The sequence below is a fragment of the Mobula hypostoma genome, chromosome 22 (genome assembly GCF_963921235.1).
Source record: "Mobula hypostoma chromosome 22, sMobHyp1.1, whole genome shotgun sequence".
Lineage (NCBI taxonomy): Eukaryota > Metazoa > Chordata > Chondrichthyes > Myliobatiformes > Myliobatidae > Mobula > Mobula hypostoma.
Genome location: NC_086118.1, coordinates 59,047,808 through 59,190,175, shown reverse-complemented (window position 1 = coordinate 59,190,175; position 142,368 = coordinate 59,047,808). Strand labels below are relative to the sequence as shown.

General features: G+C 56.4%; 2 protein-coding genes across 6 annotated transcripts; both read left to right on the top strand.

Annotated features, from left to right (window-relative positions):
- Window positions 1-24,595: 24,595 nt before the first annotated feature.
- ankrd40 (ankyrin repeat domain 40) lies at window positions 24,596-102,480 on the top strand. Its single transcript, XM_063030692.1, has 5 exons — window positions 24,596-24,784; window positions 35,381-35,529; window positions 37,768-38,028; window positions 38,489-38,670; window positions 100,114-102,480. Exons 1-5 carry the CDS (start codon window positions 24,654-24,656, stop codon window positions 100,252-100,254), a joined length of 864 nt encoding a protein of 287 aa, XP_062886762.1. The 5' UTR covers window positions 24,596-24,653; the 3' UTR covers window positions 100,255-102,480.
- Window positions 102,481-131,664: 29,184 nt separating this feature from the next.
- On the top strand, window positions 131,665-134,575 carry LOC134336578 (WAP, Kazal, immunoglobulin, Kunitz and NTR domain-containing protein 2-like). Of its 5 annotated transcripts, none has more exons than XM_063030869.1 (2): window positions 131,665-132,325; window positions 132,377-134,575. In XM_063030869.1, exons 1-2 carry the CDS (start codon window positions 131,680-131,682, stop codon window positions 133,222-133,224), a joined length of 1,494 nt encoding a protein of 497 aa, XP_062886939.1. In that variant the 5' UTR covers window positions 131,665-131,679; the 3' UTR covers window positions 133,225-134,575. The 5 variants fall into 5 exon arrangements, with proteins under 5 accessions (XP_062886939.1, XP_062886936.1, XP_062886937.1 ...); XM_063030866.1 differs by having other exon boundaries at window positions 131,665-132,332; window positions 132,366-134,575; XM_063030867.1 differs by having other exon boundaries at window positions 131,665-132,349; window positions 132,392-134,575.
- The last annotated feature ends 7,793 nt before the right edge of the window (window positions 134,576-142,368 follow it).

The following is a 142,368-nucleotide window of genomic DNA, read 5'->3' as shown; positions in this document are numbered from 1 at the left end:
TGACCAGAATCAACCCTACCGAGCGAAGCATCTTCAGAATTGTCTTGAAGATCCTCTTGACGCTGTTGTTGCGTGATACATTTTGTGAGTTTGACCATGGTTTTCTTCACAAATAGATTCTAGGAAACCTAGTATCTAGCAACGGTGGTTTGCTGTTGCCTACCGTTGGGCGAACGAAAGAAATTGCCATGTCTCTTCCCAAATGTTCATCCGCCTGTACTATAGCTGTTGACATTTGAGGTCCAAGCTCATCCACCTTCTCCATCTTAAGTTCATTTACTGAACCTGCCGGATCTGGCGTTGGCCTTCGCTCGTATCCTGAGCAGGAACCCCTTGCAGGTGCTACCGTTCCGGGTCAGAGCGGCCCTGGGAGCAATGAATGACTAAGGAGTAACTCCACTTTCCTCAAAACTCTGGAAGTCCCCAATCAGAGCCTCATCACCAGCTGCAGTTTAGAGTCATACCCAGACCATATCAAGTAGAAATGAAATTTAACTCTCTGAAGGATAGAATCAGCAAAGTCAGTGATTCCTAAAAAAGAAAAAAGTACAAAGAATAAATGGATGACAGATGAAATCAAAATTCTAATGGAAGAAAAGAGATGGAAGAAAGCAAATCCTAAAGAATATAAGTCCTTAGATAATAAAGTTAAACGCTTATGTCAAAAAGCCAAAGAAGAATGGTTAAACCAGGAATGTGAGCAAATAGAAAGAATCCCTATTACTGATCCAAAAAGGTTACATCAACAAATCAAGAATATTACTGGTAAAAAGCTCCTCTGTTCTTCAGGTGGATGTTTGAAAGCAAAGGACGGTACCATTATCATGGAAAAAGATGAGATTATGAACAGATGGACTGAGTATATTCAGGAATTGTTTGAAGACGATCGAGGTGAAAAACCAGAAATTAAGAAAAACATTGAAGGTTCAAGTATTTTAAAATCTGAAGTTTGTAATGCAATAAATACGGTGAAGAAAGGAAAGGCAGCAGGTCCTGATGAATTAGTAATAGAACAAATTATCACCCTTGAAGATTATGGAATTGAAAAACTTACTGATTTAATCAATGACATTTATGAGACCGGAATAATACCAGAAGAGATGAAAAAATCAGTATTTATCACTCTTCCTAAGAAACCTCGAGCAATAGAATGTGAATTACATAGGACCATAAGTTTAATGAGTCATATCACCAAGATATTTCTAAGAATTTTGATGACAAGAGCTAAAAGTAAGATACAAGCTGAAATAGGCAAAGAACAATGTGGTTTTGTGAAAGACAAAGGTACAAGAAATGCAATATTGATGTTAAGGATACTATCAGAACGAGCTATTCAAGTGCAAAAAGATTTGTTTGTTCATTTTATCAACTACACAAAAGCATTTGATAAAGTGAAGCACAATAAGTTATTTGAAATATTACAGAAAACTCTAGATCTAGATTCGAAAGACCTCCGTCTAATCAGAAATCTATACTGGGAACAAACTGCCACTGTAAGAATAGATGGAGAAGTGAGTCAGTTTACAAAAATCAAGAGAGGCGTTAGACAAGGGTGTGTTTTCTCCCCCGATTTATTTAATGTGTACAGTGAAACAATATTACAAAAAATAAGAGACATCTTGGGAATCAAAGTTGGCAGTGAAAACATCAATAGTTTCAGATATGCAGATGACACTGTGTTAATTGCAAGTATGGAGGAAGAACTACAAAAAAATGGGTCTGTCTATCAATTGCAAAAAGACAGAATGTATGTGATATCCAAAAAGAAGGAGAATCCTATCAGCAGGCTGAGAATAAACGGGGAAGACATAAAACAAGTGCAGAACTTTTGCTACTTAGGAAGTTGGGTGACGTCAGATGGCAGGTGCGACATGGACATCAAAAGAAGAATAGGGATGGCGAAAGACATCTTTACAAGAATGAAGAGTATACCGACCAATACTAAACTAGGCATGACAACCCACCTCAGAGTACTGAAATGTTACGTTTATCCAGTTATATTATATGGCTCAGAATGTTGGACAGTATCTAGTAACATGTGGAAACAAATTGAAGCAGCAGAGATGTGGTTTTTGAGGAGGATGCAAAGAATATCATGGACGAAACGAATATCTAACTAGGATGTCATAAACAGAGCAAACACAAAAAGAGAAATAATGTATGAGATCATGAAAAGGCAACATAACTTCATTGGACATGTGATTAGGAAAGAGGAGTTAGAATGCACGGTAATTACGGGAAAGATTGAAGGGGAGAAAGCAAGAGGAAGACAAAGACAAATGAAGCCAGAGAACTGGAAATGAATACCAATGAATTGATCCACTTGACCCAAAACAGGAGTGAGTGGCCATGGCAGTCAAAGCTCAAACTGGGCACGGCACCTGATGATGATGATGATGACAGGGATGGTGGTAGAGGCAGATACATTAGGGAGATTTAAGAGAGACTGAGATGGGCATATCAATGAAAGAAAAATGGAGGGTATGTCAGTTGATCTTATAGTAAATTATAAGGCCGGCACCACATCATGGGCCTAAGGGCTTGTGCTATCGACCACAACATATAGGAGCAGAATTAGGCCATTTGGCCCCATTGGGTCTGCTCCACCATTTCATCATGGCTGATCCATTTTCCCTCTTAAGCCCAATCTCCTGCCTTCTCCCCGTATCTCTTCATGTCCTGACTAATCAAGAATCTATCATCTCTGCCTTAAATATACCCAAAGACTTGGCCAGCACAACTGCCTATGGCAACAAATTCCACGGCGTCACCACTCTATGGCTAAAGAAATTCCTCCTCATCTCCGTTCTAAAAGGACACCCCTCTATTCTGACACTGTGCCCTCTGGTCTCAGGCTCCCCCATATAGGAAATATCCTCTCCACATCCACTCTCTCAAGGCCTTTCACCATTCGATAGGTTTCAATGAGGTCACCCCTCATTCTTATGAATTTCAGTGAGTAGAGGCCCAGAGCCATCAGACACTCTTCATGACAAAACTTTCAATACTGTTCTGTAATGCTCTATGTTCCTTATAAAACTAGATCATAGCCTTGGGAATAAGACAACATCGGAATGGGAGAGGAATACACTGTTAGAGCAGGAATGGGAATGAGTCAGGGCAGGAGTTGATGAAGGGTCTGGTACTGGAGCAGGAACAATGAGCTCAGGAAACTTGCGGGGGGGGCGGTGGGGAGGCTGTGGAATGGATCAGTGCCAATCAGGACACAAGGGGGATTCCTCCTTAGCTCCGCTGATGTTTAAGATTATCCTGTCCACAAATGCAAAGGAGAACAAAATAATTGTGACTCCAGATCCAATGTGGCACAAAAAAACCCACAAAAGATAAAGAACACAATAATAAAAAATACAACAAATATAAATACATAAGATAGTTTCTATACATCGATCTATTGTCTGTCCATAGAGTGAGGCTAGGCTGTACGCAAGGTGACTGACAGGAGATAATAAAGTTAGTGTTAGGTGGAGTTAGTGGGTGGAGGTGTTGATCAGTCTTACTGCTTGGGGAAAGGAACTGATTCTGAGTCTGGCTGTCCTGGTGTGGATGTTACGTAGCCTCCTCCCCGATGGGACAAACAGTCAATGAGCAGGGTGGGTGGACCCTTTAGGTTGTTACTAGCCCTTTTCCAGCATCATTCTGTTTACACTGCATGTCTTTGCTGGCAGGTAGGCTGCGCCTGGTGATGCATTGGGCAGTTTTGATGACCCGTTGTAGAGTTTTCCTGTCTGCCCCAGTGCAGTCTCTGTACCGAGCAGTGACGCAGCGTCTCAGGATGCTCTCCACTGCACATCTGTAGAATGACGTGAGTGTGGATGTGCAGAGTCCAGCTCTCGTCAAACTCCTCAGAAAGTAGAGGGGTTGGTGAGCTTTCCGAGCTGTGTTGGATGTGTTCTGGGACCATGATTCAGCCTCAAACACTGCCCTGTGCTGCAATAAAGTTCAGTTCTGGTTGTCCCATTATAGGAAGGATGTGGAAGCTTTGGAGAGGGTGCAGAAGAGGTTCCCCAGGGATCAATAAAGTATGACTATGACTATGACTAGATAGACAACCAATATCTTTTTCCTGGGAGGTTAAATGTTGAATACCAGAGGGCATACATTTAAGGTGAGAAGGGGTAAGTTCAAAGGAAGTGAGATTTTTTTTACAGGGTGATGGGTACCTGGACAACACTGCCCAGGGTGACGGCAAAGACAAATATGTTTTAGGCTCTTACATAGGCACATGATTAGCAGGAAAATAAGGATATGGACATTGGGTAGACAGAAGGGATTAGTTCATCTGATTACTAATCTAATTAGTTCAGCATGACAAGACCTCTTCGGCTGTGGTTCAATGTGCAAAGGTTTCATGAGCTGAACCTGGTGTTCCTTGTGCCCAGCTTTACCCACAGATACCGAGTTGGTGCAGAGCCTGGACTGTGGGCAGAGGGTAACCCTGGGATATCAGAGCAACCCCCACCCTCAGTCTCCTCAGTAGGGCCCCATCCAACTGGCTGAGAGGGGAGCACAGCAAGAACCCGGCAATGAAGGGTAGGCTGCACAGTTAGAGCTCAACCCAATTGGCGGGGTTAGGTGCAAAGCTCGATCCTAGGATGAGTGGGTGAGGCAGGAAGAGGAGCCGGACAGCCTGGGGAAGAGTCCTGTCAGGACAGGGAGCCGGACAGCCTGGGGTAGAGTCCAGTCAGGACAGGGAGCAGCACAGCCTGGGGTAGAGTCCAGTCGGGACAGGGAGCAGCACAGCCTGGGGTAGAGTCCAGTCAGGACAGGGAGCAGCACAGCCTGGGGTAGAGTCCAGTCAGGACAGAGAACCGGACAGCTGGGGTAGAGTCCAGTCAGGACAGGGAGCAGCACAGCCTGGGGTAGAGTCCAATCAGGGCAGGGAGCCGGACAGCTGGGGGAGAGTCCATTCAGGACAGGGAGCAGCACATCCTGGGGTAGAGTCCAGTCAGGACAGGGAGCAGCACAGCCTGGGGGAGAGTCCAGTCATGACAGGGAGCCGGACAGCTGGCGGAGAGTCCAGTCAGGACAGGGAGCAGCACATCCTGGGGGAGAGTCCAGTCAGGACAGGGAGCAGCACATCCTGGGGTAGAGTCCAGTCAGGACAGGGAGCAGCACAGCCTGGGGTAGAGTCCAGTCAGGACAGGGAGCAGCACAGCCTGGGGTAGAGTCCAGTCAGGACAGGGAGCAGCACATCCTGGGGGAGAGTCCAGTCAGGGCAGGGAGCCGGACAGCTGGGGGAGAGTCCAGTCGGGACAGTGAGCAGCACAGCCTGGGGTAGAGTCCAGTCAAGACAGGAAGCCGGACAACCTGGAGTAGAGTCCAGTCAGGACAGAGAGCCGGACAGCTGGGGTAGAGTCCAGTCAGGACAGTGAGCAGCACAGCCTGGGGGAGAGTTCAGTCAGGACAGGGAGCAGCACAGCCTGGGGTAGAGTCCAGTCAGGACAGGGAGCAGCACAGCCTGAGGGAGAGTCCAGTCAGGACAGGGAGCAGCACAGCCTGGGGGAGAGTCCAGTCAGGGCAGGGAGCCGGACAGCTGGGGGAGAGTCCATTCAGGACAGGGAGCAGCACAGCCTGGGGTAGAGTCCAGTCAGGACAGAGAGCCGGACAGCTGGGGTAGAGTCCAGTCAGGACAGTGAGCAGCACAGCCTGGGGGAGAGTCCAGTCAGGACAGGGAGCAGCACAGCCTGGGGTAGAGTCCAGTCAGGACAGGGAGCAGCACAGCCTGAGGGAGAGTCCAGTCAGGACAGGGAGCAGCACAGCCTGGGGGAGAGTCCAGTCAGGACAGGGAGCCGGACAGCTGGGGGAGAGTCCAGTCAGGACAGGGAGCAGCACAGCCTGGGGTAGAGTCCAGTCAGGACAGGGAACAGCACAGCCTGGGGGAGAGTCCAGTCAGGACAGGGAGCCGGACAGCTGGGGGAGAGTCCAGTCAGGACAGGGAGCAGCACAGCCTGGGGTAGAGTCCAGTCAGGACACGGAGCCAGACAGCTGGGGTAGAGTCCAGTCAGGACAGGGAGCAGCACAGCCTGGGGGAGAGTCCAATCAGGACAGGGAGCCGGACAGCTGGGGTAGAGTCCAGTCAGGACAGGGAGCAGCACAGCCTGGGGTAGAGTCCAGTCAGGACAGGGAGCCGGACAACCTGGGGTAGAGTCCAGTCAGGACAGGGAGCAGCACAGCCTGGGGTAGAGTCCAGTCAGGACGGGGAGCCGGACAGCTGGGGTAGAGTCCAGTCAGGGCAGGGAGCAGCACAGCCTGGGGGAGAGTCCAGTCAGGACAGGGAGCCGGACAGCTGGGGGAGAGTACAGTCACGACAGGGAGCAGCACAGCCTGGGGTAGAGTCCAGTCAGGACACGGAGCCAGACAGCTGGGGTAAAGTCCAGTCAGGACAGGGAGCAGCACAGCCTGGGGTAGAGTCCAGTCAGGACAGGGAGCAGCACAGCCTGGGGTAAAGTCCAGTCAGGACAGGGAACAGCACAGCCTGGGGTAGAGTCCAGTCAGGACAGGGAGCAGCACAGCCTGGGGTAAAGTCCAGTCAGGACAGGGAACAGCACAGCCTGGGGTAGAGTCCAGTCAGGACAGGGAGCAGCACAGCCTGGGGGAGAGTCCAGTCAGGACAGGGAGCCAGACAGCTGGGGTAAAGTCCAGTCAGGACAGGGAGCAGCACAGCCAGGGGTAGAGTCCAGTCAGGACACGGAGCCAGACAGCTGGGTTAAAGTCCAGTCAGGACAGGGAGCAGCACAGCCTGGGGTAGAGTCCAATCAGGACAGGGAGCAGCACAGCCTGGGGTAGAGTCCAGTCAGGACAGGGAGCAGCACAGCCTGGGGTAGAGTCCAGTCAGGACACGGAGCCAGACAGCTGGGGTAAAGTCCAGTCAGGACAGGGAGCAGCACAGCCTGGGGTAGAGTCCAGTCAGGACAGGGAGCCGGACAGCTGGGGTAAAGTCCAGTCAGGACAGGGAGCAGCACAGCCTGGGGTAGAGTCCAGTCAGGACACGGAGCCAGACAGCTGGGGTAAAGTCCAGTCAGGACAGGGAGCAGCACAGCCTGGGGTAAAGTCCAGTCAGGACAGGGAACAGCACAGCCTGGGGTAGAGTCCAGTCAGGACAGGGAGCAGCACAACCTGGGGTAGAGTCCAGTCAGGACAGGGAGCAGCACAGCCTGGGGTAGAGTCCAGTCAGGACAGGGAGCCGGACAGCTGGGGTAGAGTCCAGTCAGGACAGTGAGCAGCACAGCCTGGGGTAGAGTCCAGTCAGGACAGGGAGCAGCACAGCCTGGAGTAGAGTCCAGTCAGGACAGGGAGCAGCACAGCCTGGGGGAGAGTCCAGTCAGGACAGGGAGCAGCACAGCCTGGGGTAGAGTCCAGTCAGGACAGGGAGCAGCACAGCCTGGGGTAGAGTCCAGTCAGGACAGGGAGCCGGACAGCTGGGGTAGAGTCCAGTCAGGACAGTGAGCAGCACAGCCTGGGGTAGAGTCCAGTCAGGACAGGGAGCAGCACAGCCTGGAGTAGAGTCCAGTCAGGACAGGGAGCAGCACAGCCTGGGGTAGAGTCCAGTCAGGACAGGGAGCCGGACAGCTGGGGTAAAGTCCAGTCAGGACAGGGAGCAGCACAGCCTGGGGTAGAGTCCAGTCAGGACACGGAGCCAGACAGCTGGGGTAAAGTCCAGTCATGACAGGGAACAGCACAGCCTGGGGTAGAGTCCAGTCAGGACAGGGAGCAGCACAGCCTGGGGTAGAGTCCAGTCAGGACAGGGAGCAGCACAGCCTGGGGTAGAGTCCAGTCAGGACACGGAGCCAGACAGCTGGGGTAAAGTCCAGTCAGGACAGGGAGCAGCACAGCCTGGGGTAGAGTCCAGTCAGGACAGGGAGCAGCACAGCCTGGGGTAAAGTCCAGTCAGGACAGGGAACAGCACAGCCTGGGGTAGAGTCCAGTCAGGACAGGGAGCAGAACAGCCTGGGGTAAAGTCCAGTCAGGACAGGGAACAGCACAGCCTGGGGTAAAGTCCAGTCAGGACAGGGAGCAGCACAGCCTGGGGGAGAGTCCAGTCAGGACAGGGAGCCAGACAGCTGGGGTAAAGTCCAGTCAGGACAGGGAGCAGCACAGCCAGGGGTAGAGTCCAGTCAGGACACGGAGCCAGACAGCTGGGTTAAAGTCCAGTCAGGACAGGGAGCAGCACAGCCTGGGGTAGAGTCCAATCAGGACAGGGAGCAGCACAGCCTGGGGTAGAGTCCAGTCAGGACAGGGAGCAGCACAGCCTGGGGTAGAGTCCAGTCAGGACACGGAGCCAGACAGCTGGGGTAAAGTCCAGTCAGGACAGGGAGCAGCACAGCCTGGGGTAGAGTCCAGTCAGGACAGGGAGCCGGACAGCTGGGGTAAAGTCCAGTCAGGACAGGGAGCAGCACAGCCTGGGGTAGAGTCCAGTCAGGACACGGAGCCAGACAGCTGGGGTAAAGTCCAGTCAGGACAGGGAGCAGCACAGCCTGGGGTAAAGTCCAGTCAGGACAGGGAACAGCACAGCCTGGGGTAAAGTCCAGTCAGGACAGGGAGCAGCACAGCCTGGGGTAGACTCCAGTCAGGACAGGGAGCAGCACAGCATGGCGGAGAGTCCAGTCAGGACAGGGAGCAGCACAGCCTGGAGTAGAGTCCAGTCAGGACAGGGAGCCAGACAGCTGGGGTAGAGTCCAGTCAGGACAGGGAGCCGGACAGCTGGGGTAAAGTCCAGTCAGGACAGGGAGCAGCACAGCCTGGGGTAGAGTCCAGTCAGGACACGGAGCCAGACAGCTGGGGTAAAGTCCAGTCAGGACAGGGAGCAGCACAGCCTGGGGTAAAGTCCAGTCAGGACAGGGAACAGCACAGCCTGGGGTAAAGTCCAGTCAGGACAGGGAGCAGCACAGCCTGGGGTAGAGTCCAGTCAGGACAGGGAGCAGCACAGCCTGGGGTAGAGTCCAGTCAGGACAGGGAGCCGGACAGCTGGGGTAGAGTCCAGTCAGGACAGTGAGCAGCACAGCCTGGGGTAGAGTCCAGTCAGGACGGGGAGCCGGACAGCTGGGGTAGAGTCCAGTCAGGGCAGGGAGCAGCACAGCCTGGGGTAGAGTCCAGTCAGGACAGGGAGCAGCACAGCCTGGGGGAGAGTCCAGTCAGGACAGGGAGCCGGACAGCTGGGGGAGAGTACAGTCATGACAGGGAGCAGCACAGCATGGCGGAGAGTCCAGTCAGGACAGGGAGCAGCACAGCCTGGAGTAGAGTCCAGTCAGGACAGGGAGCCGGACAGCTGGGGTAGAGTCCAGTCAGGACAGGGAGCCGGACAGCTGGGGGAGAGTCCAGTCAGGACAGGGAGCAGCACAGCCTGGGGTAGAGTCCAGTCAGGACAGGGAGCAGCACAGCCTGGGGTAGAGTCCAGTCAGGACAGGGAGCCGGACAGCTGGGGTAAAGTCCAGTCAGGACAGGTGCAGCACAGCCTGGGGTAAAGTCCAGTCAGGACAGGTGCAGCACAGCCTGGGGTAGAGTCCAGTCAGGACAGGTGCAGCACAGCCTGGGGTAGAGTCCAGTCAGGACAGGGAGCAGCACAGCCTGGGGTAGAGTCCAGTCAGGACAGGTGCAGCACAGCCTGGGGTAAAGTCCAGTCAGGACAGGTGCAGCACAGCCTGGGGTAGAGTCCAGTCAGCACAGGGAGCAGCAGATCCTGGGGGAGAGTCCAGTCAGGACAGGGAGCCGGACAGCTGGGGTAGAGTCCAGTCGGGACAGTGAGCAGCACAGCCTGGGGTAGAGTCCAGTCAGGACAGGGAGCAGCACAGCCTGGGGGAGAATCCAGTCATGACAGGGAGCCAGACAGCTGGCGGAGAGTCCAGTCAGGACAGGGAGGAGCATAGCCTGGGGTAGAGTCCAGTCAGGACAGGGAGCAGCACAGCCTGGAGTAGAGTCCAGACAGGACAGGGAGCAGCACAGCCTGGGGTAGAGTCCAGTCAGGACAGGGAGCCGGACAGCTGGGGTAGAGTCCAGTCAGGACAGGGAGCCGGACAGCTGGGGTAAAGTCCAGTCAGGACAGGGAGCAGCACAGCCTGGGGTAGAGTCCAGTCAGGACAGGGAGCAGCACAGCCTGGGGTAGAGTCCAGTCAGGACAGGGAGCCGGACAGCTGGGGTAAAGTCCAGTCAGGACAGGTGCAGCACAGCCTGGGGTAAAGTCCAGTCAGGACAGGTGCAGCACAGCCTGGGGTAGAGTCCAGTCAGCACAGGGAGCAGCAGATCCTGGGGGAGAGTCCAGTCAGGACAGGGAGCCGGACAGCTGGGGTAGAGTCCAGTCAGGACAGGGAGCAGCACAGCCTGGGGTAGAGTCCAGTCAGGACAGGGAGCCGGACAGCTGAGGTAGAGTCCAGTCAGGACAGGGAGCTGGACAGCTGGGGTAGAGTCCAGTCAGGACAGGGAGCCGGACAGCTGGGGTAAAGTCCAGTCAGGACAGGGAGCAGCACAGCCTGGGGTAGAGTCCAGTCAGGACAGGGAGCAGCACAGCCTGGGGTAGAATCCAGTCAGGACAGGGAGCCGGACAGCTGGGGTAGAGTCCAGTCAGGACAGGTGCAGCACAGCCTGGGGTAAAGTCCAGTCAGGACAGGTGCACCACAGCCTGGGGTAGAGTCCAGTCAGGACAGGGAGCAGCACAGCCTGGGGTAGAGTCCAGTCAGGACAGGTGCAGCACAGCCTGGGGTAGAGTCCAGTCAGGACTGGGAGCAGCACAGCCTGGGGGAGAGTCCAGTCAGGACAGGGAGCAGCACAGCCTGGGGTAGAGTCCAGTCAGGACAGGGAGCAGCACAGCCTGGGGGAGAGTCCAGTCAGGACAGGGAGCCGGACAGCTGGGGTAGAGTCCAGTCAGGACAGGGAGCAGCACATTCTGGGGTAGAGTCCAGTCAGGACAGGGAGCAGCACAGCCTGGGGTAGAGTCCAGTCAGGACAGGGAGCAGCATAGCCTGGGGTAGAGTCCAGTCAGGACAGGGAGCAGCACAGCCTGGAGTAGAGTCCAGTCAGGACAGGGAGCAGCACAGCTGGGGGAGAGTCCAGTCAGGACAGGGAGCAGCACATTCTGGGGGAGAGTCCAGTCAGGTCAGGGAGCCGGACAGCTGGGGGAGAGTCCAGTCAGGACAGGGAGCAGCACAGCCTGGGGTAGAGTCCAGTCAGGACAGGGAGCAGCACAGCCTGGGGTAGAGTCCAGTCAGGACAGGGAGCAGCACATTCTGGGGGAGAGTCCAGTCAGGACAGGGAGCCGGACAGCTGGGGGAGAGTCCAGTCAGGACAGGGAGCAGCACAGCCTGGGGTAGAGTCCAGTCAGGACAGGGAGCAGCACAGCCTGGGGTAGAGTCCAGTCAGGACAGGGAGCAGCATAGCCTGGGGTAGAGTCCAGTCAGGACAGGGAGCAGCACAGCCTGGAGTAGAGTCCAGTCAGGACAGGGAGCAGCTCAGCCTGGAGTAGAGTCCAGTCAGGACAGGGAGCCGGACAACCTGGGGTAGAGTCCAGTCAGGACAGGAAGCAGCACAGCCTGGAGTAGAGTCCAGTCAGGATAGGGAGCCGGACAGCTGGGGGAGAGTCCAGTCAGGACAGGGAGCCGGACAACCTGGTGTAGAGTCCAGTTAGGACAGGGAGCCGGACAGCTGGGGGAGAGTCCAGTCAGGACAGGAAACAGCACAGCCTGGGGTAGAGTCCAGTCAGGACAGGGAGCAGCACAGCCTGGGGGAGAATCCAGTCATGACAGGGAGCCAGACAGCTGGCGGAGAGTCCAGTCAGGACAGGGAGGAGCATAGCCTGGGGTAGAGTCCAGTCAGGACAGGGAGCAGCACAGCCTGGAGTAGAGTCCAGACAGGACAGGGAGCAGCACAGCCTGAGGGAGAGTCCAGTCAGGACAGGGAGCCGGACAGCTGGGGGAGAGTCCAGTCAGGACAGGGAGCAGCACAGCCTGGGGTAGAGTCCAGTCAGGACAGGGAGCCGGACAGCTGGGGTAGAGTCCAGTCAGGACAGGGAGCCGGACAGCTGGGGTAAAGTCCAGTCAGGACAGGGAGCAGCACAGCCTAGGGTAGAGTCCAGTCAGGACAGGGAGCAGCACAGCCTGGGGTAGAGTCCAGTCAGGACAGGTGCAGCACAGCCTGGGGTAAAGTCCAGTCAGGACAGGTGCAGCACAGCCTGGGGTAGAGTCCAGTCAGGACAGGGAGCAGCACAGCCTGGGGTAGAGTCCAGTCAGGACAGGTGCAGCACAGCCTGGGGTAGAGTCCAGTCAGGACAGGGAGCAGCACAGCCTGGGGGAGAGTCCAGTCAGGACAGGGAGCAGCACAGCCTGTGGTAGAGTCCAGTCAGGACAGGGAGCAGCACAGCCTGGGGGAGAGTCCAGTCAGGACAGGGAGCCGGACAGCTGGGGTAGAGTCCAGTCAGGACAGGGAGCAGCACAGCCTGGGGTAGAGTCCAGTCAGGACAGGGAGCAGCACAGCCTGGGGGAGAGTCCAGTCATGACAGGGAGCAGCACAGTCTGGAGTAGAGCCCAGTCAGGACAGGGAGCAGCACATTCTGGGGTAGAGTCCAGTCAGGACAGGGAGCAGCACAGCCTGGGGTAGAGTCCAGTCAGGACAGGGAGCAGCATAGCCTGGGGTAGAGTCCAGTCAGGACAGGGAGCAGCACAGCCTGGAGTAGAGTCCAGTCAGGACAGGGAGCAGCACAGCTGGGGGAGAGTCCAGTCAGGACAGGGAGCCGGACAGCTGGGGTAGAGTCCAGTCAGGACAGTGAGCAGCACAGCCTGGGGTAGAGTCCAGTCAGGACAGGGAGCAGCACAGCCTGGGGGAGAATCCAGTCATGACAGGGAGCCAGACAGCTGGCGGAGAGTCCAGTCAGGACAGGGAGGAGCATAGCCTGGGGTAGAGTCCAGTCAGGACAGGGAGCAGCACAGCCTGGAGTAGAGTCCAGACAGGACAGGGAGCAGCACAGCCTGAGGGAGAGTCCAGTCAGGACAGGGAGCCGGACAGCTGGGGGAGAGTCCAGTCAGGACAGGGAGCAGCACAGCCTGGGGTAGAGTCCAGTCAGGACAGGGAGCCGGACAGCTGGGGTAGAGTCCAGTCAGGACAGGGAGCCGGACAGCTGGGGTAAAGTCCAGTCAGGACAGGGAGCAGCACAGCCTAGGGTAGAGTCCAGTCAGGACAGGGAGCAGCACAGCCTGGGGTAGAGTCCAGTCAGGACAGGTGCAGCACAGCCTGGGGTAAAGTCCAGTCAGGACAGGTGCAGCACAGCCTGGGGTAGAGTCCAGTCAGGACAGGGAGCAGCACAGCCTGGGGTAGAGTCCAGTCAGGACAGGTGCAGCACAGCCTGGGGTAGAGTCCAGTCAGGACAGGGAGCAGCACAGCCTGGGGGAGAGTCCAGTCAGGACAGGGAGCAGCACAGCCTGTGGTAGAGTCCAGTCAGGACAGGGAGCAGCACAGCCTGGGGGAGAGTCCAGTCAGGACAGGGAGCCGGACAGCTGGGGTAGAGTCCAGTCAGGACAGGGAGCAGCACAGCCTGGGGTAGAGTCCAGTCAGGACAGGGAGCAGCACAGCCTGGGGGAGAGTCCAGTCATGACAGGGAGCAGCACAGTCTGGAGTAGAGCCCAGTCAGGACAGGGAGCAGCACATTCTGGGGTAGAGTCCAGTCAGGACAGGGAGCAGCACAGCCTGGGGTAGAGTCCAGTCAGGACAGGGAGCAGCATAGCCTGGGGTAGAGTCCAGTCAGGACAGGGAGCAGCACAGCCTGGAGTAGAGTCCAGTCAGGACAGGGAGCAGCACAGCTGGGGGAGAGTCCAGTCAGGACAGGGAGCCGGACAGCTGGGGTAGAGTCCAGTCAGGACAGTGAGCAGCACAGCCTGGGGTAGAGTCCAGTCAGGACGGGGAGCCGGACAGCTGGGGTAGAGTCCAGTCAGGGCAGGGAGCAGCACAGCCTGGGGTAGAGTCCAGTCAGGACAGGGAGCCGGACAGCTGGGGTAAAGTCCAGTCAGGACAGGGAGCAGCACAGCCTGGGGGAGAGTCCAGTCAGGACAGGGAGCCGGACAGCTGGGGGAGAGTACAGTCATGACAGGGAGCAGCACAGCATGGCGGAGAGTCCAGTCAGGACAGGGAGCAGCACAGCCTGGAGTAGAGTCCAGTCAGGACAGGGAGCCAGACAGCTGGGGTAGAGTCCAGTCAGGACAGGGAGCCGGACAGCTGGGGTAAAGTCCAGTCAGGACAGGGAGCAGCACAGCCTGGGGTAGAGTCCAGTCAGGACACGGAGCCAGACAGCTGGGGTAAAGTCCAGTCAGGACAGGGAGCAGCACAGCCTGGGGTAAAGTCCAGTCAGGACAGGGAACAGCACAGCCTGGGGTAAAGTCCAGTCAGGACAGGGAGCAGCACAGCCTGGGGTAGAGTCCAGTCAGGACAGGGAGCAGCACAGCCTGGGGTAGAGTCCAGTCAGGACAGGGAGCCGGACAGCTGGGGTAGAGTCCAGTCAGGACAGTGAGCAGCACAGCCTGGGGTAGAGTCCAGTCAGGACGGGGAGCCGGACAGCTGGGGTAGAGTCCAGTCAGGGCAGGGAGCAGCACAGCCTGGGGTAGAGTCCAGTCAGGACAGGGAGCCGGACAGCTGGGGTAAAGTCCAGTCAGGACAGGGAGCAGCACAGCCTGGGGGAGAGTCCAGTCAGGACAGGGAGCCGGACAGCTGGGGGAGAGTACAGTCATGACAGGGAGCAGCACAGCATGGCGGAGAGTCCAGTCAGGACAGGGAGCAGCACAGCCTGGAGTAGAGTCCAGTCAGGACAGGGAGCCGGACAGCTGGGGTAGAGTCCAGTCAGGACAGGGAGCCGGACAGCTGGGGGAGAGTCCAGTCAGGACAGGGAGCAGCACAGCCTGGGGTAGAGTCCAGTCAGGACAGGGAGCCGGACAGCTGGGGTAAAGTCCAGTCAGGACAGGGAGCTGGACAGCTGGGGTAGAGTCCAGTCAGGACAGGGAGCCGGACAGCTGGGGGAGAGTCCAGTCAGGACAGGGAGCAGCACAGCTTGGGGTAGAGTCCAGTCAGGACAGGGAGCAGCACAGCCTGGGGTAGAGTCCAGTCAGGACAGGGAGCCGGACAGCTGGGGTAAAGTCCAGTCAGGACAGGTGCAGCACAGCCTGGGGTAAAGTCCAGTCAGGACAGGTGCAGCACAGCCTGGGGTAGAGTCCAGTCAGGACAGGTGCAGCACAGCCTGGGGTAGAGTCCAGTCAGGACAGGGAGCAGCACAGCCTGGGGTAGAGTCCAGTCAGGACAGGTGCAGCACAGCCTGGGGTAAAGTCCAGTCAGGACAGGTGCAGCACAGCCTGGGGTAGAGTCCAGTCAGCACAGGGAGCAGCAGATCCTGGGGGAGAGTCCAGTCAGGACAGGGAGCCGGACAGCTGGGGTAGAGTCCAGTCGGGACAGTGAGCAGCACAGCCTGGGGTAGAGTCCAGTCAGGACAGGGAGCAGCACAGCCTGGGGGAGAATCCAGTCATGACAGGGAGCCAGACAGCTGGCGGAGAGTCCAGTCAGGACAGGGAGGAGCATAGCCTGGGGTAGAGTCCAGTCAGGACAGGGAGCAGCACAGCCTGGAGTAGAGTCCAGACAGGACAGGGAGCAGCACAGCCTGCGGGAGAGTCCAGTCAGGACAGGGAGCCGGACTGCTGGGGGAGAGTCCAGTCAGGACAGGGAGCAGCACAGCCTGGGGTAGAGTCCAGTCAGGACAGGGAGCCGGACAGCTGGGGTAGAGTCCAGTCAGGACAGGGAGCCGGACAGCTGGGGTAAAGTCCAGTCAGGACAGGGAGCAGCACAGCCTGGGGTAGAGTCCAGTCAGGACAGGGAGCAGCACAGCCTGGGGTAGAGTCCAGTCAGGACAGGGAGCCGGACAGCTGGGGTAAAGTCCAGTCAGGACAGGTGCAGCACAGCCTGGGGTAAAGTCCAGTCAGGACAGGTGCAGCACAGCCTGGGGTAGAGTCCAGTCAGCACAGGGAGCAGCAGATCCTGGGGGAGAGTCCAGTCAGGACAGGGAGCCGGACAGCTGGGGTAGAGTCCAGTCAGGACAGGGAGCAGCACAGCCTGGGGTAGAGTCCAGTCAGGACAGGGAGCCGGACAGCTGAGGTAGAGTCCAGTCAGGACAGGGAGCTGGACAGCTGGGGTAGAGTCCAGTCAGGACAGGGAGCCGGACAGCTGGGGTAAAGTCCAGTCAGGACAGGGAGCAGCACAGCCTGGGGTAGAGTCCAGTCAGGACAGGGAGCAGCACAGCCTGGGGTAGAATCCAGTCAGGACAGGGAGCCGGACAGCTGGGGTAGAGTCCAGTCAGGACAGGTGCAGCACAGCCTGGGGTAAAGTCCAGTCAGGACAGGTGCACCACAGCCTGGGGTAGAGTCCAGTCAGGACAGGGAGCAGCACAGCCTGGGGTAGAGTCCAGTCAGGACAGGTGCAGCACAGCCTGGGGTAGAGTCCAGTCAGGACTGGGAGCAGCACAGCCTGGGGGAGAGTCCAGTCAGGACAGGGAGCAGCACAGCCTGGGGTAGAGTCCAGTCAGGACAGGGAGCAGCACAGCCTGGGGGAGAGTCCAGTCAGGACAGGGAGCCGGACAGCTGGGGTAGAGTCCAGTCAGGACAGGGAGCAGCACATTCTGGGGTAGAGTCCAGTCAGGACAGGGAGCAGCACAGCCTGGGGTAGAGTCCAGTCAGGACAGGGAGCAGCATAGCCTGGGGTAGAGTCCAGTCAGGACAGGGAGCAGCACAGCCTGGAGTAGAGTCCAGTCAGGACAGGGAGCAGCACAGCTGGGGGAGAGTCCAGTCAGGACAGGGAGCAGCACATTCTGGGGGAGAGTCCAGTCAGGTCAGGGAGCCGGACAGCTGGGGGAGAGTCCAGTCAGGACAGGGAGCAGCACAGCCTGGGGTAGAGTCCAGTCAGGACAGGGAGCAGCACAGCCTGGGGTAGAGTCCAGTCAGGACAGGGAGCAGCACATTCTGGGGGAGAGTCCAGTCAGGACAGGGAGCCGGACAGCTGGGGGAGAGTCCAGTCAGGACAGGGAGCAGCACAGCCTGGGGTAGAGTCCAGTCAGGACAGGGAGCAGCACAGCCTGGGGTAGAGTCCAGTCAGGACAGGGAGCAGCATAGCCTGGGGTAGAGTCCAGTCAGGACAGGGAGCAGCACAGCCTGGAGTAGAGTCCAGTCAGGACAGGGAGCAGCTCAGCCTGGAGTAGAGTCCAGTCAGGACAGGGAGCCGGACAACCTGGGGTAGAGTCCAGTCAGGACAGGAAGCAGCACAGCCTGGAGTAGAGTCCAGTCAGGACAGGGAGCAGCACAGCTGGGGGAGAGTCCGGTCAGGACAGGGAGCAGCACATCCTGGGGGAGAGTCCAGTCAGGATAGGGAGCCGGACAGCTGGGGGAGAGTCCAGTCAGGACAGGGAGCCGGAAAACCTGGTGTAGAGTCCAGTTAGGACAGGGAGCCGGACAGCTGGGGGAGAGTCCAGTCAGGACAGGAAACAGCACAGCCTGGGGTAGAGTCCAGTCAGGACAGGGAGCAGCACAGCCTGGGGGAGAATCCAGTCATGACAGGGAGCCAGACAGCTGGCGGAGAGTCCAGTCAGGACAGGGAGGAGCATAGCCTGGGGTAGAGTCCAGTCAGGACAGGGAGCAGCACAGCCTGGAGTAGAGTCCAGACAGGACAGGGAGCAGCACAGCCTGAGGGAGAGTCCAGTCAGGACAGGGAGCCGGACTGCTGGGGGAGAGTCCAGTCAGGACAGGGAGCAGCACAGCCTGGGGTAGAGTCCAGTCAGGACAGGGAGCCGGACAGCTGGGGTAGAGTCCAGTCAGGACAGGGAGCCGGACAGCTGGGGTAAAGTCCAGTCAGGACAGGGAGCAGCACAGCCTAGGGTAGAGTCCAGTCAGGACAGGGAGCAGCACAGCCTGGGGTAGAGTCCAGTCAGGACAGGTGCAGCACAACCTGGGGTAAAGTCCAGTCAGGACAGGTGCAGCACAGCCTGGGGTAGAGTCCAGTCAGGACAGGGAGCAGCACAGCCTGGGGTAGAGTCCAGTCAGGACAGGTGCAGCACAGCCTGGGGTAGAGTCCAGTCAGGACAGGGAGCAGCACAGCCTGGGGGAGAGTCCAGTCAGGACAGGGAGCAGCACAGCCTGTGGTAGAGTCCAGTCAGGACAGGGAGCAGCACAGCCTGGGGGAGAGTCCAGTCAGGACAGGGAGCCGGACAGCTGGGGTAGAGTCCAGTCAGGACAGGGAGCAGCACAGCCTGGGGTAGAGTCCAGTCAGGACAGGGAGCAGCACAGCCTGGGGGAGAGTCCAGTCATGACAGGGAGCAGCACAGTCTGGAGTAGAGCCCAGTCAGGACAGGGAGCAGCACATTCTGGGGTAGAGTCCAGTCAGGACAGGGAGCAGCACAGCCTGGGGTAGAGTCCAGTCAGGACAGGGAGCAGCATAGCCTGGGGTAGAGTCCAGTCAGGACAGGGAGCAGCACAGCCTGGAGTAGAGTCCAGTCAGGACAGGGAGCAGCACAGCTGGGGGAGAGTCCAGTCAGGACAGGGAGCAGCACATTCTGGGGGAGAGTCCAGTCAGGACAGGGAGCAGCACAGCCTGGGGTAGAGTCCAGTCAGGACAGGGAGCAGCACAGCTGGGGGAGAGTCCAGTCAGGACAGGGAGCAGCACAGCCTGGGGTAGAGTCCAGTCAGGACAGGGAGCAGCATAGCCTGGGGTAGAGTCCAGTCAGGACAGGGAGCAGCACAGCCTGGAGTAGAGTCCATTCAGTACAGGGAGCAGCACAGCCTGGGGGAGAGTCCAGTCAGGACAGGGAGCAGCTCAGCCTGGAGTAGAGTCCAGTCAGGACAGGGAGCCGGACAACCTGGAGTAGAGTCCAGTCAGGACAGGGAGCAGCACAGCCTGGGGTAGAGTCCAGTCAGGACAGGGAGCAGCACAGCTGGGGGAGAGTCCAGTCAGGACAGGGAGCCGGACAGCTGGGGGAGAGTCCAGTCAGGACAGGGAGCCGGACAACCTGGTGTAGAGTCCAGTTAGGACAGGGAGCCGGACAGCTGGGGGAGAGTCCAGTCAGGACAGGAAACAGCACAGCCTGGGGTAGAGTCCAGTCAGGACAGGGAGCAGCACAGCCTGGGGTAGAGTCCAGTCAGGACAGGGAGCAGCACAGCCTGGGGTAGAGTCCAGTCAGGACAGGGAGCAGCACAGCTGGGGGAGAGTCCAGTCAGGACAGGGAGCAGCACATTCTGGGGGAGAGTCCAGTCAGGACAGGGAGCCGGACAGCTGGGGGAGAGTCCAGTCAGGACAGGGAGCCGGACAACCTGGTGTAGAGTCCAGTTAGGACAGGGAGCCGGACAACCTGGTGTAGAGTCCAGTTAGGACAGGGAGCCGGACAGCTGGGGGAGAGTCCAGTCAGGACAGGAAACAGCACAGCCTGGGGTAGAGTCCAGTCAGGACAGGGAGCAGCACAGCCTGGGGTAGAGTCCAGTCAGGACAGGGAGCAGCACAGCCTGGGGTAGAGTCCAGTCAGGACAGGGAGCAGCACAGCTGGGGGAGAGTCCAGTCAGGACAGGGAGCAGCACATTCTGGGGGAGAGTCCAGTCAGGACAGGGAGCCGGACAGCTGGGGGAGAGTCCAGTCAGGACAGGGAGCCGGACAACCTGGTGTAGAGTCCAGTTAGGACAGGGAGCCGGACAGCTGGGGGAGAGTCCAGTCAGGACAGGAAACAGCACAGCCTGGGGTAGAGTCCAGTCAGGAAGGGAGCAGCACAGCCTGGGGTAAAGTCCAGTCAGGACAGGGAGCAGCACAGCCTGGGGTAGAGTCCAGTCAGGAAGGGAGCAGCACAGCCTGGGGTAAAGTCCAGTCAGGACAGGGAGCAGCACAGCCTGGGGCAGAGTCAGGGCGGGGATCAGGGAGGCTGGGGTAGAGTCATGGCGGGAACGAGGGAACTTGGGGTAGAGTCGGGGAAAGACAATGGAGCCTGGGGTCAAGTTGGGGCGGGGATCGGGGAGCCTGAGGTTGAGTCGGGGCAGGGATCGGGGAGGCTGGAGTAGAGTTGGGCGGGGATCGGGGAGCCTGGGGTAAAGTCGGGGCGGGGATCAGGAAGGCTGGGGTAGAGTCGGGGCGGGGATCGGGGAGGCTGGGGTGGGGATCGGGGAGGCTGGGGTAGATTCGGGGTGGGGATTGGGGAGGTTGGGGTAGAGTCGGGGTGGGATCGGGGAGGCTGGGGTAGAGTCGGTGCGGGGATCGGGGAGGTTGGGGTCAAGTCGGGACGGGGGATCGGGGAGGCTGGGGTAGAGACGGGGCAGGGTTCAGGGAGCCTGGATTGGAGTCGGGGCAGGGATCAGGAAGGCTGGGGTGGAGTCGGGGCAGGATCGGGGAGGTTGGGGTAGAGTCGGGGCGGGATCGGGGAGGCTGGGGTAGAGTCGGGGCAGGGATCGGGGAGGCTGGAGTAGTGTCGGGGTGGGGATTGGGGAGGCTGGGGTAGAGTCAGGGCGGGGATCGGGGAGGCTGGGGTAGAGTCGAGGCGGGGATCAGGGAGGCTGGGGTGGAGTCAGAGTGGGGATCGGGGAAGGCAGGGATAGAGTCAGGGCAGGGATCGGGGAGCCTGGGGTAGAGTCCGGGCGGGGATCGGGGAGCCTGGGGTAGGGACGGGGCAGGGGATCGGGGAGGCTGGGATAGTGTCAGGGCGGGGGATCAGGGAGGCTGGGGTAGAGTCGAGCCGGGGATCGGGGAGGCTGGGGTAGAGTCGAGGCGGGGATCGGGGAGGTTGGGGTCGAGTCAGAGCGGGGATCGGGCAGGCAGGGATAGAGTCAGGGCAGGGATCGGGGAGGCTGGGGTAGGGACGGGGCAGGGGATCGGGGAGGCTGGGGTAGGGACAGGGCGGGGGATCAGGGAGGCTGTGGTGGGGATCGGGGAGGATCGAGGAGGCTGGGGTAGGGACGGGGCGGGGGATCGGGGAGGCTGGGGTAGAGTTGAGGCGGGGATCGGGGAGGCTCGGGTGGAGTCGAGGCGGGGATCGGGGAGGCTGGGGTGGGCACGGGGCGGGGGATCGGGGTGGCTGGGGTAGGGACGGGGCGGGAGATCGGGGAGGCTGGGGTGGGGATCAGGGAGGCTGGGGTAGGGACGGGGCGGGGGATCGGGGAGGCTGGAGTGGAGTCGGGGCGGGGATCGGGGAGGCTGGGGTAGAGTTGAGGCGGGGATCGGGGAGGTTGGGGTCGAGTCAGAGTGGGGATTGGGGAGGCAGGGATAGAGTCAGGGCAGGGATCGGGGAGCCTGGGGTAGAGTCCGGGCGGGGATCGGGGAGCCTGGGGTAGGGACGGGGCGGGGATCGGGGAGGCTGGGGTGGGGATGGGGCAGGCTGGGGTAGGGACGGGGCGGGGGATCGGGGAGGCTGGGGTCGAGTCGGGGCGGGGATCGGGGAGGCTAGGGTGGGGATCGGGGAGGCTGGGGTAGGGACGGGGCGGGGGATCGGGGAGGCTGGGGTCGAGTCGGGGCCGGGATCGGGGAGCCTGGGGTAGGGACGGGGCGGGGATCGGGGAGGCTGGGGTGGGGATGGGGCAGGCTGGGGTAGGGACGGGGCGGGGGATCGGGGAGGCTGGGGTCGAGTCGGGGCCGGGATCGGGGAGCCTGGGGTAGGGACGGGGCGGGGATCGGGGAGGCTGGGGTGGGGATGGGGCAGGCTGGGGTAGGGACGGGGCGGGGGATCGGGGAGGCTGGGGTCGAGTCGGGGCCGGGATCGGGGAGGCTGCGGTAGGGACGGGGCGGGGGATCGGGGAGGCTGGGGTAGAGTTGAGGCGGGGATCGGGGAGGCTCGGGTGGAGTCGAGGCGGGGATCGGGGAGGCTGGGGTGGGGATCGGGGAGGCTGGGGTAGGGACGGGGCGGGGGATCGGGGTGGCTGGGGTAGGGACGGGGCGGGAGATCGGGGAGGCTGGGGTGGGGATCGGGGAGGCTGGGGTGGGGATGGGGCAGGCTGGGGTAGGGACGGGGCGGGGGATCGGGGAGGCTGGGGTCGAGTCGGGGCCGGGATCGGGGAGGCTGCGGTAGGGACGGGGCGGGGGATCGGGGAGGCTGGGGTAGAGTTGAGGCGTGGATCGGGGAGGCTCGGGTGGAGTCGAGGCGGGGATCGGGGAGGCTGGGGTTGGGATCGGGGAGGCTGGGGTAGGGACGGGGCGGGGGATCGGGGTGGCTGGGGTAGGGACGGGGCGGGTGATCGGGGAGGCTGGGGTGGGGATCGGGGAGGCTGGGGTAGGGACGGGGCGGGGGATCGGGGAGGCTGGAGTGGAGTCGGGGCGGGGATCGGGGAGGCTGGGGTAGAGTCAAGGCAGGGATCGGGGAGGTTGGGGTCGAGTCAGAGTGGGGATTGGGGAGGCAGGGATAGAGTCAGGGCAGGGATCGGGGAGCCTGGGGTAGAGTCCGGGCGGGGATCGGGGAGCCTGGGGTAGGGACGGGGCGGGGATCGGGGAGGCTGGGGTGGGGATGGGGCAGGCTGGGGTAGGGACGGGGCGGGGGATCGGGGAGGCTGGGGTCGAGTCGGGGCGGGGATCGGGGAACTAGGGTGGGGATCGGGGAGGCTGGGGTAGAGACTGGGCGGGAGATCGGGGAGGCTGGGGTGGGGATCGGGGAGGCTGGGGTAGGGACGAGGCGGGAGATCGGGGAGGCTGGGGTAGAGACGGGGCGGGAGATCGGGGAGGCTGGGGTGGGGATCGGGGAGGCTGGGGTAGGGACGGGGCGGGAGATCGGGGAGGCTGGGGTGGGGATCGGGGAGGCTGGGGTAGGGACGGGGCGGGAGATCGGGGAGGCTGGGGTCGAGTCGGGGCGGGGATCGGGGAGGCTGGGGTAGGGACGGGGCGGGGGATCGGGGAGGCTGGGGTCGAGTCGGGGCGGGGATCGGGGAGGGGGGAGGCTGGGGAGGCTGGGGTAGGGACGGGGCGGGGGATCGGGGAGGCTGGGGTAGGGACGAGGCGGGAGATCGGGGAGGCTGGGGTGGGGATCGGGGAGACTGGGGTAGGGACGGGGCGGGGGATCGGGGAGGCTGGAGTGGAGTCGGGGCGGGGATCGGGGAGGCTGGGGTAGAGTCGAGGCGGGGATCGGGGAGGTTGGGGTCGAGTCAGAGTGGGGATCGGGGAGGCAGGGATAGAGTCAGGGCAGGGATCGGGGAGCCTGGGGTAGAGTCCGGGCGGGGATCGGGGAGCCTGGGGTAGGGACGGGGCGGGGATCGGGGAGGCTGGGGTGGGGATGGGGCAGGCTGGGGTAGGGACGGGGCGGGGGATCGGGGAGGCTGGGGTCGAGTCGGGGCGGGGATCGGGCAGGCTGGGGTGGGGATCGGGGAGGCTGGGGTAGAGACGGGGCGGGAGATCGGGGAGGCTGGGGTAGGGACGAGGCGGGAGATCGGGGAGGCTGGGGTAGAGACGGGGCGGGAGATCGGGGAGGCTGGGGTGGGGATCGGGGAGGCTGGGGTAGGGACGGGGCGGGAGATCGGGGAGGCTGGGGTAGGGACGGGGCGGGAGATCGGGGAGGCTGGGGTGGGGATCGGGTAGGCTGGGGTAGGGACGGGGCGGGGGATCGGGGAGGCTGGGGTCGAGTCGGGGCGGGGATCGGGGAGGCTGGGGTAGGGACGGGGCGGAGGATCGGGGAGGCTGGAGTGGAGTCGGGGCGGGGATCGGGGAGGCTGGGGTAGAGTCGAGGCGGGGATCGGGGAGGTTGGGGTCGAGTCAGAGTGGGGATCGGGGAGGCAGGGATAGAGTCAGGGCAGGGATCGGGGAGCCTGGGGATAGAGTCTGGGCGGGGATCGGGGAGCCTGGGGTGGGGATGGGGCAGGCTGGGGTAGGGACGGGGCGGGGGATCGGGGAGGCTGGGGTCGAGTCGGGGCGGGGATCGGGCAGGCTGGGGTGGGGATCGGGGAGGCTGGGGTAGAGACGGGGCGGGAGATCGGGGAGGCCGGGGTAGAGACGGGGCGGGAGATCGGGGAGGCCGGGGTAGAGACGGGGCGGGAGATCGGGGAGCCTGGGGTGGGGATCGGGGAGGCCGGGGTAGGGACGGGGCGGGAGATCGGGGAGGCCGGGGTAGGGACGGGGCGGGAGATCGGGGAGGCCGGGGTAGGGACGGGGCGGGAGATCGGGGAGGCCGGGGTAGGGACGGGGCGGGAGATCGGGGAGGCCGGGGTAGGGACGGGGCGGGAGATCGGGGAGGCCGTGGTAGGGACGGGGCGGGAGATCGGGGAGGCTGGGGTAGGGACGGGGCGGGAGATCGGGGAGGCCGGGGTAGGGACGGGGCGGGAGATCGGGGAGGCTGGGGTGGGGATCGGGGAGGCTGGGGTAGAGACGGGGAGGCTGGGGTGGGGATCGGGGAGGCCGTGGTAGGGACGGGGCGGGAGATCGGGGAGGCTGGGGTAGGGACGGGGCGGGAGATCGGGGAGGCTGGGGTGGGGATTGGGGAGGCTGGGGTAGGGATGGGGTGGGGATCGGGGAGGCTGGGGTAGGGATGGGGTGGGGATCGGGGAGGCTGGGGTCGAGTCGGGGCGGGGATCGGGGAGGCTGGGGTAGGGACGGGGCGGGGGATCGGGGAGGCTGGGGTAGGGACGGGGCGGGAGATCGGGGAGGCTGAGTGGAGTCGGGGCGGAGCGAGCGAACAGGGGGCCGGCGAAGTGATGGCGGCCGACCCGCAGCTGGAGCTGGACGAGCGGCTGCGGGAGGCCTGCAGTATCGGCGACGCCGAGGCGGTGCGGCGGCTGCTCGACAGCGGGGCCCGTGTTAACGGGCGGAACCCCGTCAATGGCTGGTGGGTGAGGCGGAGAAAGCGGCGCCCCGGGGCCGCAGGGAGTTCGGAAGAGGGCCGGGCCGGGCCGAGGGCCGCGGTGCGGTGTTTGTAGCTTTGACTGAGGTGAAGGGGAAGGTCGGTTCCCGGAATCCGGAGGCACGGCCAGGCCGTCTGTAGGGATGGCGGTACCGCCGGCACCGGGGGGAGAGTGGGGCCTGCTGGGGTGTCCTGTGGATGAATGTCGGGCGGTGGTGTCGGGTCTGTGTATGCAGGGCGAGAGGCTGTGTGTTGGAGATGGTAATTTTGAGGTGGGGGGTGTGTGTAGAGGAGCTCTGGGGCCTCTGTGGAGGTGGGGGATTCTTGAAAGTTCAGTGTGGGCACAGAATCTTAGTGAGCGTGGGTCCATCCTGTGTGTGCAGAGGGCTGTGGGGTCTGTGTGTGTCATGTTGGGGCAGTCTTGTGTGCTGCGGTGAGTACGGGGAAGGGTGTGTGTGTGGGTGGGTGGGTGTGTGTGTGTGTGTGTGTGTGTGTGTGTGTTAGCAGGTGGGTGGGATGATCTTGCATACATGTGGTGGGGGGGGGAGAATTATGTGGAATTTCACTCATTTACAGATACAGTGTGAGTAGGCGTTTTGAGCCACACTGCCCAGCAATCTCACTTTAACCCTAGCCTAATCACGGGACAATTTACAATGACCAATTAACCTACCGGTATGTCTCTGGACTGTAGGAGGAAACTGGAGCATCCGAGGAAACCCACACATTCCGTGGGCAAGATGTACAGAGGGCTGCTTACAGATGACTCAAGAGAGAGAATTTGTAGAATGTCTGCGAGATGGCTTTTTAGAACAGCTTGTTGTTGAGCCCACTAGGGGATCGGCTGTACTGGATTGGGTATTGTGTAATGAACCGGAGGTGATTGGAGAGATTGAGGTGAAGGAACCCTTAGGAGGCAGTGATCATAACATGATTGAGTTCATTGTGAAATTAGAAAAAGAGAAGCCGAAATCTGATATGTCGGTGTTTCAGTGGAGTAAAGGAAATTACAGTGGCATGAGAGAGGAACTGGCCAAAGTTGACTGGAAAGAGACACTGGCGGGAAAGACAGCAGAGCAGCAGTGGCTGGACTTTATGCGAGAAGTGAGGAAGGTGCAAGACAGGTATATTCCAAAAAAGAAGAAATTTTCAAGTGGAAAAAGGATGCAACTGTGGTTGACAAGAGAAGTCAAAGCGAAAGTTAAAGCTAAGGGGAGGGCATACAAGGAAGCAAAAATTAGTGGGAAGACAGAGGATTGGGAAGTCTTTAAAACCTTACAAAAGGAAACCAAGAAGGTCATTAAGAGAGAAAAGATTAACTATGAAAGGAAACTAGCAAATAATATCGAAGAGGATACTAAAAGTTTTTTCAAGTATATAAAGAGTAAAAGACAGGTGAGAGTAGATATAGGACCGATAGAAAATGATACTGGAGAAATTGTAATGGGAGGTGAGGAGATGGCAGAGGAACTGAACGAGTATTTTGCATCAGTCTTCACTGAGGAAGACAGCAGGATACCGGACACTCAAGGGTGGCAGGGAAGAGAAGTGTGCGCAGTCACAATTACGACAGAGAAAGTACTCAGGAAGCTGAATAGGCTAAAGGTCGATAAATCTCCTGGAGCAGATGGAATGCACCCTTGTGTTCTGAAGGAAGTAGCTGTGGAGATTGCGGAGGCATTAGCGATGATCTTTCAAAAGTCGATAGATTCTGGCATGGTTCCGGAGGACTGGAAGATTGTAAATGTCACTCCGCTATTTAAGAAGGGGGCAAGGAAGCAAAAAGGAAATTATAGACCTGTTAGCTTGACGTCGGTGGTTGGGGAGTCGATTGTCAAGGATGAGGTTACAGAGCACCTGGAGGCATATGACAAGATAGGCAGAACTCAGCATGGATTCCTTAAAGGAAAATCCTGCCTGACAAACCTATTACAATTTTTTGAGGAAATTACCAGTAGGCTAGACAAGGGAGATGCAGTGGATGTTGTATATTTGGATTTTCAGAAGGCCTTTGACAAGGTGCCACACATGAGGCTGCTTAACAAGATAAGAGCCCATGGAATTACGGGAAAGTTACATACGTGGATAGAGCGTTGGCTGATTGGCAGGAAACAGAGAGTGGGAATAAAGGGATCATATTCTGGTTGGCTGCCGGTTACCAGTGGTGTTCCACAGGGATCAGTGTTGGGGCCGCTTCTTTTTACATTGTACATCAACGATTTGGATTATGGAATAGATGGCTTTGTGGCTAAGTTTGCTGACGATACGAAGATAGGTGGAGGGGCCGGTAGTGCTGAGGAAACGGAGAGTCTGCAGAGAGACTTGGATAGATTGGAAGAATGGGCAGAGAAGTGGCAAATGAAGTACAATGTTGGAAAGTGTATGGTTATGCACTTTGGCAGAAAAAATAAACGGGCAGACTATTATTTAAATGGGGAAAGAATTCAAAATTCTGAGATGCAACGGGACTTGGGAGTCCTCGTACAGGATTCCCTTAAAGTTAACCTCCAGGTTGAGTCGGTAGTGAAGAAGGCGAATGCAATGTTGGCATTCATTTCTAGAGGAATAGAGTATAGGAGCAGGGATGTGATGTTGAGGCTCTATAAGGCGCTGGTGAGACCTCACTTGGAGTACTGTGGGTAGTTTTGGTCTCCTTATTTAAGGAAGGATGTGCTGACGTTGGAGAGGGTACAGAGAAGATTCACTAGAATGATTCCAGGAATGAGAGGGTTAAGATATGAGGAACGTTTGTCCGCTCTTGGACTGTATTCCTTGGAGTTTAGAAGAATGAGGGGAGACCTCATAGAAACATTTTGAATGTTAAAAGGCATGGACAGAGTGGATGTGGCAAAGTTGTTTCCCATGATGGGGGAATCTAGTACGAGAGGGCATGACTTAAGGATCGAAGGGCGCCCATTCAGAACAGAAATGTGAAGAAATTTTTTTAGTCAGAGGGTGGTGAATCTATGGAATTTGTTGCCACGGGCAGCAGTGGAGGCCAAGTCATTGGGTGTCTTTAAGGCAGAGATTGATAGGTATCTGAGTAGCCAGGGCATCAAAGGTTATGGTGAGAAGGCGGGGCAGTGGGACTAAATAGGATAAAATGGATCAGCTCATGATAAAATGGTGGAGCAGATTCGATGGGCCGAATGGCCTACTTCTGCTCCTTTGTCTTATGGTCTTATGACGTGAGAATTGAACTCTGAACCCTGACACCCCGAGTTATAATAGTGCCACGCTAACTGCTATACAAACTACAGAGGTGCTGCCGAATTGTGCAACAGTGGATCAGTGGTCTGTGGTGGGTGTCGGGGAGTGGGCAGTGTTTGGGCCGCAGACTGGGGCAGAGATTATACCACTGAGGTCCTTCCCTAAGCTCAGAGAGCCCCTCCACACCACTGAGACAGAGACTGAAGAAGCTGGGTGACAATGCTGAGTGATTTAGCTGAGACACCAGCTGCTCAGATCTGTAACTTACTGACCAAACGCTGCCGCCTGCAGATCCCTGATTCACTGGGTCACTACTGGTGCCTCTAAAAATCCTCTCTACCAAAGCAGTTCACAGGTTCTGACCCCACCCTGTTCAGTTTACATGTTCCTTCTCTCCACAAAACCTGCCTCTTCCCATTACCGCTTAGCAGTACATTCCAGAAGATGACATCAATTAGTACTTTATACTTTATTGTCGCCAAACAATTGATACTAGAACATACAATCATCGCAGCAATATTTGATTCTGCGCTTCCCACCCCCTGGATTTCAAATATTAAATATTAAAAATTAGTAAATATTAAAATTTAAATTATAAATCATAAAGAGAAAATAGAAAAATGGGAAGTAATATAGTGCAAAAAAACCGAGAGGCGGGTCCGGATATTTGGAGAGTATGGTCAGACCCGTTCAGCAGCCTTATCACGGTTGGAAAGAAGCTGTTCTCAAATCTGGCCGTACGAGTCTTCAAGCTCCTGAGCCTTCTCCCGGAGGGAAGAGGGATGAAAAGTGTGTTGGCTGTGTGGGTCGTGTCCTTGATTATCCTGACAGCACTGCTCCGACAGCGTGCGGTGTAAAGTGAGTCCAAGGACGGAAGATTGTTTTGTGTGACGTGCTGGGCTGTGTTCACGATCTTCTGCAGCTTCTTTCGGTCTTGAACAGGACAACTTCCATACCAGGTTGTGATGCACCCTAGAAGAATGCTTTCTACGGTGCATCTATAAAAATTAGTGAGGGTTTTAGGGGACAGGCCAAATTTCTTTAGTTTTCTCAGGAAGTAAAGGCACTGGTGGATCTTCTTGGCAGTGAACTCTGCTTGGTTGGACCAAGTCAGGTCATTAAGTTCCCCGAGGAACTTAAAGCTTTTGACCTGTTCCACTTGCGCACCACCGGTGTAAATTGGGTCGTGCGGTCTGCTACTCCTTCTGAAGTCAACAACCAATTCCTTTGTCTTGCTGACGTTGAGGGATAGGTTATTGAACATTCTGGCTTGCGTGAAAATATACCAACGGCCCAACTGTAAATTAGCAGTGTCACAATGTCTGTAACCAGCCACCTGCACATCCGTACCAGGATCCATGAATCCATATCTCTAGAAACTGCTATTATTATCACTGACATATAAAACATAGAACAAAGTTCAAAGTAAATCTGTTTTGAAAGTATATCTATGTGTGTCGGCATATACAAAATGAGATTTATTTTCTTGTGCTGTTCACCGTAATTACAAAGAAACACAATCGAGTCAATGAAAGGCACACATAAGACAGACACAAAAAGTGTGCAAAAGAAAACAAACTCTGCAAATACAGAAAGAAAAATAATGATAAATAAATAAGCAATAGATATTGAGAGCATGAGATGAAGAGTCCTTGAAAGTGAGTCCATGGGTTGTGGAAACAGTTCAGTGATGGGGCAAGTGAAGATGAGTGAAGTTATCTCCTCTATTTCACGCTCCTGATGGTTGAGAGCTAATAACTGTTCCTGAAGCTGGTGGTGTGGGTCCTGAGGCTCCTGTGCCACTTTCCTGATGGCAGCAGCAAGAAGAGAGCCTGGCCTGGGTGGTGGGATCCCTGATGATAGATGCTGCTTTCCTGCAGCAGCTCTCTGTGTAGGTGGGCTCAGTGGTGGGGAGGGTTTACCTGTGATGGACTGGGCCATACCCACTATTTTTTATAGGAGTTTCCATTCAAAGGCATTGGTGTTTCCATACCAGGCTCTGATGCAGCCAGTCAATATACTCTCCACCACGCATCTAGAGAAGTTTGTCAAGGTTTTAGATGTCGTGCCAAATCTTTGCAAACTCCTGAGGAAGTAGAGTCACTACCGTACTTTCTTCATAATTGCACTTGCGTGCTGTGCCCAGGACAGGTCCTCTGAAATAATAACACCGACGAATTTATAATCGCTGACTCTTTCCACCCGATACCCCGATGAGGACTGGCTCATGGACCCCCGGTTTCCTTCCCCTGAAGTCATAATCAGCTCCTTGGTCTTGCTGACATTGAGTGAGAGGTTGTTGTTGTGGCACCACTCAACCAGATTTCCAATCTCCCTCCTGTACGCTGATCCATCATTCCTTTGATTCGGCCAACAACAGTGGTGTCGTCAGCAAACTTGAATGTGACATTGGAGCTGTGCTTAGCCACACACTCATAGGTGTAAAGCGAGTAGAGCAGTGGGCTAAGCACACAGTCTGTGCTGATGGAGATCGTGCAGGAGATGCTTTTGCCAATTCAAACTGTCTGGGGTCTGCAAATGAGGAAATCAAGAATTCAGTTGCACACAGTGGTATTGAGGCCAAGGTCTTGAAGCTTATTGTGTCATTTCTCAGGCAGGTGTTGATATGTTTCATCACTGACCTCTTAAGTAATTTCATCACTGTGGATGTAAGTGCTACTGGAGGATAGTCATTGAGGGAGGTTACCGCGTTCTTCTTGGGCACCGGTATAACTGAAGCCTGCTTGAAGCAGGTGGGTACCTCGAGAGTGCTGAAGTGAGAGGTCAAAGATCTCAGTGAGCACTCCAGCCAGATCTTTAATACTGTACGCAGAAAGGTACCTCATCTGGGCTGGATGCTTTCCGTGGGTTCACCCTCCTGAAGGGTACTCTCTTGTCGGACTCAGAGACTGAAATCACAGCGTCATCAGGGGCTGTGGGAATTTGTGATGGTTCCTGCAACTTTGAGGGATCTATGGACATGGATTCTAAGATCAGTCAGTTGCTCCACACTGCCTAGAAACCTGCCATTAACCCTGAATTGTGCCTTCAAATTGACCCTCCAACATGAATCTCTTCACACTTTTCCGGGCTGAACTCCATCTGCCACCTCTCAGCCCAGCTCTGCATCCTATCAATGTCCTGTCAACCTACAACAACCTTCCACACTGTCCACAACTCCTCCAACCTTCGTGTTACCTGCAAATTTACTAACCCACCCCTCCACAACTTTATCCAAGTTACTTATAAAAATCACAAAGAGCAGGGGTCCTAGAAGAGATTCCTGTGTCACACCACTGGTCACCGACCTTCAGCAAGAATACACTCCCTTTACAACCATCTTCTGCCTAGTGTGAACAAGCCAGTTCTGAAGTCATGCTGCAAAGTTTTGTTAGATCCCATGACTTTCTGGATGAGCCTAGCATGGTGAACCTTATCAAACACCTTACCTCAAACATCTTAATGCATGCATTACTAAATGACAATAAAAGAGGACTGCGTGTCTTCATAATCTAATCTAAAATCCATATAATCAACATCCACTGTTCGACCTTTATCAAGGTGTTTCCTCGCATCCTCAAAGAATTCAATCAGGCTCCTGAGGCATATCCTGTCCCTAAGAATCCTCTCCATTCGTTTGCCCACCACTTACAAAAGAGTCACTGGACTGTAATTCCCAGACTTATCCCTATAACGTGATAAGATTTGTTGTTTTGTGGCAGTACAAGACCTAAAAATTACTATGTTACAGAAATAAATACATAGTGCAAAAAAGTAGAATAACAAAGTTGTGTTTGTGGACTGTCTGAAATCTTATGCCAGAGGGGAAGATGCTGTCCCTGAATTGTTGAGTGTATCTCCTCCCTGATGGTGACAATGAGGAGAGGGCGTGTCCCCAATAGTGACAATGAGGAGAGGGTCTGTCCCAGATGGTGACAATGAGGAGAGGGTCTGTCCCAGATGGTGACAATGAGGAGAGGGTCTGTCCCAGATGGTGACAATGAGGAGAGGGCATGTCCCAGATGGTGACAATGAGGAGAGGGCATATCCCAGATGGTGACAATGAGGAGAGGGCATGTCCCAGATGGTGACAATGAGAAGAGGGCATGTCCCAGATGGTGACAATGAGGAGAGGGTCTGTCCCAGATGGTGACAATGAGGAGAGGGTCTGTCCCAGATGGTGACAATGAGGAGAGGGCATGTCCCCAATGGTGTCAATGAGGAGAGGGTCTGTCCCAGATGGTGACAATGAGGAGAGGGCATGTCCCAGATGGTGACAGTGAGGAGAGGGCATGTCCCAGATGGTGACAGTGAGGAGAGGGCATGTCCCAGATGGTGACAATGAGGAGAGGGTCTGTCCCAGATGGTGACAATGAGGAGAGGGCATGTCCCAGATGGTGACAATGAGGAGAGGGCATGTCCCAGATGGTGACAATGAGGAGAGGGCATGTCCCAGATGGTGACAATGAGGAGAGGGTCTGTCCCGATGGTGACAATGAGGAGAGGACATGTCCCAGATGGTGACAATGAGGAGAGGGCATGTCCCCAATAGTGACAATGAGGAGAGGGTCTGTCCCAGATGGTGACAATGAGGAGAGGGACTGTCCCAGATGGTGACAATGAGGAGAGGGTCTGTCCCAGATGGTGACAATGAGAAGAGGGCATGTCCCAGATGGTGACAATGAGAAGAGGGCATGTCCCAGATGGTGACAATGAGGAGAGGGTCTGTCCCAGATGGTGACAATGAGGAGAGGGTCTGTCCCAGATGGTGACAATGAGGAGAGGGTCTGTCCCAGATGGTGACAATGAGGGGAGGGCATGTCCCAGATGGTGACAATGAGGAGAGGGTCTGTCCCAGATGGTGACAATGAGGAGAGGGCATGTCCCAGATGGTGACAATGAGGAGAGGACATGTCCCAGATGGTGACAATGAGGAGAGGGCATGTCCCAGATGGTGACAATGAGGAGAGGATGTGTCCCAGATGGTGAGGGTCTTTAAAAGAAGAGTGCAGGTCCTTTGGCCCACGCCGTCGTGCTGACATTTTTACTGCTCTAAGATCAAATCTGTGTTCATTCCAGAGAGAGAAGCCCTCACTCACTCAAGGCTGTCATCGTAATGATGGGTGCTGCCTTCTTGAGGCATGGCCTATTGGAAATGTCCTGAATGCTGGGATCAAAGCAACACTCACAACACGCTGGAGGAACTCAGCAGGTCGGGCAGCATCCATGGAAACGATGAGTCGACGTTTCAGGCCGGAACCCTTCGTCAGGATGTTGTGTTTGTGTCTCAATGGTGGGGGAGGTTGTGCCTGTGCTGAAGATGGCTGGGTCTACACCCCTCTGCACCCTCTTTACAAATGTGCATGACTGCTTCTTTCGAGCAATATTACTGCAGGTTAAGCAGCAGAATCTCATATTCAGCTTCACATTGCCATCTACTGGATACCTAATCACAACTCTACGTGCCACTCCAGAATCAGAATCAGGTTTAGTATCACCAGCATCGGTCATGAAGTTTGTTGTCTTTGTGGCAGCAGTACAATGCAATACATAATAACAGAGAAAAAGGATGGATTTCAGTAAGTGAATATCTACGTATATATAAAGTTAAATAAATAGTGCAAAAAGAGAAATAAAAAAGTAGTGAGGTAGTGTTCATGGGTTCATTGTCTATTCAGAAATCGGATGGCAGAGGGGAAGAAGCTGTTCCTGAATTGTTAGGTGTGAGCTGTCGGGCTTCTGTACCTCCTCCTGATGGTGGCAAAGAGAACAAGATATGACCTGGGTGATGGGGTGGAAGGGAGGTCCTTAATGACGGACGCTGCCTTTCTGAGGCATCGCTCCTTGGAGATGTCCTGGATACTATGGAGGCTAGTGCCCATGATGGAGCTGACTGAGTTCACAACTTCCTACAGCTTCTTTCAATCCTGTGCAGTGCCCCCCCACAATACCAGATGGTGATGCAGCCAGTTAAAATGCTGTCCACGGTACACATGTAGAAAATAGCGAGTATCTTTGGTGATGTACCAGATCTTCTCAAACTCCTGATGAAATATAGCCTCTGTCATGCCTTCCTTCTTTGTAGCTGCATCGATATTTCGGGTCCAGGATAGATCCTTAGAGATATTAACACCCAGGGACTGAAAATGGCTCAACATTGACATATTTAATGAAATTTGTTGTTTTGCAGCAGCAGTAGAGTGTTACACATAAATTACAATAAGAAATATACAGTATAACAATAAATAGTGCAAAAAAGAGCAAAAGTTACGATACAAAATATATAAAATTAGTATAAAAGGAGGCAAAACTGTGAGTCATAAACACAGGAGATTCTCCAGATAACACACACACAAAATGTAAGAGGAACTCAGCAGTCCAGGCAGCATCTATGGAAAAGAGTAAACAGTCGATTTTTCAGGCCGAGACCCTTCATCAGGACTCTGCAGATACTGGAAATCCGGATCATCACACACAAAATGCCGAAGGAACTCAGCAGGTCAGGCAACGTCTATGGAGGGGAATAAACTGTCAACTTTGAGTCCTGACGAAGGGTGTCAACTAGACACCAATTGTTTATTCCTGACCTACTGAGTTCCTCTGGCATTTTGTAAGTGTTACGAAATAATGAAGTAGTGTTCATTGTTCATATCTCTGCAGTAAATATCTGGCTCCTTTAGTGGTCGGTATGTACGAAAGAAGCAAGAGTAGCCAGTTGTCTTGGCCTTAACAACCTTGACATGTCAGTCTCAACCTTGAAGGTCTAACAATCTGCTGGAGGAACTTGGTTGGTGAAGAAGCCTCTGTGGGAGGAAAAGAACTGTCAGCAGTTGTCCCCCTGCTTGGGGATCAGGATCTTGTGTCTTGGTCTTGAGTTTATTCACTGACTGTGCCTGCATGGCTCTCTGAGGGAAAGAATTCCAATGATTCATCGCCCTCCGAAGGAGAAACTCTTCCTCTCCACCATCAGCAGGTGACATTTTCAGCAGCGTAATTTGTAACACAGGGGCCGCGTCTCTGTATTTGAAGTGGTTGCCAGCAATGGTTCAGTGTGGCTCTGAGTTAGATGTGGGCTCCAGTCTCGGTCCAGGGGCCAAAACTCCTGTTTTTGCTTTGAGAGGTTTCGTTCCTGTTAGAAGTGACGACTATAAACTGCAGTATTATGTCTCCTCCGAGGTGGAAGTAGAATGCTCCCTTTTTGTTCTCACTTAGTTTCATATATGTCTTATTATAACAAGCATCGTGGGCATGCTATTTTGACGCCAGAATGTGTGGCAACATTTGCTGATGGGCTGTTGCCACTGTGTCCCCCACCTCCTGAAGCCTCGCTCTGATTGTACACTGAACTACCTTGTGCTGTGTTGATTGCAGGACCTGCTTACACTGGGCATGCAAGCGGGGTCACCAGCACATCGTGCCTGACCTGCTGGATGCTGGGGCTGACAGTGGAATCCTCACCAGCAGGGGTGAAAGTGCGGCCCAGCTCACATCCAAACCAGAGATCAAAGCAATGTTAGGAGGTAACTGTCCCACTCTCAGTGCGTCTGATTGCCAGCCACCTCTCCCCCCTCCACAATGTATCTATCCCACTCCCCATCTGCCCAACTCCCCCCCCCCCATCGCTGTTCATTGACCCATTCTCCACTCCTCTGTTGGATCCTGGTGTTTTTGCAATCCATAGGTTCAGAAGTCAGCAGTGAGGCATAAAACCTGTAGGTTACAGCCGTTTATTGAGTGTTACAAGCACAGAGAAAGAAGGGAAAAGTGAAAGAGAAAAACCCACAGCCTAATTAGGGAGAGCCAGCTTGACTTTGTACCCGACAGGTCGTGTCTTACCAACTTGATTGAGTTTTTTGACAAAGTGATGAGAGAGATTGATGAGGGTAGGGCTGTGGATGGTGTCTATGTGGATTTTAGTAAGCCGCTTGACAAAGTCCTTGATGGGAGGCTAATCGAGAAGATTAAGATGCATGGAGTTTGCAGCGAATTGGCTGTGTGGATTCAGAACTGGCCTGCACAAGGAAGACAGGGTTGTGGTTGAAGGGATGTCTGTAATTAGTGGTGTTCCACAGGGATCTGGGCTGGAATCTCTGCTGCTTGTGATGTATATAAATGACCTGGATGAAAATGTAGATGGGTGAGTTAGTAAGTTTGTGGATAGTGTGGAAGACTGGCAAAGAATACAGCTCGATGTTGATCAGGTGCAGATGTGGGCAGAGAGATGGCAGATGGAGTTTAACCCAGATAAATGTGAGGTGTTGCACCTCGGTAGGGCAAATGCAGGGTAACAGTACACTGTTAAGGGCAAGATCTTTAACTGTGCTGCTGAGCAGGGGGACCTTGGGATCCAAGTTCATAGCTCCTTGAAAGCTACACAGGTTGATAAGGTGGTTAAGAAGGATTATGGAATGCTTGGTTTTATCAGTCGAAGCGTTGAGTTCAAAAGTCAAGACGTTATGTTGTGGATAGACTAATCGTGGTCCATCAGTGTTGCAGGCCCGGGGGTTCAGCTCAGGGCTAACGACCCCGGCACGCTGAGCGCGATTGTATCCTGAGTTTCTACCCAGTACGTGCATTACTGACATTCAGGATATTTGGGGCAGCAATGAAGGTTGTCCCATCTCTGTCGGTGTTTACCATTTCCTTCATCGTGCCCAGTAGCTTCCTTCGGTTTTCATTACTGTCAGTCATGCAAGTCCTGGGTGGATACTCAGGAATACCGTCGTACTAACATGTAGAAGGATTCGTCATTGCTGTTTCCCTCACGGTTTTGTTTGACCAGTCAGGGTTGTTAGCCCCCGAGCCTGGAGGACCGGTGGACCACTCTCAGTCTGGCCTCTGCCCTTTGACCTGTTTGGTGCAGTGACCCTGCCAGGAGACACATCATAAAGCCCTGACTCCAGCCAGCACAGCTCTGCAGGTCACTGAGACACACAGGCCTCTCAACTAGACTGCAGTTACCGGGAAATTCACTGAACAGTCACAAGTCTATAGATGATTCTATCACAATACAAGCAAGCGCAGGAAAGGTTAGACAACAAGGAAAAGGATGGGGAGCAAGACGCAGGAGATGGGGAGATGAAAGTGTGGGCTGGGGTCAGGGAGTGCGGCTCTCTCTGCCTGTAGCTGGGGTAAATGTAAGCAAGCTTTTCCACTGAGGTGGGTGAGACTAGAATGAGAAGTCATAGGTTCAGGGTGAAAGGTGAAATGTTTAAGGGGACCATGAGGAGGAACGACTTCACAGAGGGTGGCAAGAGTGAGGTGGTAGATGTGGGTTTGATTTCAACATTTAAGAGAACTGTGGACAAGCATATGGATGGGAAGGATATGGAGGGCTATGGTCCAGGTGTGGGTCAATGGGACGAGACAGAATAACAGTTCAGCACAGACTAGATGGGCTGAATGGTCTGTTTTTATGCTGTTGAAATCTATGACTCTGATTTTACACTCAAATCAACAGCCTATCACTGTCCACTAATCCTATCCAAAGATTCAAAGATTCAAAAAACTTTATTGTCATTCTAACTATACGTCAGCTCTGCAGGGCAGAATGAGACAGTGTTCCTATTCCACTCATCCACCTGAATCTCCCCTGGCCCAAATTCCCAGGTTTATTGGTCACCGTTTGCTCTGCCTGCAGCCCCCCCCACCCCATCTCGCTCTCCCCCCATCGCTCCCAAGCCTAGCTGAAGTAGGGCAATGTGGGGGGATGTGTGTGCTGTGTGAAAGGTTCTCACTGCAGTGTTCTCCCCCCACAGTGGATGAGGACCCAGGGCCGGCGGTGAATGGACGTTCAGAGCTCCCAATCGTTCCCAACTACCTGGCTAACCCACCCCTTCCAGTCCTGGAGAGCCGGAGGGGCTACATCTCCAGCCCGGGCAGCGGTTCACCGGCTCGCACTGCCCACACGCAGCCGGTCCCCACCGTCACCTACCCTCCACCAGCATTCGTGGCGGCAGCAAACCCTGCCCAGTCCCAGCCGCTCTTCTGGATGGGAGCACTGCCTGAAAATGAGCAAGGTAAGCAGGGTCAGGGTGGGGAGCAAGACGTAGGAGGTGGGGAGGTGAGGTACAGGGGCAGCGAGGAAGCAGGAGGGAGCGAAGGCGTGAGCTGGGGTCAGGGACGGAGGTTCTCTCTGCTTTCTGGAGACTTGTGTGAGTTGGCTGCATCTCACATTGAATGCCTGGAATCACAGTGACAGGTTGCTGTACCATTCACCTCTGGCACTGGCCTCCTCTGCCCCAGCTGCCCTGGGCACAGGAACCACAGGTACCATCTGTACCATCTGCGAAGCCCACTTGCTGTTGGTCCCATTCTCACCCACCGGCCACGATCTGCCCTGCTGGCCGAGAGCCCACCAGCCGGCCTCGATCTCCCCCGACAGCCGCAGTTCCACTTGCCGGCCCCGATCCCTTCAGCGTGACCCGCGGTCACACCCGCAGCAGATGCCATGGACACTCTGTCACCTCGTCCCCACAGAGCTGGTGTTGAAAGTTCGACTGTACAACCCGGCGGCCGAGCATAACGACTTCATCGAGGTGGAGCTGGATCGCAGGGAGCTGACGTACCAGGTACTGCTCAGGGTCACCTGCCAGGAGCTGGGAATTGGCCCAGAGAGAGTGGAGAGGATCCGAAAACTTCCCAACACACTGCTGAGGAAGGTACTGTGGAGAGCAGAATGGTGCGGCCTGACACAGACCCCCCCCATCCCTCACTCACACGGACACAGACCCCCCCATCCCTCACTCACACGGACACAGACCCCCCCATCCCTAACTCACACGGACACAGACCCCCCCATCCCTCACTCACACGGACACAGACCCCCCCATCTCTCACTCACACGGACACAGACCCCCCCATCCCTCACTCACACGGACACAGACCCCCCACCCCTCACTCCCACGGACACACCGCACACCCTCAATGTGACACGCCACACCCCAGACCTGTCACTCACAGGTACACATCCCACCCCCTCACTGTGACACCGACACAGCCCACACCACTCACTGTAAACACTGACACACCCCACACCCTCACTGTGACACTGACACACCCCACCCCCCTCAGCATGACACTGACACACCCCACACTCCTCACTGTAAACACTGACACACCCCACACCCCTCACTGTAAACACTGACACACCCCACACCCCTCACCGTGACACTGACACCCCCCACACCCCTCACCGTGACACTGACACACCCCACACCCCTCACTGTATCACTGACACACCCCACACCCCTCACTGTATCACTGACACACCCCACACCCCTCACTGTAAACACTGACACACCCCACACCATTCACTGTGACACTGACACACCCCACACCCCTCACTGTATCACCGACACACCCCACACCGTTCACTGTGACACTGACACACCCCACACCGTTCACTGTGACACTGACACACCCCACACCCCTCACTGTGACACTGACACACCCCACACCCCTCACTGTAAACACTGACACACCCCACACCCCTCACTGTGACACCGACACACCCCACACCCCTCACTGTATCACTGACACACCCCACACCCCTCACTGTGACACTGACACACCCCACACCCCTCACTGTATCACTGACACACCCCACACCCCTCACTGTATCACAGACACACCCCACACCCCTCACTGTGACTTTGACACACCCCACACCCCTCACTGTAAACACTAACACACCCCACACCCCTCACCATGACACTGACACACCCCACACCCCTCACTGTAAACACTAACACACCCCACACCCCTCACCATGACACTGACACACCCCACACCCTTCACTGTAAACACTAACACACCCCACACCCCTCACCATGACACTGACACACCCCACACCCCTCACCGTGACACTAACACCCCACACCCCTCACTGTATCACTGACACACCCCACACCCCTCACTGTATCACTGACACACCCCACACTCCTCACTGTGACACTGACACAGCCGACACCCCTCACTGTATCACTGACACACCCCACACCCCTCACTGTGACACTGACACACCCCACACCCCTCACCATGACACTGACACACCCCACACCCCTCACCGTGACACTGACACACCCCACACCCCTCACTGTATCACTGACACACCCCACACCCCTCACTGTAAACACTGACACACCCCACACCCCTCACTGTATCACCGACACACCCCACACCCCTCACTGTGACAGTGACACACCCCACACCTCTCACTGTATCACTGACACACCCCACACTCCTCACTGTATCACCGACACACCCCACAACCGTTCACTGTGACACTGACACACCCCACTCCCCTCACTGTATCACTGACACACCCCACACCCCTCACTGTGACACCGACACACCCCACACCCCTCACTGTATCACTGACACACCCCACACTCCTCACCGTGACACCGACACACCCCACACCCCTCACCGTGACCCCAACACACCCCACACCCCTCACTGTATCACTGACACACCCCACACTCCTCACTGTATCACCGACACACCCCACACCCCTCACTGTGACACTGACACACCCCACACCCCTCACTGTAAACACTGACACAGCCCACACCCTCACTGTATCACTGACACACCCCACACTCCTCACCGTGACACCGACACACCCCACACCCCTCACCGTGACCCCAACACACCCCACACCCGTCACTGTATCACTGACACACTCCACACTCCTCACTGTATCACCGACACACCCCACACCCCTCACTGTATCACTGACACACCCCACACCCCTCACTGTGACACTGACACACCCCACACCCCTCACGAAGACACTGACACACCCCACACCCCTCACCGTGACACTGACACACCCCACAGCCCTCACTGTGACACTGACACACCCCTCACCCTCACTGTATCACTGACACACCCCACACCCCTCACTGTGACACTGACACAGGCGACACCCCTCACTGTATCACTGACACACCCCACACCCCTCACTGTGACACTGACACACCCCACACCCCTCACCATGACACTGACACCCCACACCCCTCACCGTGACACTGACACACCCCACACCCCTCACTGTATCACTGACACACCCCACACCCCTCACTGTAAACACTGACACACCCCACACCCCTCACTGTATCACCGACACACCCCACACCCCTCACTGTAAACACTAACACACCCCACACCCCTCACTGTAAACACTAACACACCCCACACCCCTCACTGTGACAGTGACACACCCCACACCCCTCACTGTATCACTGACACACCCCACACTCCTCACTGTATCACCGACACACCCCACACCGTTCACTGTGACACTGACACACCCCACTCCCCTCACTGTATCACTGACACACCCCACACCCCTCACTGTGACACCGACACACCCCACACCCCTCACTGTATCACTGACACACCGCACACTCCTCACCGTGACACCGACACACCCCACACCCCTCACCGTGACCCCAACACACCCCACACCCCTCACTGTATCACTGACACACTCCACACTCCTCACTGTATCACCGACACACCCCACACCCCTCACTGTGACACTGACACACCCCACACCCCTCACTGTAAACACTGACACACCCCACACCCTCACTGTATCACTGACACACCCCACACTCCTCACCGTGACACCGACACACCCCACACCCCTCACCGTGACCCCAACACACCCCACACCCGTCACTGTATCACTGACACACTCCACACTCCTCACTGTATCACCGACACACCCCACACCCCTCACTGTATCACTGACACACCCCACACCCCTCACTGTAAACACTGACACACCCCACACCACTCACGAAGACACTGACACACCCCACACCCCTCACCGTGACACTGACACACCCCACAGCCCTCACTGTGACACTGACACACCCCTTACCCTCACTGTATCACTGACACACCCCACACCCCTCACTGTGACACTGACACACCCCACACTCCTCACTGTATCACCGACACACCCCACACCCCTCACTGTGACACTGACACACCCCACACTGTAAACACTGACACACCCCACACCCCTCACTGTATCACTGACACACCCCACACCCCTCACTGTGACACCGACACACCCCACACCCCTCACTGTGACACTGACACACCCCACACCCCTCACTGTATCACTGACACACCCCACACCCCTCACTGTGACACTGACACACCCCACACCCCTCACCGTGACACTGACACAACCCACACCCCTCACTGTAAACACTGACACACCCCACAGCCCTCACTGTGATACTGACACAGCCCACACCCCTCACTGTATCACTGAAACACCCCACACCCATCACGATGACACTGACACTCCCCACACTCCTCACCGTGACACTGACACACCCCACACCCCTCACTGTATCACCGACACACCCCACACCGTTCACTGTGACACTGACACAACCCACACCTCTCACTGTATCACTGACACACCCCACACCCCTCACTGTGACACTGACACACCCCACACCCCTCACTGTGACACTGACACACCCCACACCCCTCACTGTATCACCGACACACCCCACACCCCTCACTGTAAACACTGACACACCCCACACCCCTCACTGTATCACCGACACACCCCACACCCCTCACTGTAAACACTGACACACCCCACACCCCTCACTGTATCACTGACAGACCCCACACCCTCACTGTGACACTGACACACCCCACACCCCTCACTGTAAACACTGACACACCCCACACCCCTCACTGTGACACTGACACCCCCACACCCGTCACTGTGACACTGACACACCCCACACCCCTCACTGTATCACTGACACACCCCACACCCCTCACCATGACACTGACACACCCCACACCCCTCACTGTATCACCGACACACCCCACACCCCTCACTGTATCACCGACACACCCCACACCCCTCACTGTGACACTGACACACCCCACACCCCTCACTGTAAACACTGACACACCCCACACCCCTCACCATGACACTGACACACCCCACACCCCTCACTGTATACACTGACACACCCCACACCCCTCACCATGACACTGACACACCCCACACCCCTCACTGTAAACACTGACACGCCCCACACCGCTCACTGTGACACTGAGACACCCCACACCCCTCACTGTATCACTGACACACCCCACACCCCTCACTCTAAACACTGACACACCCCACACCCCTCACTGTATCACCGACACACCCTACACCCCTCACTGTGACACTGACACACCCCACACCCCTCACTGTAAACACTGACACACCCCACACCCCTCACCATGACACTGACACACCCCACACCCCTCACTGTATACACTGACACACCCCACACCCCTCACCATGACACTGACACACCCCACACCCCTCACTGTATCACCGACACACCCCACACCCCTCACTGTAAACACTGACACACCCCACACCCCTCACTGTGACACTGACACACCCCACACCCCTCACCATGACACTGACACACCCCACACCCCTCACTGTATCACTGACACACCCCACACCCCTCACTGTGACACTGACACACCCCACACCCCTCACTGTGACACCGACACACCCCACACCCCTCACTGTGACACTGACACACTCCACACTCCTCACTGTATCACCGACACACCCCACACCCCTCACTGTGACACTGACACACCCCACACTCCTCACTGTATCACTGACACACCCCACACCCCTCACTGTGACACTGACACACCCCACACCCCTCACCATGACACTGACACACCCCACACCCCTCACTGTAAACACTGACACACCCCACACCCTTCACTGTAAACACTGACACACCCCACACCCCTCACTGTATCACCGACACACCCCACACCCCTCACTGTGACACTGACACACCCCACACCCTTCACTGTGACACTGACACACCCCACACCCCTCACCATGACACTGACACACCCCACACCCCTCACTGTAAACACTGACACACCCCACACCCCTCACTGTAAACACTGACACACCCCACACCCCTCACTGTATCACCGACACACCCCACACCCCTCACTGTGACACTGACACACCCCACACCCTTCACTGTAAACACTGACACACCCCACACCCCTCACTGTATCACCGACACACCCCACACCCCTCACTGTGACACTGACACCCCCCACACCCCTCACTGTATCACCGACACACCCCACACCCCTCACCATGACACTGACACACCCCACACCCCTCACTGTATGACTGACACACCCCACACCCCTCACTGTGACACTGACACACCCCACACCCCTCACCATGACACTGACACACCCCACACCCCTCACTGTGACACAGACACACCCCACACCCCTCACTGTGACACTGACACACCCCACACCCCTCACTGTATCACCGACACACCCCACACCCCTCACTGTGACAGTGACACACCCCACACCCCTCACTGTATCACCGACACACCCCACACCCCTCAGTGTATCACAAACACACCCCACACCCCTCACTGTGACACTGACACACCCCACACCCCTCACTGTGACACTGACACACCCCACACCCCTCACTGTAAACACTGACACACCCCACATCCCTCACCATGACACTGACACACCCCACACCCCTCACTGTATACACTGACACACCCCACACCCCTCACCATGACACTGACACACCCCACACCCCTCACTGTAAACACTGACACGCCCCACACCCCTCACTGTGACACTGACACACCCCACACCCCTCACTGTATCACTGACACACCCCACACCCCTCACTGTAAACACTGACACACCCCACACCCCTCACTGTATCACCGACACAGCCCACACCCCTCACTGTGACACTGACACACCCCACACCCCTCACTGTAAACACTGACACACCCCACACCCCTCACCATGACACTGACACACCCCACACCCCTCACTGTATACACTGACACACCCCACACCCCTCACCATGACACTGACACACCCCACACCCCTCACTGTATCACCGACACACCCCACACCCCTCACTGTAAACACTGACACACCCCACACCCCTCACTGTGACACTGACACACCCCACACCCCTCACCATGACACTGACACACCCCACACCCCTCACTGTATCACTGACACACCCCACACCCCTCACTGTGACACTGACACACCCCACACCCCTCACTGTGACACCGACACACCCCACACCCCTCACTGTGACACTGACACACTCCACACTCCTCACTGTATCACCGACACACCCCACACCCCTCACTGTGACACTGACACACTCCACACTCCTCACTGTATCACTGACACACCCCACACCCCTCACTGTGACACTGACACACCCCACACCCCTCACCATGACACTGACACACCCCACACCCCTCACTGTAAACACTGACACACCCCACACCCTTCACTGTAAACACTGACACACCCCACACCCCTCACTGTATCACCGACACACCCCACACCCCTCACTGTGACACTGACACACCCCACACCCTTCACTGTGACACTGACACACCCCACACCCCTCACCATGACACTGACACACCCCACACCCCTCACTGTAAACACTGACACACCCCACACCCTTCACTGTAAACACTGACACACCCCACACCCCTCACTGTATCACCGACACACCCCACACCCCTCACTGTGACACTGACACACCCCACACCCTTCACTGTAAACACTGACACACCCCACACCCCTCACTGTATCACCGACACACCCCACACCCCTCACTGTGACACTGACACCCCCCACACCCCTCACTGTATCACCGACACACCCCACACCCCTCACCATGACACTGACACACCCCACACCCCTCACTGTATGACTGACACACCCCACACCCCTCACTGTGACACTGACACACCCCACACCCCTCACCATGACACTGACACACCCCACACCCCTCACTGTGACACTGACACCCCACACCCCTCACTGTGACAGTGACACACCCCACACCCCTCACTGTATCACCGACACACCCCACACCCCTCACTGTGACAGTGACACACCCCACACCCCTCACTGTATCACCGACACACCCCACACCCCTCAGTGTATCACAAACACACCCCACACCCCTCACTGTGACACTGACACACCCCACACCCCTCACTGTGACACTGACACACCCCACACCCCTCACTGTAAACACTGACACACCCCACATCCCTCACCATGACACTGACACACCCCACACCCCTCACTGTGACACTGACACACCCCACACCCCTCACTGTATCACCGACACACCCCACACCCCTCAGTGTATCACAAACACACCCCACACCCCTCACCCTGACACTGACACACCCCACACCCCTCACTGTGACACTGACACACCCCACACCCCTCACTGTAAACACTGACACACCCCACATCCCTCACCATGACACTGACACACCCCACACCCCTCACTGTGACACTGACACACCCCACACCCCTCACTGTGACACTGACACACCCCACACCCCTCACTGTATCACCGACACACCCCACACCCCTCACTGTAAACACTGACACACCCCACATCCCTCATCGTGACATTGACACACCCCACACTCCTCACTGTATCACTGACACACCCCTCACCCCTCACTGTGACACCGACACACCCCTCACCCCTCACTGTATCACCAACACACCCCACACCCCTCACTGTGACACTGACACACCCCACACCCCTCACTGTAACACTGACACACCCCACACCCCTCACTGTGACACTGACACACCCCACACCCCTCACTGTAACACTGACACACCCCACACTCCTCACTGTGACACTGACACACCCCACACCCCTCACTGTGACACTGACACACCCCACACCCCTCACTGTATCACCGACACACCCCACACCCCTCACCATGACACTGACACACCCCACATCCCTCACTGTATCACTGACACACCCCACACCCCTCACCATGACACTGACACACCCCACACCCCTCACTGTAAACACTGACACACCCCACACCCCTCACTGTGACACTGACACACCCCACACCCCTCACTGTGACACTGACACACCCCACACCCCTCACTGTAAACACTGACACACCCCACATCCCTCACCATGACACTGACACACCCCACACCCCTCACTGTGACACTGACACACCCCACACCCCTCACTGTATCACCGACACACCCCACACCCCTCACTGTAAACACTGACACACCCCACATCCCTCATCGTGACATTGACACACCCCACACTCCTCACTGTATCACTGACACACCCCTCACCCCTCACTGTGACACCGACACACCCCTCACCCCTCACTGTAAACACTGACACACCCCACACCCCTCACTGTGACACTGACACACCCCACACCCCTCACTGTAACACTGACACACCCCACACCCCTCACTGTGACACTGACACACCCCACACCCCTCACTGTAACACTGACACACCCCACACTCCTCACTGTGACACTGACACACCCCACACCCCTCACTGTGACACTGACACACCCCACACCCCTCACTGTATCACCGACACACCCCACACCCCTCACCATGACACTGACACACCCCACATCCCTCACTGTATCACTGACACACCCCACACCCCTCACCATGACACTGACACACCCCACACCCCTCACTGTAAACACTGACACACCCCACACCCCTCACTGTAAACACCGACACACCCCACACCCCTCACTGTGACACCGACACACCCCTCACCCCTCACTGTATCACCAACACACCCCACACCCCTCACCATGACACTGACACACCCCACACCCCTCACTGTAACACTGACACACCCCACACCCCTCACTGTGACACTGACACACCCCACACCCCTCACTGTAACACTGACACACCCCACACTCCTCACTGTGACACTGACACACCCCACACCCCTCACTGTGACACTGACACACCCCACACCCCTCACTGTATCACCGACACACCCCACATTCCTCACTGTGACACTGACACACCCCACACCCCTCACTGTGACACTGACACACCCCACACCCCTCACTGTATCACCGACACACCCCACACCCCTCACCATGACACTGACACACCCCACATCCCTCACTGTATCACTGACACACCCCACACCCCTCACCATGACACTGACACACCCCACACCCCTCACTGTAAACACTGACACACCCCACAGCCCTCACTGTAAACACTGACACACCCCACAGCCCTCACTGTGATACTGACAAACCCCACACCCCTCACTGTGACACTGACACAGCCCACACCCCTCACTGTGACACTGACACACCCCACACCCCTCACTGTAAACACTGACACACCCCACACCCTCACTGTGACACCGACACAGCCCTCACCCCTCACTGTAAACACTGACACACCCCACACCCCTCACTGTATCACTGACACACCCCACACTCCTCACTGTGACACTGACACCCCACACCACTCACTGTATCACCGACACACCCCACACCCCTCACTGTGACACTGACACACCCCACACCCCTCACTGTGACACTGACACACCCCACACCCCTCACTGTAAACACTGACACACCCCACACCCTCACTGTGACACCGACACAGCCCACACCCCTCACTGTATCACTGACACACCCCACACTCCTCACTGTGACACTGACACCCCACACCACTCACTGTATCACCGACACACCCCACACCCCTCACTGTATCACCGACACACCCCACACCCCTCACCATGACACTGACACACCCCACACCCCTCACTGTATCACTGACACACCCCACACCCCTCACTGTATCACTGACACACCCCACACCCCTCACTGTGACACTGACACCCCCCACACCCCTCACTGTGACACCGACACACCCCACACCCCTCACTGTGACACTGACACACCCCACACCCCTCACTGTGATACTGACACCCCACACCCCTCACTGTAAACACTGACACACCCCACAGCCCTCACTGTGATACTGACACACCCCACACCCCTCACTGTAAACACTGACACACCCCACACCCCTCACTGTGACACTGACACACCCCACACCCCTCACTGTAAACACTGACACACCCCACACCCCTCACCATGACACTGACACACCCCACACCCCTCACTGTAAACACTGACACACCCCACACCCCTCACTGTGATACTGACACACCCCACACCCCTCACTGTGACACCGACACACCCCACACCCCTCACCATGACACTGACACACCCCACACCCCTCACTGTATCACTGACACACCCCACACCCCTCACCATGACACTGACACACCCCACACCCCTCACTGTGACACTGACACACCCCACACCCCTCACTGTATCACTGACACACCCCACACCCCTCACTGTAAACACTGACACACCCCACACCCCTCACTGTATCACTGACACACCCCACACCCCTCACCATGACACTGACACACCCCACACCCCTCACCGTGACACTAACACCCCACACCCCTCACTGTATCACAAACACACCCCACACCCCTCACTGTAAACACTGACACACCCCACACCCCTCACTGTATCACTGACACACCCCACACCCTCACTGTGACACTGACACACCCCACACCCCTCACTGTGACACTGACACACCCCACACCCCTCACTGTAAACACTGACACACCCCACACCCCTCAGTGTGACACTGACACACCCCACACCCCTCACTGTATCACTGACACACCCCACACTCCTCACTGTATCACCGACACACCCCACACCCCTCACTGTAAACACTGACACACCCCACACCCTCACTGTGACACTGACACACCCCACACCCCTCACTGTGACACTGACACACCCCACACCCCTCACTGTATCACAAACACACCCCACACCCCTCACTGTATCACTGACACACCCCACACCCCTCACTGTGACACTGACACACCCCACACCCCTCACTGTGACACTGACACACCCCACACCCCTCACCATGACACTGACACCCCCCACACCCCTCACTGTGACACTGACACACCCCACACCCCTCACTGTGACACTGACACACCCCACACCCCTCACCATGACACTGACACACCCCACACCCCTCACTGTAAACACTGACACACCCCACACCCCTCACTGTGACACTGACACACCCCACACCCCTCACTGTGACACTGACACACCCCACACCCCTCACTGTGACACTGACACACCCCACACCCCTCACTGTATCACTGACACACCCCACACCCCTCACTGTAAACACTGACACACCCCACACCCCTCACTGTATCACTGACACACCCCACACCCCTCACTGTATCACTGACACACCCCACACCCCTCACTGTGACACTGACACACCCCACACCCCTCACTGTGACACTGACACACCCCACACCCCTCACTGTATCACTGACACACCCCACACCCCTCACTGTGACACTGACACACCCCACACCCCTCACTGTGACACTGACACACCCCACACCCCTCACTGTGACACTGACACACCCCACACCCCTCACTGTGACACTGACACACCCCACACCCCTCACTGTGACACTGACACACCCCACACCCCTCACTGTGACACTGACACACCCCACACCCCTCACTGTATCACTGACACACCCCACACCCCTCACTGCAAACACTGACACACCCCACACCCCTCACTGTATCACTGACACACCCCACACCCCTCACTGTATCACTGACACACCCCACACCCCTCACCATGACACTGACACACCCCACACCCCTCACTGTGACACTGACACACCCCACACCCCTCACTGTATCACCGACACACCCCACACCCCTCACTGTATCACTGACACACCCCACACCCCTCACCATGACACTGACACACCCCACACCCCTCACCATGACACTGACACACCCCACACCCCTCACTGTAACACTGACACACCCCACACCCCTCACTGTATCACTGACACACCCCACACCCCTCACTGTGACACTGACACACCCCACACCCCTCACTGTATCACTGACACACCCCACACCCTCACTGTGACACTGACACACCCCACACCCCTCACCCTGACACTGACACACCCCACACCCCTCACTGTATCACTGACACACCCCACACCCCTCACTGTATCACTGACACACCCCACACCCCTCACTGTTTCACTGACACACCCCACACCCCTCACTGTATCACTGACACACCCCACACCCCTCACTGTATCACCGACACACCCCACACCCCTCACTGTGACACTGACACACCCCACACCCCTCACCATGACACTGACACACCCCACACCATTCACTGTATCACTGACACACCCCACACCCCTCACTGTATCACTGACACACCCCACACCCCTCACCATGACACTGACACACCCCACACCCCTCACTGTATCACCGACACACCCCACACCTCTCACTGTATCACAAACACACCCCACACCCCTCACTGTAAACACTGACACACCCCACATCCCTCACTGTATCACTGACACACCCCACACCCCTCACCGTGACACTGACACACCCCACACCCCTCACTGTATCACTGACACACCCCACACCCCTCACTGTAAACACTGACATACCCCACACCCCTCACCATGACACTGACACACCCCACACCCCTCACTGTATCACTGACACACCCCACACCCCTCACTGTATCACTGACACACCCCACACTCCTCACTGTATCACCGACACACCCCACACCCCTCACTGTGACACTGACACACCCCACACCCCTCACTGTATCACTGACACCCCCACACTCCTCACTGTATCACTGACACCCCCACACTCCTCACTGTATCACTGACACACCCCACACTCCTCACTGTATCACTGACACACCCCACACCCCTCACTGTGACACTGACACACCCCACACCCCTCACCATGACACTGACACACCCCACACCCCTCACTGTAAACACTGACACACCCCACACCCCTCACCGTGACACTGACACACCCCACACCCCTCACTGTATCACTGACACACCCCACACCCCTCACTGTGACACTGACACACCCCACACCCCTCACCATGACACTGACACACCCCACACCCCTCACTGTAAACACTGACACACCCCACAGCCCTCACTGTGATACTGACACACCCCACACCCCTCACTGTATCACTGACACACCCCACACCCCTCACTGTGACACTGACACACCCCACACCCCTCACCATGACACTGACACACCCCACACCCCTCACTGTAAACACTGACACACCCCACAGCCCTCACTGTGATACTGACACACCCCACACCCCTCACTGTGACACTGACACACCCCACACCCCTCACCATGACACTGACACACCCCACACCCCTCACTGTAAACACTGACACACCCCACACCCCTCACTGTATCACCGACACACCCCACACCCCTCACTGTATCACCGACACAGCCCACACCCCTCACTGTGACACTGACACACCCCACACCCCTCACCATGACACTGACACACCCCACACCCCTCACTGTATCACTGACACACCCCACACCCCTCACCATGACACTGACACACCCCACACCCCTCACTGTATCACAAACACACCCCACACCCCTCACTGTGACACTGACACACCCCACACCCCTCACCATGACACTGACACACCCCACACCCCTCACTGTATCACAAACACACCCCACACCCCTCACTGTAAACACTGACACACCCCACACCCCTCACTGTATCACCGACACACCCCACACCCCTCACTGTGACACTGACACACCCCACACCCCTCACTGTATCACTGACACACCCCACACCCCTCACCATGACACTGACACACCCCACACCCCTCACTGTGACACTGACACACCCCACACCCCTCACTGTAACACTGACACACCCCACACCCCTCACTGTGTCACTGACACACCCCACACCCCTCACTGTATCACTGACACACCCCACACCCCTCACTGTGAACACTGACACACCCCACACCCCTCACTGTATCACCGACACACCCCACACCCCTCACTGTAAACACTGACACACCCCACACCCCTCACGAAGACACTGACACACCCCACACCCCTCACTGTGACACTGACACACCCCACACCCCTCACTGTATCACCGACACAGCTCACACCCCTCACTGTGACACTGACACACCCCACACCCCTCACTGTGACACTGACACACCCCACACCCCTCACTGTAAACACTGACACACCCCACACCCCTCACCGTGACACTGACACACCCCACACCCCTCACTGTAAACACTGACACACCCCACACCCCTCACTGTATCACTGACACACCCCACACCCCTCACTGTGACACTGACACACCCCACACCCCTCACTGTATCACTGACACACCCCACACCCCTCACTGTGACACTGACACACCCCACACCCCTCACTGTGACACTGACACACCCCTCACTGTATCACTGACACACTCCACACTCCTCACTGTATCACCGACACACCCCACACCCCTCACTGTGACACTGACACACCCCACACCCCTCACCATGACACTGACACACCCCACACCCCTCACTGTGACACTGACACACCCCACACCCCTCACTGTGACACTGACACACCCCACACCCCTCACTGTAAACACTGACACACCCCACACCCCTCACTGTGACACTGACACACCCCACACCCCTCACTGTATCACTGACACACCCCACACTCCTCACTGTATCACCGACACACCCCACACCCCTCACGAAGACACTGACACACCCCACACCCCTCACTGTGACACTGACACACCCCACACCCCTCACTGTATCACCGACACACCCCACACTCCTCACTGTGACACTGACACACCCCACACCCCTCACTGTGACACTGACACACCCCACACCCCTCACTGTATCACCGACACACCCCACACCCCTCACTGTAAACACTGACACACCCCACACCCCTCACGAAGACACTGACACACCCCACACCCCTCACCGTGACACTGACACACCCCACACCCCTCACTGTATCACTGACACACCCCACACCCCTCACTGTGACACCGACACACCCCACACCCCTCACTGTGACACTGACACACCCCACACCCCTCACTGTGACACTGACATACCCCACACCCCTCACTGTGACACTGACACACCCCACACCCCTCACTGTATCACTGACACACCCCACACCCCTCACCGTGACACTGACACACCCCACACCCCTCACTGTGACACTGACACACCCCACACCCCTCACTGTATCACTGACACACCCCACACCCCTCACCGTGACACTGACACACCCCACACCCCTCACCGTGACACTGACACACCCCACACCCCTCACTGTATCACTGACACACCCCACACCCCTCACTGTATCACTGACACACCCCACACTCCTCACCGTGACACTGACACACCCCACACCCCTCACTGTATCACTGACACACCCCACACCCCTCACTGTAAACACTGACACACCCCACAGCCCTCACTGTGATCACTGACACACCCCACACCCCTCACTGTGACACCGACACACCCCACACCCCTCACTGTATCACTGACACACCCCACACCCCTCCCTGTATCACTGACACCCCACACCCCTCACTGTGACACTGACACACCCCACACCCCTCACCATGACACTGACACACCCCACACCCCTCACTGTGACACTGACACACCCCACACTCCTCACTGTGACACTGACACACCCCACACCCCTCACTGTAAACACTGACACAGCCCACACCCCTCACTGTAAACACTGACACACCCCACACCCCTCACCCTGACACTGACACACCCCACATCCCTCACTGTATCACCGACACACCCCACACCCCTCACTGTAAACACTGATATACCCCACACCCCTCACCATGACACTGACACACCCCACACCCCTCACTGTATCACTGACACACCCCACACCCCTCACCATGACACTGACACACCCCACACCCCTCACTGTGACACTGACACCCCACACCCCTCACTGTGACACTGACACACCCCACACCCCTCACTGTGACACCGACACACCCCACACCCCTCACTGTATTACTGACACACCCCACACCCCTCACTGTGACACTGACAGACCCCACACCCCTCACTGTGACACTGACAGATCCCACACCCCTCACTGTGACACTGACAGACCCCACACCCCTCACTGTGACACCGACACACCCCACACCCCTCACTGTATCACCGACACACCCCACACCCCTCACCGTGACACTGACACCCCCCACACCCCTCACTGTATCACCGACACACCCCACACCCCTCACTGTATCACCGACACACCCCACACCCCTCACCGTGACACTGACACACCCCACACCCCTCACCATGACACTGACACACCCCACACCCCTCACTGTATCACCGACACACCCCACACCCCTCACTGTATCACAAACACACCCCACACCCCTCACCGTGACACTGACACACCCCACACTCCTCACTGTGACACTGACACACCCCACACCCCTCACTGTGACACTGACACACCCCACACCCCTCACCGTGACACTGACACACCCCACACCCCTCACTGTGACACTGACACACCCACACCCCTCACTGTGACACTGACACACCCCACACCCCTCACTGTGACACTGACACACCCCACACCCCTCACCGTGACACTGACACACCCCACACCCCTCACTGTAAACACTGACACGCCCCACAGCCCTCACTGTATCACTGAGACACCCCACACCGTTCACTGTGACACTGACACCCCACACCCCTCACTGTGACACTGACACACCCCACACCCCTCACTGTAAACACTGACACACCCCACACCCCTCACTGTATCACCGACACACCCCACACCCCTCACCATGACACTGACACCCCACACCCCTCACTGTATCACTGACACACCCCACACCCCTCACTGTGACACTGACACACCCCACACCCCTCACTGTAAACACTGACACACCCCACACCCCTCACGAAGACACTGACACACCCCACACCCCTCACCGTGACACTGACACACCCCACACCCCTCACTGTATCACTGTCATACCCCATACCCCTCACTGTAAACACTGACGCACCCCACACCCCTCACTGTGACACTGACATACCCCACACTCCTCACTGTATCACTGACACACCCCACACCCCTCACCGTGACACTGACACACCCCACACCCCTCACTGTATCACTGACACACCCCACACCCCTCACTGTATCACTGACACACCCCACACTCCTCACCATGACACTGACACCCCACACCCCTCACTGTAAACACTGACACACCCCACAGCCCTCACTGTATCACTGACACACCCCACACCCCTCACTGTGATACTGACACACCACACACCCCTCAGTGTGACACCGACACACCCCTCACCCCTCACTGTATCACTGACACCCCACACCCCTCACTGTGACACTGACACACCCCACACCCCTCACCATGACACTGACACCCCACACCCCTCACTGTGACACTGACACACCCCACACTCCTCACTGTGACACTGACACACCCCACACCCCTCACTGTGACACTGACACACCCCACACTCCTCACTGTGACACTGACACACCCCACACCCCTCACTGTAAACACTGACACAGCCCACACCCCTCACTGTAAACACTGACACACCCCACACCCCTCAGTGTGACACTGACACACCCCACACCCCTCACTGTGACACTGACACCCCCACACTCCTCACTGTGACACTGACACACCCCACACCCCTCACTGAGACACTGACACACCCCACACCCCTCACTGTGACACTGACACACCCCACACCCCTCACTGTATCACCGACACACCCCACACCCCTCACTGTAAACACTGACACACCCCACACCCCTCACGAAGACACTGACACACCCCACACCCCTCACTGTGACACTGACACACCCCACACCCCTCACTGTATCACCGACACACCCCACACCCCTCACTGTGACACTGACACACCCCACACCCCTCACTGTGACACTGACACACCCCACACCCCTCACTGTAAACACTGACACACCCCACACCCCTCACCGTGACACTGACACACCCCACACCCCTCACTGTAAACACTGACACACCCCACACCCCTCACTGTATCACTGACACACCCCACACCCCTCACTGTGACACTGACACACCCCACACCCCTCACTGTATCACTGACACACCCCACACCCCTCACTGTGACACTGACACACCCCACACCCCTCACTGTGACACTGACACACCCCACACCCCTCACTGTATCACTGACACACCCACACTCCTCACTGTATCACTGACACACCCCACACCCCTCACTGTGACACTGACACACCACACACCCCTCACCATGACACTGACACACCCCACACCCCTCACTGTGACACTGACACACCCCACACCCCTCACTGTGACACTGACACACCCCACACCCCTCACTGTAAACACTGACACACCCCACACCCCTCACTGTGACACTGACACACCCCACACCCCTCACTGTATCACTGACACACCCCACACCCCTCACTGTATCACTGACACACCCCACACCCCTCACGAAGACACTGACACACCCCACACCCCTCACTGTGACACTGACACACCCCACACCCCTCACTGTATCACCGACACACCCCACACCCCTCACTGTGACACTGACACACCCCACACCCCTCACTGTGACACTGACACACCCCACACCCCTCACTGTATCACCGACACACCCCACACCCCTCACTGTAACACTGACACACCCCACACCCCTCACTGAAGACACTGACACACCCCACACCCCTCACCGTGACACTGACACACCCCACACCCCTCACTGTATCACTGACACACCCCACACCCCTCACTGTGACACTGACACACCCCACACCCCTCACTGTGACACTGACACACCCCACACCCCTCACTGTGACACTGACACACCCCACACCCCTCACCGTGACACTGACACACCCCACACCCCTCACTGTATCACTGACACACCCCACACCCCTCACCGTGACACTGACACACCCCACACCCCTCACTGTGACACTGACACACCCCACACCCCTCACTGTATCACTGACACACCCCACACCCCTCACCGTGACACTGACACACCCCACACCCCTCACCGTGACACTAACACCCCACACCCCTCACTGTATCACTGACACACCCCACACCCCTCACTGTATCACTGACACACCCCACACCCCTCACCATGACACTGACACCCCACACCCCTCACTGTATCACTGACACACCCCACACCCCTCACTGTAAACACTGACACACCCCACAGCCCTCACTGTGATACTGACACACCCCACACCCCTCACTGTGACACCGACACACCCCACACCCCTCACTGTATCACTGACACACCCCACACCCCTCACTGTATCACTGACACACCCCACACCCCTCACTGTGACACTGACACACCCCACACCCCTCACCATGACACTGACACCCCACACCCCTCACTGTGACACTGACACACCCCACACCCCTCACTGTGACACTGACACACCCCACACCCCTCACTGTAACACTGACACACCCCACACCCCTCACTGTAACACTGACACACCCCACACCCCTCACCCTGACACTGACACACCCCACACCCCTCACTGTACACGACACACCCCTCACTGTAACACACTGACACACCCCACACCCCTCACTGTGACACTGACACACCCCACACCCCTCACTGTATCACTGACACACCCCACACCCCTCACCATGACACTGACACACCCCACACCCCTCACTGTGACACTGACACACCCCACACCCCTCACTGTGACACTGACACACCCCACACCCCTCACTGTGACACTGACACACCCCACACCCCTCACTGTATCACTGACACACCCCACACCCCTCACTGTGACACTGACACACCCCACACCCCTCACTGTGACACTGACACACCCCACACCCCTCACTGTGACACTGACACACCCCACACCCCTCACTGTGACACCGACACACCCCACACCCCTCACTGTATCACTGACACACCCCACACCCCTCACTGTGACACTGACACACCCCACACCCCTCACTGTATCACTGACACACCCCACACCCCTCACTGTATCACTGACACACCCCACACCCCTCACTGTGACACTGACACACCCCACACCCCTCACCATGACACTGACACACCCCACACCCCTCACTGTATCACTGACACACCCCACACCCCTCACTGTATCACTGACACACCCCACACCCCTCACTGTGACACTGACACACCCCACACCCCTCACTGTGACACTGACACACCCCACACCCCTCACTGTGACACTGACACACCCCACACCCCTCACTGTGACACTGACACACCCCACACCCCTCACTGTGACACTGACACACCCCACACCCCTCACTGTGACACTGACACACCCCACACCCCTCACTGTGACACTGACACACCCCACACCCCTCACTGTAAACACTGACACACCCCACACCCCTCACTGTATCACTGACACACCCCACACCCCTCACTGTGACACTGACACACCCCACACCCCTCACTGTGACACTGACACACCCCACACCCCTCACTGTAACACTGACACACCCCACACCCCTCACTGTATCACCGACACACCCCACACCCCTCACCATGACACTGACACACCCCACACCCCTCACTGTATCACTGACACACCCCACACCCCTCACTGTGACACTGACACACCCCACACCCCTCACTGTAAACACTGACACACCCCACACCCCTCACACTGACACTGACACACCCCACACCCCTCACTGTGACACTGACACACCCCACACCCCTCACTGTATCACTGACACACCCCACACCCCTCACTGTAACACTGACACACCCCACACCCCTCACTGTGACACTGACACACCCCACACCCCTCACTGTATCACTGACACACCCCACACCCCTCACCGTGACACTGACACACCCCACACCCCTCACTGTATCACTGACACACCCCACACCCCTCACTGTATCACTGACACACCCCACACCCCTCACCATGACACTGACACACCCCACACCCCTCACTGTAAACACTGACACACCCCACAGCCCTCACTGTATCACTGACACCCCACACCCCTCACTGTGATACTGACACACCCCACACCCCTCAGTGTGACACCGACACACCCCTCACCCCTCACTGTATCACTGACACACCCCACACCCCTCACTGTGACACTGACACACCCCACACCCCTCACCATGACACTGACACACCCCACACCCCTCACTGTGACACTGACACACCCCACACCCCTCACTGTGACACTGACACACCCCACACCCCTCACTGTGACACTGACACACCCCACACTCCTCACTGTGACACTGACACACCCCACACCCCTCACTGTAAACACTGACACACCCCACACCCCTCACTGTAAACACTGACACACCCCACACCCCTCAGTGTGACACTGACACCCCACACCCCTCACTGTGACACTGACACACCCCACACACCTCACTGTGACACAGACACACCCCACACCCCTCACTGAGACACTGACACACCCCACACCCCTCACTGTAAACACTGACACACCCCACACCCCTCACTGTGACACCGACACACCCCACACCCCTCACTATGACACTGACACCCCACACCCCTCACTGTAAACACTGACACCCCACACCCCTCACTGTATCACCGACACACCCCACACCCCTCACCGTGACACTGACACACCCCACACCCCTCACTGTATCACCGACACACCCCACACCCCTCACTGTATCACAAACACACCCCACACCCCTCACTGTAAACACTGACACACCCCACACCCCTCACTGTATCACCGACACACCCCACACCCCTCACTGTGACACTGACACACCCCACACCCCTCACTGTATCACCGACACACCCCACACCCCTCACTGTGACACGCCAGACCCCACAGCCCTCACCATGACACTGACACCCCACACCCCTCACTGTGACACTGACACCCCCACACTCCTCACTGTGACACTGACACACCCCACACCCCTCACTGTAAACACTGACACAGCCCACACCCCTCACTGTAAACACTGACACACCCCACACCCCTCACCCTGACACTGACACACTCCACACCCTTCACTGTGACTGACACACCCCTCACTGTAAACACTGATATACCCCACACCCCTCACCATGACACTGACACCCCACACCCCTCACTGTAACACTGACACACCCCACGCCCCTCACTGTATCACCGACACACCCCACACCCCTCACCGTGACACTGACACACCCCACACCCCTCACTGTATCACTGACACACCCCACACCCCTCACTGTGACACTGACACACCCCACACCCCTCACTGTGACACTGACAGACCCCACACCCATCACTGTGACACTGACACACCCCACACCCCTCACTGTGAACACTGACGCACCCCACACCCCTCACTGTATCACTGACACACCCCACACCCCTCACCATGACACTGACACACCCCACACCCCTCACTGTGACACTGACACACCCCACACCCCTCACTGTATTACTGACACACCCCACACCCCTCACCGTGACACTGACACACCCCACACCCCTCACTGTATCACTGACACACCCCACACCCCTCACCGTGACACTGACACACCCCACACCCCTCACTGTGACACTGACACACCCCAGACCCCTCACTGTATTACTGACACACCCCACACCCCTCACTGTGACTTTGACACACCCCACACCCCTCACTGTATCACTGACACACCCCACACCCCTCACTGTAAACACTGACGCACCCCACACCCCTCACTGTATCACCGACACACCCCACACCCCTCAGTGTGACACTGACACACCCCACACCCCTCACTGTAAACACTGACGCACCCCACACCCCTCACTGTATCACTGACACACCCCACACCCCTCACCGTGACACTGACACACCCCACACCCCTCACTGTGACACTGACACACCCCACACCCCTCACCATGACACTGACACCCCACACCCCTCACTGTATCACTGACACACCCCACACCCCTCACTGTGACACTGACACACCCCACACCCCTCACTGTAAACACTGACACACCCCACATCCCTCACTGTGACACTGACACACCCCACGCCCCTCACTGTATCACCGACACACCCCACACCCCTCACTGTGACACTGACACACCCCACACCCCTCACCGTGACACTGACACACCCCACACCCTTCACTGTATCACTGACACACCCCACACTCCTCACTGTGACACTGACACACCCCACACCCCTCACCGTGACACTGACATACCCCACACTCCTCACTGTATCACTGACACACCCCACACTCCTCACTGTGACACTGACACACCCCACACCCCTCACTGTGACACTGACACACCCCACACCCCTCACTGTATCACCGACACACCCCACACCCCTCACTGTATCACTGACACACCCCACACCCCTCACTGTAAACACTGACACACCCCACACCCCTCACTGTGACACTGACACACCCCACACCCCTCACTGTATCACTGACACACCCCTCACTGTGACACTGACACCCCACACCCCTCACTGTGACACTGACACACCCCACACCCCTCACTGTGACACTGACACACCCCACACCCCTCACTGTATCACCGACACACCCCTCACTGTGACACTGACACCCCACACCCCTCACTGTGACACTGACAACCCCACACCCCTCACTGTGACACTGACACACCCCACACCCCTCACTGTATCACTGACACACCCCACACCCCTCACTGTATCACTGACACACCCCACACCCCTCACTGTGACACTGACACACCCCACACCCCTCACTGTATCACTGACACACCCCACACCCCTCACTGTATCACTGACACACCCCACACCCCTCACTGTATCACTGACACACCCCTCACCCCTCACTGTATCACTGACACACCCCACACCCCTCACTGTAAACACTGACACACCCCACATCCCTCACTGTATCACTGACACACCCCACACTCCTCACTGTGACACTGACACACCCCACACCCCTCACTGTGACACTGACACACCCCACACCCCTCACTGTATCACCGACACACCCCACACCCCTCACTGTATCACTGACACACCCCACACCCCTCACTGTAAACACTGACACACCCCACACCCCTCACTGTGACACTGACACACCCCACACCCCTCACTGTGACACTGACACCCCACACCCCTCACTGTGACACTGACACACCCCACACCCCTCACTGTATCACCGACACACCCCACACCCCTCACTGTATCACCGACACACCCCTCACTGTGACACTGACACACCCCACACCCCTCACTGTGACACTGACACCCCACACCCCTCACTGTGACACTGACACACCCCACACCCCTCACTGTGACACTGACACACCCCACACCCCTCACTGTGACACTGACACACCCCACACCCCTCACTGTGACACTGACACCCCACACCCCTCACTGTGACACTGACACACCCCACACCCCTCACTGTGACACTGACACCCCACACCCCTCACTGTGACACTGACACACCCCACACCCCTCACTGTATCACCGACACACCCCTCACTCTGACACTGACACCCCACACCCCTCACTGTGACACTGACACCCCACACCCCTCACTGTGACACTGACACACCCCACACCCCTCACTGTGACACTGACACACCCCACACCCCTCACTGTATCACTGACACACCCCACACCCCTCACTGTATCACTGACACACCCCACACCCCTCACTGTGACACTGACACACCCCACACCCCTCACTGTATCACTGACACACCCCACACCCCTCACTGTATCACTGACACACCCCACACCCCTCACTGTATCACTGACACACCCCACACCCCTCACTGTATCACTGACACACCCCACACCCCTCACTGTAAACACTGACACACCCCACACCCCTCACTGTATCACTGACACACCCCACACCCCTCACTGTGACACTGACACACCCCACACCCCTCACTGTATCACTGACACACCCCACACCCCTCACTGTAAACACTGACACACCCCACACCCCTCACTGTATCACTGACACACCCCACACCCCTCACTGTGACACTGACACCCCACACCCCTCACTGTATCACTGACACACCCCACACCCCTCACTGTATCACTGACACACCCCACACCCCTCACTGTAAACACTGACACACCCCACACCCCTCACTGTATCACTGACACACCCCACACCCCTCACTGTATCACTGACACACCCCACACCCCTCACTGTATCACTGACACACCCCACACCCCTCACTGTGACACTGACACCCCCCACACCCCTCACAGTGACACCGACACACCCCACACCCCTCACTTTAAACACTGACACACCCCACACCCCTCACTGTATCACCGACACACCCCACACCCCTCACTGTATCACTGACACACCCCACACCCCTCACTGTATCACCGACACACCCCACACCCCTCACTGTATCACCGACACACCCCACACCCCTCACTGTGACACTGACACACCCCACACCCCTCACTGTATCACCGACACACCCCACACCCCTCACTGTGACACTGACACACCCCACACCCCTCACTGTAAACACTGACACACCCCACACCGCTCACCCTGACACTGACACACCCCACACTCCTCACCGTGACACTAACACCCCACACCCCTCACTGTATCACTGACACACCCCACACCCCTCACTGTAAACACTGACACACCCCACAGCCCTCACTGTGATACTGACACACCCAACACCCCTCAGTGTGACACCGACACACCCCACACCCCTCACCATGACACTGACACACCCCACACCCCTCACTGTATCACCGACACAGCCCTCACCCCTCACTGTGACACTGACACACCCCACACTCCTCACTGTGACACTGACACACCCCACACCCCTCACTGTATCACTGACACACCCCACACCCCTCACTGTATCACCGACACAGCCCACACCCCTCACTGTATCACTGACACCCCCCACACCCCTCACTGTGACACTGACACACCCCACACCCCTCACTGTATCACCGACACAGCCCTCACCCCTCACTGTGACACTGACACACCCCACACCCCTCACTGTATCACAAACACACCCCACACCCCTCACTGTGACACTGACACAGCCCGCACCCCTCACCATGACACTGACACCCCCCACACCCCTCACTGTGACACTGACACACCCCACACCCCTCACTGTAAACACTGACACACCCCACACCGCTCACCCTGACACTGACACACCCCACACCCCTCACAGTAAAAACTGACACACCCCACACCCCTCACCATGACACTGACACACCCCACACCCCTCAGTGTGACACCGACACACCCCACACCCCTCACCATGACACTGACACACCCCACACCCCTCACTGTAAACACTGACACACCCCACACCCCTCACTGTGACACTGACACACCCCACACCCCTCACTGTAAACACTGACACACCCCACACCCCTCACTGTATTACTGACACACCCCACACCCCTCACTGTATCACTGACACACCCCACACCCCTCACTGTGACACTGACACCCCACACCCCTCACTGTATCACCGACACAGCCCTCACCCCTCACTGTGACACTGACACACCCCACGCCCCTCACTGTGACACTGACACCCCACACCCCTCACTGTGACACTGACACACCCCACACCCCTCACTGTGACACTGACACACCCCACACCCCTCACTGTATCACTGACACACCCCACACCCCTCACTGTGACACTGACACCCCACACCCCTCACTGTAAACACTGACACACCCCACACCCTCACTGTATTACTGACACACCCCACATCCCTCACTGTATCACTGACACACCCCACACCCCTCACTGTGACACTGACACCCCACACCCCTCACTGTATCACCGACACAGCCCTCACCCCTCACCGTGACACTGACACACCCCGCACCCCTCACTGTGACACTGACACCCCACACCCCTCACTGTATCACCGACACAGCCCTCACCCCTCACTGTGACACTGACACACCCCACGCCCCTCACTGTGACACTGACACACCCCACACTCCTCACTGTGACACTGACACACCCCACACCCCTCACTGTATCACTGACACACCCCGCACCCCTCACTGTGACACTGACACCCCACACCCCTCACTGTATCACCGACACAGCCCTCACCCCTCACTGTGACACTGACACACCCCACACTCCTCACTGTGACACTGACACACCCCACACCCCTCACTGTATCACTGACACACCCCACACCCCTCACTGTGACACTGACACACCCCACACTCCTCACTGTGACACTGACACACCCCACACCCCTCACTGTATCACTGACACACCCCACACTCCTCACTGTGACACTGACACACCCCACACCCCTCACTGTATCACTGACACACCCCACACCCCTCACCATGACACTGACACACCCCACACCCCTCACTGTATCACAAACACACCCCACACCCCTCACTGTGACACTGACACACCCCGCACCCCTCACCATGACACTGACACACCCCACACCCCTCACTGTGACACTGACACACCCCACACCCCTCACTGTAAACACTGACACACCCCACACCGCTCACCATGACACTGACACACCCCACACCCCTCACTGTAAACACTGACACACCCCACACCCCTCACCATGACACTGACACACCCCTCACCCCTCACTGTAAACACTGACACAGCCCTCACCCCTCACTGTGACACTGACACACCCCACACCCCTCACTGTGACAGTGACACACCCCACACCCCTCACTGTATCACCGACACAGCTCACACCCCTCACTGTGACACTGACACCCCACACCCCTCACCATGACACTGACACACCCCACACCCCTCACTGTATCACTGACACACCCCACACCCCTCACCATGACACTGACACACCCCACACCCCTCACTGTATCACTGACACACCCCACACCCCTCACCATGACACTGACACACCCCACACCCCTCACTGTATCACTGACACACCCCACACCCCTCACCATGACACTGACACACCCCACACCCCTCACTGTGACACTGACACACCCCACACCCGTCACTGTGACACTGACACACCCCACACCCCTCACTGTATCACTGACACACCCCACACCCCTCACCATGACACTGACACCCCACACCCCTCACTGTATCACTGACACACCCCACACCCCTCACCGTGACACTGACACACCCCACAGCCCTCACTGTGACACTGACACACCCCACACCCCTCACTGTATCACCGACACACCCCACACCCCTCACTGTGACACTGACACACCCCACACCCCTCACTGTATCACTGACACACCCCACACCCCTCACCGTGACACTGACACACCCCACACCCCTCACTGTATCACAAACACACCCCACACCCCTCACTGTGACACTGACACACCCCGCACCCCTCACTGTATCACCGACACACCCCGCACCCCTCACTGTATCACAAACACACCCCACACCCATCACTGTGACACTGACACACCCCACACCCCTCACTGTGACACTGACACACCCCACACCCCTCACCCTGACACTGACACACCCCACACTCCTCACTGTATCACTGACACACCCCACATCCCTCACTGTATCACCGACACACCCCACATCCCTCACTGTATCACTGACACACCCCACACCCCTCACTGTGACACTGACACACCCCACACCCCTCACTGTATCACTGACACACCCCACACCCCTCACTGTGACACTGACACACCCCACACCCCTACCCTGACACTGACACACCCCACACCCCTCACTGTGACACTGACACACCCCACACCCCTCACTGTGACACTGACACACCCCACACCCCTCACTGTGACACTGACACACCCCACACCCCTCACTGTGACACTGACACACCCCACACCCCTCACTGTGACACTGACACCCCACACCCCTCACTGTGACACTGACACACCCCACACCCCTCACTGTGACACTGACACACCCCACACCCCTCACTGTGACACTGACACACCCCACACCCCTCACTGTATCACCGACACACCCCACACCCCTCACTGACACTGACACCCCACACCCCTCACTGTGACACTGACACACCCCACACCCCTCACTGTGACACTGACACACCCCACACCCCTCACTGTGACACTGACACACCCCACACCCCTCACTGTATCACTGACACACCCCACACCCCTCACTGTATCACTGACACACCCCACACCCCTCACTGTGACACTGACACACCCCACACCCCTCACTGTATCACTGACACACCCCACACCCCTCACTGTGACACTGACACACCCCACACCCCTCACTGTATCACTGACACACCCCACACCCCTCACTGTATCACTGACACACCCCACACCCCTCACTGTAAACACTGACACACCCCACACCCCTCACTGTATCACTGACACACCCCACACCCCTCACTGTATCACTGACACACCCCACACCCCTCACTGTGACACTGACACACCCCACACCCCTCACTGTATCACTGACACACCCCACACCCCTCACTGTGACACTGACACACCCCACACCCCTCACTGTATCACTGACACACCCCACACCCCTCACTGTATCACTGACACACCCCACACCCCTCACTGTAAACACTGACACACCCCACACCCCTCACTGTATCACTGACACACCCCACACCCCTCACTGTGACACTGACACACCCCACACCCCTCACTGTATCACTGACACACCCCACACCCCTCACTGTGACACTGACACACCCCACACCCCTCACTGTGACACCGACACACCCCACACCCCTCACTTTAAACACTGACAGATCCCACACCCCTCACTGTATCACCGACACACCCCACACCCCTCACTGTATCACCGACACACCCCACACCCCTCACTGTATCACCGACACACCCCACACCCCTCACTGTGACACTGACACACCCCACACCCCTCACTGTATCACCGACACACCCCACACCCCTCACTGTGACACTGACACACCCCACACCCCTCACTGTAAACACTGACACACCCCACACCGCTCACCCTGACACTGACACACCCCACACTCCTCACCGTGACACTAACACCCCACACCCCTCACTGTATCACTGACACACCCCACACCCCTCACTGTAAACACTGACACACCCCACAGCCCTCACTGTGATACTGACACACCCAACACCCCTCAGTGTGACACCGACACACCCCACACCCCTCACCATGACACTGACACACCCCACACCCCTCACTGTATCACCGACACACCCCTCACCCCTCACTGTGACACTGACACACCCCACACTCCTCACTGTGACACTGACACACCCCACACCCCTCACTGTATCACTGACACACCCCACACCCCTCACTGTATCACCGACACAGCCCACACCCCTCACTGTATCACTGACACACCCCACACCCCTCACTGTGACACTGACACACCCCACACCCCTCACTGTATCACCGACACAGCCCTCACCCCTCACTGTGACACTGACACACCCCACACCCCTCACTGTATCACAAACACACCCCACACCCCTCACTGTGACACTGACACAGCCCGCACCCCTCACCATGACACTGACACCCCCCACACCCCTCACTGTGACACTGACACACCCCACACCCCTCACTGTAAACACTGACACACCCCACACCGCTCACCATGACACTGACACACCCCACACCCCTCACTGTAAACACTGACACACCCCACACCCCTCACCATGACACTGACACACCCCACACCCCTCAGTGTGACACCGACACACCCCACACCCCTCACCATGACACTGACACACCCCACACCCCTCACTGTAAACACTGACACACCCCACACCCCTCACTGTGACACTGACACACCCCACACCCCTCACTGTAAACACTGACACACCCCACACCCTCACTGTATTACTGACACACCCCACACCCCTCACTGTATCACTGACACACCCCACACCCCTCACTGTGACACTGACACCCCACACCCCTCACTGTATCACCGACACAGCCCTCACCCCTCACTGTGACACTGACACACCCCACGCCCCTCACTGTGACACTGACACACCCCACACCCCTCACTGTGACACTGACACACCCCACACCCCTCACTGTATCACTGACACACCCCACACCCCTCACTGTGACACTGACACCCCACACCCCTCACTGTAAACACTGACACACCCCACACCCTCACTGTATTACTGACACACCCCACATCCCTCACTGTATCACTGACACACCCCACACCCCTCACTGTGACACTGACACCCCACACCCCTCACTGTATCACCGACACAGCCCTCACCCCTCACCGTGACACTGACACACCCCACACCCCTCACTGTGACACTGACACCCCACACCCCTCACTGTATCACCGACACAGCCCTCACCCCTCACTGTGACACTGACACACCCCACGCCCCTCACTGTGACACTGACACACCCCACACTCCTCACTGTGACACTGACACACCCCACACCCCTCACTGTATCACCGACACACCCCGCACCCCTCACTGTGACACTGACACCCCACACCCCTCACTGTATCACCGACACAGCCCTCACCCCTCACTGTGACACTGACACACCCCACACTCCTCACTGTGACACTGACACACCCCACACCCCTCACTGTATCACTGACACACCCCACACCCCTCACTGTGACACTGACACACCCCACACTCCTCACTGTGACACTGACACACCCCACACCCCTCACTGTATCACTGACACACCCCACACTCCTCACTGTGACACTGACACACCCCACACCCCTCACTGTATCACTGACACACCCCACACCCCTCACCATGACACTGACACACCCCACACCCCTCACTGTATCACAAACACACCCCACACCCCTCACTGTGACACTGACACACCCCGCACCCCTCACCATGACACTGACACACCCCACACCCCTCACTGTGACACTGACACACCCCACACCCCTCACTGTAAACACTGACACACCCCACACCGCTCACCATGACACTGACACACCCCACACCCCTCACTGTAAACACTGACACACCCCACACCCCTCACCATGACACTGACACACCCCTCACCCCTCACTGTAAACACTGACACAGCCCTCACCCCTCACTGTGACACTGACACACCCCACACCCCTCACTGTGACAGTGACACACCCCACACCCCTCACTGTATCACCGACACAGCTCACACCCCTCACTGTGACACTGACACCCCACACCCCTCACCATGACACTGACACACCCCACACCCCTCACTGTATCACTGACACACCCCACACCCCTCACCATGACACTGACACACCCCACACCCCTCACTGTATCACTGACACACCCCACACCCCTCACCATGACACTGACACACCCCACACCCCTCACTGTATCACTGACACACCCCACACCCCTCACCATGACACTGACACACCCCACACCCCTCACTGTGACACTGACACACCCCACACCCCTCACTGTGACACTGACACACCCCACACCCGTCACTGTGACACTGACACACCCCACACCCCTCACTGTATCACTGACACACCCCACACCCCTCACCATGACACTGACACCCCACACCCCTCACTGTATCACTGACACACCCCACACCCCTCACCGTGACACTGACACACCCCACAGCCCTCACTGTGACACTGACACACCCCTCACCCTCACTGTATCACCGACACACCCCACACCCCTCACTGTGACACTGACACACCCCACACCCCTCACTGTATCACTGACACACCCCACACCCCTCACCGTGACACTGACACACCCCACACCCCTCACTGTATCACAAACACACCCCACACCCCTCACTGTGACACTGACACACCCCGCACCCCTCACCGTGACAGTGACACACCCCACACCCCTCACTGTATCACCGACACACCCCGCACCCCTCACTGTATCACAAACACACCCCACACCCTTCACTGTGACACTGACACACCCCACACCCCTCACTGTGACACTGACACACCCCACACCCCTCACCCTGACACTGACACACCCCACACTCCTCACTGTATCACTGACACACCCCACATCCCTCACTGTATCACCGACACACCCCACATCCCTCACTGTATCACTGACACACCCCACACCCCTCACTGTGACACTGACACACCCCACACCCCTCACTGTATCACTGACACACCCCACACCCCTCACTGTGACACTGACACACCCCACACCCCTACCCTGACACTGACACACCCCACACCCCTCACTGTGACACTGACACACCCCACACCCCTCACCATGACACTGACACACCCCACACCCCTCACTGTGACACTGACACACCCCACACCCCTCACTGTATCACCGACACACCCCACACCCCTCACCATGACACTGACACCCCACACCCCTCACTGTATCACAAACACACCCCACACCCCTCACTGTGACACTGACACACCCCACACCCCTCACTGTATCACCGACACACCCCACACCCCTCACCATGACACTGACACCCCACACCCCTCACTGTATCACTGACACACCCCACACCCCTCACTGTGACACTGACACACCCCACACCCCTCACTGTATCACCGACACACCCCACACCCCTCACCATGACACTGACACCCCACACCCCTCACTGTATCACAAACACACCCCACACCCCTCACTGTGACACTGACACACCCCACACTCCTCACTGTATCACCGACACACCCCACACCCCTCAGTGTGACACTGACACACCCCACACCCTCACTGTGACACTGACACACCCCACACCCCTCACTGTATCACTGACACACCCCACACCCCTCACTGTGACACTGACACACCCCACACCCCTCACCGTGACACTGACACACCCCACACCCCTCACTGTAAACACTGACACACCCCACACCCCTCACTGTGACACCGACACACCCCACACCCCTCACTGTATCACTGAAACACCCCACACCCCTCACTGTGACACTGACACACCCCACACCCCTCACTGTGACACTGACACACCCCACACCCCTCACTGTATCACTGACACACCCCACACCCCTCACCATGACACTTACACACCCCACACTCCTCACCGTGACACTGACACACCCCACACCCCTCACTGTAAACACTGACACACCCCACACCCCTCACTGTGACACCGACACACCCCACACCCCTCACTGTATCACTGACACAACCCACACCCCTCACTGTGACACTGACACACCCCACACCCCTCACTGTATCACTGACACACCCCACACCCCTCACTGTGACACTGACAGACCCCACACCCCTCACTGTATCACTGACACACCCCACACCCCTCACCATGACACTGACACACCCCACACCCCTCACTGTATCACTGACACACCCCACACCCCTCACTGTGATACTGACACACCCCACACCCCTCACTGTGACACTGACACACCCCACACCCCTCACCGTGACACTGACACACCCCACACCCCTCACTGTATTACTGACACACCCCACACCCCTCACTGTGACACTGACAGACCCCACACCCCTCACTGTGACACTGACACACCCCACACCCCTCACTGTGACACTGACAGACCCCACACCCCTCACTGTGACACTGACAGACCCCACACCCCTCACTGTATCACTGAAACACCCCACACCCCTCACTGTGACACTGACACACCCCACACCCTCACTGTGACACTGACACACCCCACACCCCTCATTGTATCACTGACACACCCCACACCCCTCACCATGACACTGACACACCCCACACCGCTCACCGTGACACTGACACACCCCACACTCCTCACTGTATCACTGAAACACCCCACACCCCTCACTGTGACACTGACAGACCCCACACCCCTCACTGTATCACTGACACACCCCACACCCCTCAGTGTGAGACTGTCACCCCACACCCGTCACTGTGACACTGACACACCCCACACCCCTCACTGTATCACTGACACACCCCACACTCCTCACTGTATCACCGACACACCCCACACCCCTCACTGTGACACTGACACACCCCACACCCCTCACCATGACACTGACACACCCCACACCCCTCACTGTAAACACTGACACACCCCACACCCCTCACCATGACACTGACACACCCCACACCCCTCACTGTGACACTGACACACCCCACACCCCTCACTGTGACACTGACACACCCCACACCCCTCACTGTATCACTGACACACCCCACACCCCTCACTGCAAACACTGACACACCCCACACCCCTCACTGTATCACTGACACACCCCACACCCCTCACTGTATCACCGACACACCCCACACCATTCACTGTGACACTGACACACCCCACACCCCTCACTGTGACACTGACACACCCCACACCCCTCACTGTATCACCGACACACCCCACACCCCTCACTGTGACACTGACACACCCCACACCCCTCACTGTAACACAGACACACCCCACACCCCTCACTGTATCACTGACACACCCCACACCCCTCACTGTATCACTGACACACCCCTCACCCCTCACTGTATCATTGACACACCCCACACCCCTCACCATGACACTGACACCCCACACCCCTCACTGTAACACTGACACACCCCACGCCCCTCACTGTATCACCGACACACCCCTCACCCCTCACCGTGACACTGACACACCCCACACCCCTCACTGTATCACTGACACACCCCACACCCCTCACCGTGACACTGACACACCCCACACCCCTCACTGTGACACTGACAGACCCCACACCCATCACTGTGACACACACACCCCACACCCCTCACTGTGAACACTGACGCACCCCACACCCCTCACTGTATCACTGACACACCCCACACCCCTCACCATGACACTGACACACCCCACACCCCTCACTGTGACACTGACACACCCCACACCCCTCACTGTATTACTGACACACCCCACACCCCTCACCGTGACACTGACACACCCCACACCCCTCACTGTATCACTGACACACCTCACACCCCTCACCGTGACACTGACACACCCCACACCCCTCACTGTGACACTGACACACCCCAGACCCCTCACTGTATTACTGACACACCCCACACCCCTCACTGTGACTTTGACACACCCCACACCCCTCACTGTATCACTGACACACCCCACACCCCTCACTGTAAACACTGACGCACCCCACACCCCTCACTGTATCACCGACACACCCCACACCCCTCAGTGTGACACTGACACACCCCACACCCCTCACTGTAAACACTGACGCACCCCACACCCCTCACTGTATCACTGACACACCCCACACCCCTCACCGTGACACTGACACACCCCACACCCCTCACTGTGACACTGACACACCCCACACCGCTCACCATGACACTGACACCCCACACCCCTCACTGTATCACTGACACACCCCACACCCCTCACTGTGACACTGACACACCCCACACCCCTCACTGTAAACACTGACACACCCCACATCCCTCACTGTGACACTGACACACCCCACGCCCCTCACTGTATCACCGACACACCCCACACCCCTCACTGTGACACTGACACACCCCACACCCCTCACCGTGACACTGACACACCCCACACCCTTCACTGTATCACTGACACACCCCACACTCCTCACTGTGACACTGACACACCCCACACCCCTCACCGTGACACTGACATACCCCACACTCCTCACTGTATCACTGACACACCCCACACTCCTCACTGTGACACTGACACACCCCACACCCCTCACTGTGACACTGACACACCCCACACCCCTCACTGTATCACCGACACACCCCACACCCCTCACTGTATCACTGACACACCCCACACCCCTCACTGTAAACACTGACACACCCCACACCCCTCACTGTGACACTGACACACCCCACACCCCTCACTGTATCACCGACACACCCCTCACTGTGACACTGACACCCCACACCCCTCACTGTGACACTGACACACCCCACACCCCTCACTGTGACACTGACACACCCCACACCCCTCACTGTATCACCGACACACCCCTCACTGTGACACTGACACCCCACACCCCTCACTGTGACACTGACACACCCCACACCCCTCACTGTGACACTGACACACCCCACACCCCTCACTGTATCACTGAGACACCCCACACCCCTCACTGTATCACTGACACACCCCACACTCCTCACTGTGACACTGACACCCCACACCCCTCACTGTATCACTGACACACCCCTCACCCCTCACTGTATCACTGACACACCCCACACCCCACACTGTATCACTGACACACCCCTCACCCCTCACTGTATCACTGACACACCCCACACCCCTCACTGTAAACACTGACATACCCCACATCCCTCACTGTATCACTGACACACCCCACACTCCTCACTGTGACACTGACACACCCCACACCCCTCACTGTGACACTGACACACCCCACACCCCTCACTGTATCACCGACACACCCCACACCCCTCACTGTATCACTGACACACCCCACACCCCTCACTGTAAACACTGACACACCCCACACCCCTCACTGTGACACTGACACACCCCACACCCCTCACTGTGACACTGACACACCCCACACCCCTCACTGTGACACTGACACACCCCACACCCCTCACTGTATCACCGACACACCCCTCACTGTGACACTGACACCCCACACCCCTCACTGTGACACTGACACCCCACACCCCTCACTGTGACACTGACACACCCCACACCCCTCACTGTGACACTGACACCCCACACCCCTCACTGTGACACTGACACACCCCACACCCCTCACTGTGACACTGACACACCCCACACCCCTCACTGTGACACTGACACACCCCACACCCCTCACTGTGACACTGACACCCCACACCCCTCACTGTGACACTGACACACCCCACACCCCTCACTGTGACACTGACACACCCCACACCCCTCACTGTGACACTGACACACCCCACACCCCTCACTGTATCACCGACACACCCCTCACTCTGACACTGACACCCCACACCCCTCACTGTGACACTGACACCCCACACCCCTCACTGTGACACTGACACACCCCACACCCCTCACTGTGACACTGACACACCCCACACCCCTCACTGTATCACTGAGACACCCCACACCCCTCACTGTATCACTGACACACCCCACACCCCTCACTGTGACACTGACACCCCACACCCCTCACTGTATCACTGACACACCCCTCACCCCTCACTGTATCACTGACACACCCCACACCCCACACTGTATCACTGACACACCCCTCACCCCTCACTGTATCACTGACACACCCCACACCCCTCACTGTAAACACTGACATACCCCACACCCCTCACTGTATCACTGACACACCCCACACCCCTCACTGTATCACTGACACACCCCTCACCCCTCACTGTATCACTGACACACCCCACACCCCTCACTGTAAACACTGACACACCCCACACCCCTCACTGTATCACTGACACACCCCACACCCCTCACTGTGACACTGACACCCCACACCCCTCACTGTATCACTGACACACCCCTCACCCCTCACTGTATCACTGACACACCCCTCACCCCTCACTGTAAACACTGACACACCCCACACCCCTCACTTTATCACTGACACACCCCACACCCCTCACTGTATCACTGACACACCCCTCACCCCTCACTGTATCACTGACACACCCCACACCCCTCACTGTGACACTGACACCCCCCACACCCCTCACAGTGACACCGACACACCCCACACCCCTCACTTTAAACACTGACAGATCCCACACCCCTCACTGTATCACCGACACACCTCACACCCCTCACTGTATCACCGACACACCCCACACCCCTCACTGTATCACCGACACACCCCACACCCCTCACTGTATCACCGACACACCCCACACCCCTCACTGTGACACTGACACACCCCACACCCCTCACTGTATCACCGACACACCCCACACCCCTCACTGTGACACTGACACACCCCACACCCCTCACTGTAAACACTGACACACCCCACACCGCTCACCCTGACACTGACACACCCCACACTCCTCACCGTGACACTAACACCCCACACCCCTCACTGTATCACTGACACACCCCACACCCCTCACTGTAAACACTGACACACCCCACAGCCCTCACTGTGATACTGACACACCCAACACCCCTCAGTGTGACACCGACACACCCCACACCCCTCACCCTGACACTGACACACCCCACACCCCTCACTGTATCACCGACACAGCCCTCACCCCTCACTGTGACACTGACACACCCCACACTCCTCACTGTGACACTGACACACCCCACACCCCTCACTGTATCACTGACACACCCCACACCCCTCACTGTATCACCGACACAGCCCACACCCCTCACTGTATCACTGACACCCCCCACACCCCTCACTGTGACACTGACACACCCCACACCCCTCACTGTATCACCGACACAGCCCTCACCCCTCACTGTGACACTGACACACCCCACACCCCTCACTGTATCACAAACACACCCCACACCCCTCACTGTGACACTGACACAGCCCGCACCCCTCACCATGACACTGACACCCCCCACACCCCTCACTGTGACACTGACACACCCCACACCCCTCACTGTAAACACTGACACACCCCACACCGCTCACCATGACACTGACACACCCCACACCCCTCACTGTAAACACTGACACACCCCACACCCCTCACCATGACACTGACACACCCCACACCCCTCAGTGTGACACCGACACACCCCACACCCCTCACCATGACACTGACACACCCCACACCCCTCACTGTAAACACTGACACACCCCACACCCCTCACTGTGACACTGACACACCCCACACCCCTCACTGTAAACACTGACACACCCCACACCCTCACTGTATTACTGACACACCCCACACCCCTCACTGTATCACTGACACACCCCACACCCCTCACTGTGACACTGACACCCCACACCCCTCACTGTATCACCGACACAGCCCTCACCCCTCACTGTGACACTGACACACCCCACGCCCCTCACTGTGACACTGACACCCCACACCCCTCACTGTGACACTGACACACCCCACACCCCTCACTGTGACACTGACACACCCCACACCCCTCACTGTATCACTGACACACCCCACACCCCTCACTGTGACACTGACACCCCACACCCCTCACTGTAAACACTGACACACCCCACACCCTCACTGTATTACTGACACACCCCACATCCCTCACTGTATCACTGACACACCCCACACCCCTCACTGTGACACTGACACCCCACACCCCTCACTGTATCACCGACACAGCCCTCACCCCTCACCGTGACACTGACACACCCCGCACCCCTCACTGTGACACTGACACCCCACACCCCTCACTGTATCACCGACACAGCCCTCACCCCTCACTGTGACACTGACACACCCCACGCCCCTCACTGTGTCACTGACACACCCCACACTCCTCACTGTGACACTGACACACCCCACACCCCTCACTGTATCACTGACACACCCCGCACCCCTCACTGTGACACTGACACCCCACACCCCTCACTGTATCACCGACACAGCCCTCACCCCTCACTGTGACACTGACACACCCCACACTCCTCACTGTGACACTGACACACCCCACACCCCTCACTGTATCACTGTCACACCCCACACCCCTCACTGTGACACTGACACACCCCACACTCCTCACTGTGACACTGACACACCCCACACCCCTCACTGTATCACTGACACACCCCACACTCCTCACTGTGACACTGACACACCCCACACCCCTCACTGTATCACTGACACACCCCACACCCCTCACCATGACACTGACACACCCCACACCCCTCACTGTATCACAAACACACCCCACACCCCTCACTGTGACACTGACACACCCCGCACCCCTCACCATGACACTGACACACCCCACACCCCTCACTGTGACACTGACACACCCCACACCCCTCACTGTAAACACTGACACACCCCACACCGCTCACCATGACACTGACACACCCCACACCCCTCACTGTAAACACTGACACACCCCACACCCCTCACCATGACACTGACACACCCCTCACCCCTCACTGTAAACACTGACACAGCCCTCACCCCTCACTGTGACACTGACACACCCCACACCCCTCACTGTGACAGTGACACACCCCACACCCCTCACTGTATCACCGACACAGCTCACACCCCTCACTGTGACACTGACACCCCACACCCCTCACCATGACACTGACACACCCCACACCCCTCACTGTATCACTGACACACCCCACACCCCTCACCATGACACTGACACACCCCACACCCCTCACTGTATCACTGACACACCCCACACCCCTCACCATGACACTGACACACCCCACACCCCTCACTGTATCACTGACACACCCCACACCCCTCACCATGACACTGACACACCCCACACCCCTCACTGTGACACTGACACACCCCACACCCGTCACTGTGACACTGACACACCCCACACCCCTCACTGTATCACTGACACACCCCACACCCCTCACCATGACACTGACACCCCACACCCCTCACTGTATCACTGACACACCCCACACCCCTCACCGTGACACTGACACACCCCACAGCCCTCACTGTGACACTGACACACCCCTCACCCTCACTGTATCACCGACACACCCCACACCCCTCACTGTGACACTGACACACCCCACACCCCTCACTGTATCACTGACACACCCCACACCCCTCACCGTGACACTGACACACCCCACACCCCTCACTGTATCACAAACACACCCCACACCCCTCACTGTGACACTGACACACCCCGCACCCCTCACTGTATCACCGACACACCCCGCACCCCTCACTGTATCACAAACACACCCCACACCCTTCACTGTGACACTGACACACCCCACACCCCTCACTGTGACACTGACACACCCCACACCCCTCACCCTGACACTGACACACCCCACACTCCTCACTGTATCACTGACACACCCCACATCCCTCACTGTATCACTGACACACCCCTCACCCCTCACTGTGACACTGACACACCCCACACTCCTCACTGTGACACTGACACACCCCACACCCCTCACTGTATCACTGACACACCCCACACCCCTCACTGTGACACTGACACACCCCACACCCCTCACTGTATCACTGACACACCCCACACCCCTCACCATGACACTGACACACCCCACACCCCTCACTGTATCACAAACACACCCCACACCCCTCACTGTGACACTGACACACCCCGCACCCCTCACCATGACACTGACACACCCCACACCCCTCACTGTGACACTGACACACCCCACACCCCTCACTGTAAACACTGACACACCCCACACCGCTCACCATGACACTGACACACCCCACACCCCTCACTGTAAACACTGACACACCCCACACCCCTCACCATGACACTGACACACCCCTCACCCCTCACTGTAAACACTGACACAGCCCTCACCCCTCACTGTGACACTGACACACCCCACACCCCTCACTGTGACAGTGACACACCCCACACCCCTCACTGTATCACCGACACAGCTCACACCCCTCACTGTGACACTGACACCCCACACCCCTCACCATGACACTGACACACCCCACACCCCTCACTGTATCACTGACACACCCCACACCCCTCACCATGACACTGACACACCCCACACCCCTCACTGTATCACTGACACACCCCACACCCCTCACCATGACACTGACACACCCCACACCCCTCACTGTATCACTGACACACCCCACACCCCTCACCATGACACTGACACACCCCACACCCCTCACTGTGACACTGACACACCCCACACCCGTCACTGTGACACTGACACACCCCACACCCCTCACTGTATCACTGACACACCCCACACCCCTCACCATGACACTGACACCCCACACCCCTCACTGTATCACTGACACACCCCACACCCCTCACCGTGACACTGACACACCCCACAGCCCTCACTGTGACACTGACACACCCCACACCCCTCACTGTATCACTGACACACCCCACACCCCTCACTGTGACACTGACACACCCCACACCCCTCACTGTATCACTGACACACCCCACACCCCTGCCCACCACCCCCACCCTCAACCCCACTGACACACCCACCCCACTTACACTGACACTCACCACTGACACCACCCCTCACTACACTGACAACCCCACACCCCTCACTGTGACACTGACACACCCCACACCCCTCACTGTGACACTGACACACCCCACACCCCTCACTGTATCACTGACACACCCCACACCCCTCACCATGACACTGACACACCCCACACCCCTCACTGTATCACTGACACACCCCACACCCCTCACCGTGACACTGACACACCCCACACCCCTCACTGTGACACTGACACACCCCACACCCCTCACTGTATCACTGACACACCCCACACCCCTCACTGTGACACTGACACACCCCACACCCCTCACTGTGACACTGACACACCCCACACCCCTCACTGTGACACTGACACACCCCACACCCCTCACTGTGACACTGACACACCCCACACCCCTCACTGTATCACTGACACACCCACACCCCTCACTGTGACACTGACACACCCCGCACCCCTCACTGTGACACTGACACACCCCACACCCCTCACTGTATCACTGACACACCCCACACCCCTCACTGTGACACTGACACACCCCACACCCCTCACCCTGACACTGACACACCCCACACTCCTCACTGTATCACTGACACACCCCACATCCCTCACTGTATCACCGACACACCCCACATCCCTCACTGTATCACTGACACACCCCACACCCCTCACTGTGACACTGACACACCCCACACCCCTCACTGTATCACTGACACACCCCACACCCCTCACTGTGACACTGACACACCCCACACCCCTCACTGTATCACTGACACACCCCACACCCCTCACTGTGACACTGACACACCCCACACCCCTCACCCTGACACTGACACACCCCACACCCCTCACTGTGACACTGACACACCCCACACCCCTCACCATGACACTGACACACCCCACACCCCTCACTGTGACACTGACACACCCCACACCCCTCACTGTATCACCGACACACCCCACACCCCTCACCATGACACTGACACCCCACACCCCTCACTGTATCACAAACACACCCCACACCCCTCACTGTGACACTGACACACCCCACACCCCTCACTGTATCACCGACACACCCCACACCCCTCACCATGACACTGACACACCCCACACCCCTCACTGTATCACTGACACACCCCACACCCCTCACTGTGACACTGACACACCCCACACCCCTCACTGTATCACCGACACACCCCACACCCCTCACCATGACACTGACACCCCCACACCCCTCACTGTATCACAAACACACCCCACACCCCTCACTGTGACACTGACACACCCCACACTCCTCACTGTATCACCGACACACCCCACACCCCTCAGTGTGACACTGACACACCCCACACCCTCACTGTGACACTGACACACCCCACACCCCTCACTGTATCACTGACACACCCCACACCCCTCACTGTGACACTGACACACCCCACACCCCTCACTGTGACACAGACACACCCCACACCCCTCACTGTAAACACTGACACACCCCACACCCCTCACTGTGACACCGACACACCCCACACCCCTCACTGTATCACTGAAACACCCCACACCCCTCACTGTGACACTGACACACCCCACACCCTCACTGTGACACTGACACACCCCACACCCCTCACTGTATCACTGACACACCCCACACCCCTCACCATGACACTTACACACCCCACACTCCTCACCGTGACACTGACACACCCCACACCCCTCACTGTAAACACTGACACACCCCACACCCCTCACTGTGACACCGACACAGCCCACACCCCTCACTGTATCACTGACACAACCCACACCCCTCACTGTGACACTGACACACCCCACACCCCTCACTGTATCACTGACACACCCCACACCCCTCACTGTGACACTGACAGACCCCACACCCCTCACTGTATCACTGACACACCCCACACCCCTCACCATGACACTGACACACCCCACACCCCTCACTGTATCACTGACACACCCCACACCCCTCACTGTGATACTGACACACCCCACACCCCTCACTGTGACACTGACACACCCCACACCCCTCACCGTGACACTGACACACCCCACACCCCTCACTGTATTACTGACACACCCCACACCCCTCACTGTGACACTGACAGACCCCACACCCCTCACTGTGACACTGACACACCCCACACCCCTCACTGTGACACTGACAGACCCCACACCCCTCACTGTATCACTGAAACACCCCACACCCCTCACTGTGACACTGACACACCCCACACCCTCACTGTGACACTGACACACCCCACACCCCTCATTGTATCACTGACACACCCCACACCCCTCACCATGACACTGACACACCCCACACCGCTCACCGTGACACTGACACACCCCACACTCCTCACTGTATCACTGAAACACCCCACACCCCTCACTGTGACACTGACAGACCCCACACCCCTCACTGTATCACTGACACACCCCACACCCCTCAGTGTGAGACTGTCACCCCACACCCGTCACTGTGACACTGACACACCCCACACCCCTCACTGTATCACTGACACACCCCACACTCCTCACTGTATCACCGACACACCCCACACCCCTCACTGTGACACTGACACACCCCACACCCCTCACCATGACACTGACACACCCCACACCCCTCACTGTAAACACTGACACACCCCACACCCCTCACCATGACACTGACACACCCCACACCCCTCACTGTGACACTGACACAGCCCCACACCCCTCACTGTGACACTGACACACCCCACACCCCTCACTGTATCACTGACACACCCCACACCCCTCACTGCAAACACTGACACACCCCACACCCCTCACTGTATCACTGACACACCCCACACCCCTCACTGTATCACCGACACACCCCACACCCCTCACTGTGACACTGACACACCCCACACCCCTCACTGTATCACCGACACACCCCACACCCCTCACTGTGACACTGACACACCCCACACCCCTCACTGTATCACCGACACACCCCACACCCCTCACCATGACACTGACACCCCACACCCCTCACTGTATCACTGACACACCCCACACCCCTCACTGTGACACTGACACACCCCACACCCCTCACTGTATCTCCGACACACCCCACACCCCTCACCATGACACTGACACACCCCACACCCCTCACTGTATCACAAACACACCCCACACCCCTCACTGTGACACTGACACACCCCACACTCCTCACTGTATCACCGACACACCCCACACCCCTCACTGTGACACTGACACACCCCACACCCCTCACTGTGACACTGACACACCCCACACCCCTCACTGTATCACTGACACACCCCACACCCCTCACTGTGACACTGACACACCCCACACCCCTCACCGTGACACTGACACACCCCACACCCCTCACTGTGACACTGACACACCCCACACCCCTCACCATGACACTGACACACCCCACACCCCTCACTGTGACACTGACACACCCCACACCCCTCACTGTATCACCGACACACCCCACACCCCTCACCATGACACTGACACCCCACACCCCTCACTGTATCACAAACACACCCCACACCCCTCACTGTGACACTGACACACCCCACACCCCTCACTGTATCACCGACACACCCCACACCCCTCACCATGACACTGACACCCCACACCCCTCACTGTATCACTGACACACCCCACACCCCTCACTGTGACACTGACACACCCCACACCCCTCACTGTATCACCGACACACCCCACACCCCTCACCATGACACTGACACCCCACACCCCTCACTGTATCACAAACACACCCCACACCCCTCACTGTGACACTGACACACCCCACACTCCTCACTGTATCACCGACACACCCCACACCCCTCAGTGTGACACTGACACACCCCACACCCTCACTGTGACACTGACACACCCCACACCCCTCACTGTATCACTGACACACCCCACACCCCTCACTGTGACACTGACACACCCCACACCCCTCACCGTGACACTGACACACCCCACACCCCTCACTGTAAACACTGACACACCCCACACCCCTCACTGTGACACCGACACACCCCACACCCCTCACTGTATCACTGAAACACCCCACACCCCTCACTGTGACACTGACACACCCCACACCCTCACTGTGACACTGACACACCCCACACCCCTCACTGTATCACTGACACACCCCACACCCCTCACCATGACACTTACACACCCCACACTCCTCACCGTGACACTGACACACCCCACACCCCTCACTGTAAACACTGACACACCCCACACCCCTCACTGTGACACCGACACAGCCCACACCCCTCACTGTATCACTGACACAACCCACACCCCTCACTGTGACACTGACACACCCCACACCCCTCACTGTATCACTGACACACCCCACACCCCTCACTGTGACACTGACAGACCCCACACCCCTCACTGTATCACTGACACACCCCACACCCCTCACCATGACACTGACACACCCCACACCCCTCACTGTATCACTGACACACCCCACACCCCTCACTGTGATACTGACACACCCCACACCCCTCACCGTGACACTGACACACCCCACACCCCTCACCGTGACACTGACACACCCCACACCCCTCACTGTATTACTGACACACCCCACACCCCTCACTGTGACACTGACAGACCCCACACCCCTCACTGTGACACTGACACACCCCACACCCCTCACTGTGACACTGACAGACCCCACACCCCTCACTGTGACACTGACAGACCCCACACCCCTCACTGTATCACTGAAACACCCCACACCCCTCACTGTGACACTGACACACCCCACACCCTCACTGTGACACTGACACACCCCACACCCCTCATTGTATCACTGACACACCCCACACCCCTCACCATGACACTGACACACCCCACACCGCTCACCGTGACACTGACACACCCCACACTCCTCACTGTATCACTGAAACACCCCACACCCCTCACTGTGACACTGACAGACCCCACACCCCTCACTGTATCACTGACACACCCCACACCCCTCAGTGTGAGACTGTCACCCCACACCCGTCACTGTGACACTGACACACCCCACACCCCTCACTGTATCACTGACACACCCCACACTCCTCACTGTATCACCGACACACCCCACACCCCTCACTGTGACACTGACACACCCCACACCCCTCACCCTGACACTGACACACCCCACACCCCTCACTGTAAACACTGACACACCCCACACCCCTCACCGTGACACTGACACACCCCACACCCCTCACTGTGACACTGACACAGCCCACACCCCTCACTGTGACACTGACACACCCCACACCCCTCACTGTATCACTGACACACCCCACACCCCTCACTGCAAACACTGACACACCCCACACCCCTCACTGTATCACTGACACACCCCACACCCCTCACTGTATCACCGACACACCCCACACCATTCACTGTGACACTGACACACCCCACACCCCTCACTGTGACACTGACACAGCCCACACCCCTCACTGTATCAACGACACACCCCACACCCCTCACTGTGACACTGACACACCCCACACCATTCACTGTGACACTGACACACCCCACACCCCTCACTGTGACACTGACAAACCCCACACCCCTCACTGTGACACTGACACACCCCACACCCGTCACTGTGACACTGACACACCCCACACCCTCACTGTGACACTGACACACCCCACACCCCTCACTGTATCACAAACACACCCCACACCCCTCACTGTATCACTGACACACCCCACACCCCTCACTGTATCACCGACACACCCCACACCCCTCACTGTATCACAAACACACCCCACACCCCTCACTGTATCACCGACACAGCCCACACCCCTCACTGTGACACTGACACCCCACACCCCTCACCATGACACTGACACAGCCCACACCCCTCACTGTATCACTGACACACCCGACACCCCTCACTGTATCACTGACACACCCCACACCCCTCACCATGACACTGACACACCCTACACCCCTCACTGTATCACCGACACACCCCACACCTCTCACTGTATCACAAACACACCCCACACCCCTCACTGTATCACAAACACACCCCACACCCCTCACTGTAAACACTGACACACCCCACATCCCTCACTGTATCACTGACACACCCCACACCCCTCACCGTGACACTGACACACCCCACACCCCTCACTGTATCACTGACACACCCCACACCCCTCACTGTAAACACTGACATACCCCACACCCCTCACCATGACACTGACACACCCCACACCCCTCACTGTATCACTGACACACCCCACACTCCTCACTGTATCACCGACACACCCCTCACCCCTCACTGTGACACTGACACACCCCACACCCCTCACTGTATCACTGACACCCCCACACTCCTCACTGTATCACTGACACCCCCACACTCCTCACTGTATCACTGACACACCCCACACCCCTCAGTGTGACACTGACACACCCCACACCCCTCACCATGACACTGACACACCCCACACCCCTCACTGTAAACACTGACACACCCCACAGCCCTCACCGTGATACTGACACACCCCACACCCCTCACTGTATCACTGACACACCCCACACCCCTCAGTGTGACACTGACACACCCCACACCCCTCACCATGACACTGACACACCCCACACCCCTCACTGTAAACACTGACACACCCCACAGCCCTCACCGTGATACTGACACACCCCACACCCCTCACTGTATCACTGACACACCCCACACCCCTCAGTGTGACACTGACACACCCCACACCCCTCACCATGACACTGACACACCCCACACCCCTCACTGTAAACACTGACACACCCCACAGCCCTCACCGTGATACTGACACACCCCACACCCCTCACTGTGACACTGACACAGCCCACACCCCTCACCATGACACTGACACACCCCACACCCCTCACTGTAAACACTGACACACCCCACACCCCTCACTGTATCACCGACACACCCCACACCCCTCACTGTATCACCGACACAGCCCACACCCCTCACTGTGACACTGACACCCCACACCCCTCACCATGACACTGACACACCCCACACCCCTCACTGTATCACTGACACACCCCACACCCCTCACCATGACACTGACACACCCCACACCCCTCACTGTATCACAAACACACCCCACACCCCTCACTGTGACACTGACACACCCCACACCCCTCACCATGACACTGACACACCCTACACCCCTCACTGTATCACAAACACACCCCACACCCCTCACTGTAAACACTGACACACCCCACACCCCTCACTGTATCACCGACACACCCCACACCCCTCACTGTGACACTGACACACCCCACACCCCTCACTGTATCACTGACACACCCCACACCCCTCACCATGACACTGACACACCCCACACCCCTCACTGTGACACTGACACACCCCACACCCCCCACTGTAACACTGACACACCCCACACCGTTCACTGTGTCACTGACACACCCCACACCCCTCACTGTATCACTGACACACCCCACACCCCTCACTGTGACACTGACACACCCCACACCCCTCACTGTATCACCGACACACCCCACACCCCTCACTGTAAACACTGACACACCCCACACCCCTCACGAAGACACTGACACACCCCACACCCCTCACTGTGACACTGACACACCCCACACCCCTCACTGTATCACCGACACAGCTCACACCCCTCACTGTGACACTGACACACCCACACCCCTCACTGTGACACTGACACACCCCACACCCCTCACTGTAAACACTGACACAACCCACACCCCTCACCGTGACACTGACACACCCCACACCCCTCACTGTAAACACTGACACGCCCCACACCCCTCACTGTATCACTGAGACACCCCATACCGTTCACTGTGACACTGACACCCCACACCCCTCACTGTATCACTGACACACCCCACACCCCTCACTGTGACACTGACACACCCCACACCCCTCACTGTGACACTGACACACCCCTCACTGTATCACTGACACACTCCACACTCCTCACTGTATCACCGACACACCCCACACCCCTCACTGTGACACTGACACACCACACCCCTCACCATGACACTGACACACCCCACACCCCTCACTGTGACACTGACACACCCACACCCCTCACTGTGACACTGACACACCCCACACCCCTCACTGTAAACACTGACACAACCCACACCCCTCACTGTGACACTGACACACCCCACACCCCTCACTGTATCACTGACACACTCCACACTCCTCACTGTATCACCGACACACCCCACACCCCTCACGAAGACACTGACACACCCCACACCCCTCACTGTGACACTGACACCCCACACCCCTCACTGTATCACCGACACACCCCACACTCCTCACTGTGACACTGACACCCCACACCCCTCACTGTGACACTGACACACCCCACACCCCTCACTGTATCACCGACACACCCCACACCCCTCACTGTAAACACTGACACACCCCACACCCCTCACGAAGACACTGACACACCCCACACCCCTCACCGTGACACTGACACACCCCACACCCCTCACTGTATCACTGACACACTCCAAACCCCTCACTGTGACACCGACACACCCCACACCGTTCACTGTGACACTGACACACCCCACACCCCTCACTGTGACACTGACATACCCCACACTCCTCACTGTGACACTGACACACCCCACACCCCTCACTGTATCACTGACACACCCCACACCCCTCACCGTGACACTGACACACCCCACACCCCTCACTGTGACACTGACACACCCCACACCCCTCACTGTATGACTGACACACCCCACACCCCTCACCGTGACACTGACACACCCCACACCCCTCACCGTGACACTAACACCCCACACCCCTCACTGTATCACTGACACACCCCACACCCCTCACTGTATCACTGACACACCCCACACTCCTCACCATGACACTGACACCCCACACCCCTCACTGTATCACTGACACACCCCACACCCCTCACTGTAAACACTGACACACCCCACAGCCCTCACTGTGATACTGACACACCCCACACCCCTCACTGTGACACCGACACACCCCTCACCCCTCACTGTATCACTGACACACCCCACACCCCTCCCTGTATCACTGACACCCCACACCCCTCACTGTGACACGCCAGACCCCACAGCCCTCACCATGACACTGACACCCCACACCCCTCACTGTGACACTGACACACCCCACACTCCTCACTGTGACACTGACACACCCCACACCCCTCACTGTAAACACTGACACAGCCCACACCCCTCACTGTAAACACTGACACACCCCACACCCCTCACCCTGACACTGACACACCCCACATCCCTCACTGTATCACCGACACACCCCTCACTGTAAACACTGATATACCCCACACCCCTCACCATGACACTGACACACCCCACACCCCTCACTGTATCACTGACACACCCCACACCCCTCACTGTGACACTGACAGACCCCACACCCCTCACTGTGACACCGACACACCCCACACCCCTCACTGTATCACCGACACACCCCACACCCCTCACCGTGACACTGACACCCCCCACACCCCTCACTGTATCACCGACACACCCCACACCCCTCACTGTATCACCGACACACCCCACACCCCTCACCGTGACACTGACACCCCACACCCCTCACCATGACACTGACACACCCCACACCCCTCACTGTATCACCGACACACCCCACACCCCTCACTGTATCACAAACACACCCCACACCCCTCACCGTGACACTGACACACCCCACACTCCTCACTGTGACACTGACACACCCCACACCCCTCACTGTGACACTGACAGACCCCACACCCCTCACCGTGACACTGACACACCCCACACCCCTCACTGTGACACTGACACACCCACACCCCTCACTGTGACACTGACACACCCCACACCCCTCACTGTGACACTGACACACACCACACCCCTCACCGTGACACTGACACACCCCACACCCCTCACTGTAAACACTGACACGCCCCACAGCCCTCACTGTATCACTGAGACACCCCACACCGTTCACTGTGACACTGACACCCCCACACCCCTCACTGTGACACTGACACACCCCACACCCCTCACTGTAAACACTGACACACCCCACACCCCTCACTGTATCACCGACACACCCCACACCCCTCACCATGACACTGACACCCCACACCCCTCACTGTATCACTGACACACCCCACACCCCTCACTGTGACACTGACACACCCCACACCCCTCACTGTGAACACAGACACACCCCACACCCCTCACTGTATCACCGACACACCCCACACCCCTCACTGTAAACACTGACACACCCCACACCCCTCACTGTGACACTGACACACCCCACACCCCTCACTGTATCACCGACACACCCCACACCCCTCACTGTAAACACTGACACACCCCACACCCCTCACGAAGACACTGACACACCCCACACCCCTCACCGTGACACTGACACACCCCACACCCCTCACTGTATCACTGTCATACCCCATACCCCTCACTGTAAACACTGACGCACCCCACACCCCTCACTGTGACACTGACATACCCCACACTCCTCACTGTATCACTGACACACCCCACACCCCTCACCGTGACACTAACACCCCACACCCCTCACTGTATCACTGACACACCCCACACCCCTCACTGTATCACTGACACACCCCACACTCCTCACCATGACACTGACACCCCACACCCCTCACTGTAAACACTGACACACCCCACAGCCCTCACTGTATCACTGACACCCCACACCCCTCACTGTGATACTGACACACCACACACCCCTCAGTGTGACACCGACACACCCCTCACCCCTCACTGTATCACTGACACCCCACACCCCTCACTGTGACACGCCAGACCCCACAGCCCTCACCATGACACTGACACCCCACACCCCTCACTGTGACACTGACACCCCCACACTCCTCACTGTGACACTGACACACCCCACACCCCTCACTGTGACACTGACACCCCCACACTCCTCACTGTGACACTGACACACCCCACACCCCTCACTGTAAACACTGACACAGCCCACACCCCTCACTGTAAACACTGACACACCCCACACCCCTCAGTGTGACACTGACACCCCACACCCCTCACTGTGACACTGACACCCCCACACTCCTCACTGTGACACTGACACACCCCACACCCCTCACTGAGACACTGACACAGCCCACACCCCTCACTGTAAACACTGACACACCCCACACCCCTCAGTGTGACACCGACACACCCCACACCCCTCACTATGACACTGACACCCCACACCCCTCACTGTAAACACTGACACCCCACACCCCTCACTGTATCACCGACACACCCCACACCCCTCACCGTGACACTGACACCCCACACGCTTCACTGTATCACCGACACACCCCACACCCCTCACTGTATCACAAACACACCCCACACCCCTCACTGTAAACACTGACACACCCCACACCCCTCACTGTATCACCGACACACCCCACACCCCTTCACTGTGACACTGACACACCCACACCCCTCACTGTATCACCGACACACCCCACACCCCTCACTGTGACACGCCAGACCCCACAGCCCTCACCATGACACTGACACCCCACACCCCTCACTGTGACACTGACACCCCCACACTCCTCACTGTGACACTGACACACCCCACACCCCTCACTGTAAACACTGACACAGCCCACACCCCTCACTGTAAACACTGACACACCCCACACCCCTCACCCTGACACTGACACACTCCACACCCTTCACTGTGACTGACACACCGCTCACTGTAAACACTGATATACCCCACACCCCTCACCATGACACTGACACACCCCACATCCCTCACTGTATCACCGACACACCCCACACCCCTCACTGTATCACTGACACACCCCACACCCCTCACTGTATCACCCACACACCCCACACCCCTCACTGTGACACTGACACACCCCACACCCCTCACTGTGACACTGACACACCCCACACCCCTCACTGTATCACTGAAACACCCCACACCCATCACGATGACACTGACACACCCTACACCCCTCACTGTATCACTGACACACCCCACACCCCTCACCATGACACTGACACACCCCACACCCCTCACTGTGACACTGACACCCCACACCCCTCACTGTGACACTGACACACCTCACACCCCTCACTGTGACACCGACACACCCACACCCCTCACTGTATTACTGACACACCCCACACCCCTCACTGTGACACTGACAGACCCCACACCCCTCACTGTGACACTGACACACCCCACACCCCTCACTGTATTACTGACACACCCCACACCCCTCACTGTGACACTGACAGACCCCACACCCCTCACTGTGACACTGACAGATCCCACACCCCTCACTGTAAACACCGACACACCCCACACCCCTCACTGTGACACGCCAGACCCCACACCCCTCACCATGACACTGACACCCCACACCCCTCACTGTGACACTGACACCCCCACACCCCTCACTGTAAACACTGACACACCCCACACCGCTCACCATGACACTGACACACCCCACACCCCTCACTGTGACACCGACAGACTCCACACCCTTCACTGTGACACTGACACACCCCACACTCCTCACCGTGACACTGACACACCCCACACCCCTCACTGTATCACTGACAAACCCACACCCCTCACCGTGACACTGACACACCCCACACCCCTCACTGTGACACCGACAGACTCCACACCCCTCACTGTAAACACTGACACACCCCACACCCCTCACTGTATTACTGACACACCCCACACCCCTCACTGTGACACTGACACCCCACACCCCTCACTGTGACACTGACACACCTCACACCCCTCACTGTGACACCGACACACCCCACACCCCTCACTGTATCACTGACACACCCCACACCCCTCACTGTGACACTGACACACTCCACACCCCTCACTGTATTACTGACACACCCCACACCCCTCACTGTATTACTGACACACCCCACACCCCTCACTGTGACACTGACACCCCACACCCCTCACTGTGACACTGACACACCTCACACCCCTCACTGTGACACCGACACACCCCACACCCCTCACTGTGACACTGACAGATCCCACACCCCTCACTGTGACACTGACAGATCCCACACCCCTCACTGTGACACTGACACACCCCACACCCCTCACTGTATTACTGACACACCCCACACCCCTCACTGTGACACTGACACCCCACACCCCTCACTGTGACACCGACACACCCCACACTCCTCACTGTGACACTGACACACCCCACACCCCTCACCATGACACTGACAGACCCCACACCACTCACTGTGACACTGACAGACCCCACACTCCTCACTGTGACACTGACATACCCCACACTCCTCACTGTATCACCGACACACCCCACACCCCTCACTGTGACACTGACACACCCCACACCCCTCACTGTATCACTGACACACCCCACACCCCTCACCGTGACACTGACACACCCCACACCCCTCACTGTGACACTGACACACCCCACACCCCTCACTGTATCACTGACACACCCCACACCCCTCACCGTGACAGTGACACACCCCACACCCCTCACCGTGACACTAACACCCCCCCACAGCCCTCACTGTATCACTGACACACCCCACACCCCTCACCGTGACACTAACACCCCACACCCCTCACTGTATCACTGACACACCCCACACCCCTCACTGTAAACACTGACACACCCCACAGCCCTCACTGTATCACTGACACCCCACACCCCTCACTGTGATACTGATACACCATACACCCCTCAGTGTGACACCGACACACCCCTCACCCCTCACTGTATCACTGACACCCCACACCCCTCACTGTGACACGCCAGACCCCACAGCCCTCACCATGACACTGACACCCCACACCCCTCACTGTAAACACTGACACAGCCCACACCCCTCACTGTAAACACTGACACACCCCACACCCCTCAGTGTGACACTGACACCCCACACCCCTCACTGTGACACTGACACCCCCACACTCCTCACTGTGACACTGACACACCCCACACCCCTCACTGAGACACTGACACAGCCCACACCCCTCACTGTAAACACTGACACACCCCACACCCCTCAGTGTGACACCGACACACCCCACACCCCTCACCATGACACTGACACCCCACACCCCTCACTGTAAACACTGACACCCCACACCCCTCACTGTATCACCGACACACCCCACACCCCTCACCGTGACACTGACACCCCACACCCCTCACTGTATCACCGACACACCCCACACCCCTCACTGTATCACAAACACACCCCACACCCCTCACTGTAAACACTGACACACCCCACACCCCTCACTGTATCACCGACACACCCCACACCCCTCACTGTGACACTGACACACCCACACCCCTCACTGTATCACCGACACACCCCACACCCCTCACTGTGACACGCCAGACCCCACAGCCCTCACCATGACACTGACACCCCACACCCCTCACTGTGACACTGACACCCCCACACTCCTCACTGTGACACTGACACACCCCACACCCCTCACTGTAAACACTGACACAGCCCACACCCCTCACTGTAAACACTGACACACCCCACACCCCTCACCCTGACACTGACACACTCCACACCCTTCACTGTGACTGACACACCCCTCACTGTAAACACTGATATACCCCACACCCCTCACCATGACACTGACACACCCCACATCCCTCACTGTATCACCGACACACCCCACACCCCTCACTGTATCACTGACACACCCCACACCCCTCACTGTATCACCGACACACCCCACACCCCTCACTGTGACACTGACACACCCCACACCCCTCACTGTGACACTGACACACCCCACACCCCTCACTGTATCACTGAAACACCCCACACCCATCACGATGACACTGACACACCCCACACCCCTCACTGTATCACTGACACACCCCACACCCCTCACCATGACACTGACACACCCCACACCCCTCACTGTATCACCGACACACCCCACACCCCTCACTGTATCACAAACACACCCCACACCCCTCACTGTAAACACTGACACACCCCACACCCCTCACTGTATCACCGACACACCCCACACCCCTCACTGTGACACTGACACACCCACACCCCTCACTGTATCACCGACACACCCCACACCCCTCACTGTGACACGCCAGACCCCACAGCCCTCACCATGACACTGACACCCCACACCCCTCACTGTGACACTGACACCCCCACACTCCTCACTGTGACACTGACATACCCCACACTCCTCACTGTAAACACTGACACAGCCCACACCCCTCACTGTAAACACTGACACACCCCACACCCCTCACCCTGACACTGACACACTCCACACCCTTCACTGTGACTGACACACCCCTCACTGTAAACACTGATATACCCCACACCCCTCACCATGACACTGACACACCCCACATCCCTCACTGTATCACCGACACACCCCACACCCCTCACTGTATCACTGACACACCCCACACCCCTCACTGTATCACCGACACACCCCACACCCCTCACTGTGACACTGACACACCCCACACCCCTCACTGTGACACTGACACACCCCACACCCCTCACTGTATCACTGAAACACCCCACACCCATCACGATGACACTGACACACCCCACACCCCTCACTGTATCACTGACACACCCCACACCCCTCACCATGACACTGACACACCCCACACCCCTCACTGTGACACTGACACCCCACACCCCTCACTGTGACACTGACACACCTCACACCCCTCACTGTGACACCGACACACCCACACCCCTCACTGTATTACTGACACACCCCACACCCCTCACTGTGACACTGACAGACCCCACACCCCTCACTGTGACACTGACAGATCCCACACCCCTCACTGTGACACTGACAGACCCCACACCCCTCACTGTGACACTGACACACCCCACACCCCTCACTGTATTACTGACACACCCCACACCCCTCACTGTGACACTGACAGACCCCACACCCCTCACTGTGACACTGACAGATCCCACACCCCTCACTGTAAACACCGACACACCCCACACCCCTCACTGTGACACGCCAGACCCCACACCCCTCACCATGACACTGACACCCCACACCCCTCACTGTGACACTGACACCCCCACACCCCTCACTGTAAACACTGACACACCCCACACCGCTCACCATGACACTGACACACCCCACACCCCTCACTGTGACACCGACAGACTCCACACCCTTCACTGTGACACTGACACACCCCACACTCCTCACCGTGACACTGACACACCCCACACCCCTCACTGTATCACTGACACACCCACACCCCTCACCGTGACACTGACACACCCCACACCCCTCACTGTGACACCGACAGACTCCACACCCCTCACTGTAAACACTGACACACCCCACACCCCTCACTGTATTACTGACACACCCCACACCCCTCACTGTGACACTGACACCCCACACCCCTCACTGTGACACTGACACACCTCACACCCCTCACTGTGACACTGACACACCCCACACCCCTCACTGTATCACTGACACACCCCACACCCCTCACTGTGACACTGACACACTCCACACCCCTCACTGTATTACTGACACACCCCACACCCCTCACTGTATTACTGACACACCCCACACCCCTCACTGTGACACTGACACCCCACACCCCTCACTGTGACACTGACACACCTCACACCCCTCACTGTGACACCGACACACCCCACACCCCTCACTGTGACACTGACAGATCCCACACCCCTCACTGTGACACTGACAGATCCCACACCCCTCACTGTGACACTGACACACCCCACACCCCTCACTGTATTACTGACACACCCCACACCCCTCACTGTGACACTGACACCCCACACCCCTCACTGTGACACCGACACACCCCACACTCCTCACTGTGACACTGACACACCCCACACCCCTCACCATGACACTGACACACCCCACACCACTCACTGTGACACTGACAGACCCCACACTCCTCACTGTGACACTGACACACCCCACACCCCTCACCATGACACTGACACACCCCACACCCCTCACTGTATTACTGACACACCCCACACCCCTCACTGTGACACTGACACACTCCACACCCCTCACTGTGACACTGACACACCCCACACCCCTCACTGTATTACTGACACACCCCACACCCCTCACTGTGACACTGACACACCCCACACCCCTCACCCCTCACCGTGACACTGACACACCCCACACCCCTCACTGTATTACTGACACACCCCACACCCCTCACTGTGACACTGACACACCCCACACCCCTCACCGTGACACTGACACACCCCACACCCGTCACTGTATTACTGACACACCCCACACCCCTCACTGTGACACTGACAGACCCCACACCCCTCACTGTGACACTGACACACCCCACACCCCTCACTGTATTACTGACACACCCCACACCCCTCACTGTGACACTGACAGACCCCACACCCCTCACTGTGACATTGACGCGCCTGTCACTATGACGATGATGCGTTCTCCACGTGCTGCCATCTTGCCACTCGCCGTGATCCTGTGAAAGGTGAATCGTTGATGAATGTTGTACATCTGTTTGCCGTTTCAGGACAAGGATGTGACGAGGCTCCAGGACTATCAGGAGCTGGAGTTGGTGCTGTTACGCTGTGAGGGGTCTGTGCTGTCGATGCCGGGGGCACTGACTGAGAGACCCTGCTACAACCCGGGGGCAGCCACACTCATCTACTGACTGCTGCTCTCGATACTGCGGCCAGCAGCGGCCCGGTCCCAGCCCGTGGAGAGGGGAGGGCACGGCGGTGGGGCAGGTCGGCATTTGCAGGTCCGGTCAAGCGAGGAGGGCAGCACCACCTCTCGTCTCGGGTCTGGGGGAGCTCAGTCTACCGTCTGTTTAGTACAATTCGGGATGGGGTTGAGGTGGTGGTGGTGGAGCTGCCCGTAACTGTCTCTGTCCCACACCGTTCCCCTCCCCCACACATCTCTCCCTCTCCCCCACACATCTCTCCCTCTCCCCCAGCTGTGTCTATCTGTCCCTGAGCCCTAAACTCCAGCCCCATCACCTCCCTCCCTCTCCCAGCCTCGTCCATCTGTCCCTGAGCCCCACACACCAGTCCCGTCAGTTCCCTCCCTCTCCCAGCCCCATCACCTCCCTCCCTCTCCCAGCCTCGTCCATCTGACCCTGAGCCCCACACACAGGTCCCGTCAGTTCCCTCCCTCTCCCAGCCCCATCACCTCCCTCCCTCTCCCATCCTCATCACCTCCCTCCCTCTCCCAGCCTCATCCGTCTGACCCTGAGCCCCACACACCGGTCCCGTCAGTTCCCTCCCTCTCCCAGCCCCATCACCTCCCTCCCTCTCCCAGCCTCGTCCATCTGACCCTGAGCCCCACACACAGGTCCCGTCAGTTCCCTCCCTCTCCCAGCCCCATCACCTCCCTCCCTCTCCCAGCCTCGTCCATCTGACCCTGAGCCCCACACACAGGTCCCGTCAGTTCCCTCCCTCTCCCAGCCCCATCACCTCCCTCCCTCTCCCAGCCTCGTCCGTCTGACCCTGAGCCCCACACACCGGTCCCGTCAGTTCCCTCCCTCTCCCAGCCTCGTCCACCTGTCCCTGAGCCCCACACACCGGTCCCGTCAGTTCCCTCCCTCTCCCAGCCCCATCACCTCCCTCCCTCTCCCAGCCTCGTCCACCTGACCCTGAGCCCCACACACCGGTCCCGTCAGTTCCCTCCGTCTCCCAGCCCCATCACCTCCCTCCCTCTCCCAGCCTCGTCCATCTGACCCTGAGCCCCACACACCGGTCCCGTCAGTTCCCTCCCTCTCCCAGCCCCATCACCTCCCTCCCTCTCCCAGCCTCGTCCGTCTGACCCTGAGCCCCACACACCGGTCCCGTCAGTTCCCTCCCTCTCCCAGCCTCGTCCACCTGTCCCTGAGCCCCACACACCGGTCCCGTCAGTTCCCTCCCTCTCCCAGCCCCATCACCTCCCTCCCTCTCCCAGCCTCGTCCACCTGTCCCTGAGCCCCACACACCGGTCCCGTCAGTTCCCTCCGTCTCCCAGCCCCATCACCTCCCTCCCTCTCCCAGCCTCGTCCACCTGTCCCTGAGCCCCACACACCGGTCCCGTCAGTTCCCTCCCTCTCCCAGCCTCGTCCATCTGTCAACCCCACCACAGCCCTGCTCTTTGACTCAGACCCACCAACGGGGCCCACATCATCGTCCCTTCCAGTCGTGCGTCTCCCACTGACGGCCCTGGTCCCACCCATCACCCATCACCCATCTGCCCCGACCAAGACCCGCCGACTTCTGCTGGCCCTGCCCACCCGCCCACCTCTGTCCTTCAGGCTGCTCACCCGTCGCCCTCGGCCCTGCTGTTCTTCACCGGTGACTGCACACAGGTCCATGTGAATGCGACATGCCCTCTCCCATGCTCCTGGCACTGCCCACAGGCACAGGGCTCAGCCAGGAGCGGTCCCAGCGGGCAGTGGCCCTCCCCCACCCCCCATTCCCCTCCCACACACCCCACATTTTTATTTCATCTTTTGACAGACGGGACTAAACCGGAAACGACCTTTAATTTTCTATCTCACACCCTGTTCTCGGTGATCTCGGGGGGGCGGCAGAGTTCCCAGACCCTGGTACAGTGGCTGACAGCTGACCGCTGACCACCACTCCATCAGCCTGTGCATTTAGATATTGCTATTTTTCTATACACCTCACTTTTCAGAAATTATAACTGCACAATATTAATTATAGTTACTAATAAAACTTGGTTTGCATTTAATGCAGAGACTGAGAACAATGTCCATAAGACCACAAGGCACAGGAGCAGAATTAGGCCATTCAGCCCATCAAGTCTGCTCTGCCGTTCCATCATGGCTGATCCCAGATCCAAAATGCTGGAGGAACTTAGCAGGTCAGGCAGTGTCTATGGAGGGGAAATGCCGACTGTACTCTTTTCCATAGATGCTGCCTGGCCTGCTGAGTTCCTCCAGCATTTTGTGTGTGTTGAGGGGAATAAACCTTTGACATTTCAGACAGAGAACCTCTCAGCTGGGGTCTGTTGATGATGTAGTTTTGTTCTGCCGGGGACCAGCAGTCAGGGTGTTGCTCCCAGTGGCGAGGACTGGCTGGGCTGCTGGGGGTGGGTTGCCCGCACTGTCCCGGGACTGTCTGAAGCTGGCTGCACGTGAGGACGGTGGAGGTGTGAGACACACACCTGGACACTGACCGCTGAAGCTTCGTGCTGCCCCATCTCCCAGATCAGGGAAAGGGGTGATCCTGACCCCACATGGCTGAAAATGCTCATCAGAGTCAAGGCCCAGAAATCCTCCTCAGGAGCTGGGCCCAAGCAAAGTGAGGGGAATCTCCTCTTCCTCTGAGACAAAACAAGGTGGTAGGGGGGAGGGTAGAGTGTTGGGGAGGAAGAGGGAAAGGGGAGGGGGAAGGGTGGGGAGTGGAATGAGGGGGAATAGACAGGGAGTGGAGTGAATGGGGGATATGGCATCGGGAGTGGAGACCATGTCCACAAGCAGAATTCGGTAATTTGACCCATTGTCTGCTATTTGATCGAGCCCCGTTCTCCTGCCTTCTCCCTGTAACCTTTGAACCCTGTACTAATCAAGAATCTATCAAACCCTGTTTTCAATACAATTAGTGGCCTCCTCATCAGGTACACCTGTACACCTCATTAATGCAAATATCTAATCAGCCAATCATCAGGCAGCAACTCAATGCATAAAGCATGCGGGCATGGTCAAGAGGCTCAGTTGTTGTTCAGATCAAACATCAGAATGGGGGGGGGAATACAATCCAGGTGACTTTGACCATGGAATAATTGTTGGTGCCAAACAGGGTGGTTTGAGTGTCTCAGAAACTGCTGATCCCTTGGGGATTTCACACCTAACAACCTATGGAGTTTACAGAGAATGGAACAAAAAACAAAAAAAAAATGTGGTGAATTGAACACCAGTTCTGTGGATCAAACACACATGATGAGAGAAGTCAGAAGAGAATCACCAGACTGGTTCACCGGAAGGCGACAGCCACTCAAATCACTGCACATCACAACAGCGATGTGCAGCAGAGCATCCCTGAACGCACAACACATCAAACCTTGAAGTGGATGGGCTAGCAGCAGCTGACCTCACTGGGTCCACTCCTGTACCCAATAAAGAGCCCACTGAATGTATACCCAATGATAGCTGTCTGTGACAATGAATTCTACAAATACACCACCCTCTGCTAAAGAAATTCCTCCTCGTCTCTGCTCTAAATGGACGTCCCTCTATTCTGAGGCTGTGCCCTCCGGTCCCAGACTCTCCCACTCGAGGAAACGTCCTCTGCACATCCCAGTCTATGTAGACCTTTCAATATTCAGTAGCTTTCTATGAGATCACCCCTCATTCTTCTAAACGCCAGCGAGTAAAGGCCCAGAACCATCAAACACTCCTCATATGTTAACCCCTTCATTGTCACGAACCCCCTCTGGACTCTCTCCAACGCCAGCACATCCTTGCTTAGCTAAGGGCCAAAAATTGCTCACAATCCTCCAAGAGTAGCCTGATGAATTCCTTATAAAGTCTCAGCATTACATCCTTGCTTTCATATTCTAGTTCTCAAAATGAATACTGTCATTGCATTTGCCTTCCTTACCACCGACTCAACCTGCAGGTTAACTTTTAGGGAATCCTGCATGAGGTCTCCCAAGTCCCTTTGCAACTCAGAATTCTGAACTTTCTCTCCAGAGGAAATAGTTTACACTTTTATTTCTTCTACCAAAGTGCATGACCGAATACTTCTGGGCACTGTGCTCCATCCGCGTCTTCTTTGCACATTCTCCTAAATCTGACCATCTTTCCGCAGGTTCACTGTTTCCTCACACTACCTGTCCCTCCGCCCAGGGGTTGGAGGAGAGTAGGGGGGAGAGTTGCAAGGGGAATAGGCAAGGAGCGGAGGGAAGTGAAGCAGAGACCAGACTGGCTCTGCCATGCCCTGTACACGGATACCCTACCACCTGGACCCACCAGCGTCCCACTGCCCGTGGTGGTCTCACACTGGTCTGAGACAGCAGCCTGGACCGGTGGTGACCCTGGAGTCTGTGATGATGCAGCAAGACGGTTTCAAAACCGCTACATCATGTCTGATCTGCACAGCAGCTTGGCTCAGGACAGGAGGGGTGTGGACCCAATGACAAGAGAACAGTCCAACAAACACACAGACCCTCACTGGGGGACGGTCCCACACACACACTGACCCTCACTGGGAGACGGTCCCACACACACACTGACCCTCACTGGGGGACGGTCCCACACACACACTGACCCTCACTGGGGGACGGTCCCACACTCACACACTGACCCTCACTGGGAGACGGTCCCACACACACACACTGACCTTCACTGGGAGACGGTCTCACACACACACTGACCCTCACTGGGAGACGGTCCCACACACACACTGACCCGCACTGGGTGACGGTCCCACACACACACTGACCCGCACTGGGGGACGGTCCCACACTCACACACTGACCTTCACTGGGAGACGGTCTCACACACACACTGACCCTCACTGGGAGACGGTCTCACACACACACTGACCCTCACTGGGAGACGGTCCCACACACACACTGACCTTCACTGGGTGACGGTCCCACACACACACTGACCCGCACTGGGGGACGGTCCCACACTCACACACTGACCTTCACTGGGAGACGGTCCCACACACACACACTGACCTTCACTGGGAGACGGTCCCACACACACACACTGACCCTCACTGGGGGACGGTCCCACACACACACACTGACCTTCACTGGGAGACGGTCCCACACACACACTGACCCGCACTGGGGGACGGTCCCACACACACACACTGACCCTCACTGGGGGACAGTCCGATACACACTGACCCTCACTGGGGGACAGTCCCACACACACTGACCCTCACTGGGGGACGGTCCCACACACACACACTGACCTTCACTGGGAGACGGTCCCACACACACACTGACCCGCACTGGGGGACGGTCCCACACACACACACTGACCCTCACTGGGGGACAGTCCCACACACACTGACCCTCACTGGGGGACAGTCCCACACACACAGACCCGCACTGGGGGACGGTCCCACACACACACTGACCTTCACTGGGAGACGGTCCCACACACACACTGACCCGCACTGGGGGACGGTCCGACACACACACACACTGACCCTCACTGGGAGACGGTCCCACACACACACACTGACCCTCACTGGGGGACAGTCCCACACACACACTCACCCGCACTGGGGGACTGTCCTACACAAACACACTGCCCCTCACTAGGGGTCAGTCCGACACACACACACACTCACCCCCACTGGAGGAAGGTCCCACACACACACTGACCCTCACTGGGGGACGGTCCCACACTCACACACTGACCCTCACTGGGAGACGGTCCCACACACACACACTGACCTTCACTGGGAGACGGTCTCACACACACACTGACCCTCACTGGGAGACGGTCCCACACACACACTGACCCGCACTGGGTGACGGTCCCACACACACACTGACCCGCACTGGGGGACGGTCCCACACTCACACACTGACCTTCACTGGGAGACGGTCTCACACACACACTGACCCTCACTGGGAGACGGTCTCACACACACACTGACCCTCACTGGGAGACGGTCCCACACACACACTGACCCTCACTGGGTGACGGTCCCACACACACACTGACCCGCACTGGGGGACGGTCCCACACTCACACACTGACCTTCACTGGGAGACGGTCCCACACACACACACTGACCTTCACTGGGAGACGGTCCCACACACACACTGACCCGCACTGGGGGACGGTCCCACACACACACACTGACCCTCACTGGGGGACAGTCCGATACACACTGACCCTCACTGGGGGACAGTCCCACACACACTGACCCTCACTGGGGGACGGTCCCACACACACACACTGACCTTCACTGGGAGACGGTCCCACACACACACTGACCCGCACTGGGGGACGGTCCCACACACACACACTGACCCTCACTGGGGGACAGTCCCACACACACTGACCCTCACTGGGGGACAGTCCCACACACACTGACCCGCACTGGGGGACGGTCCCACACACACACTGACCTTCACTGGGAGACGGTCCCACACACACACTGACCCGCACTGGGGGACGGTCCGACACACACACACACTGACCCTCACTGGGAGACGGTCCCACACACACACACTGACCCTCACTGGGGGACGGTCCCACACACACACTGACCCGCACTGGGGGACGGTCCCACACACACACTGACCCTCACTGGGGGACAGTCCGACACACACACACACTGACCCCCACTGGGGGACAGTCCCACACATACACTGACCCTCACTGGGGGACAGTCCGACACACACACTGACCCTCACTGGGGGCAGTCCGATACACACACACTGACCCTCACTGGGGGAACGGTCCCACACACACACTGACCCTCACTGGGGGACAGTCCCACACACACACACTGACCCTCACTGGGGGACGGTCCCACACACACACTGACCCTCACTGGGGGACAGTCCCACACACACACTGACCCTCACTGGGGGCAGTCCGATACACACACACTGACCCTCACTGGGGGAACGGTCCCACACACACACTGACCCTCACTGGGAGACGGTCTCACACACACACTGACCTTCACTGGGTGACGGTCCCACACACACACTGACCCGCACTGGGGGACGGTCCCACACACACTGACCCTCACTGGGAGACGGTCTCACACACACACTGACCCGCACTGGGGGACGGTCCCACACACACACTGACCCGCACTGGGGGACGGTCCCACACACACACTGACCCTCACTGGGGGACAGTCCCACACACACACTGACCCTCACTGGGGGACAGTCCGATACACACACACTGACCCTCACTGGGGGACAGTCCGATACACACACACTGACCCTCACTGGGGGAACGGTCCCACACACACACTGACCCTCACTGGGGGACAGTCCCACACACACACTGACCCTCACTGGGGGACGGTCCCACACTCACACTGACCCTCACTGGGACACGGTCCCACACACACACTGACCCTCATTGGGGGACGGACCCACACTCACACTGACCCTCACTGGGGGACGGTCACACACACACACACTGACCCTCACTGGGGAACGGTCCCACACACACACTGACCCTCACCGGGGGACGGTCCCACACACACGCTGACCCTCACTGGGGGACGGTCCCACACACACACTGACCCTCACTGGGAGACGGTCCCACACACACACTGACCCGCACTGGGTGACGGTCCCACACACACACTGACCCGCACTGGGGGACGGTCCCACACTCACACACTGACCTTCACTGGGAGACGGTCTCACACACACACTGACCCTCACTGGGAGACGGTCTCACACACACACTGACCCTCACTGGGAGACGGTCTCACACACACACTGACCCTCACTGGGAGACGGTCCCACACACACACTGACCTTCACTGGGTGACGGTCCCACACACACACTGACCCGCACTGGGGGACGGTCCCACACTCACACACTGACCTTCACTGGGAGACGGTCCCACACACACACACTGACCTTCACTGGGAGACGGTCCCACACACACACACTGACCCTCACTGGGGGACGGTCCCACACACACACACTGACCTTCACTGGGAGACGGTCCCACACACACACTGACCCGCACTGGGGGACGGTCCCACACACACACACTGACCCTCACTGGGGGACAGTCCGATACACACTGACCCTCACTGGGGGACAGTCCCACACACACTGACCCTCACTGGGGGACGGTCCCACACACACACACTGACCTTCACTGGGAGACGGTCCCACACACACACTGACCCGCACTGGGGGACGGTCCCACACACACACACTGACCCTCACTGGGGGACAGTCCCACACACACTGACCCTCACTGGGGGACAGTCCCACACACACTGACCCGCACTGGGGGACGGTCCCACACACACACTGACCTTCACTGGGAGACGGTCCCACACACACACTGACCCGCACTGGGGGACGGTCCGACACACACACACACTGACCCTCACTGGGAGACGGTCCCACACACACACACTGACCCTCACTGGGGGACGGTCCCACACACACACTGACCCGCACTGGGGGACGGTCCCACACACACACTGACCCTCACTGGGGGACAGTCCGACACACACACACACTGACCCCCACTGGGGGACAGTCCCACACAAACACAGACCCTCACTGGGGGACAGTCCGACACACACACTGACCCTCACTGGGGGCAGTCCGATACACACACACTGACCCTCACTGGGGGAACGGTCCCACACACACACTGACCCTCACTGGGGGACAGTCCCACACACACACACTGACCCTCACTGGGGGACGGTCCCACACACACACTGACCCTCACTGGGGGACAGTCCCACACACACACTGACCCTCACTGGGGGCAGTCCGATACACACACACTGACCCTCACTGGGGGAACGGTCCCACACACACACTGACCCTCACTGGGGGACAGTCCCACACACACACACTGACCCTCACTGGGGGACAGTCCCACACACACACACTGACCCTCACTGGGGGACAGTCCCACACTCACACTGACCCTCACTGGGGGACGGTCCCACACACACACTGACCCTCACTGGGAGACGGTCTCACACACACACTGACCTTCACTGGGTGACGGTCCCACACACACACTGACCCGCACTGGGGGACGGTCCCACACACACTGACCCTCACTGGGAGACGGTCTCACACACACACTGACCCGCACTGGGGGACGGTCCCACACACACACTGACCCGCACTGGGGGACGGTCCCACACACACACTGACCCTCACTGGGGGACAGTCCCACACACACACTGACCCTCACTGGGGGACAGTCCGATACACACACACTGACCCTCACTGGGGGACAGTCCGATACACACACACTGACCCTCACTGGGGGACAGTCCGATACACACACACTGACCCTCACTGGGGGAACGGTCCCACACACACACTGACCCTCACTGGGGGACAGTCCCACACACACACTGACCCTCACTGGGGGACGGTCCCACACTCACACTGACCCTCACTGGGACACGGTCCCACACACACACTGACCCTCATTGGGGGACGGACCCACACTCACACTGACCCTCACTGGGGGACGGTCACACACACACACTGACCCTCACTGGGGGACAGTCCCACACACACACTGACCCTCACTGGGGGCAGTCCGATACACACACACTGACCCTCACTGGGGGAACGGTCCCACACACACACTGACCCTCACTGGGAGACGGTCTCACACACACACTGACCCTCACTGGGTGACGGTCCCACACACACACTGACCCGCACTGGGGGACGGTCCCACACACACTGACCCTCACTGGGAGACGGTCTCACACTCACACTGACCCTCACTGGGAGACGGTCCCACACACACACTGACCCTCACTGGGAGACGGTCCCACACACACACTGACCCTCACTGGGGGACGGTCCCACACACACACTGACCCTCACTGGGAGACGGTCCCACACACACACACTGACCTTCACTGGGAGACGGTCTCACACACACACTGACCCTCACTGGGGGACGGTCCCACACACACACTGACCTTCACTGGGTGACGGTCCCACACACACACTGACCCTCACTGGGGGACGGTCCCACACACACACTGACCCTCACTGGGAGACGGTCCCACACACACACTGACCCTCACTGGGAGACGGTCCCACACACACACTGACCCGCACTGGGGGACGGTCCCACACACACACTGACCCGCACTGGGGGACGGTCCCACACACACACTGACCCTCACTGGGGGACAGTCCGACACACACACACACTGACCCTCACTGGGGGACAGTCCCACACACACACACTGACCCCCACTGGGGGACAGTCCCACACATACACTGACCCTCACTGGGGGACAGTCCGACACACACACTGACCCTCACTGGGGAATGGTCCCACACACAAACTGACCCTCACTGGGGGACAGTCCGATACACACACACTGACCCTCACTGGGGGAACGGTCCCACACACACACTGACCCTCACTGGGGGACAGTCCCACACACACACTGACCCTCACTGGGGGACGGTCACACACACACACACTGACCCTCACTGGGGAACGGTCCCACACACACACTGACCCTCACCGGGGGACGGTCCCACACACACGCTGACCCTCACTGGGGGACGGTCCCACACACACGCTGACCCTCACTGGGGGACAGTCCCACACACACACTGACCCTCACTGGGGAATGGTCCCACACACACACTGACCCTCACTGGGACACGGTCCACACACACACACTGACCCTCACTGGGGGACAGTCTCACACACACACACACACTGACCCTCACTGGGGGACAGTCCCACACATACTGACCCTCACTGGGTGATGGTCCCACACACACTGACCCTCACTGGTGGATGGTCCCACACACACTGACCCTCACTGGTGGATGGTCCCACACTGACCCTCACTGGGGGACAGTCCCACACTCACACTGACCCTCACTGGGAGACGGTCCCACATACACACTGACCCTCACTGGGGGACGGTCACACACACACACACACACACACACACACACTGACCCTCACTGGGGAACAGTCCCACACACACACTGACCCTCACTGCGGGGGACAGTCCCACACACACACTGACCCTCACTGGGGAACTAGGACCTTGTGATTAGCATTAATCAGGCATCCACTTAAATATTACAAGTTGGAAACCCCGAACTGATCACAATAACCTTGTTTCAACAAAAATGACCAGGAGACTGCATCCCAAAGTGGAGTCACTCAAGAAAAATGCAAGAAACTCTAAATGGTTAAGGGCTTTCATTGAACAAGAATTAACCAATTCAAGTGCTCTATAAACCTCAGAGCTCAACACTCTGGCGCCCCCACAGGCCCAAAGGCCTCATTACAGACAGGCTGACGATTGATGGAACTTAACCCCAAAGAAGATGAACTGATGCATTAAAGAGTTCCTGTGAGGCTAGGACATCGACCATGCGTGGTAGGGTCAGTGTGTGTGTGTGGGACTGTCCCCCAGTGAGGGTCAGTGTGTGTGTTGGACCGTCCCCCCGTGAGGGTCAGTGTGTGTGTGTGTGGGACCGTCTCCCAGTGAGGGTCAGTGTGTGTGTGTGGGACCGTCTCCCAGTGAGGGTCAGTGTGTGTGTGGGACTGTCCCCCAGTGAGGGTCAGTAATGAGGAGAGACTGGACAGTTCAGTAATGAGGGACTGGACAGGTCAGTAATGAGGAGGGACTGGACAGTTCAGTAATGAGGAGAGACTGGACAGGTCAGTAATGAGGAGGGACTGCACAGGTCAGTAATGAGGAGAGTGCACAGGTCAGTAATGAGGAGGGACTGGACAGGTCAGTAATGAGGAGGGACTGCACAGGTCAGTAATGAGGAGGGACTGGACAGGTCAGTAATGAGGAGAGACTGCACAGGTCAGTAATGAGGAGAGACTGGACAGTCTGTTTCTGGGTGTCTGCCTCAGCCCAAAACATCAACTGTTTACTCTTCTCCACAGGAGCTGCCTGGCCTGCTGTGTTCCTCAGAATTTTGTGTGTGAGGATGTGTCTGTTCTACTTGGAGTGGTGACTGTTAAGGGGGATGAGGACACAATTGTGGTGTGCATAATTATGAGGGTATAGGTAAAGCAAATTGCAGGAAACATTCTCCCCAAATTAGAGTTAGCAAAAAAGAAGAGGTCACGGATTTAGGTTGAAGGGAGAAGAGATGAGGAGGAGGACACATGCAGAACGCACCGCCAGAGAGGCAGAGTTACTGACAGTGTTAAGATTAGTCTACATGAATACTTGAATCACCCAGGCATGGAGGGCTTGGACCAGGTGTTGGGTGATAGGATTACTTTGCATGGGTGCCCATAGTTTGGAGTGGTTGAGGTGGCTACAGGAGGCAGGGGTGGTGGGGTGGGGGTTGATATATAAATGTTTATTAAATCCAGGAGAAGGAAAACTCTGATATCAGACTTCTGCTGCATTGCGGCTGTACCCACTCATGGGGAAAGCTTTGGGAGTAAACCCCATGGGAAAATCCGGAGCTGGAATCCCTAAGACAGTCCTACATTGAGTTCAATGTTGACTGGTAATTCCCGTGATACTACTGGTACCAAACTGTATCAGTCTCTGCCGTTCCTTTGGGTTCATCAGATGTGTGGAGAAGGGGAGCTTGCCACATTGGCAACAGCTTGCTCTCCATATTGTACTGCCCAGGCTTGTGTATCCAGACAGCCAGGATGGCATATCCATGGTCAACTCTGACCGACAGAGAACTCACTGTATTAAAACCAGAGGGCCAGAGATAAGGCAGGTGGTCCCAGCCTTTACCCAGGGTTTGCAAGTCTAGATAGAGTCTTGGAGTCAAGGAGCCACACAGCGTGAAAACTGACCGTTCAGGTCAACCCATTCATGTGGAACGCTGTGTCAAACTCTCAGTAGCGTCAGTCTGTAGGACCATTCCCTCATGAGGGTCAATGTGTGGGGATCATCCCACATGAAGGGTCCGTGTGTGAGTGCGTAGGACTGTCACCTAGTGAGGGTCAGTGTGTGTGTGGGACCGTCCCCCAGTGAGGGTCAGTGTGTGTGGGACTGTCCCCCAGTGAGGGTCACTGTGTGTGGGACCGTCCCCCCAGTGAGGGTCAGTGTGTGTGTGGGATCGTCCCTCGGTGAGGGTCAGTGTGTGTGTGGGACTGACCCCAGTGAGGTTTAGTGTGTGTGGAGTTCAACACAAATATCAGCTTTTGTGTCTTGGAAGGGGTCTCTTCCACCAATGTCGCTGGAAGCAGAATTTAAATAATTTTAAAGATGGGGACGGGGTCGGGGAAGCGGTTGTAACAAAGAAGTGGTAGAAGTAGAACTGAAATGCCTGATCAGAAGGACACTAAAGCAGAGAGATGACAGACAGATCTGTTCTGGTCATTGAATGGTGGTGGCAATTAGATGGGCTGAGTGGCCTTTTGCTCTCCCCATTTGTCGCTGTGAGTCCCCCCGCCCCCGGTGTAAGGGGTGGTGGGAATGTGTGACACTCCCCCAGAACCCCTGGCCATTTCTGCTCAGGCCGGTGAGTGACCCGTCGCCCTGTGATCGATGCCCGGGCCAAGGCACAGCAGCCAGTGTCAGATGACGGCACAGATAATCCGGGTGAGTCCGAGCCGGGGCCAATGGTTCCCAGGATCCGAGTCTGCGGACAGGATTACTCCTGATCTCCGGGCCGTGAGCAGACAGTCTAATACGATTAGCACAATAACTACTTCATTCCGCCGCAAAACTAAGATGAAAATAAATCATCTTTTGTGGATAAAGATTAGAAAGTTCCCGATGGAACTTCATCTGAAATTTAACCCTTACCCCGATCATCTGTCCCCACACATTGCTACAAACTCCAAGCGTCAGGTTTGAACACCCCCAAACTGACTTCCAAGCTCTAACCTCCAAACCTCCTCCCCCCAGTCACACTGCATCACCGTCTGATCAGGGGTCTCGGCCCGAAACCTCAACTCTTTATTCCCAACCATAGATACTGCCTTGACCTGCTGGGCTCCTCCAGCCCATCGGCGTCCAGTGAGGAGAGACCCCCGCACAGGATCGCGGGGTGGGGGACGCTGAGAGGGTTGTAGACTCAACCCAGCTCCATCATCACCACTAGTCCCCCACCATCGAGGGCATCTGCAAAAGATACTGCCTCCAAGAAGCAACATCCATCATGGAGGGTCCACATCATCCAGGATATAGTCACTTGTCATTACTGTCATCAGAGCCTCAGGAACAGCTCCTGCCATCAGGTTTCTGAACGCTCCATCAACACTACCTCTCTATTTCCTCTCTATTTTGTACTATCTATCTATTCTTTTTGTGATTTACAGTATTTTTATGCATGACACTGTACTGTCAAACAACACATTTCACGATATGTGGGGGGAAGCTTCTTCACTCGGAGTGTGGAACAGGTACATGGATGGTCCCGGTGCAGGTCGATGGGACTAGGCACAGACTAGATGGGCCGAAGAGCCTGTTTCTGTGCTGTATTTTGATTCTGATTCCCAATCATCCCCCCTGCGTAGAGCCTGCAGCTTCCAGTCCCTGTCGGTGTGGGGTTTCGGAGCCCTGACCCTGTACCCGCCCCACAGGTACTGGGATCAAACTGCCCCCAACACCTTGCGACGGTTCTGTTCTAAAAAAAAATAGCGAGAAAGAGGAACAGTGAGGGCCTGAATGGTGGGGAGGGATGGGTCAGACCAGGTCTTTATTGTTTGGAACGTAGGAGGATGGGAGGTGACGTTGTGGAGGTGTTTAAAATCATCAGAACTATAGGTTTGATTTTGAGAGATTCTGCAGATGCTGGAAACATACAAAAGACTGGAGAAACTCAGCGGGTCAGGCAGCATCTATGGAAATGAATCAACAACTAAGACCCTCTTCAGTACTGGAAAGGAAGGGAGGAGACGACAGAATAAATTGGTCAGGGAAGGAGAAGGCGGCCGGTTGGCAGGGGAAGGATAAGGGGCTGGAGATGGGGAGGAGGGTGGGCCATGGGACAAAGGGAAAGAGGAGGAGAGCTACGGGAGGTGATAGGCGGGAGAGAAGAAGGAAGGGACCAGAGTGGGGAATAGAGGAAGCGCGGTGACTTTTTTTTTTAGCCGATAGGGAAACCGATATTTATGCCATCAGGTTGGAGGCTAACCAGACGGAATACAAGGTGTTACTCCTCCACCCTGAAGGTGGCCTCGTCTTGGCACAAGAGGAGTCCCTGGACCGACATGTCAGAACGAGATTTGGCATGTTTGGCCACTGGGAGGTTCCGCTTTCGGCAGATGAGTTCGACGAAGAGGTTCTAACCCTTCCCTTCCACATAACCCCCCATGTCTCTATCATCCAAGTTAATCTTAGATCAATCATCACATTATAAGAAAGGGTTAATTGAGGATATACTGTTTTGGGAGTCTTCAGGCAAAAGTACTCAAAATAAAACAATATTATTTAAAGCTTGGATAAAACAGAGAAATGACGTGTGGTTAACTCTGGGAGATGGGGAGTTAGGTCAGGTGTGACAGAGTGGCTCAGAATGGCCACACGGTCAACGTGGAATCTGTATTCCCTTCCCAGGCATGAGGGGTCAGTTGGTGAAGCGGTCCGCCCTGGCTGAGCCGACGGGGATAAGATGAAAAGATTTGGAACGTCGAACTTGAGGCCTGAGAGAATCACACCCTTAGGCCAAAGAGAAGGATGCGTTAGTTAGAAAATAACACAGAATCCGGAGTGGGTGAGTAAGAAATTGGACAACAGTTTGTATCACAGAGTCATAGAACACTACAGCACAGAGGAGGCTCTTCGGCCCATCTAGATGGTGCTGAACTGTTATTCTGCACCTGGACAACAACCCTTCAAACCCCTCTCATCCATGTAATTAACCAAACTTCCCTCAAATGTTGAAATCGAACGCGCATCTTGTTCACACGCGCACCACCCTGAGTGAAGTTCGTGAAAACATCTTCAGAAATGTGAGAAGAGAAAGGGGAACGAAAGCTAACCCGAGTCCCATTTGGTCTGGGGAAATGGCAGAGAAATTGAACAAACATTTCGTCTGTCTTGATGGATGATGGAAAACCACGGGGAACTACAGGCGGGTACAGAACAGGAAGAGAGTACCGTCATAAATAACATAGAACAGTACAGCACAGTACAGGCCCTTCGGCCCACAATGTTGTGCCGACCCTTAAATCCTGCCTCCCATATAACCCCCCACCTTAAATTCCTGCATAATCTGTCTAGTAGTCTCCTGAGTGAGTTAAGGGCGGTGCGGTAGTGTAACCGGCGATGGGGGTGCAGTTCCCGCCGCTGTCTGTGTGTGCTCCGGTGGATTCCCGCGGGCTGGGAGTTGTAGACATTCCGTGTTGGTATCGGAAGCACGGCGACACTCGCGCATCCTCCAGCTGTGTTGGTCGCTGAGGCAAACAAGGCATTTCACGGTATGTTTTGCTCTACACGCGACAAATAAAACTAAACTTAATCTCAGATCAAGCCCCCACTCCCTCCCACTCCCCCCACCCAAGGAAGCAGACCGTTGCGGTAGTGGGAGAGCAGCTGCGGTCGGCTCCTCGGGCTCGGGGAGTTGGACCGGGAGAACATCACTGGAGGAGCCTGGAGTCTCAGAAATGCAGAACAGATGATTTCCCAGAATGCTAATGGAACTAGTCCCATATTTAACTCTCTTTCTGCGCCGCTTATATTTAAATATTCCTTATTGCAACTCTTAGTGATTTTTATGCAGTACGGCGTACTACTGTCGCCAGACAATAAATATCTCATCTGTCAGTTATAATAAACCCGAATCTGAGGGTAGGTGCGGGAGAGATCTTCCTCCTATCGTCTGCCCGGGACTCAGTTCCCTGTCCCAACATAAGGGTCTCCATTAGGACTGACAGGAGAAATAATCTGTTCTTCAGCAGGTGAGAGTCCTGGGAATTTTCTCCCCAGGAGGGCTGTGGTGGTTGTCATCACATAGATACAATAAGTTCTTAGGTGGTTGGATACAAAATGATGAGGGGTACGGATAGGGTAAACAGAGTAAATAATGGGGGGTACAGATAGGGTAAACAGAGTAAATAATGAGGGGTACAGATAGGGTAAACAGAGTAAATAATGGGGGGATATTGTTAGGGTAAACAGAGTAAATAATGGGGGGTACAGATAGGGTAAACAGAGTAAATAATGGGGGGTATTGTTAGGGTAAACAGAGTAAATAATGGGGGTATAGATAGGGTAAACAGAGTAAATAATGGGGGTATTGTTAGGGTAAACAGAGTAAATAATGGGGGTATAGATAGGGTAAACAGAGTAAATAATGGGGGGTATTGTTAAGGCAAACAGAGTAAATGACAAGGGGTACAAGTCGAATAAACAGAGTAAATGATGAGGGGTACAGATAGGGTAAACGGAGTAAATAATGGGGGGATATTGTTAGGGTAAACAGAGTAAATGACAAGGGGTATAAGTGGAATAAACAGAGTAAATGATGAGGGGGGTACAGATAGGGTAAACACCTGCACGCTCTTTCCACTGCGGTTGGGTAAAATTAGAATCGGAAGTCATGGGTTAAGGGCGAAAGGTGAACTGTTTAAGGGGATCCTGGGGGGTCGGGGGAAGCTTTTCAGCCAGAGGGTGGTGAGCGTGTGCAATGGGCCGCCAGCTGAAGTGGTTACGTGTTTGATTACAACATTTAAGAGTAGTTTGGAGAAGTACACGGATGGGAGTGGTATGAGGGCTAAATCCAGCCGAGGGCCGGTGGGGCTCGGCAGAATATTAGCGTGGCTCGAACGAGGTAGGCCGAAGGGTGTGCTTTTATGTTCTCTCTCAGGGCAGGAGCTCACGTGAACGTCACGACACATGATAATGATGAGTGTATGCTGGAGGCGGGACTCGGGGAGTCCGGAGTTCGGGTCACTGGCGAGTCCTGGCTCGGTACGGAAGGCAGATAAGAAGTCCGGAATTCGAGCTCCACTGACCGGAGCCCCGAGTCTGCTGGGGATGATAAAGGCCTAAATGTCTGTGAATCCACGGGTCCGCTGGAGGCTGAAGACGGCCTGTCCTGGGATTAAAAGATTGTCTTTGTGTGTGAGTGGGCGGTAGGGGGGAAGGGGCTCGTGATCTTTCTGCTAAACACGAAGGCCACGCTATTGTTGGCGCGGGAATGTGCGACCGCAGTTGCGGGCCGCCCCAGCAAATCCTTTGATTGTGTTGGTTGTTAACGCAAACGGCACATTTCAGTGTACACGTGGTAAATAATTCGGAATCGGATTACTCGACGACCTCACAGTAAAGGATCCATAGAAACCATAGAAACTACAGCACAGAAACAGGCCTTCTGGCCTTTTCCAGAGGAAAAGGCGATCGTAAAACTTGAGGGCGAAGAGCGGGATCGGAGCTGCTGAAGGAAGTTACATTTGTGGAGGCGGGGGATCGAGAGAGGCAGGTAAGAAAGAATGCCCCCACACCCTCCTCGAGGACGGTGACTCCCCCTTCCATTGCTGGAGGAATGAGGGATCTTACTGAAACGGGATCCGGGAGGGTGCTGTGACAGGGAATACTGAGTGGATGTTTTCCCATGGCGGGGGAGGGGGCAGATTCTGGAACTTTAGGACAGAGGAGGAATTTCTTCTCTCTGCGACTGGTGAATAAGCAGCTCCGTCTCCCAAAGACCCTCAGCCATCAGGTCCCACACCACCAGGTTCAGGGACAGTTAACACCCGTCAACAATCAGGTTCCACACCACCAGGTTCAGGGACAGTTATTACCCCTCAACCATCAGATCCCACACCACCAGGTTCAGGAACAGCTATTACCCTCAATCATCAGGTTCCACACCACCAGGTTCAGGGACAATTATTACCCCTCAACCATCAGATCCCACACCACCAGGTTCAGGAACAGCTATTACCCTCAACCATCAGGTCCCACACCACCAGGTTCAGGGACAAATATTACCCCTCAACCATCAGGTCCCACACCACCAGGTTCAGGAACAGTTATTACCCCTCAACCATCAGGTCCCACACCACCAGGTTCAGGGACAGTTATCACCCCTCAAACATCAGATCCCACACCACCAGGTTCAGGGACAGTTATTACCCCTCAACCATCAGGTCCCACACCACCAGGTTCAGGGACAGTTATCACCCCACAACCATCAGGTCCCCCACCACCAGGTTCAGGGACAGTTATCACCCCTCAACCATCAGGTCCCACACCACCAGGTTCAGGGACAGTTATCACCCTCAACCATCAGGTCCCACACCACCAGGTTCAGGGACAGTTATCACCCCTCAACCATCAGGTCCCACACCACCAGGTTCAGGGACAGTTATTACCCCTCAACCATCAGGTCCCACACCACCAGGTTCAGGGACAGTTATTACCCCTCAACCATCAGGTCCCACACCACCAGGTTCAGGAACAGTTATCACCCCTCAACCATCAGGTCCCACACCACCAGGTTCAGGAACAGTTATCACCCCTCAACCATCAGGTCCCCCACCACCAGGTTCAGGAACAGTTATCACCCCTCAAACATCAGATCCCACACCACCAGGTTCAGGAACAGTTATCACCCCTCAACCATCAGGTCCCCCACCACCAGGTTCAGGAACAGTTATCACCCCTCAAACATCAGATCCCACACCACCAGGTTCAGGAACAGTTATCATCCCTCAAACATCAGGTCCCACACCACCAGGTTCAGAAACAGTTATCACCCCTCAACCATCAGGTCCCACACCACCAGGTTCAGGAACAGTTATCATCCCTCAAACATCAGGTCCCACACCACCAGGTTCAGGGACAGTTATCACCACTCAACCATCAGGTCCCACACCACCAGGTTCAGGGACAGTTATCACCCCTCAACCATCAGGTCCCACACCACCAGGTTCAGGAACAGTTATCACCCCTCAATCATCAGGTCCCACACCACCAGGTTCAGGAACAGTTATCACCCCTCAACCATCAGGTCCCACACCACCAGGTTCAGGAACAGTTATCATCCCTCAACCATCAGGTCCCACACCACCAGGTTCAGGGACAGTTATCACCACTCAACCATTAGGTCCCACACCACCAGGTTCAGGAACAGTTATCACCCCTCAACCATCAGGTCCCCCACCACCAGGTTCAGGAACAGTTATCATCCCTCAAACATCAGGTCCCACACCACCAGGTTCAGGGACAGTTATCACCCCTCAACCATCAGGTCCCACACCACCAGGTTCAGGGACAGTTATTACCCTCAACCATCAGGTCCCACACCACCAGGTTCAGGGACAGTTATCATCCCTCAACCATCAGGTCCCACACCACCAGGTTCAGGAACAGTTATCACCACTCAACCATCAGGTCCCACACCACCAGGTTCAGGAACAGTTATTACCCCTCAACCATCAGGTCCCACACCACCAGGTTCAGGAACAGTTATTACCCCTCAACCATCAGGTCCCACACCACCAGGTTCAGGAACAGTTATCACCCCTCAACCATCAGGTCCCACACCACCAGGTTCAGGAACAGTTATCACCCCTCAACCATCAGGTCCCACACCACCAGGTTCAGGAACAGTTATCACCCCTCAACCATCAGGTCCCCCACCACCAGGTTCAGGAACAGTTATTACCCCTCAACCATCAGGTCCCACACCACCAGGTTCAGGAACAGTTATCACCCCTCAACCATCAGGTCCCACACCACCAGGTTCAGGAACAGTTATCACCCCTCAACCATCAGGTCCCCCACCACCAGGTTCAGGAACAGTTATCATCCCTCAACCATCAGGTCCCACACCACCAGGTTCAGGAACAGTTATCACCATTCAACCATCAGGTCCCACACCACCAGGTTCAGGAACAGTTATCACCATTCAACCATCAGGTCCCACACCACCAGGTTCAGGAACAGTTATCACCCCTCAACCATCAGGTCCCCCACCACCAGGTTCAGGAACAGTTATCATCCCTCAACCATCAGGTCCCACACCACCAGGTTCAGGAACAGTTATCACCATTCAACCATCAGGTCACACACCACCAGGTTCAGGAACAGTTATCACCCCTCAACCATCAGGTCCCCCACCACCAGGTTCAGGAACAGTTATCACCCCTCAACCATCAGGTCCCACACCACCAGGTTCAGGAACAGTTATCACCATTCAACCATCAGGTCCCACACCACCAGGTTCAGGGACAGTTATCACCCCTCAACCATCAGGTCCCACACCACCAGGTTCAGGGACAGTTATTACCCTCAACCATCAGGTCCCACACCACCAGGTTCAGGGACAGTTATCATCCCTCAACCATCAGGTCCCACACCACCAGGTTCAGGGACAGTTATCACCCCTCAACCATCAGGTCCCACACCACCAGGTTCAGGGACAGTTATTACCCTCAACCATCAGGTCCCATACCACCAGGTTCAGGAACAGTTATCACCCCACAACCATCAGGTCCCACACCACCAGGTTCAGGAACAGTTATCACCCCTCAACCATCAGGTCCCACACCACCAGGTTCAGGAACAGTTATCACCCTCAACCATCAGGTCCCACACCACCAGGTTCAGGAACAGTTATCACCCCTCAACCATCAGGTCCCACACCACCAGGTTCAGGAACAGTTATCACCCTCAACCATCAGGTCCCACACCACCAGGTTCAGGAACAGTTATTACCCCTCAACCATCAGGTCCCACACCACCAGGTTCAGGAACAGTTATTACCCCTCAACCATCAGGTCCCACACCACCAGGTTCAGGAACAGTTATTACCCCTCAACCATCAGGTCCCACACCACCAGGTTCAGGAACAGTTATTACCCCTCAACCATCAGGTCCCACACCACCAGGTTCAGGAACAGTTATCACCCCTCAACCATTAGGTCCGACTCCACCAGGTTCAGGAACAGTTATTACCCCTCAACCATCAGGTCCCACACCACCAGGTTCAGGAACAGTTATCACCCCTCAACCATCAGGCTCCTGAACCAGTGGGGAGAACTTCACTCACCTCAACTCTGAATTGGTCGCCCTTTCCACAACCTGTGGGCTCACTTTCAACGACTCTGCAACTCGTGTTCTCAGTGTTTATTTATTTATTCATTTACTTGTTTTTTTTTTGCCTTTTGCACATTGGTTGTTTGTCAGTTTTCGTACGTCGTATTGCTTTCCACCGGTCTATCTTTTCGTCATCGATTCTATTGTATATCTTTGTTCTACTGCGAATGCCTGCAAGAGAATTCATCTCAGAGGAGTATTAAGTGACATTTACATACTTTGATAACAAATTTACTTTAAACTTTGACACAGTTGCTGTTCGTTCAGAAGCAGAGGAGGTTGATAACATTGACGGTGGGAAGGACTGGGGAGAAGCCGGCGGGACAGGGATTGGCCCTTCGGCGCGCGATATCGCTGCAAAACTCGATGCTAAATTAAGCCCCTCTTCCGACACATGACCCATATCCCTCCATTCCCCGCACTTTCATGTGACAACCAAAAAGCCTCTTAATCAAACTGCATCACCGCATTGTGCAGAAACCGCGCTGCAGCCGACAGGAAGACTACAACGGGTGGTCAGACCTACCCAAAGCATCACCGGCATCGGCCTCCCTGCCAGCAAGGGCATGCACTGTATGCCGAAAGGTCCCACCCACCCTGCTCATTGACTGTCCCACTCCCATCAGGGAGGAGGCTACGTAGCCGGGACCACCAGACTCAGAATCAGTTCCTTTCCCCAAGCAGTAAGGCTGATCAACACCCCCACCCACTAGCTCCACCACCACTTTATTATTTCCAGTCAGTTACCTTGTGTACAGCCTAACAAAACTTTATGGACAGACACCCAATCTCTCTGTATACCAGCTATTTATATTTATTGTTTTTATCATTGTGTTCTTTACCTTACTGTGCGTTTTTTTTTTGTGTTGCATGGGACCCAGAGTAACAATTATTTCGTTCTCCTTCACACTGTGTACTGGAAATGAAATTAACAATCTTATGATGCTCTTGAGAAACGTCCCTATGAAATGCCTCCACCACCGTTACCAGCAACACGTTCCAGACACCCGCCGCTCTCTGAGTAAAATAAACTGCCCGACGCCTCTCCGCTTAAACACGAGCCTCCTGACAGCGGGATCTTGAGAGAGGGACCGCGGCACACAGAACAAGGTCGAAGGGGGCGAGCGCAGCAGTGGGAGAAACAGCCAGTACGGGCTCGATGGGCCCAATGGCTTCCTCCTGTGCAGTGGGATGTTTTGCGAGAACACTGCGCATTGTGTAACGTGTTGACAGACAGTCCCGCTGCAGGGCGCCGGCGAGCGAGGCTCCACACTGTTCGGCTGGACCTGGTTGTGGGAGTTCCGCTCCTGGCTGGTCACAGTCAAGGTCTGGACGCAGACAAAGGCACCCTTCAATACGGGGCGCATGTCGGGACCCCAGACTCAGCGCTCCTGGGGCCGCTTTGTAATTCACTCTGACATGCCGCTGTGCTGGGGGCTGCCGGGAGGGATGGGGTTCCATTTACAGCCCCCTCCCCGACCTAATCAGGGCCTCAAATCTCTGGGAAACTGCTCTGTCTGGGAAAGCGCCATAGCTCGGAGAGCAGGGAGAGGGTAATTGACGAAAAACACAGGGAGAAAAGGGTGGAATGAGGGAAACACAGAGGCCGCAGACACCGCAACCCGGAGCAACCAGTCTAGCCGTTGGAGGGTCTCGGCGGGTCGAGCAACATCTGAGAGGGCGCACTAAGTATTGGCTAACCTGCTGTTTCCACAGATACTGCCCGATCCGGTGAGTCCCTCCAGCGGTTAGTAACCGGGCGGGGTCGGGGCTTCCCACCGAACTGGGGGCCGGGCTCTCGCAGGCCCCAGGAGCGGGGATATTGGCTGCATCCACAGAATCAACGAATTCGCCCAGCAAGGATCGGCGGGGGGTGGGCTGGAGAGAAGGGGAGAGCTGGGTGACTGGTCATTTTTGTCTACCACCCCCGCCCTTACCACAAAACACCACGGGCACTCGGAATTAAACCCTTAGGGCGCTTCGTACACCATCCGCTGAACTTCTGCGGCACCCACAATAACATACTCCAGTGTCCCCGATCTATCCCGGCTGGGGAACCATTGTCCCGGCACTCACCTTCTCAACCCCTAAACAACCTTACCTTGCATTGAGACCACGCCGCCATTCAGGTAAACGCCAATGGACCCAGCCAAGGAGGATGATTTGATAGAGGTGTGCAAGATGATAGACACGTTAGGGACATTTCAGAAACTCTTAGGCATATGGATGATAGTAAAATGGAGGGCTTTTTGGAAGAGAAGGGGTTAGATTGATGTTGGAGAAGTTTAAATGTCGACACAACCTGGTGGGCCGAAACGCCACGCCACGTGTCAGCCCCATGGTTTGCGAGGTGCTGGAGGAACCCCGGTGAGTATTTGCGGTACATTTTGCAGACCTTGCACAACCCGGCGACTCCAACCGCACATTTCACACCCGTGACCATGGCCGGTGGCGGATGGGGCACCGTCCTGGATGGTGTCCCAGCTTGTGGGAGTCGTCACGTCACTCATCCAGGCCGGTGGGAAATGTTCGGGCACACTCCTGACTCGTGCCTTGCACATGGCGAAAGGGATTGGAGACCCAGGAGCGCCTCACCCCCAGCGGAATCACCAGCCTCGGCCCAGGCTGACCCGGCCGAGTTCCCGGCGAACGGTCATTCCCAGTATGGTATAGTGGAGACCCCGCCTCTGTAATTCCCAGTATGGTATAGTGGAGGACCCCGCCACTGTAATTCCCAGTATGGTATCGTGGGGGACCCCGCCTCTGTAATTCCCAGTATGGTATCGTGGGGGACCCCGCCTCTGTAATTCCCAGTATGGTATAGTGGGGACCCCGCCACTGTCATTCCCAGTATGGTATAGTGGGGACCCCGCCACTGTCATTCCCAGTATGGTATAGTGGGGACCCCGCCTCTGTAATTCCCAGTATGGTATAGTGGGGGACCCCTCCACTCTAATTCCCAGTATGGTATAGTGGGGACCCCTCCACTGTCATTCCCAGTATGGTATAGTGGGGACCCCGCCACTGTAACTCCCAGTATAGTATAGTGGGGGACCCCGCCACTGTAACTCCCAGTATGTATAGTGGGGGACCCCGCCTCTGTAATTCCCAGTATGGTATAGTGGGGACCCCGCCTCTGTAATTGTCGTTGTAAGTGAAAAGTATAACAGTATAGCGCAGACAGAAACAGGCCCTTCGTTCCATCTAGTTCGTCCTGTTATTCTGCCTACTCCCGTCAACCCATACCTGGACCATAGCTCTCCCACCCATGTACTTATCCAAATTTCTCTTAAATGTTGAAATCTAATCTACTTCTACCACTTCCGCTGGCAACGCGTTCCACCCTCTCACTATTCTCAGTGAAGAATCTCCCCCCGCCTCAGATTCCCCTTAAATATTTCACCTTTCACCCTTAACCTATGACCTCTACTTCGAGTCTCCCCAGTCTCAATGGTAAAAGCCTTGCTTGCACATACCACACCTACACTCCTCATAATGGTGGATACAAGATCGCGTGGTGAGACTTCTGGTGGCCTGGTCTGAACGTGGTCCAGGTCTTGCTTCCCGCGGGCTCGGCTGCTGAAGTTACTAAACTGTGCTGACCAGAATTGAATACTTAGATTTTTTTCGGTAAACATCCGCAACTTCGGACCTTCTGCCGGAAGGGAGATCATTTGTGAAGCCGATGGCCGGGGCCTGGACACTGCCCCGAGGAACTCCCGCAAGGATGTCTTCGGGATGGGGTCGACTCATTTCAAAACACCCCCACTCAACACCCTCTGTGGGTGGTTTCATCCCGTCCAAAAGACCATCAGACAATGGGCCATTCAGCCCATCCGGTCTGCTGCAGCACCCCACCGTGGCTGATCCATGGTCCCTCTCAGCCCCATCCTGCCTCTTCCCCGTAACCTTTGATGTCCTGACTAATCAAGAACCTATCAACCTCCACTTTAAATACACTCCACGACTTGGCCCTCTAGTCGTCCGTGACAACGAATTCCACAGATTCACTGTCCCTTTGCTAAAGAAATTTCTCGTCTCTGTTCTAAAGAGACGTCTTTATATCCTGAGACTGTGCTCTCCAGTCCTAGACTCCCCCACTGTAGGAAACATCCTCACCACATCCACTCTATCTGTGTCCTCTGGTCCTAGACTCCCCCACTATAGGAAACACCCACTCCACATCCACTCTATCTGTGTCCTCTGGTCCTAGACTCCACCATAGGAAACATCCTCTCCACATCCACTCTATCTGTGTCCTCTGGTCCTAGACTCCCCCACGAGAGGAAACATCCTCTCCACATCCACTCTATCTGTGTCTTCTAGTCCTAGACTCCCCACTACAGAAAACATCCTCTCCACATCCACTCTATCTGTGTCCTCTGGTCCTAGACTCCCCCACTATAGGAAACATCCTCACCACATCCACTCTATCTGGGTCCTCTGGTCCCAGACTCCCCCACGTTAGTAAACATCCTCTCCACATCCACTCTATCTGTGTCCTCTGGTCCCAGATTCCCCCACTATAGGAAACATCCTCACCACATCCGCTCTATCTGTGTCCTCTGGTCCTAGACTCCCCACTACAGAAAACATCCTCTCCACATCCACTCTATCTGTGTCCTCTGGTCCTAGACTCCCCCACTATAGGAAACATCCTCACCACATCCACTCTATCTGGGTCCTCTGGTCCCAGACTCCCCCACGTTAGGAAACATCCTCTCCACATCCACTCTATCTGTGTCCTCTGGTCCCAGACTCCCCCACTATAGGAAACATCCTCACCACATCCGCTCTATCTGTGTCCTCTGGTCCTAGACTCCCCCACTATAGGAAACATCCTCTCCACATCCACTCTATCTGTGTCCTCCGGTCCCAGACTTCCCCACTATAGGAAACAACCTCACCACATCCACTCTATCTGTGTCCTCTGGTGCTAGACTCCCCCACTATAGGAAACATCCACTCCACATCCACTATCTGTGTCCTCTGGTCCCAGACTCCCCCACTATAGGAAACATCCTCACCACATCCGCTCTATCTGTGTCCTCTGGTCCTAGACTCCCCACTACAGAAAACATCCTCTCCACATCCACTCTATCTGTGTCCTCTGGTCCTAGACTCCCCCACTATAGGAAACATCCTCACCACATCCACTCTATCTGGGTCCTCTGGTCCCAGACTCCCCCACGTTAGGAAACATCCTCTCCACATCCACTCTATCTGTGTCCTCTGGTCCCAGATTCCCCCACTATAGGAAACATCCTCACCACATCCGCTCTATCTGTGTCCTCTGGTCCTAGACTCCCCCACTATAGGAAACATCCTCTCCACATCCACTCTATCTGTGTCCTCCGGTCCCAGACTTCCCCACTATAGGAAACAACCTCACCACATCCACTCTATCTGTGTCCTCTGGTGCTAGACTCCCCCACTATAGGAAACATCCACTCCACATCCACTATCTGTGTCCTCTGGTCCCAGACTCCCCCACTATAGGAAACATCCTTACCACATCCACCCTATCTGTGTCCTCTGGTCCCAGACTCCCCCACTACAGAAAACATCCTCTCCACATCCACTCTATCTGTGTCCTCTGGTCCTAGACTACCCCACTATAGGAAACATCCTCTCCACATCCACTCTATCTGTGTCCTCTGGTCCTAGACACCCTCACTATAGGAAACATCCTCTCCATCTGTGTCCTCTGGTCCTAGACTCCCCCACTATAGGAAACATCCTTACCACATCCACTCTATCTGTGTCCTCTGGTCCTAGACTCCTCCACCATAAGAAACATCCTCTCCACATCCACTCTATCTGTGTCCTCTGGTCGTAGACTCCCCCACTATAGGAAACATCCTCTCCACATCGACTCTATCTGTGCCCTCTGGTCCTAGACTCCCCCACGAGAGGAAACATCCTCTCCACATCCACTCTATCTGTGTCCTCTAGTCCTAGACTCCCCACTACAGAAAACATCCTCTCCACATCCACTCTATGTGTGTCCTCTGGTCCTAGACTCCCCCACTATAGGAAACATCCTCACCACATCCACTCTATCTGGGTCCTCTGGTCCCAGACTCCCCCACGTTAGGAAACATCCTCTCCACATCCACTCTATCTGTGTCCTCTGGTCCCAGATTCCCCCACTATAGGAAACATCCTCACCACATCCGCTCTATCTGTGTCCTCTGGTCCTAGACTCCCCCACTATAGGAAACATCCTCTCCACATCCACTCTATCTGTGTCCTCCGGTCCCAGACTTCCCCACTATAGGAAACATCCACTCCACATCCACTATTTGTGTCCTCTGGTCCCAGACTCCCCCACTATAGGAAACATCCTCTCCACATCCACTCTATCTGTGTCCTCTGGTCCCAGACTCTTCCACTACAAAAAAACATCCTCTCCACATCCACTCTATCTGTGTCCTCTGGTCCTAGACTCCCCCACTACAGGAAACATCCTCTCCACATCCACTCTATCGAGGCCTTTCAACATTCGATAGGTTTCAGTGAGATCCTCCTCCCTCATTCTTCTAAACTCCAACGAGTACAGACCCCGAGTCATCAAACGCCCCCCTTACCGGAGCGTCTTCCCTTTGAAACTCATTGTCCCGATGACAGGGAAAACAGGGACAAATGGCGAGGAAGTCGCTGGAGATGTGCGAAGAGAATGAAGCTCCTCGGCGAAGTGGGCGTCCCCGCGCTGGGAGAACCGAGCAAACACGCGGGAGGTGCGGGGAATAAACCACTCGTTCCGGAGCGGAGTACAGAAGTGTCTTTCCAGTGGAGGCAGATGCCCCGTGAAGCGAGACTGTTCAAAAGTGAATTCATTATCAAAGTCCATATATGTCACTATGTACAACCCTGAGATTCATTTTCTTGCGGGAATTCACAGTAAGTATCACGAAACACAACAGAACCAAGGGAAAACCTCACGTGACGAAGATGGACGAATTGGGAGAGTGCAAAAGACAAGAAATAATAACTAACAAATAAACAATAAACAACGGGAGCACGAGACCTGGAGATAATTATCGACAACATGTGGTTGTCCCTCTGTGGTTCCCGCCCAAGTTCCAAAACGTGAACCCCGTTCCCCGCGAAGCCTGGACCCGGACCCCGGGTGTCCGGTAGCTGTACTGTATACTCATGCTCCACACACCGTCTCAGCTCCCGCACCAGGCCCAAGGGTCACGGCACCAGTTAGTTACTGTCACCGTGAGACGCTCCAGGGTGAGAGTGCCAGATTTAACCCAGACACGTCCTCCGGGGCAGCGTATAAATAGACAGGGAACGAAATCGGAAATCTCATTAAGTGTTAGCGTTTCCAAAACTCACCAGGCGCTGCAAGTCACTAATCCGGGGCTACCCATCCAGAGCGAGACAGGAGCGGTACCAGAGAGCGGGAGAGCAGCGGGGCGCCGGCAGAGGGAAAGCGTACAGGATTGATGACAGATAGGTCGCTCCCCTGACCATTCACCGCCTCCAGCTGCCACAGCCATGCACCGCATCTCCGCGCCGAGCCTCCTTCTCTCGCTGCTCCTCCCGATCTGCGTGGACAACGTGCCGGTGTCTCGGATCAAATACTCCCACGCCGGGATCTGCCCGAACGAGATGAGCCCCAGCCTCTGGGTGGACGCGCAGAGCACTTGCTCCCGGGAGTGTGAGGCGGACCAGGTAACGGCCGCCCCCGACTGCATCCTCACAGCCCCGCGCCACTCGCCCCGACCCGACTCCTCGCTCCCCACCCGATATTCCCAGCTGCCGGGGTCCGTCCGGAGTCTGACAGCGGGGAATATCCGAAAGTTTGGGAATGTTCCTTCGCTCGCTCCGTCCCGGTTCTCGGGACGCTACACCGCTCGGGCTCCTGCTTTGGGATGATTTAGGATTTGAGGAGTGCCAAGTGTGGTTCGCCGCCCGCGCCACCTCTCCCGATTAGTCTATTAAAAATAATTGAACAGCTGCGCTTTATCCAGGTGCTTGAATCAGTCTCGGTACTGACCAAAATCTCCGGGCGGCGGAAACCGGTGTCCAGCGGAGACCCCGGCCGTTCCGTGTCCGCGCCGCGCCGGTTCCCTTTCCACCGGTGCAAGTTGGTAACGGGTCGGGAGACACGCATTAGGCGGGACGGGAGGTTTTATTTAGGCAAGAGAGGACCCGCTGAGGCAGCGCGGGGCTTCCAATTCCACCGTCCCCAGAAACCTCCTTCCAGCGCAGGACGGCTCGCCGGCGGACACCGCAATTCGCCCGGCTCCAGCACGTTAATCTGTCAATGGAGCGATCGTTAAAGCCGTTGTGTGCCGCGTAAACCGGATACAAATACTGCCGGAGGAACAAAGGGGCTTTGGGCTTCGGGCTAGCGGCCCCAGCCAGTGAACGGGGGAAGGGGCAGAGGAGTGAGGGGGAGGGGAACGGGTCGCCGACAGGCTCGCAGCTGAGGTGGAGAGTAAAAGTGGGGGGGGGGGACGAAAAGGACATTGTGAGGCGCTAAGATTAGAGTGCGGAGGGAGACGGTGAGGGAGGGTGCCTGCTACCGTCTGTAACTCAGTCCTGGGGGAGCCACGGAGTCGGACCACAGTTTCCAAAGAGAACCCGGTTTTCGCGGCCGCCGTTGTATCAGGTGGAGAGAGCGAGAGAGACCCGACTGAAGACGGGAGCCCGATAAATCCATCGGACGGGTTTCTCCTGGGGGGTGGGGCTGGTTGCGTGTACCCGCACATCCATAACCAGATACTTATGGTGGTGGGTGACTGTCCCCGGCGGAGGTACGGGTCAGGGAGAGCCTGAAGCAGGGAAATCGGGCACGGGAAGAATTCGCGTCCCCACTCGCGCCGGCTCTCCGGATGGGGACAGGGAAGCTTCAGTACTGTATTCCCCCAACCCTAATCTAACCTGGGGGAGGGGGCTCCGGCGCGGGGCGAGAGGGCACAACAGGAACTCCCTGATGGGATTAAGCGGCGGGTGGGGCTCAGCCGGTTTCACCCAGAACAATATGTCACGCACTGGATGGACTGAACAATCTCCTCCTGTGCCCTCAGACGCTCTCCCTCACACCCCACCCGTGTCTGAGAAATCCTTCTCCGCCCCCCCCACCCCCGCCATTTATGTAGGATCTGTCACGGGAAGGGCTAAACCACCTTTCGCCTTGGCTCAGTGTAGTGCTGAGGGAGCGCCCCTCGGCGGGAGGGAGCGCCGCAGAGCGTGCGGAGGGAGCTCCGGAACCCCGGCTGATGAGGGGGTGGTCGTGCCGTCCCAACACCACCCACAGGCCTGCCCTGCTGTGCGCGGCCCCGCCAACCTCTGCTCTTTTGCCTTTCCGCAGGACTGCGAGACCTTCGAGAAGTGCTGCCCGAACGTGTGCGGCTCCCGGAGCTGCGTGGCGGCCCGCTACATGGCGCTGAAGGGCCGGAAGGGTCCGGTGGGCATGCCGCGGGGCGCCAGCTGCGACCGCTTCATGTGCGCCCAGCAGGGGTCCGAGTGCGACATCTGGGACGGGCAGCCGGTGTGCAAGTGCCGGGATCGCTGCGAGAAGGAGCCGCACTTCACCTGCGCCTCGGACGGCCTCACCTACTACAACAAGTGCTACATGGACGCGGAGGCGTGCACCAAGGGTATCACCCTGACCGTGGTCACCTGCACCCACCGCTTCGGCAGCCTCAGCACCAGCGCGCCGTCGCCGCTCCCGCACACCACCCCGCGCCCCACCCCGGCGAGCGCGCTCACCACGGCGCAGGGCGTACTCGCGCCCGCGCTCCTCTCCACGCCCGTGCCCCAGTCCATTTACGTGGGCGGCACCGCCAGCTTCCTGTGCGACGTCAGCGGGCGCCCGCGGCCCGACATCACGTGGGAGCGGCGGCTCGAGGGCGGGCCCCACGTGGTTCTGCGACCCAATCACGTGCGCGGCAACATGGTGGTGACCAACATCGGCCAGCTGGTCATCTACAACGCGCAGCTGCAGGACGCGGGCACCTACACGTGCACGGCGCGCAACGCCGGCGGCGCCGTGAGCGCGCACTTCCCCTTCTCAGTCATCCGGCGCGAGGCGCTGGTGCCCGACGGCGGCAGCACCAACAGCAGCGGCGGGGGAGGCGGGGGCGCGGGAGCGGGCGGCGGGGGCGCGCTCCCCGCCCGCGAGTGCCTGCGGCGGCCCGAGCGCCAGCCCTGCGGTCCCGGGAGCGCGCAGCACGTCCGCTGGTTCTATGATGCCAAGAAGAACAACTGCTTCACCTTCACCGCCTGCGGGGCTGGGAACGGGAGCAGGAACGCCAACGGGGACCGGGGCGGGGGCGGGGAGGGCGGCCTAGGCCACTTCGGCAGCTACGAGGCGTGCATGGGGAGCTGCATGGACGAGCCGGTGAACATCTGCAGCCTGCCGGCGCTGCAGGGCAGCTGCAAGGTGTGGGAGCCCCGCTGGGCGTACAGCAGCGTCCACCGGCAGTGCCAGTCGTTCATTTACGGCGGCTGTGGCGGCAACGAGAACAACTTCGAGAGCCGGGAGACGTGCGAGGAGATCTGCCCGTACCCCCGGAACCAGCACTGTAAGGCCTGCAAGCCTCGCTTCAAGATCGTCACCAGCTACTGCAAGAGCGACTACGTGATCGTGGGGCGCGTGACCGAGCTGGCCGAGGAGACCGACTCCGGCCGCGCGCTCTTCACCGTCGACCGGGTGCTCAAGGACGAAAAGATGGGGCTGCAGTTCTTTGGCAGCGAGGTGCTGGAGATCACGCTGCTGAACATGGACTGGAACTGCCCCTGCCCCAACATGACCAGCGAGGAGGGGCCGCTCATTGTCATGGGCGACGTGCACAATGGCATGGCCACCCTACAGCCACATAGCTTCGTCCGGCCCCTCAGCGACAAGCGCATCAAGAAGCTGGCCGAAGTCAAGGAGAAGAAGACGTGTGACCTGCTGAGGGAGCTGACCGGCCTGCAGTAGCCCGGCACCGCTCCCCAGTCAGCTGAGGTTGGCGGCTGGGCAGTTGGCTAGGATTGGTCCTAAAGCAGCACTGGCCAGTTGCGATCAATGGCTCAGTCCAGGTCAATGGTCCAGTCCCACCCACTCAGTGGTACGATTTGAGTCACTGGTACAGTCCCAGTTAGTAGTCCATTCTGGGTCAGTGATCCAGTCCAGCTTAGTGGTCAGTCCCTGTCAGTAGTCTAGTCTGTGGTCTGGTTCAGTCCTCATCAATGTTCTGGTCCAGGTAAACGGACTAGTTGAAGTCAATAGTCCAGTCCAGGTCTTTTGTCCATTCCTTGTCAGTGTTATGGTCCAGGTAAACGGACTAGTTGAATTCAATGGTCACTTGTCTGGTTTTGGTTAATTGAGCAATTTTAGCCAATGGGTGGTTGCTGTTTACTAGACCACTACTAGTGAATACTGGTCACTGAGCCAATTCTGTTTAAGGTGGTTAAATAGAATTGGCATGGTATGGTTAATGGATTGATATTGACCAAAGAGCTGGTTCTGGTCAACAGTTTATTTTAGGACAATGCATTGGTTCTGGCCAAAGTTGTAATTCAAGGTTATATAGGTACACTTTTATGGGCAACTATTGGTTAATTGACAAGTTTTTATCAATAGACCGGTTCAGTCTTTGAACCAGTACTAGTCAATCACCCACTTCAGCTTCATGGATCAGTTATGGTTCATGGAGCAATTCAGGCTCTCGGTGCGAGTGAGGGGGTGCGGTTAGTTGTAGTCTGGGTCTGTTACTGGATCAGTTTTGCTCTGTGGGAGAATCTGGTCAGTGCATTGATCTGGTTGATGGGCCGGTATTGGTCAATGAGTTGGAACTAACAATTGGTTGCTTTATCAGCCAATTCTGGTCAATGAGCTCGTTGCTGGTAAATGGCTTGTTGTGGTTGGTGGGACAAATCTGGTTATTGGAATGGTTCTAGTCAAGGCCCTGTGTTCCAGATCTAGTCAACATGCTGATTCTCTGCAATGGCTCTGCTAAGCAATAGGCCAGTACTGGTTAGTGGGTTATTCCTGGTCAACTGCTGTTAATTAATTATCTAGTTCTGGTGTTTGGGTACAAATGGACTATAAACCATTCTGGTTAATTGATCTTCCTGATCAAACGGTAGGTTCTGATAAGTTTCCACATAGGATGATGGGACGATAGGTTAATCAGTCCATTTGTCGGCCAGCTCCGCTCAGTGGTCACTATTTGTCTAATTGATGGGTTTGTTCTGGTCAGTGAACTGGTTTTGATTAGTTCAGTGGTCCTAGTGAACATCTTGTTCTGGTTAAGGGATTACTTTTGTTCTAAGTCGGGGGTTCCTAACCTTGCTTGATGGTATTGGTCCATGCCATAAAAAAGGTTGGGAACCATGGTCTAAGACTAAATGATGGTCTTGGTCAGTGAGCCATTATGGACAATGGCCAGTGCTGGTGAATGGGTAACTGTTGGTGATTTGGCCAATCCCTGGTCAACAGGCAACAGGTTAATTGACCGGTTCTGGTCAAGAGGCCAATTCTCATTATTGGGATAGTGCTAGTTAAAGTTTCAAGTAAATTTATTATCAAAGTACTTTGATATTTGAAGTCAATTAATGGACTGGTAATGGTTAATGGTAAATGAGTGGTTTTGCTTTCAGAGTTACTGGACCAGTTCCGGTCAAGAGGCCACATCTGGTTAATCGATCGTTCTGGTCAGTGGTGTTATTGATAATGGGATCTGGTTGTGGTCAGTGGGCCATTTGTGGTCAACATGCTGGATGTGACAACTGACCGATTCTAATTCCAGATAAATGACTAATTCTAATTCAGATGCTGGTTCAAGTTAATGAACAAGTTCTTAATAATGAGCAGAGCTAGCATGTTAACCAGTCTCCATGCTTGAATGAGGCCCTTGCTCATTATCTTGTTAAAGCACGGGGACTGATTAATGTGTGCTTCTGGTTTCTAGACCAGTTCTAGTGGATGGGCTGGTCTTGGTCAATGGGCCAATCCTAGTCAATCAGTCAGTCCTGGTCAGCGGGTCAGTCCTGGTCAATGGGCTCGTTCTGGTCAATGGGCCAATCCTGGTCAATGGGCCAATCCTAGTCAAGGGGCTCGTTCTGGTCAGTGGGCCAATCCTGGTCAATGGGCCAATCCTAGTCAAGGGGCTCGTTCTGGTCAGTGGGCCAATCCTGGTCAGTGGGCCAATCCTGGTCAATCAGTCAGTCCTGGTCAGCGGGTCAGTCCTGGTCAGCGGGCCAGTCCTAGTCAAGGGGCTCGTTCTGGTCAGTGGGCCAATCCTGGTCAATCAGTCAGTCCTAGTCAGCGGGTCAGTCCTAGTCAAGGGGCCAATCCTGGTCAATGGGCCAATCTGAGTTAAGGGGCCAATCCTAGTCAAGGGGCCAATCCTAGTCAATCAGTCAGTTCTGGTCAGCGGGTCAGTCCTAGTCAATGTCCAATCTGAGTCAAGGGGCCAATCCTAGTCAATCAGTCAGTCCTAGTCAAGGGGCCATTTCTAGCCATTGGGCTAGTCTTGGTCAATAGGCCAGTCAGTCCTGGTCAATAGGGCTCTACTTCTCCAGAATTCCATACAGAACAAAAGATATCAGTGAAAAGTTTCTGTAAAAGGAGTCTCACTTTTGACAAATTAAATAAGCACTTACTTTAGATTTAGTGTGTGTGACCCAAATAGTAGAGGAGGTCTTGTCGTACTGGTGGGCCTGGGTGGTGATGTGTTGAGCTTTAGTGGAGTGCAGTTCACTGTGAGATGTCCCTCTGGTTAGGGTTACTGGGTTATGCCAGATTCCCAGGCTGTGGGTACACTGCCATGTTTGTGCCTCTCCTCCTTCTACTGCAGTTGGATCAGCGCTCACCATCTGACATCATGCCCAGAATCCACCAATCAAAATGGGAAATTGATTGGAATGTTGCCTTGTGATGTCACTGGTGTAGACACTCCTGAGATTCCAGAGGCAGCGCAGGTGCCTGAAAACGTCACTGCATTGGAGAGGGTGTCCTCCCTGGCCCTCACAGCGGCTGAGCGATAACTCTAGGAATGGTCACGGTCTGTGCAACCGATCCCAACCCCTTGCAGCAAGAATGGGTAGGGGGAGGGAAAAATACCGAGCCTTGCTCCTTCCTCTGTCCCAGACATCACTCTGATAGTCCTGACACCCCTCTTTGCTTCCCTGATGCAGCCTCCCAATGAGATGCTGTCACTCCCTCTGGCTCCGTGCATCATAACCTGGCCATGAGGGGCCAATTGGTAATAGGCACTCTCCCCTCTCCCCCGAACAGCACAGCTGATGGCCAGTGCGGAGTATCCAAGGACATGGATGGTGAGTTCAAATCTCATCTCCTCCCAGTAGGTTACCTCCCATTCACTGCCCAGACCCAAGACTCACATGTGAACAGAACATAGAATTTTATAGCACAGTACACACCCTTTGGCCCACACAGTTGTGCCAACCTTTTAACCTACACTAAGATCAATCTAACCCTTCCCTCCCACATAGACCTCCATTTTTCTATCCTCCACATCCCTGCCTATGAATCTTTGGATTGTTTACCACCACCCCTGGCAGCGTGTTACAGCCACCCACCCCACTCTGTGTAAAAAAAAACTATCACATCCCCTCTATACTTTCCTCCAATCACTTTAAAATTATGCCCTCTCTTCCACCCTGGGAAAACGTCTCTGGCTGTCCACTCGAGCTATGCCTCTTATCGTCTTGTACACCTCTATCAAGTCACATCTCATCCTCCTTCACTCCAAAGAGAAAAGCCCTAGCTCGCTTAGCCTATCCTTATAGGACATGCTCTCCAGTCCAAGCAGAGTCCTGGTAAATTTCCTCTGCACATCCTTTCTGTAATAAAGTGACCAGAACTGAATGCTGAATACTACAAATGTGGTCTAACTAGGTTTTATAGAGCTGCAATATCTCACAGCTTTTGAACACAATTTCCAAACAACTGAAGGCCAACACACAGTATGCCATCTTAACTGTCCTATCTACTTGTGCAGCAACTTCGAGGGATTTATGGATATGGACAGACGCTGGAGCAAAGTTGGCATGAGATCAGAGACACCACCTGCCACACCCTCCCAACTCGCTACTTAATCCATTGAACCGAACCTTGTCAAGGCTAATATTTCAGTCTGTGCCATTACCCACAAATCAGAGAGACCTCAGGACCACTTCAGCATCAAGGAGACTCTGGGCAACCTCCGTCACTCTATAGACACCCAGGATGTAGACCACAAACTACAGATTTGTAATTTCTAGCCCCACTGGACACTTAGGTCCCAACATTTCAAAGGGCATTTGGAACAGCCTTATCCTCTCTCTAATCTCTGATGTCTACCCTAGATGTAATGTTGAATATTTATAAGGCATTGGTCAGATGACACGGAGTATTGTTAGCAGCTGTGGGCCTCTTAGCCAAGAAAGAATATGCTGGCATTGGAGAGGGTTGAAAGAAGGTTCACGAGAATTATCCTGGGAATGAAAGGGTTAATGTATGAGGAGACCTTGATGGCTCTGGGCCTATTCTCACTGAAGTTTATAAGAATGAGGGGTGTTCTCATTGAAACCTATTGAGTATTGAATGGACTAGACAGAGTGGATATGGAGAGAATGTTTCCTATAGTGGGGAGTCTAGGACCAGAGGGCACAGACTCAGAGTACAATGACGTCCCTTTGGAACAGAGATGAGGAGGAATTTCTTTAGCCAGTTGATAGGTTTCTGATTAGTAAGGGTGTCCGAGGTTACGGGGAGAAGGCAGGAGAATGGGGTTGAGAGGGATAATAAATCAGCCATGATGGAATGATGGAGCAGCCTCAATGGGTCGAGCAACCTAATTCTATTCCAGTGTCTTATGGTGTGCGATGGGACAGAGATGTTTGAGCTGGGAACAGGCAATTTCTTTTCAAAGTAATTTGAAATATTAAACCTCTGCTGGTGTGAGCTCTTGGTAGGGTTAGGGTTACACAGAGGGATGAGATAAATGAATCCAATTTTGTAAATAGCTCTGTAATCAATTCCAGTCAGAACAAAAAGTTTGTAGAATGTTGGTGATTTTACTGTGAATGAATTTATAATGATGATGTGAATACTATTTATTTGTACCTGAATCTAGAGCCAATCTTTTCAATTGATTAAATATCAATATTCAATCTCTAATAAAGTATTGATTGAATTTGACTCTGGTCTTGTTCATTCACCCTCACGGATACATACACTAACGACCAGTCAGCTGACAAGTGTCTGTGGGCTTCCTACTTGGAAATGCTTCTGTGCTGCACGTCACCCCATGGATCGCTTACCGAACTCCATACTTCACAAGAAAATGGCTCATCACTGAGTCCATTAGAGACCTGGCGAGACACACACAGTCTCACATCCCTGGTTCCAGAGGGGTCTGGGAAATCAGCTACATAATTCCTTGAAAGTAGCAACACAGGTAGACAGGGGAACACAAGGGATTCTGCAGATACTGGAAATCCAGAGCAACACAGAAACACACAAAATGCCGGAGGAACTCAGCAGGTCGGGCAGCGTCTACAGAGGGGAATAAACAGTTAATGTTTCATACTGAGACCCTTCTTCAGGGCTGGAAAGGGAGCCTTTGGCACATTGGCCTTCATAAATCAAACTATTGAGCACAGGAGTTGCGATGTTATTCTGACATTGTGTAAAGCATAGGTAACATTTAGAGTAATGGTCACTTACCTACAGGAACGATATCAAAATATTAAAAGAATACAGAGAAAATTACAAGGATGTTGCCAGGTCTTGAAGACCTGAAGAAATAAGCAAAGGTTTCTTGGTACTTTATTCCCTGGAGCATAGGAGAAAGAGGGAAGATTTGATAAAGGTATACAAAATTCTGAGGATATAGATAAGATAAATGCAAGCAAGCTTTTCCACTGAGATTGAGTGAAACCCGAACTAAATGTCATGGGTTAAGGGTGAAAGGAGAAATGTTTAAGGGCAACTTCATCACTCAGAGGGTGATGAGCGAGTGGGATGAGTGCCCAGCGGAAGTGGTGGATGCAGGTTCAATTTCAACATTTAGGAGAAGTTTGGATTGGTATGTGGAGGGAAGTTTGGATTGGTACGTGGATGGGAAGTTTGGATTGGTATGTGCAGAGGAGTTTGGATTGGTATGTGGAGGGAAGTTTGGATTGGCATGTGGAGGGAAGTTTGGATTGGTATGTGGAGGGAAGTTTGGATTCGGTATGTGGAGGGAAGTTTGAATTGGTATGTGGAGGGAAGTTTGGATTGGTATGTGGAGGGAAGTTTGGATTGGTATGTGGAGGGAAGTTTGGATTGGGATGTGGAGGTAAGTTTGGATTGGTATGTGGAGGGAAGTTTGGATTGGTATGTGGAAGGAAGTTTGGATTCAGTATGTGGAGGGAAGTTTGGATTGGTATGTGGAGGGAAGTTTGGATTAGTATGTGGAGGTACGTTTGGATTGGTATGTGGAGGCAAGTTTGGATTGGTATGTGGAGGGAAGTTTGGACTAGTATGTAGAGGTAAATTTGAATTGGTATGTGGAGGGAAGTTTGGATTCAGTATGTGGAGGAGGTTTGGATTGGTATGTGGATGGGAAGTTTGGATTGGTATGTGGAGGGAAGGTTGGATTAGTCTGTGAAGTTACGTTTGGATTGGTATGTGGAAGGAAGTTTGGATTGGTATGTGGAGGTACGTTTGGATTGTTATGTGGAGGGAAGTTTGGATTGGTATGTGGAGGGAAGTTTGGATTGGTATGTGGAGGTACGTTTGGATTGGTATGTGGAGGGAAGTTTGGATTGGTATGTGGAGGGAAGTTTGGATTGCTATATGGAGGGAAGTTTGGATTGGTATGTGGAGGTACGTTTGGATTGGTACGTGGATGGGAAGTTTGGATTGGTATGTGCAGAGGAGTTTGGATTGGTATGTGGAGGGAAGTTTGGATTGGCATGTGGAGGGAAGTTTGGATTGGTATGTGGAGGGAAGTTTGGATTCGGTATGTGGAGGGAAGATTGAATTGGTATGTGGAGGGAAGTTTGGATTGGTATGTGGAAGGAAGTTTGGATTCAGTATGTGGAGGGAAGTTTGGATTGGTATGTGGAGGGAAGTTTGGATTGGTATGTGGAGGTACGTTTGGATTGGTATGTGCAGGTACGTTTGGATTGGTATGTGGAGGGAAGTTTGGATTGGTATGTGGAGGTACGTTTGGATTGGTATGTGGAGGGAAGTTTGAATTGGTATGTGGAGGGATGTTTGGATTGGTATGTGGTGGTAAGTTTTGGTTAGTATCTGGAGGTACGTTTGAATTGGTATGTGGAGGGAAGTTTGGATTGGTATGTGGATGGGAAGTTTGGATTGGTATGTGAAGAGGAGTTTGGATTGGTATGTGGAGGGAAGTTTGGATTGGTATGTGGATGGGAAGTTTGGATTGGTATGTGAAGAGGATTTTGGATTGGTATGTGGAGGGAAGTTTGAATTGGTATGTGGAGGGAAGTTTGGATTGGTATGTGGAGGGAAGTTTGGATTGGTATGTGGAGGTAAGTTTGGATTAATATGTGGAGGTACATTTGGATTGGTATGTGGAGGGAAGTTTGGATTGGTATGCGGGAGGGAAGTTTGGATTGGTATGTGGAGGGAAGTTTGGATTGGTATGTGGAGGGAAGTTTGGATTGGTATGTGGAGCGAAGTTTGAATTGGTATGTGGAAGGAAGTTTGGATTGGTATGTGGAGGGAAGTTTGGATTGGTATGTGGAGGGAAGTTTGTATTGGTATGTGGAGGGAAGTTTGGATTGGTATGTGGAGGGAAGTTTGGATAGGTATGTGGAGGGAAGTTTGTATTGGTATGTGGATGGAAAGTTTGGATTGGTAAGTGGATGGGAAGTTTGGATTGGTATGTGGAGGGAAGTTTGGATTGGTATGTGGAGGGAAGTTTGGATTGGTATGTGGAGGTACGTTTGGATTGGTATGTGGAGGGAAGTTTGAATTGGTATGTGGAGGGATGTTTGGATTGGTATGTGGTGGTAAGTTTTGGTTAGTATCTGGAGGTACGTTTGGATTGGTATGTGGAGGGAAGTTTGGATTGGTATGTGGATGGGAAGTTTGGATTGGTATGTGAAGAGGATTTTGGATTGGTATGTGGAGGGAAGTTTGAATTGGTATGTGGAGGGAAGTTTGGATTGGTATGTGTAGGGAAGTTTGGATTGGTATGTGGAGGTAAGTTTGGATTGGTATGCGGGAGGGAAGTTTGGATTGGTATGTGGAGGGAAGTTTGGATTGGTATGTGGAGGGAAGTTTGGATTATTATGTGGAGGTAATTTTTAATATGTATGTGGAGGGAAGTTTGGATTGCTATGTGGAGGGATGTTCGGATTGGTATGTCGAGGTAAGTTTGGATTGGTATGTGGAGGGAAGTTTGGATTGGTATGTGGAGGAAAGTTTGAATTGGTATGTGGAGGGAAGTTTGGATTGGTATGTGGAGGGAAGTTTGGATTGGTATGTGGAGGGAAGTTTGTATTGGTATATGGAGGGAAGTTTGGATTGGTATGTGGAGGGAAGTTTGGATTGGTATGTGGAGGGAAGTTTGTATTGGTATGTGGATGGGAAGTTTGGATTGGTAAGTGGATGGGAAGTTTGGATTGGTATGTGGAAGGAAGTTTGGATTGGTATGTGGAGGGAAGTTTGGATTACTATGTGCAGGTACGTTTGGATTCGTATGTGGAGGGAAGTTTGGATTGGTATGTGGAGGGAAGTTTGGATTGGTATGTGGAGGTATGTTTGGATTGTTATGTGGAGGTACGTTTGGATTGGTATGTGGTGGTAAGTTTTGGTAAGTATCTGGAGGTACGTTTGGATTGATATGTGGAGGGAAGTTTGGATTGGTATGTGGATGGGAAGTTTGGATTGGTATGTGAAGAGGAGTTTGGATTGGTATGTGGAGGGAAGTTTGGATTGGTATGTGGAGGTAAGTTTGGATTGGTATGTGGAGGGAAGTTTGGATTGTTATGTGGTGGTAAGTTTGGATTAATATGTGGAAGTACATTTGGATTGGTATGTGGAGGGAAGTCTGGATTGGTATGTGGATGGGAAGTTTGGATTGGTATGTGAAGAGGAGTTTGGATTGGT

Coding starts and splice junctions, on each gene's coding strand:
- LOC134336578 (XM_063030865.1), top strand. CDS start 131,680: ATGGCGCTGAAGGGCCGGAAGGGTCCGGTGGGCATGCCGCGGGGCGCC.
- ankrd40 (XM_063030692.1), top strand. CDS start 24,654: ATGGCGGCCGACCCGCAGCTGGAGCTGGACGAGCGGCTGCGGGAGGCC. Junction 38,029..38,488: donor ACTGCCTGAAAATGAGCAAG/GTAAGCAGGGTC, acceptor TCGTCCCCACAG/AGCTGGTGTTGAAAGTTCGA. Junction 38,671..100,113: donor CCAACACACTGCTGAGGAAG/GTACTGTGGAGA, acceptor TTGCCGTTTCAG/GACAAGGATGTGACGAGGCT.